General features: G+C 38.6%; 1 pseudogene; it reads left to right on the top strand.

Annotated features, from left to right (window-relative positions):
• The first annotated feature begins 67,810 nt into the window (after positions 1 to 67,810).
• LOC127809286 (uncharacterized) lies at positions 67,811 to 130,023 on the top strand (annotated as a pseudogene).
• The last annotated feature ends 14,156 nt before the right edge of the window (positions 130,024 to 144,179 follow it).

Genomic DNA, 144,179 nt, shown 5'->3' with positions numbered 1-144,179 from the left:
AGTAGCGATGCGGGCCTTGCGGGTAGCCCATGCCGTGAGGTTGGTCCTCACGGCAAGATGCCGCAAGATTGGTCTTCGCGGCAGGTTGCTGCGAGGTTGTCAGGAGCTGGCGACAATTCTTTTGTTGCTAGCCTCTTTATTTTTTGCTTCCATTTTTGCAATAATTTCCCCATTTTTTTCCTTTGATTTTTCCATGGCACAACAATTGCTCCCCACTTTTCTGTTTTGTCTTTAGACAAAATTGAAGAGTAAAAATATTAGCTAAGGAGTCAGGTCTAGCACCTTGACACAACCAAGTGTTCTAGAATGCCCAAAAGATCTTACTTCGACCAAGGGCTAGAGTACCAAATTATTTCTAGGCAAACATGCCCTTGATAGAAAAACTCCATTGTGAAATTCTTGTAGGGTGTCCAAGCTTTCCCAGAGGTCTAGGCGCCAGATTAGCCAAAGAGTCGGGTCTAGCTTGGGAGCATAGCACCGGCCTCAGTCAAGGGAGCCCGATGAGCCATGGGCATGGTCTCCGGAGCGTCCAGTGATCCCATGGTGGATCATAGCGCTTTGGCTATAGTGTTCTCCATGTTCGTCTTTCGGGGTTAGCCTACTTCAGGAAATCTGGGTTTGGCCAGTGGTTCAACGCGGGATTCCTGCCAGACATCCAAGTTTACTGGGAGACTTAGGCGCCAGATCTACTAAGGAGTTGGGTCTAGCTAAAAAGGCATAACACCCAACTCAAGGGAGGGATCTGGGTGAGTCTGCGGGCATAGGCATTAGATGTTTTGATGATCCTAGGCGAACTCGTGGTTATAGGCACCAGATTGCAATTGGATGACTCAACTTCGATAAATGGGATCATGGCAGAACTGTCATAGGGTTGTTGTCTTTTCATACCTTCCTTAGGCCAATCTACCTCAGGGGATCTGGGTTTGGCCAGTGGTTCGGCGCGGGATTCCTACTAAGTATCCGAGTTTGTTAGGAGACCTAGGCAACGAATCTACCAAGGAGTTGGGTCTAACCAAAAAGGCATAGCACCCAATTCAAGCGAGGGATCTGGGTGAATTTAAGGGCATAGGCATCAGATGTTCTGATGATCCCGGGCCAACTCGTGGTCATCTGCTCCAGATTGCCACTAGGCGACTTGACCTTTAGGTGTGGTCTTATGCTAGAGCTATCAGGTGATCACTTCACTTCTTTTCTGTCTTCCTAGGGGTAGTTTACCTCAGGGAATTTGGGCTTGGCCAGTGGTCCGGCACGGGATTCCTACCAGACATCCAAGTTTGCCAGGAGACCTAGGCGCCAGATCAACCAAGGAGTTGGGTCTAGCTAAAAAGGCACAGCTACGAACTCAAGCGAGGGATCTGGGTGAGTCTTCGGGCATAGGCATCGGATGTTCTGGTAATCCTGGACCGACTCGTGGTCCTCGGCACCAGATTGTCGCTAGGCGACTTGACTATTGGAAGCAAGCTGTGCTTGAGCCGCCATACTTGCATGACACATATGAATAATCTAGGCTCATGGAGATTTTACATGGTTTGGCTTATAGTTTTTCCTACTCCATGGGAATAAAGGGGTATATTCTTTTATTTATCAGGGGATGTTATTACAATGGAAAATTAAAGACAATTCTGGCTTCTAGCCGGGTCAAGTAACACTTCTGATGACAGGCCTGACTCTACGTCTTGCGTTTCGTCACTTCGAGCTGGGTTTCCCTTTTTCTTCTATTACCTTCCCCCACGTCCAAAATTTCCAGTTGGATGATAAACTATTCTGCTTGGTCGAACAATTCAATCATAGAATTTGGCTCGGAAAAGGCTAAGGATCTTCTAAGCGGGGTGTAGGTAATTCCATTTAGCAAGGCTGAAGCTGCCAAACCTACTGGGAGATCCCTTACTTCCTGCATCGCAGCTCTAAACTGCATAGTGTATTGCTTTAGGGAATCATCCGACTTCTGCTGTAAACTCATTAGATATATTACACTCTTTTTCTTTGGGAGACAGACGGAGAATGCATCTAGAAATTCTTTCTTCAACTGTTCGAATGATCGTATATGTCCTGCTAGTAATTCAGTGAACCACTACTGAGCTTGTCTTGCCAGGGAGAGTGGGAAAGCCTTGCACCTAGTGACCTCATTCCATCCATGTAACACAGCCACTACGACAAAATACTATAAGTGTTTCTTAGGTCCTCCATTCCTGAGTATACCGAAAGTTGTGGGAGTTCAAACCCTGGTTACCTCTGGAGTTCCTCTGATAGAGGGAACCCTTTTGGGCGAGTTATCTTTGGCACCATCATTACCTGCTTTTGTTCTAGCACCTCTTCTATGAGGCGTTTGATGTCATACACGCTGAGCGTTTCTTGTTTCGCTTCATTTCGGCAAAGAGACAGGTCGTAAGGGACTCTTAAGTAGGTGCTTTCTGTTGCCTCTTTGTACATGGGAGGTTTTCTTGCCCTTCTGCCATATTTCCTTCTCGAGTTTGTTACTTCAGGGACTTGACTATTCAGCCCTGGAGTTCTGATTCTTATCCCTTGTTGAGAGGCCCTTGAAGGGTTGTCTTGGGATCTCCGATGTTCTGCTATCATATCGATTTGTCCCATGTGGGGAATGTGAATATCCGGCATTAGTTCACGTAACAAAGCAGTGACTCCCTGTAGTCTTCTCATATTCTCCTCATTGTTCATCATGAGTTCGTCATTCTGTTTCTTCAACTCCTCAAAATTCTTCCGCAATAGTTCATAATTTGAGAGCAAGACTGTGGGTGGAGCTATTCTTGAAGTCCCCATGAGGTTTCGATGTGGAATTGAAGACTGTCCAAAGGAGTGTTGTTCCTAACTAGCGGGCGCTACATAGGGGATTTGTTCCTCTTGCCCTGTCGTCTATCTCTTCAATCCAGCTGTGTGTGCTTCTCCTTGCTCTGATTGCTCCATGCCCCCCAGTCCGGTGGTATGGTTGCATTCGAGCACAGGAAAGTTCCTAAAACGCACTTCGTTGTTAGGGTGATCTACTGAAATTTCTGGTATTGTAGAGTGCACTTAGTGGGGGCCTTTCCTAGCTCCCGTCCTGGTATGAGCACTCCTTCAGGTGGGGTCAGGCGGGCTCACCTAACTGGCTGATCTTGTCCCTCTCGGCATCTTGTGCTAAAATTGGCTTTTTGTTGCGTTTCCCATAGACGGCGCCAAATTGTTGTTTCCAAAATACTACAATTAAAATTTGTGAGGTGGGTCCACTTGAGCTCGGTGTCGAGTGAAGTTTGGTTGTCGTAAGAGATGTCACCTCAAGGGAGATTGCCGTTAGGATGCTCGCCGCAAGGATTCGCCACTAGCTTTTGCCACTAGTTCGTGCCATAAGCTCTTGCCACAAATTCTCGCCACAAGCTCTTGCCACTAGCTCTTACCATAAGCTCTCACCACTAGCTCTTGCCACAAGGTTTCGCCGTAAACTTTTTCCTTCATCGCAAGCCTTTTGCCTTCACCACGAGGCCTCGCCGCAAGCTTTAGCTTTCATCGTTAGGTCTTGCCGCTAGGATTTGGCCCTGTTGATGCTAAAAAAATGGGTTAGAAGGCTCATGAAAATCTTCCCCCGCGAAGATCCTTCGATGCCAAAGTTAGTCTCGAATCCCAATGACTATTCACAAAAATTGTAAAAGTGTATTCAAAGTGTATAGATTCTACCAAAGTTGGAAGTCCTCATCAATGTCTTGTAGTTGGGTATTTATAGGGCATGATTCTCAAAGGTGGTTGATGTCGACACGAGGCAGTTTTCGAACCTCATATTTGAGTTTGAAAATTTGGGGGTATTACACAAGTGATTGATAATGGGATCCATTGACCTCCGACGTGAGGTGAACATCCTATGCGATCAATGGTGGTCTTGATAGTAGAAACCCTTTTCCAGGGTACACTTGATTGAAAAGTGTTCCAATGTCGGAAAGAGTTTCGATGTGTTATCTGAATTTTACCACACTGATTTTGGCATTCTCATCGAGTGAGTGAATTTGATCAGTCCATGACTCTCACTCGATTGGGATGATAACTGATAAAAGGATTATAGTACATGAGAATTAAAAGGCCAAATAGGTTTTATTCTGATGTAAGACTTCATTACTGGTAGGATTGCCTTGACATAATGCTAGTTGTCATTCAGTGTACATCGAGGAGATGGAGAGATCCTTGTTGTAGACCAAAATGTTTAGTCAACGTGAAAGCGTTTGACATGTCCTGATTAGTACTTAGTAGTGAACCTAGAAGTTTACATTCATATTCAGGTGTGATGGTTGACTAAGTGATTGAGAACTCGAAAGACTCTCTGATTGCCCTCTTTTCATTGCTCCCCATAGCTATTATAGCTTATTGTTCTTGATAGTGAGACTATCAAGCTAGAGAAGCTCTTTTGATTTGAATCCATTTAATTTCTAGCCTTAATCTCTCTTACTCTCTCCGTCTTGCACAAAGAGAGAAAAGTGGGATTCATTATCTTGCTGGAGCGTGGATCGACTAAGTGTAACACCCAGAATTTTTATAGGAGTAATCTTTTTTAAAGAAGATAAGATGGATTCACGATTCAAGAAGGACCGGGTGAATTTCAGGCAAAATGTAGTGCGTTTTAGGAAATTTTGGGCAAAAGTGTAATTTCTCAAAAATAATTGGAGATCATTTCGGGGCCAAGAATGGTACCCAAAAGTGAAGGAGCATTGTAAGAATTATTGGAAATGGAGGAATAGAATTTTGAAGGTCAAAAGTATGATTCTCAAAGTTACGAGGGGTAAAAGTACAATTTATGGAAACTTTGAGGGACCAAACTGTAATAACCACAAAAGTAACAAAATATCAGCCATGGGCTAATCACGAATGGCTAAGTGTCCCCCCTAGGTGTCACAATTGGATTGGTTGAAATCTTATAATTAGGGGTGCAATGATTATGGGTGTAATGATTAGCACAAATCTCATGTGAATGCACAAATCTCTATGAATGCGTGGCTTAATATGAAAAATCTCATGATGAGTTCTTATCCCAATGCGACATGTGGCGCGATTGGATTCGTATAAATTTCCTATTAATATAAGGCTTTGGGGGAATGATTTTGGGGCACTAAATGAGAGAAAAAGAATGAGATTTGAGAGAGGAAACTTTGCCAAAGAAGGAGGAAAACTTTGCCTAAAAAACAAAGGAGATACGAGTTTCATTAGGAAATCTGTGCGTCATTGGAATTTGGGTTCGAGTCGCTAGAAAATAGCGAGGTAAGTTCTATTTTATTTTATAATCCTATAAAGGGAAGAAAGAGGGAGGTGTAGGAACAAATAGGGGTTAAATCGGAGTTAACATAAAGGAGAAAAGCCCAAAATACTAAGCTGTTGCTGGCCGCCCGTGAGGGCGCGTGAGACCCCCCCTCTTGGCCTACAAGTTTGCAGAGTTAACCCTTTTTTAGTTACCTACAACCCTATATAAAATATGTTGAGTTGGTTTACGAAACTTATGATATTTACAGAAAACCATTCCCGAACGCTGGGAACAGTGCACTGACAAGCCAAACCAGCAACGTGAGTGTTTCTTGCATACTCTTGTTACATCTCGGTCATTTTGGCTTCATTGGGTAAGGGTGTTGACTTGCATATCATGTCTTTGTGGCTTACACGTCCTATTTTCCCTTGGCTATGCATATTCCTTCTACTTTGTCATATATCATGTTTGTGTTGGTGACTGTGGCTAGTTGTTGGGCCATCATGGAAGAACTCGTGCTCTTACGGTGAGCCAAGGAGTGACTATGATGACTGCGACAATGATTGTAACACCCTGGCATTGCTACCACAGGGGTGGATTTTATAATGGCATTATTGCACTTTCACACACATACCTTTCTTTCTCTGATTCACTCACTTAGATGTAATATCTAATTTGGGTTGATGCCTTTGGAACGTTTCACGTTCTAGGTACATCAGAAGTATCAGGTGTTTCAGGTTTTGGTTCAAAGCGTGGGCAAGGAAGTGGAGCTTCGCTAGCTTTGGATTTTTTTGATTTATTATGAACCCGTGTAATTGTACAACAATGATGTATTGTAAAGAGCAACTAGGGTACTCAAGTTTGTAATAAATATAAGGGTGCCCTACAGTTGTGCTACAGTGATAAGTTGTGTCTTTTTGGAGTATCGAGAGCCTTATGCATTTCCTGTACTTGAAAAGAAAAAATCTAGTGGAAACCCCTTTATTTAGTTTTGGTTAAGCTTTCAGGTTCGATCCAATGCTTTTGTTGGTAAGGGTTTCCATAATGCTCGTAGGTGATGTCTTCTTAATTATATTTCAAGTTATTGCGTATTTGGAAAAGTGGGGTGTTACACTAAGCCTCCCGTATTTTTGGGAGTCAATTTGGTCTAAACGAAATCAATTAAGGAGCTGTTTGGGAGCAAGGAGTTGCTACCATTGGTGGATTACAACCTCTACATCAGCCTTTAATCATTGAAAGGTATACCTACTAAAACCCCTAAAGCATGGTTTAGTTCTCGGTTAGCATATGGACATCAAAATGAGATGTGATAGGCAAGAGTTGCCTACTTAAATATGTGGATATCCCAACATACCACCAAAGTGTTGAGGGGTATTCATGCAGGAGAGAACTTGATCACCCGCCACGAGTCCCCTCAGGGATTCGTGTCTTCTACCATGGGAAGTGTGGGATTCAAAAAATTGGGTGGGAGGTACCATTTGGTTTGAGACTGAAACTAAATGGATTATGCGAGATAAATCAATCTAACAATCATTTATTTATTTATGCAGCATTTTTAAAAAAATGATACTTTCAAACCCTATCATGCGTCTTTTGGACAAAAATACTTTACTGGACTTAACTACAAAGATTTGCTTCGCAACCTAGAACTGGTTTTGGGTATGGAGAAAATTCTTGATGTCTTGGAACATGTCCTTGAATCTTTTCCTAAGGGCTGTAGTGAGGATGAATGGGTTACATGGGAAGAAATGAGGGCTAGGACGTCTATTTTGGCATCTATGACCAATGAGCTCCAATGTCAGCATCAGCACATGACTGATGCTTGTAGCATGATTGTGAATCTGCAAGAGCTCTATGGGGAACATAGTCGAACAGTTAGATATGAGATATCTAAGCAACTATTCAAGGCCAAGATGGCAAAAGTCATTGATGTGGGAGACCATGTGCTCAAGATGATCAATTTGATTAGTCAACTTGAAGTATTGGATTTTTATATGGATGCCGAGCTGCAGATTGACCTTATCCTCCAGTCGCTACTAAAATCTTTTTCCCCATTTATTCTCAACTTTAACATGAACAAGCTTGAGTGCCCTCTCCTAGAATTGTTAAATATGTTGATAACTGCCCAAGCCCAAATCAAAGAAAATAGGCAAGAAGGAGTTCTTGCGATAGCCTCGTCTTCAATATCTTCTAAGAAGAAGAAGAGTTCTTCCTCTAAGAAGAAAATCTCGGGCCAAAAAGGAAAGTTTCCAAGAGAAAACACAAAGAGAAGGTATCAAGGGAAAAGTGTTTCAAATGTTAGAAAGATAGGGATTGGAATAGGAACTTCCTAGAATATCTAGCTAGCTTAAAGGTTAAGCAGTTCGAGAATCAGGGATCAGGTACATCTTCCTTATATGTCATTGAGATGATCAATGTGATTAGTCATTCTCCTATTTCTTGGATTCTTGATTCAAGTGTAGCTTCTCATATTTATGTTTATATGCAAGATTTCATGGAGAGTAGGCTGCTTGAGAAGCGGGAAGTTTTCCTTTGTGTGGGAAATGGAGCTCCTGTAGAGCCATTAGCAATAGGGATAACTTTTATTACTCTTAATTTTGGGCATGTATTAACTCTTAAAGATTGCTTGTATTTACCTAATGCTTTTCGGAATGTAGTGTCCATTCCTAAACTTGTGAGGGATGGTTATGAACTATCTTTTACTTTTAATATATGTCATATTCATTATGGTAATGATGCGATTAGCATGAGGGTTATGGTGAATGGTCTTTATATTTTAAAGTTGCATGAGAGTGTCAGACAAAGGGATGTAAATGTTGCATCTACTAGTAGCGGGAAGCGTTCTCGTGATGACAGTGTTGACCTTAAACACTTATAGCATCTTAGACTAGGTCATATAAACGAGAGAAGGATTAGCGAATTGGCCAAAAGAGGATTAATTGATCCAATAGGTTCTAAATTAGGGCCAAATTGTGAATCCTATCTCCTCGGGAAAATGGTTAAGTCTCCCTTTGTTAGACAAAGTGAGAAAGCCAATGAGTTGTTAGGGTTAATCCACACAGATGTATGTGGCCCGTTCTCTGTAATGGCAAGAGGTGGTTGTTATTACTTCATAACTTTTACTGATGACTTGTCACGGTATGGTTATGTGTACTTGATGAAGTACAAGTCTAAATCCTTTGAAAAATTCAAGGAGTTTAAGGGTGAAGTAGAAAACCAAACCGGAAAGAGTATCAAGATACTTCAATTAGATCAAGATGGTGAATACTTAAATATGAAATTTAATGAGTATCTCAAGGCTAATGACATTATATCCTAGTTAACTCCTCCTACAACTCCACAATTGAATGGTGTTTTTGAGAGAAGAAACTGTACCTTGTTGGATATGGTACGATCAATGATTGCCTTTGCTGATCTACCATTATCAATGTGGGGCTATACTTTATACACAACTATTTATTTCCATAACAAGGCTCCTAGTAAGTTTGTCGAGAGTACGCCATATGAGATGTGGATAGGAAGACAACCTAGTCTTAAGCATGTTAGGATATGGGGTAGTCCTGCTTATGTAAAGAAACTCAATAGAAATAAGCTAGAATCTCGTTCTAGTAAAGGAAGATTTATGGGTTACCCTGAGGATTGCAAATGGTACTAGTTTTATTTTTTCAAAGACCAAAGAGTGTTGGTTAATAGGGAAGCCACAAATAGAATTAGAAAAGTGTTTTTTGAACCACAAATCGAGCCTAAATGAAGAAGTTAGTCTAGATGTAGCAAGTCCTAGACTGTTATTCCACATGAGGCATGTAGATCTAGTAGAGTATCTCATCATGCAGAATGATATGGTTTCATGATGGAGGGGATACAAGAAGTGTTTCTGTATGGAGATAGTGGTCAAGATGTTGATCTTACTAACTACGAAGAGGCGGTGTTAGACATCGACTCTAAGAAATGGCTAGAAGCTATGTACTCAGAAATGGAATCTATGTATTCCTACCAAGTTTGGACTCTAGTAGATCCACCTAAAGGAATAGTTATTTTATGGTGTAAATGGATCTACAAGAGAAAGATTAGTCCTGATGGGAAGGTGCAAACCTTCAAGGCATGACTAATGGCGAAAATATATTGTTAGAAATATGGTATTGACTATGAGGAGATGTTTTCATTGGTCGTGATGATTAAATCCATCAGAATGATGCTAGCTATAACAGCATACTACAATTACGAGATTTTGTAAATGGATGTCAAAATGACTTTCCTGAATAGTTATCTTGAGGAAGATATATTCATGGACCGGCCTCGTGGTTTTGAGTCTTCCAATGCCAATCAGGTGTACAAGCTTAAGAGATCCATTTATGGTCTTAAGCAAGCCTCATGGTTTTGGAACATTCATTTTGATAATGAGATCAAAGAGTTTGGTTTCATTAGAAATCTAGATGAACCTTGTATATATAAGAAAGTCAGTGGGAGGGCACGAGTCTTTCTGATCTTGTATGTGGATGACATCCTCTTGATGGGGAAAGATATTGGCATGTTGATGTCAATTAAGTTGTGGTTGTCCAATAAATTCTCTATGAAGGATCTAGGAGATGTGACCAATATCTTGGGAATCTTCGTCTATAGAGATAGAGCGAGGAGATTAATAGGTCTCTCCTAGAGTTTGTACATAGAAAAGATGCTCAAGAGATTTAGCATGAAAAATTCCAAGAAAGGTTTTATACCTTTCGGCCATGGAATACATCTCTCTAAAGGGATGTAACACCCCATTTTTTCTAAGTTTGGCATTTACCCGAGATTTCGAGAATATTTTTTTCCAACATACACTTAACCCAAATCATTCCACAACAATCCCATTTTACCTTCTTAGCATATCAATTTTAAAAGGAATAAACTAAGCAAGGTAATATCATCATAAATGTGAAAGCAAGATTGAAACCTCAAATGATACATAACTGTGAATTCTTTATTTATAATATAGAAACCGTACCATTGTTTAACATCACATCTTCAAAACAAAATACATAACAATTGAATATCTCGCACATAATTAAAGACCTACTAAGGATCTAATATGTAAATAACGGCTACATCTCGATAGCCTCTTTTCCCTTAAAGTCGCTGTTTTCACCAAGAACGTTTGAATATTCTAGGGACGAAGTCCAAATTAGATGTTGAATTATCTAAGTGAAGGTTGAAAAATATTTTCATAAATATATGCAAGACCATGAATAAACTGACATATCCCGACATGTCCCAGCCCAAGAGAATCCCATACAGTGCTTAACCCACACCACGGGGAAAGAGCAATCTCTCTAAAGGCAACATAACCACATCGACACATTGGCATAACGCATCAAAATCCAACCTTCCATAAGAGGATCACATTGGCACCAACTATGGGAATGCAACGTTTTCCTCGGAAACAATGTTATCTCTCAAAGGAACCTCGGGTGGTGTCCACTCTTAGCCACGTCACTTGAGCCCAATTCGGGGTAGTGTCCACTCTTAGCCCCACCACTTCTGGACCATCCAGGTGTTAGTGTAGGTGCTCTAGACCCAATTAGATTAGGCATGTTATACACTGACAATTGTAATCATGTTTATTATTTGAATAAGGAGTTGTTCAAATTCACAAGAAGTCATTCTATTAGTTTCCTATTATTATTGTGATAACCGAATAAAACTAGATAGAAGTCCATATGATGTATACTGTGATTAATCTATAAAGATGTGAGATAATGCATCATAGTTTCTAGACATCATTAAATGTCCCAAGTCGTAGCAATATCAAGAATGGACATTGACAATTGCAGTAAAACTTGTATGTGCTATGTTTTTGCTATGTGATAGCAATGGGGGTCTCACACCCATAGGCATGGGGATGCCTAGATAAGTACATAGGTGACCAATGTTTGAGAACGTGTCACTGGACACGACTCGCCATGAGAATCCATTTTGGTTATATGTTGATGGAATTCTCATACAAGATGGGTGTAACTAATCCTTGGACCTGAAATTGTCAAGGTCATCTCATAAGAAGACCGATATGCTTTGACATCGTTTCGATGGGCCTAGATAAAGGCTGCACGTGGGCGATCGTTGGGCATATCGTGAGGCTTATGGAGATGGGTGTATAACCAAGATGGGACTCGTCTATCCCTTGATAGAGGATGATGTATCTAAGGTGCCTTCGGTGGATATTCACTTTAAATCCATGGCCATGGTGAAAGAGATCAATAAGGAGTTATTGATTTACTTTCTAATTAAGTGAAGATATCCGGAAGACCGAAGAAAACTCATGTGATCGTTATCAAGCAACACATCGCCATACTTGAGATCACATAAGATACATTGACGAGAGGATCATATTACACGGTAACCATGCTCGTGAAAGGTTATTTGCGGATTATGAATCCTTCTGAATAATTGGGTAGGCATGATGCCTTGCTAGAGGCCAATCTTGTCTTATGTGTTTGTACCGACACATTGCCAACATATTCGGAAGCCTAATGAGTCATACGCAATAGGCACGGTCCCTGGCTTAAACCAGGAGAGTGGACGTATGGTTAAGTGGGACACTTCGACAAGAAGTTGTGCCGTTGTAGGTTCTCACGGAAAAAGAACAAATAGATGTAATGACGTCGATATGACGAGGAGTCGTCATAATAGAAAAAGTTTCCTAAAATGACAATTGATTAAATTAGGATGGAGTTTCTAATTTAATAATTTTCTATTTGTTGGAGTGGCAAATAGGAAATAAAATATTTTTGGAGTTAAGTTAATATTTGGACTAAATTAGATTTGGGCCAAATATTAAATTAAATATTATATTTGGACTAAATTGGATTTGGGCCAAATATTAAAATAAATATTATATTTGGACTAAATTAGATTTGGGCCAAATATTAAATATTATATTTGGACCAAATTAGATTTGGGCTAAATATTAAATATTATATTTGGGCTTGAATTAGATTTGGGCCAAAATATTTTATTCAAACCTATAAAAGGATTTGGGCCATTTAATTATATTTCTAGTTGGACTAGAATAAGTCCACTTAAGATTCTAATTAAATTATAATTAATGGGCTAGCCCAATCCATTAGGGTTTTAGAAACCTTAGGATATTTCACTATAAATATCCCTTTATGGGTTGCCCAAAATGGTAGAGAGTTTTGGTGTCATTTTTCAAGAGTTGAAAAACATATTGCCGTTCACTCTTCCCCGTTTCTTTTGGCATCAATTTGAAACGTGGCCGTTCTTTTTCGTCCATACACAAGCTACAAAAAGGAGAAGGAGCTAGCACTCCTATTCCGCTCTCCTTGCCAACGGACGCATGCCGCGTATCATGAGTTAGAGGCTGGATGGTTGGATGGCTCGAATCCGCTAACGACTCAAAAATGTAAAGGTTAGATTTACTTTATTATGTATGTGATTGTTTGATTTCGACGTTGATCCAATCGCCGAGATCGGGGTAAGGTTCAAAATTTTGAGCTACGCTGCTTGCCCCGTAGCGATCTTGCTTTACTTTCAGTGGTATCAGAGCCATCGTCGAAATATTTCAATTCCTTATGTGCGGATTCGATTTTATTGTTATTTGTGAAATAATTAAATAATTGTTGCGTTTGTATTTTTTGGATTGCAAAACGTTTTTGGTGAAGGGAAAAAGATCGTGTATGACATGATAAAGGGCAAAACGGGGTTAGGGGTGCATACGGTTGCACCGGGGCATCGAAAGACGCGGCTGAGCGGGGCCTGCGTGAGCTGGGCACGGCCTGGGGCGGCCTCAGCGCGCGCATGGCTCGGCCAGGCTCAGCCGCGCGCGTGCACGTGGGGCGGCCGGGTGCGGGTGCGACCCGCGCGGCCGCGGCCGGCCCGCGCTTGCCCCCCAGTGGCCCTCGCAGCCATGGATAGCGCACCTGGCCCGGCCCCAGTGCGCCCAGCGTGGCCCATGCGCGCCTAGCGCATGCCAGGCATGGCCCAGGTGCGCCTTACGCGCCCCATGCGCACCCCAGGCGCGCCAAATGGGCCTTGCGGCCTGGCAGCATGTTCGACATGCTGCCCAGTCGTCTCTAGGCCCTTCCCGCTCCCTCGGGCTTCGGTTTGACCCTTCTTCGGGGTTCACATGAAGCACTCTGGCCGACCCTTCGGTGGCCTAGTGAGTTCCGTATCCTCAAGTGGGGCCCGGCCAAATTGTTTGGCTATTTTTATTATTTTTATTCGATCCATGAGTGTATGACACCTATGGGCCATGATTAAAAATGGGCTGGGGTAATTAATTGGATTATTTATTAATTAATGGGCTGTTAGTGTATGTTTGACATGCATTGGTTTATCCAAGGCCTGTTGAGCCTTGTTAGTTAGACTAATGGATGGAGCCCAAGACCGACACAATTAAAACAATTTTGTTTTTTCCAAAATTATACAAATTTTTAATTTGTTGAAAGCGTTTCATTAAGATTGAAATAGATGCGACAATTAATTAACATAATTGTGAATGAATCAATTAGATTGATTGCATGGGTGTATGGTATGGATCGAGTCGACCATTTATTTTATGTTGGGAATGAATGCTTGTAAATTTGGTTTTTGAAATAGGGCTTGCGTGTCTTGCCTCTCTTATACTCTGATGTACATTCTCTTCTTATCTCACTCCCCCTGAATGTAACTCAGGGTTTCTGATTCTATGCAATGTATGTAGAATAGAATTAAGTAGTGATAGTTGTAGTTTGTGTGAAGAGCAAGAGATGGAGCCAAATTGAAGACAAGATTCGAAGACCAACGAAGGCTTGAAGAATGTGCTTGAGAAGCAAGATGTTATTCTTCACCTAGGTTTGACCCGCTAGCTTCCTTTCTATGGCTCGAGGAGGCTAGACGTAGTTATCCATACCATACACCAGTTTGAGTAATTTATTATACATTATTAATTTGATTAATTGCATCTGATGAGACCTAAATAAATAAATAATAAATCTCTCATTAATATTAAGCCAACTTGCCTTCCATCATTATGAAGCATTAGGTTTCTAGCTGGTGTAACGCCCCACTCCCACTTACGGGTGTTACTCGTGAACAATCATCCCAATTGTCCACCTACTCGGCCTTTGGTGAAGGGTAGACCATGTTTCAAGATGAAATGCCCTAGGTGGGAACTAGGCTCGTCCTTCCCTTCCCTGAAACCCCAGGATTCACTAGCAGAATTGGGCTTTAGTCACACCGCATTGGCTATAAAGAAAATCTCATTCAGATGCCCAATCGCCATTTACTCAATTATTTTTAATTCTTTTCCCATTCAAGAATTTTTACCGAACTCCATAAAATCACCATGTAAATCAATCCATTGATTGATTACCAAATTTGGAGGAAAAACTCAAATTTTCAATTTTTCAAAATTTCGGCATTATTCCCAAAAATGCCCGAAATACTCCTTTATTTTGAAAATTCCTCTGGGGCCCCAAAATCAATTTAAGAATGCCCCTTAATTCCCCAAAATTCCAAAATTTAAAAAAATTTGGCCAACGGGACCCGCTGGCACGCTCGGGGCCCCGCAGTGCGCCAGCAACGCGGGCTGCGTGCGCTTGCTGCGAGCCCGCGCGTGCGCCTCCACGGGGCTGCCCGCGCCCGCAGGCCCGCGTGGCCGCTCGCGCGCGCCACCAGCACGCATCCACGCGCGCCCCAGCGCGCGCACGCGCGCCTAGCAGCCTGCTGCTGCCTTCTGCTGCCTCTTTACTTCTTTTCTTTTTTTTTTCTTTGGGCTATAAAACCCCAAATTTTCCAGAAATTTAAATGAATGAAAAATACTTCACCTCCTTCAATTTTTGCCTTTATTTATCCATAATTAAGGCTTAAACAACACCCTTGATGCTTCCACAACAACTCATACCAAAGTGAGATTTAACCTAGGCTTCAACATGCCATAAACCTCAATCTCATTTCAATTTAAAATCAACACTTGAGCGAAAATACACCCATAGCTTTGGCTTTAAAAAGTCATTATCAATTAGATGAGTTTTACATCTCATAAATCAAATACAATCACATAGGCTTCCATAAGCCATAAACTTACAACAAAAATAATTAAACACCATGAGCTTCCCTGTAACACCCCAGATTTTCAAAATAAAAAATGAGGTGATACCTGAGATTGTTAGGTTCTAATACTTGAGGAAATAGGTCCTTTCAAGGAATTGAGGAAGCCTTGAGGGAAAAATTCAATTTCTGAACCGGTGGCAAAATCGTAAATATTGAAGTCGGGTAAAAGTGTAATTTACCTAAAATCTTGGGGTGCTAAGTGTAATTTATCCATTTTATGGGGACCAAAAAGTGCAATTAAAAATGACCCGGGGACCAAGTTGCAAGGGCCTAAGTGCAAATTATCCAAAAAGTTCGGGCTAATGTGTAGTTCTTGAAACCTTAAAAATATCATCCATGGGCAAATCATGAATGGCCAAGTGTCCCCCCTAGGTGTCATAATTGGATTGGTTGAAATCTTATAATTATGGGTGTAATGATTATGGGTGTAATGATGAGCATAGTGTGAACACTCAAAACAAATGAGCTTTGGATTCTAAACTCTATTAAATTCAATTAAGAGACGGGAGGTGCATTTGGGTTGGATGCACATGGGAGAAATGATGAAGCCTTATCTTCAATGACACATGGAAATCAACCATTGGGTTACTTGGAAGTTAAGTTAAAGTCACATGATGGCTCATAATGACCCTTTGAGGTGGCATTGCATGATTGGTTAAGGAAAAGCTTACTTAGCTTCCAAATTTGCAAAAGTGTCCAAACATTATCTCTAAGGACATGTGGCAAGCATTTATTGGCCATTTGAAGATAGGATTTGAAGTGTAATGATGAGAAATGTGGAAAATGCAATTAACTATGTGGGATGTAGTTATTAATTAAATGTGTAATGATGGGAAACGTAGAAAATGAATTAAACCATGTGGGATGTAATGATGGGAATATTGGAAAATCAAATTAAACATGTGAAGGTTCAAAATATCAGGGACACGTGGCACACTTTGGTTGGATGCGCATGGATGGAATGATGACGCGACACGTGGCGCGATTTGGTTCGCCGAAGTTTCCTATAAATAAGGGCTTTGGGGTTATTCATTTTGGCACCAAGAAAGGAGGAAAAGGAAGAGAGTTTGAGAGAGGAAATACTACCAAAAGAAAGGAGAAAGTCGATGGAGAATAAGCCTTGACAGAATTTTTGGGTCTTTCTCGAAGTTCATGCCAAGCAGTAAGAAAAATTGCGAGAAAACCCATTCGCTCGTTGTAAACCGTGCTTCCTAAGGTAACTGATCAAGGTGAGTGATTCCTGCATGTTTTGTGGCATTTTGAGCATTTGTTGCTTCACTTGTGTGTTGGCTTGCATATCATGCCTTTATGGCTTACATGTCATATTTTCCCTTGTTTATGCATATTCCTTCTACTTTGTCATATACTGTGGCTAGTTGTTGGGACATCATGGAAGACCTCGTGCTCTGGTGATTAGCCAGGAGTGACTATGATGACCGCGGAGGTGATTGCAACACCTTGGCATTGCTACCACAGGGGTGGATTTCATAATGGCATTACTGCATTTGCACGCATATACTTACCTTTTCTGAGTCACTCACTTAGATGTCATATCTAACTTGGGTTGATGCCCCTGGGACATTCTATGTCCCAGGTATATTAGCATGACAGGTACCCTGAAGATAAGCAGGAGAAAAGGCTATGAGGAGGCAGACGTTTAGTTTAACTTCATGTACTATGGATCCTATGTAACCTTTGGTTTTGTTTGAGCATTATGTACTACAATTGTATAAACAGGGGTTATGTAAGGCTTGGATTTACCTTTTATGTTGTTAAGGGTGTAAGTTGGGGATTACTATGTACTATGAACATGGTAAGGGTTGTTTGTTGGATTTTGGAAGTCTTCGAATGTTGCATTGTGAATAGCAGCTAGGATGCTCAAGGTTGTAAAGGGTGCGTGTGGGTATTCTACAATTGTACATGCTATGATGTGTTGTGTTATGTTTTATGGAGTATTGAAGGTTGTATGCATTTCCTGCACATATAAAGGAAAATCTAGTGGAAACCCCTTTTATTTAGCTTTTGTTAAGCTTTCAGGTTCGATCCAACGCTTCCGTTGGTAAGGGTTTCCATAACGCCTATAGGTGATGTCTGCTTATATTCCATATTGTTGAGTATTTGGAAAAGTGGGGCGTTACATTCCCACCACAAGCTTGCAACTTTTTCTTCTCTCTTTTGACTTGAGAACAACCTACAAGGGGAGGATAAAACCTCACGAGCTCAAAAGGATCCATCACCTTCTCAAGGGCATTTTTGGAAGTTTTCTTACTTCCATTCTCATTCTCTTAACACCGATTACACCGGGTGTTACAGCCGGCACTTGATTTGTTGAGTCACTCAAGGTCATGTGTCACCTATGATTCCTATGTTTCATCGGCCATGAGATGTCCCTGAATGATGGGTCCGACTTAACTAGAAATGTGGGGTTTGTTGAGTCACTCAAGGCCTTACTGAGTATAGAGGCAAAGATTGGGAGTCACATAAGATTTGCTTGACAAGGAGTTGTCAACCCAATGAATCTAGGAGTTGCATGGAGATGCAATTGGTAGCAAGTACCTACCTAATCGATCCTAGCACAATTTGTTAAGTCACTCAAGGTTGTGCGAGGGGAGATGGGATCCTAGCCTACTAGGAAATCTTCCAACGGGATTTCCCGAGTTATGTCTTGAGGGTGGCTAACTCGTAGAAAATAGTGGGAGCAATCATAAAATGTTACTTCTTGCAATTTATGATTTTGTAATTTAATATGATTATTATAATAATAGAAACATGTGGATAAGATTGATACTCGAGGGCAATAATACCTTCAATGGCCTAATTTCTATGACTGGGAGATCATCTTGAGGATAGTCCTCACGTATGATAAAATTCTCTATGCGATAGAGAGATCTCTTCTTACGAAGCCACCAGTTGAGTAAATAGTAGCACATAAGGCCTAGACGATGCACGAGGGTGATATGATCATCACTTGGTATATCGTCTTGGCTGCCATGACCCCAAAACATAGGTCGCAACATAAGAGTTATGATACTTATGAGATCATGGCTAGGCTTAAAGATCATCTATTGAGAAGCATGTCATGGAGATGATACGTTTTATCAATAGGTTGCTATAGCTGAACTTGGGTATGGATGCTGAGACTTACCCTAGACTTGGTACTACAGTCCCTCCCTAACAGTTATGTAGAGTGGTTGTCCATACTAAGGGAGATCGAGCCTAAAATTGATTATAGGTTAAGGGAAGTGCTCTCTTAGTTGAAGGGCCCAAGGTGCACAGGGGCAAGTCCAAGAGTAAGAAAGCCAAAAGGAAGAAAAGTTCTTCCATAGCGCAATCTGGAAGTGTCCAGAAGACTAAAACCCAAAGGGTAAAGAGGATGAGATCTATCTCCACTGTCATAAACTGAAAAGTGTAGAGTAAGAAGAGTTCTACTCATGACACTTCAGGTATTTATGTTATTGAAATTAATCTATCCACTTTTGATCAGTCCACATGGGTATTAAATACTGTATCTAATGCTCATATTTACACTTTCGTGTATGGGCTTAGGAATACAAGGAGATTAATAATAGGAGAAGTGTACCTACACGTGAGAAATGGATCAAGAGTTGTTCCATTAGTTGTAGGGACCTATTTATTAACATTATCCACAGGGCTTGTATTGGAGTTACATAATTGTTACTATAATCCTAGTTTGACTAGGAATATAATTTCTAATTCTTGTTTGACAAGGATGGATATTCATTTTTATTTAAAGACAATAGTTGTTCATTTTATAAAAATGAGTTGTTTTATGGTAAAGCAACAGTACGTAATGGTTTGTATGTCCTTGATGTTGATACTCCTATAAATAACATAAATATTAAGCGACTTAAATCAGGTGATTTAAATAGCACTTATTTATGGCATTGTTGCCTTGGCCATATAAATGAGACTCACACATCCAACTTGTATAAAGTTGGATATCTTGGCACATTTGATTATGAATCATAAGGTGCTTGCAAATCTTGTTTACTTGGCAAGATGACTAAGTCTCTTTTTAAAGTAAAGGGAGGCTACATAAGTGCTAGGGTTTGTGCACATTGATGTGTGTGGACCCATGTCCACCCAAGCTAGAGGTGGATATGTCTACTTCATAACCTTTACTGATGATAGATCATGTTTTGGTTATGTGTATCTTATGGGACACAAATCTGAGGCTTTTGAAAAGTTCAAAGAATTCAGATTTGAAGTAGAGAAACAAACTGGGAAAAGTATCAAAGTACTTCGATCAGATCGAGATGGTGAATACTTGAACAATGAGTTTCTAGATCATCTGAAGTAGAATGGGATTCTCTCACAATGGATTCCACCTGGAACACCAGAGATGAACGGTGTGTCTGAAAGGAGGAATAAGACCTTGTTGGATATGGTCTGGTCCATAATGAGTCGCACTGAACTCCCTATTTCATTTTGGAAATACACACTCCTCACCGCGATCTTAGTTTTGAATAGGGTTCCAAGTAAGTCAGTTACTCAGACTCCATATGAGATATGGAAAGGAAAGAAGCCAAATTTGTCTTTCCTTAAGATTTGGGGTTGTCAAATTTATGTTAAATGTGTTGACAGTAATAAGTTATAACCCAAATCGACGAGATATCTATTTTTGGGATATCCAAATGGATATTAGTTTTACCACCCATATGAACAAAAGGTGTTTTGTTGCTAAACATGTGGTATTCCTTGAGAAGGAATTCTTAGATGCTATGGCTAGTGGGAGGAATGTTAAGCTCGAATAGATTTGAGGCAAACCACAAACAAATACTCCCCTCTAGGAACCCGAAAAAGATTAGACACAAGATGTTGTGTCAACTCCCCAACCTTCTATACAAGAACCTCATAGGTCAATGAGAGTTTCTCGCGAGCAAGAGAGATATGGATTTCTCATCTTGGCACATGGAGATGTGCTTCTAGCTGAGAACGATGAGCCAACTACCTATGATGAGGCAATGTCTGACATTGACTCTGGGTTATGGCAGATGGATGACAAAACAACTTTCCTTAAAGGAAACCTGGTCGAGGATGTGTATATGACACAGCCTAATGGTTTTGTTACTCATAAACATGCAAATAAGATATGCAACTTGCAAAGGTCCATTTATGGACTAAGGCAAGCATCCCGGAGTTAGAATCAATGTTTTGATGAAAAGATTAAAAAGTTTGATTTTTCACAAAAGGGAAGTTGATCCTTGTGTTTATAAGAAGGTTAGTGGGAGCGTGGTGGTTCTTTTAGTCCTATATGTGGACAATATATTGCTCATAGGGAATGGTGTTCCCATGATGCAATTAGTTAAAATATAGCTTTCAAAATATTTTCTCCATGAAGGATTTGGGAGAAGCAGCCTATATTCTGGGAATAAGGATCTATAGAGATAGATCCAGGAGGTTGCTAGCACTCTCCCATAGCACGTACATTGACAGGGTGCTAAAGAGGTTTAGCATGGAAGGTTCTAGGAGGAGAAGTCTTCCCATGTCACATGGAATACATCTCTCCAAGGCTATGTGTTCGAAGATACAAGATGAGAGAGATAGGATGAGTTGAGCACCATATGCCTTGGCTATTGGCTCGATTATGTATGCCATGTTATGTATGAGGCCTGATATCGCATATACTTTGAGCATATGTAGTAGATATCAAGCTGATCCAGGTGAGAAACACTAGATTGCTATGAGAAACATTCTTAAGTACTTGTGAAGCACTAAAGAGATGTTTTTTCCATATGGAGAATGAAAGCTTACCATGAAGGGGTTCATGGATGCCAGTTTTCAATTCGACCATGATGATTTTAAAATCACGTACAGTCGAAATTCATATTATGCCTATATGGCTGGGCCATGAGTTGGAAGAGTTCCAACAAGAGATAGTGGCAAATTCAACAACTGAAGTCGAATACATAACAAACTTCGAAGCAGCTAAGGAGGTTGTATGGATCTGTAAGTTCATTGATGAACTTAAAGTGGTGTTCAGCATTGTTGATCCAATAACAGTTATTGGGACAACAATGGAGCCATCGCGCAAGCGAAGGAACCACGGTCTCATCAACAGACCAAATTTGTATTGCGACATCACCATATGATAATGGAGATTATCAGCTGATGTGACATATATAGAGAAGATGTCGATAGATGACAACATCGTAGATCCCTTGACTAAAGCTCTATCCTAAGAGAAACATGAAAGTCATGTTCAATCATCAGGTATAAGATACATGAGTATTGACTCTAGTGCAAGTGGGAGAACGTTAGTGTAGGTGCTCTAGACCCAATCAGATTAGGCATGTTGTACACTGACAATTGTAATCATGTTTATTATTTGAATAAGGAGTTGTTCAAATTCACAAGAAGTCATTCTATTAGTTTCCTATTATTATTGTAATAACCGAATGAAACTAGATAGAAGTTCATATGATGTATACTATGATTAATCTATAAAGATGTGAGATGATGCATCACAGTTTCTAGACATCATTAAACGTCCCAAGTCGTAGCAATGTCAAGAATGGACATTGACAATTACGGTAAAACTTGTATGTGCTATGTTTTTGCTGTGTGATAGCAATGGGGGTCTCACACCCATAGGCATGGGGATGCTTAAACAAGTACATAGGTGACCAATGTTGGAGAACGTGTCACTAGACATGACTCACCATGAGAATCCATTTTGGTTATATGTTGATGGAATTCTCATACGAGATGGGTGTAACTAATCCTTGGACCTGAGGTTGTCACGGTCATCTCATAAGAAGACCGATATGCTTTGACATCGTTTCGATGGGCCTAGATAAAGGCTGCACGTGGGTGATTGTGGGGCATATCGTGAGGCTTATGGAGATGGGTGTATAACCAAGATGGGACTCGTCTATCCCTTGATAGAGGATGATGTATCTAAGGTGCCTTCGGTGGATATTCACTTTAAATCCATGGCCATGGTGAAAGAGATCAATAAGGAGTTATTGATTTACTTTCTAATTAAGTGAAGATATCCGAAAGACTGAAGAAAACTCATGTGATCGTTATCAAGCAACACATCGCCATACTTGAGATCACATAAGATACATTGATGAGAGGATCGTATTACACGGTAACCATGCTCGTGAAAGGTTATTTACGGATTATGAATCCTTCTGAATAATTGGGTAGGCATGATGCCTTGCTAGAGGCCAATCTTGTCTTATGTGTTTGTACCGACACATTGCCAACATATTCGGAAGCCTAATGAGTCATACGCAATAGGCACGGTCCCTGGCTTAAACCAGGAGAGTGGACTTATGGTTAAGTGGGACACTTCGACAAGAAATTGTGCCGTTGTAGGTTCTCATGGAAAAAGAACAAATAGACGTAATGACATTGATATGACAAGGAGTCGTCATAATAGAAAGAGTTTCCTAAAATAACAATTGATTAAATTAGGAAGGAGTTTCTAATTTAATAATTTTCTATTTGTTGGAGTAGCAAATAGGAAATGAAATATTTTTGGGGCTAAGTTAATATTTGGACTAAATTAGATTTGGGCCAAATATTAAATTAAATATTATATTTGGACTAAATTGGATTTGGGCCAAATATTAAAATAAATATTATATTTGGACTAAATTAGATTTGGACCAAATATTAAATATTATATTTGGACCAAATTAGATTTGGGCTAAATATTAAATATTATATTTGGGTTTGAATTAGATTTGGGTCAAAATATTTTATTTAAACTTATAAAAGGATTTGGGCCATTTAATTATATTTCTAGTTGGACTAGAATAAACTCACTTAAGATTCTAATTAAATTAGAATTAATGGGCTAGTCCAATCCATTAGGGTTTTAGAAACCCTAGGATATTTCACTATAAATATCCCTTTGTGGGTTGCCCAAAATGGTAGAGAGTTTTGGTGTCATTTTTCAAGAGTTGAAAAACGTATTGCCATTAACTCTTCCCTGTTTCTTTTGGCATCAATTTGAAATGTGGGCGTTCTTTTTCGTCTATACACAAGCCGCGAAAAGGAGAAGGAGCTAGCACTCTTATTCCACTTTCCTTTCCAACGGACGCATGTCGCGTATCACGAGTTAGAGGCCGATTGCTTGGATGGCTCGAATCTACTAACGATTGAAAAATCTAAAGGTTAGATTTACTTTATTATGTATGTGATTGTTTGATTTCGACGTTGATCCAATCGCCGGGATCGGGGTAAGGTTCAAAATTTTGAACTACGCTACTTGCCCCGTAGTGATCTTGCTTTACTTTCAAGGGTGCTGTCTACTCTCAAACACTCGGATTACCCAATTTAATTTTGAAGAAACCCTCGACACATCTCAGCTGTAATGCCCCATATTTTTGTAAGGTTGGCACGTATTTTAAGTGAGTTTAGAATACCAAAAAAATGGCTTGATAGAAAAATAAATTACAGAATCAATGGAAGAGAGTACCTTGGGACGTAAATATTTGAGGAAGTAGGACATTTCAAAGGGTTATGAAGGTCTTGAGGGAGGAGAAGTTCAGTTTCTGAGCTAGGGGCAAAATCGTAAATATTGAAATTAAAGTAAAAGTGTAATTTACCTAAAAATTAGGGGTATTAGCGTAATTAATCATTTCTCCAAGGGCATAAGTGTAATTAAAAAATGGCCCAAGGACAAAGTTGAAAGGGGTCTAAGTGCAATTACCCAAAAAGTTCGGGTTAAAGTGTAATTCTAAAAACATTTTTCTTAGAGCCATCTAGGAGATTAAGGATAAAACCTCATAATGATTTTAGAGATAAGATAAAATCTCATGATGACTTTAGAGATAAGGATGAAGGCTCATGATAACTTTAGAGATAAATATGAAGTATCATGATGACTTTAAGGATAAGATTTGATAAGATCTGATTTAATAAGATTTGATTAGATAAGATTTGATTGGATGTAATTTGATTTGGATAAGATTTGATACGATTAGATTTGAATAGGAATGATTGTAGAAAATTTTAGAAGATTTGGAATGATTAGAGAATATTTTAGAAGATTTGGAATGATTGGAGAAGATTTTAGAAGATTTGAAATAATTGCATGAGTTCTATGAGGTTGGGCTAGGGTGACATGGTTAGGGACCTCCCGAGAGGCACTGTGCATGCGCCACTGAGAAAGCTCTCGTTGGGGGAGGTTGACATATTCATGAGGCTCTTCGGAATAGTCCTTGTTATTTCCTCATACGTTTTATATTTGTTCGTGCAAGTATATAAATAGTTTTAGAGTTCTCACTAGAACATTCATCTTCTAATTGGACTATATCCCTGGAATATTCAAACGTTCTAGGTTCGACAAGTGGCTCTAAGGGAAAAGAAATGGTTGAAGGATAAGTTTGTTTGCTGTTTGTAGCATGTTTTAGCATATATTTATGTATGTATACGGAATTCAGTTGATGCGAACCTTAGTATGTTTTTGGTCATGTTTAAGGCATTCGGTTATCTCTTTCGAGAAATGATGTCCATGTAATATATCTTGTAGACATCTTAAATTGTTTCTTATTTGATCAATAAAGCATTATTGTTGTGTATCATATTAGGTTCAATCTAGCTTCTGTATTTGTAACTATATCAGCTATCTTAGCTATTTGTGTTATTGGGCTTGTTAGGCTGAGAAGGTGAAATTGGGATTTTTGGGAATTGTATGTCGTATAGTAATGGTTGCGATGTGAAAAAGAAAAAGAATTCCTGAAATCCTAAGTTATAACACGCTCGAAAATTTGGTGTGTTACATCGACTATTTATAGCCACTTTCAGCCACACCTTCGACCAATCACAACCATGCCTTGCATGCCAAGACTTCAGCCTAGGCCCTGATGGCCATAAACAGTCCCATTGGCCGAGATAAGGCCTCCCTGATGGTGGCTTCGGTAGCCACCGTCCATGGCTGGTTTTAGACCTGCCTTGCTATTTGGTCCTTTAATTTTTGCCTCTTTGCACTTAGGCCTTGACCTCCCAAGCCCTCAAGTTCAATGAATTTCACTTGGTCCCACCAACTTTTGAGAAATTACATTTTAACCCAAAAAATTTGGAAATTTACACTTTAGCCCCCAAATTTTGGAAAAATTTCACTTATGCCCCAATAAAAAATTACAATTAAGTCCTCAAGAAATTCTCTGGTATTACAAAGAATGTCTCCCAAGACACCCGAAGAGATGGAGAGCATGCAAAAGATCCCTTATACCTCAACTGCATGGAGCCTTATGTATGCTATGCTATGTACAAGACTTGATATCACATATGCTGTGAGTATCAAGAGTAGATATTAGTCCAATCTAGGTATGAAACACTAGACAATAGTATAGTGTATCCTTAAGTATTTGAGAAAGACTAAGGATTTGTTACTGATATATGAAGAGGGTGATCTCCGTGTTGACGGGTTCACTGATTCAGATTTCCAATCTGATATGGATGATAGAAAGTCTACATCCGAGTTTGTAATTTTTCTGTAATAAAGGGGTAGTTAGCTGGAAGAGTTCTGTAGGCCCCTTAGTCAGGGACCCACAACAAGATGACATAATTGCCAAACCAATTAGAAACATTACACATCCTTCTTTATATTGACAACGAAAGCCACACTCATACATTCTTACTCATAAACAAATACATTTGGGTCCACATACCCATAACGTAACTTAATGTTACACACCTTATTAGGGTGCACAACCCACCATATCCTCTCAGGGGTACAACCTAAAACATAAACAAGCATAACTTAATATTACACACCACAAAACACCCCCCAAGGACCCTTGATTGAGACGGGTCTGTACACACTACTACCCCATGAATCCTGATTCACTTAGCTCGCCCTCTACTTTAGCCTTACCCTTACCAGGAATGATGTAAGTAAATATGAGCCACAAGGCCCAGCAAGTATAACTGGAAGAAAGTAAGCAAGTATAACTGGTGCTAGCTGGGATGCTCTGAACTTTTTTTTTTGGGACAAAAAATAGGTTGGATGCGTGGCTGCATGAGGCAGCCATGTGGGCTCTCAGTAGGGCCTTGCGTGGCGCGCTTAGCCGTGCCTGGCCGCGTGGCTGCACGCCTAGCTGCCTGCATGCGGCCCGTGTGGCGCTCGCACGCCTGGGCTTGGTGCTAGTTGGGCTGCTCCGAATTTTTTTTTTTTTTTTACATAAACCCAGCTTTGAACTTGTTTGGCTACAGGTTCGATCTCTCCCTCCTCAATTAATCAAAAATAATTGCTCATTTTCATCCAAAAATTCCATTAAATTTCAATTAATCGGGTCGTTACAAGTTGCAAGCAAGAAATAACTGCAGACTCTACTATATAAGCCAAATATGTTACGGCATGCGATGCTACAAAGGAGGTTGTTTGGATGAGGAAGTTTATTGCCGAACTTGAAGTGGTCTCATCCATTGAGTTTTCGATATCCTTATATTGCAACAACAATGGAGCCATTGCACAGGCAAGGGAGTCTAGGTCTCACCAGAAGTCTAAACACATCGAGCGACGCTTCCATTTTATTGTTGCCAAAAATACAACAACAAAAATTTCTTTAGAGAGAGGGAAATCATTGTCTGAAGCCGAGTAAGATGTCGATGTCCAAAAGTAGAACAGTTGACAGAACTCTCTCAAAGAGAGGGCTTCCTAAGAGAAGAGAGAAGGGCTGAGAAAGCCTTGTGGATAGGGGTCTCTCGAAGAGAAAGTTCCTCATAGAGGGAGAGTGATATCTTGAAGAGATGATCTCTCTCTCGAATGGGTTTAATTGGCTTGGTGCCTGGTTTCTAAAGGTGGCTCTCGGAGGGGGTCTAGAACACTACTTGGAGAGGAATCAATCGGCTTTTGGAAAGAGAACAATCTTCTCTCGAGAAGGTGTTTCAACGACCTTGGAGAAAACATAAGTTCTCTCGGAGGGACACTGACTACCTGGACTCAACTTCTAGAAGAGCTGCAGTGCAAGACAAATGTGAGAAGGCTTGCAAGAAGGATTTCTCGCAAAGACCTTTTGACAGTCAAGTTAGTATGGGATAAAAGAAAGGTCATGGAAAGAAATGAAAAGTACTTTAGAAAGGGAAATTTGAGAGAATCAATATCAGTTACTAGATGTTCAAGTCCCATCAATCGTGTTATGTCTTGCCTTTTATAGAAGTTCACGTCTTGATGATTAATGGGGACACGTGTGCAACAGGCCTTCGTAGAGCTTCTGTAGAGAGAATCCTCTCGTAGAGGCTTCTTCGAAGATTTTATTTGAGAGAACTCTTTCGAGGATCTTTCTAAGAGGGCCTCTTGGCAGCTGCTGATAGACCTCTACAACCTTCTAGCTGAGAGAGCTCTCTTAGAGAGATAGGGTACCATAATTTCCCCCTTCTCTTTACTTTTACTGCTGGGTGAATGCAAAGAGTTCATCCTCTCTAAAAGATCTACCTTTGCAAGCTTCGCTGCTTCGGCTTTTTGGGGGTCCTCTTATAAATGGGCCATTATTGCAGTAACGTTTTTATGCTTATCGAGTTCTTTGCCAAACCTTTGTTCTCACTGCAACTTTCTCTTCGCAAGAAAATCCATTGCGACTCCTCTCTTTAAGAGATTTCTCTATCTCTCTGAAAGAATTCAGGTTTCCTTCCGAAAGACTTTCTTCTCTCCAAAATATTTTTCTTTCCTTTGACAGAATTTTATCCATTCCTCTAAAGTAATTCTCTAAAGTAATTCCCTTCTCTCTGAGAGAAAGACCTGTCTTTCTGAGAGTTAGGCTCCCTGATAGGAACATCTCTTCCCAAGAGTGACCTTTCTGCAACAGGTCTTACCCAGAGAGAAAGTTTGTTTCACTCTCTGCTTATCTTAGCTTATCTAGTTTGACTTAGGATCATGGCCAGTGCTAAGATATACCGTAGGGAGGCCAACAAGAACGAGGTTGTCCGAGCTTACCTTAAGGGCACGCCTTCCCGAATGTTAGAGGGTGATGTCACCCTTCTCTATTGCAACCATAGGATACAGTCTGAATATTGAACTAAGGCTCCCTATCTTGCCAAAAATTGAGTGGCTAATGTAGAGAAGGGTTCGGTAAGAGTCTTTGAGACCAGCTTTAGCCATGGCTTTAGCCTTTCCCTTCATAACTTTGGCCTTCAATTTCTTAGAGTCAGCGCCTTAGCTCCGAGCCAAATATGTAATACCCCAAGAGCCTAGAGAAGGGTAATATATATCGAGGATAAGTAAGGAAGGAAATAACACCAGTTGGATACCTTAACACCAGCTAGATACCTTTTGGGCTAAATGTAGAAATAGAACTCTCAAATTAAGCGTGCTTGAGCTGGGGAAGCTCAAGGATGGGTAACCCCCCTGGGAAGTTTGCGTAGGCCCATCAGGGTAAGTTATTTTGGTCCTTCCTATCACTCGATGTGGAATGTTACAGTTGGTATTAGAGCAAAACTTTATTTGGAGACTTAGGAGAGATCATTAGGAATCTATGAACCCGAGGTTTAGAAAAATATAGATTAAGAAATCTGATCAGTTTTTGATATGTCAGAATGGAAGGAGACTACCTTGAGCAATTCGGGGTGACCCACTAGATCAATCGATAGGTAGACAATGAACCAATTATGGAAGACATCTTCGGTCGCCTAGATATTCTTGAAGGTATATTAAGAGATGTGCCACCAAGCAGTTTCATGCAACTGAGCCTGATGCATGCCGAGGTGGATTTTCTGATAAATCACTTGGAGGGGGGTTTGGAGAGACCTAGGTAAAGGACTTCACCTTTAAGGAAATTATGCGTCCTTATACTTCTATTGTCAGCAATTCCATAACCATACCGCTAACATGTACGAAGGGATTGTAGTGGAAGGAGAAGAAATGTTTGACTCAGATGGAGATTGGGACGACATCAAGGTAGTCGAAGCCAATATGATAGGTGTTGGGTGTTGGCTACCTTAGCTCAGATGATGAGGAGGGAGGGACAACTGTACACAACGTCCCCAATGAACCTGAGGTTGAGTCTGGAGACGACACAACGGGCGATGATGCTTGGGGCTAGAAGTCAGCCTGCCCAAAGAAAAAAATCTTGGACGATTTTTATTTTGCTTATTAGTGTGTCAGTGTGTGCTTTGTGTTTAAACGATGTTATATGTTGTACTATGAAATGAAATTCCTTTTTGAAGAAATTCTTGTGGAATGAGATGTTGACTTCTAGCCCCAAGCATCATCGCCCGTTGTGTCGTCTCCAGACCAATCAAAGGCCCAAGACCAATCAAAGGCCCAACAAAGCCCAATTTGTAGAAGACTTTTCTTTGTTTTGAATTTTTATAAGTGTTTTATCACCTAAAGTCTTTTGCATTCTTATGAGAAGTCCACCACCTAAAGTCTTTTGTATTCTTATGAGAAGTCCACCACCTAAAGTCTTTTGTATTCTTATGAGAAGTCCACCACACAAAGTCTTTTGTATTTTTTGTCTTTTACCTAATTTTTTTCTACTAGTTAGGTGAATGTTTTGTTGAATAATTATGTGGCTTGTATTGCATCTTGTGAGCTATAAATAGCTCACTTTGGTGCATTTGTAAAAGAGGTGGTTATTACTTGAATCAAAGTTTAGTTTTGTTCTTAGAGTTTCTCTTAGAGAATTGCTCTTATTCTCTCTCTTGTTTTCTCTCGTAATCTTACTCCCTTCCTTTCTTCTTTTAAATTCTTATGTCATTTATTGTTACTTTATTATCTACCGCCTAAATGGCTGGTTAATTTCTGCCTTTAAATTTCTGCAATTTTAATTCTTGTCTTTTAATTATCCACCGCTTAAATGGCCGGTTAGTTTATGCTATCTTAATTCCTATCATTTAAATTCTGTTATTTAAATTACGCTATTTAAATTCTTGTTAATTAACTTTTAAATAGAAATGAGTAGCTAAATCTAATCTTAGGTTAAGGCGAGGATAGTGTCCAATGTTCTTGAATCTCAAGATAAGCCAAACCTCGATGAATGCAAGATTTATCTGAGTTAAACTCGAGTTGAGTGTGTAAATGGTTTTGTGAGTTTGGATTAGGTCATCATCCTAACTTAGAACTCTCATGCCATGTATGAGAGTTGCTAGAATTGGAGATGAGATATACCCAAGCTTAGACGATCAAATCATAGTCTGTAGTATAATACAATTTACAGTGACATCTTAACCTGGAACCCTCATATTATGTATGAGGGTTTCTTAGCTGAGAATCATTCGTATCTTGAATTATAACTACCAAATGATCCTCTATTTATTTCAGATTAATGTTGCTGTTTAAATTGCTATAAGAGATTTATTAGGCATTGGTTCTGAACTCGCCTCAACCCAAGACCTTTTTAATATTCCAAAAAACCTTTTCACAATCAAGAAAACTTAACTCTCTTTGGATAAATCAACCCGAATGAACAATTCTTTTGTTAAATAAACCTCCCAGTGAATCGACCCGGACTTGTTCGGAATTTATATTTGTGCTACAACTACACTCACACACTGGTGAGTTTAAACCTCCTCACCATTTCAACATTGAACATCCAAACTGATTGAGGCTATCTAAATTGTAGGGTGAGGAGTGCAGCCAGTACACCATCAGCCTAGGAGACTTAGCTGAAATTTCAATGGGGATTAAGGCCTTTTTCCATATACCAGATTGAATGGAGTTTCACCAGTAACGATTCGACTAGTTGTTCGGTATGCCCACAAAATTGATGGTACTTCGTTAGCCCATGTTCCCTTAGCCCCTTCAAGGTGGGTTTTTGTGACGACTCGCTCCCACTTTCGGGCGCCACTAGTGAATAATCACCCGGATTACTCACTTAACAAACTAACAAATGAAGGGTTGGACTATGTTTCAACAAGAAACGCCCTAGGTGGGCACTAGGCTTCATCCTTCCCTTCGCTCCACTCGAGGAATCAGTCCCAAAACATAAAAGGAAGCACAACAAAACGGGACCCGAAACCCGAGTGAGCTTCACCTTTCTTCAGCTCGTCTCAAAACAAGCCAAAGGTGACCCAGGCACAAAATAATAATAATATATTACACATCTGCTGAGTATTGGGGATTTATGGGAACATACCTTTTCGATCCTTACCTGACCCGAAACTCGTCTTCTCTAACTAAAGCCTTATACATCAAGCAATCTCACAATCACGCATCACACCATGATGATTACAAAAACTAGATACATCAAGCATTCAACAACATTAACATTCACACACAAGGGTATATATACATACCACCACATGAATACATACAAGAGATAATACAATACACAAGCTCGAGTAGCATCGCTAGTTGCCACAACAGCCTCCCAGCACTATCCCTGCTAGCAACTGGCCTTGCACATCTACAACACGAGTTAAAACCTCATGAGTCATAAAGACTCAGTAAGGGTCCAATGCATAAGTAAATGAAGCATGAGCGAGCATGTAATGCAAAAATGCAATGCAGCATGGGTAGTCTTTTATGCCCTCAAAACCTCCATAGGTTAAGGCATCAACCAACCCTTCCCACAACACTAGTCCTCCATATGGCCATAGGTACACTAGGACACACATATCATGCAAATGTTGACCACTACATGCAACTCATAAGAAACACTTACAAATGAAAGCAAGACCTCCTAGCACTTGAGGTCATCCCTTACCTGGCTCGAAACGTCATCTCTGCCTCGGCACGAACTCTAGCCTAAACCTCGAACTCTTTTAGGACCACTGCCTTCCTGGTCAAACCTAGATGCAAACACACAAAAATCCCGCAATATAATAAATTGAACCAAGGCCTTCATTTCCCCCAACATCGCAAAACCACCTATCAACAAATTTCCAAACAACTCCGACCCTAGGTTAAATCCAACCAACACTTCACAATTCACACTATTCCACATAATGATATTAACGAATTAAATAAATTTACCTCAGCGAATCTGGAGGAGAAAATCAGCCAAACGCTTACGCCGGCAATGCCTCATGGGATGCCACCTTGCGCTCGAATTCCCATTTTCGAGCCTCAGGCATGCTCTGCGAGCCCCCAAATTAATTTCCAAAAATTTCTCCCATTTTTTTGGATTTTTGAACTATTTTACCCTTTTTTTCCAGAATTTCTTTATTTTTTATTTTTCTTCTTTTTCTTTTCTTTTCTTTTCTTTTTTTTCTCCTCTTCTCCTGTTCATCTTCTTCCTCCAGTGCCTTCTTCTTCCCCTGCTCTTTTTCTTCCCCGTGGCTCCTGAGCGTACACTAGCTTGGCCTCTGCCTGACGTCGCTGCCTGCTGCTGCCCCACTGTCGCTTCTAGCTGCCAACCGCCACAAGTAGCCACCTAGTCGGCCTCTCGCGCGCAGTAACGCACTGTAGCTCCTGCATCAACCTTGTCCACCTGGTGTTGCTCTACCTTAAGTCGGCTATGTCTGCCTTTGCTACTGCCTCCTACGTCCACCATCGATGCCACCGCACAGCCCTACGAGCTTCTGCTACTTTGCAATGGCCTTCCTCATCGAGTAGCCACGGTCACTGCCTTTGCTACCTTTGGTCGACCACCGCTCCCTCTCTCGATCGCCATTTCTTTCAATGCCTTAGCCCAAGCTCTCTCACTCGATCTCCCAATCTCTCTTTGTTTGCTTCACAGTCTTTGGACCCAGCTCTCTGCATTCAAATTTCAGAGGCAACACGTGAGGAATCTTCAAGCCCAAGCTCACACACACGTATATATATACATATATATAATTACACATTTATCCTTCTAATTTTCCACAATTTCACTTCAACTTTCCTTAATTCCACTTAAGAATTTACTGAATACACTTGGCCCTCCAAGGCCTTAAATTATTATCATTAAACCACACAAAATCTTGATTTCTCAAAAATTAATTACCGACATTTACTTGAGAATATTGATTTCATCCTTGCACCTGCATGGGACCTTTATTCCATCCAAAAATACTTTAGGGTTGCCTCACTCGCAAACCGGACCACCCTTAAGGTACCCTCAGCTTCCCAGAGGTCCCCCACTATCATTCGGTACTGACACCCATTCGGGTTTATACAGAATTTATTCCAAAAATTATTCCCAATTGGACTGCTTCCAGCGTCATTAACCTCACTTTGAGACACTCACCAATCTCATGCCCTCTTTATTGGACATCCAAGTCCCGAGGCATTCCCTACCGTCGATTTGGTAATTTTATTAATTAACTGTAAGTAAAGCAAGATCGCTACGGGGCAAGCAGCGTAGTTCAAAAATTTTGAACCTTACCCTGATCCCGGCGATTGGATCAACATCGAAATCAAATCATTCACAAACAAATAAATAAATCTAACCTTTAGATTATCGAGTCATTCGCGGATTTGAGCCGTCCAAGCGTCCGGCCTCTAACTTGTGATACGCGGCACGCGTCCGTTGGCAAGGAGAGCGGAATAGGAGTGCTAGCTTCTTCTCCTTTGCGCGACTTGTATATGGACGGTAAAAGAATACCCACGTTTCAAATCGATGCCAAAAGAAACGGGGAAGAGTGAACGGCAATGCGTTTTTCAACTCTTGAAAAACGACACGAAAAATCACCTCTATAATGGGCAACCTATAAAAGGATATTTATAATGAAATATCCTAGGGTTTCTAAAACCCTAATGGATTGGGCTAGCCCATTAATTCTAATTTAATTAGAATCATAAGTGGGCTTATTCTATTCCAACTAGAAATATAATTAAATAGCCCAATCCTTTTATAGGTTAAATAAAATATTATGGCCCAAATCTAATTCAAGCCCAAATATATTTTATTTAATATTTGGCCCAAATCTAATTTGGTCCAAATATAATATTTAATATTTGGCCCAAATCTAATTTAGTCCAAATATAATATTTATTTTAATATTTGGCCCAAATCTAATTTAGTCCAAATATAATATTTAATTTAATATTTGGCCCAAATCTAATTTAGTCCAAATATTAACTTAAGCCCAAAAATATTTTATTTCCTATTTGCCACTCCAACAAATAGAAAATCATTAAATTAGAAACTCCTTCCTAATTTAATCAAATGCCATTTTTAGGAAACTCTTTCCATTATGACGACTCCTCATCATATCGACGTCATTACGTCTATTTGTTCTTTTCCCGTGAGAACCTACGACGGCACAACTTCTTGCCGAAGTGTCCCACTTAACCATACGTCCACTCTCCTAGTTTAAGCCAGGGACCGTGCCTATTGCGTATGACTCATTAGGCTTCCGAATATGTTGGCAATGTGTCGGTACGAACACATAAGACAAGATTGGCCTCTAGCAAGGTGTCATGCCTACCCAATTATTCAGAAGGATTCATAATCCGCAAATAACCTTTCACGAGCATGGTTACCGTGTAATACGATCCTCTCGTCAATGTATCCTATGTGATCTCAAGTTGGCAATGTGTTGCTTGATTATGATCACATAAGTCTTTCTTCGGTTATCCGGATATCTTCACTTAATAGAAAGTGAATCAATAACTCCTTATTGATCTCTTTCACCATGGCCATGGATTTAAAGTGAATATCCACCGAAGGCGCCTTAGATACATCATCCTCTATCAAGGGATGGACGAGTCTCATCTTGGCTATGCACCCATCTCCATAAGCCTCATGATATACCCAACGATCGCCCACGTGCAGCCTTTGTCTAGGCCCATCGAAACGATGTCAAAGCATACCGGTCTTCTTATGAGATGACCGTGACAACCTCAGGTCCAAGGATTAGTTACACCCATCTCGTATGAGAATTCCATCAACATATAACCAAAATGGATTCTCATGGCGAGTCATGTCCAGTGACACGTTCTTCAACATTGGTCACCTATGTACTTGTCTAGGCATCCCCATGCCTATGGGTGTGAGACCCCCATTGCTATCACATAGCAAAAACATAGCACATACAAGTCTTACCGCAATTGTCAATGTCCATTCTTGACATTGCTACGACTTGGGACGTTTAATGATGTCTATAAACTGTGATGCATCATCTCACATCTTTATAGATTATTCACAGTATACATCATATGGACTTCTATCTAGTTTCATTCGGTTATTACAATAATAACAAGAAACTAATAGAATGACTTCTTGTGAATTTGAATAACTCCTTATTCAAATAATAACATGATTACAATTGTCAGTGTACAACATGCCCAATCTGATTGGGTCTAGAGCACCTACACTAACATTAACTTCTCGAGATCAACTTTCGGGCTTCTTGGACCACCCGAGGTCCTTTCAAAATTACTGAAAATTATTTATTTTTCAATACCATGCAACATAGGGTATTACAGTTTTTAGGCCATGCAATATGGTTCGGTTGCTGACCTGGGCTTGCCCATTAGCCTAGGGGTATGCCGCTGAAGCAAATCATAGTTGAATCCCTAGGTTGTCACAGAATTTTTTGAATGAGTCACAGTCAAACTGCTTTTCGTGGTCTATAACGATGATTCTTGGTACTCTTAACCGGCACACGATGTCTTCCCATACCATTGTTTCTACTTTTCTTGCTGTAATGGTTGCCAATGCCTCAACCTGAATTCATTTGGTGAAGTAGTTAGTGGCTACCAGTAAGAATTTCTCTGCCCTGGTGCTTGCGGGAATGGGCCTCAAATGTCTAAACCCCACTGAACAAATGGTATAGGCTAGAATATAGGCTGCAACTGAGATATCGAGGTGGATTGGATTGGTGCATGTCGTTGGCATTTGTCACACGATTTAACTTTCTTTAATGCGTCTGATCGTAACGTGGGCAAAAAGAAACCTTCCCGCAAGACTTTAGTTGCCAAGGCTCTTACTCCCAAATGCTATTCACATACCTTACTATGGGTTTCTGCCAGTTATTTTCGGCTTCTTAAGGGCCTAGACACTAGAGAAGTGGTGTAGTGAAAGTCCGCTTATACAATACCCCATCTATAATGGTAAACCTTGTAGCCTGTGTAACGACCCATTAGAGGGCCCAATATTTATTTAAGAATTATTTAATTAATTTTTGAAGTATTTGATTAAGAGATTTTGCCAATTAATTATTTAATGTGGCAATTTGGAGATTTTGAAGGAAAAGAATAGCATTTAATTCTATTTAATTTTGGAGTTAAAAGAATTTGCCAAGGTGCCAATCTAGTAATTTTCAATTAAGAGAATAGTATTTAAATAGCATTTAATGGCATTTATTTTGTGAAAATTAAATGCAAGGGCATGAAGGTGATTTTGGAGTTTTATTATTATTTGAGAATTTTAATAATAATTTTTTGTATTATTATTAATTAAGTGAGATTATGTATTTAAGGGAAAGTGAGAATCCATGTGTGAGATGGATTTGGATTGAGAGTCTCCTAGTTGTAGTAGGTGGAGGATTCCAAGTTAATTAAGAATAAGGACTCCAAAATATAAAAAGAGAAGGAGATGGGCTTCTAAGGCTATTTCTTTCTCTATATAAAAGCACATAAGCCATAGTTTTCTTCACGCCGCGTGAGGAGTAGAGAGCCAAGAAGTCTGTGAGTTGCAGAAGTTGCTTTGCATAGGAGATTTCTGGTTGAGATCGTGTGAGTCGATCAAGATTTATCAAGGCAAGTATTCTTCATGTAATCCCTTCCATTACAGGTTCATATCAGTTTTGATTTCAGATTATTCCAGTTCTTTGCTGTAGTTTTCAAATTTGTATCAGTAAGCAGAGACGTATATATATATATATATGTATAACAATGAAGTTATGAGCAAGTTCAATTACTCCTTATCCATTTTGGATTGCAAGTTCCATTAATCCTTATCCATTTTGGATTGAGAGTTCTATTACTCTTTATCTATTTTTGATTGCAAGTTCTATTAATTCTTATCCATTTTGGATTGCAAGTTCCATTAATCCTTATCCATTTTGGATTGCAAGTTCTATTAATCATTATCTATTTTGGATTGCAAGTTCTATTACTCCTTATCCATTTTGGATTGCAAGTTCTATTAATCCTTATCCATTTTGGATTGTGAGTTTTATTCATCCTTTTATTTCTTTTAGAGGCAAGTTCTCATATATGCATGATCTTTATAGAGATTCAATCAAATGTTATCTTTGAATCATCCTTAAAGTTGTTTCATATCGATTGGGATTCATTTTCCCAAGATTTTATTCAGAATGGTGTAGAATCATTAAGTTTTGTTTCAGATTTCAGTCTTTGTTAGCGTTCATGTTCATTAAATTTAATTGTAGATATCCAAATGGTTCTTCCCATATCCGGATGAGTTCCAAGTTCCTTGTGTATGATATTCAGATGGTTCTTCACACATCCAGATAGCTCATATCCGGATGCCCTTTCTTCTATCCAGATAGGTCTAGCATGTCCGGATGCCTCTCTCCAAAGTTGAATTTTATATTCAAATATGTTTCCTGATATATATATCCAAGTGCCTTGTGAGATATCCAGATGTCCGTAATTGTATCTGGATGTCCTAGTTTCCATCTGAATATATCCCAGTATATCTTAATAGCTTCTTATTTGAGGGTCAGGATATCCGAATGAGCTTTCTTCATATCCGGATGTCTTTCCTCATATCTGGATATCCTCCTTAATATCTGGATGGCTTTTTCATAAATTCAAGTGAACTTTTAGTGATGTTTTAATTCAATTTTTATTCAAATAAAGATATTCAATACCTCCAAATATTGAATTTTATGCCGCCAGAATATAACAAGTTAATCATGCCCATACCATAATACATAATTCATAGAATCTTTGTATTCCAATATATTAAAGATGAGATTACATGTTTAGTGTTTATTATGACATGTTCATCATTATTTCGTGAGATTATGTGTATACATCTTGGTATGAGCATTGAGCATGACTTTATATGGAGCACTACATATCGTGTGCTAGCATTTATATGATCATTGCTTTATGCGCGCTAGGCGGCTTAGTCTGCAGGGATCCCATTAGTATCAGTTTCAGTTACAACTTAGTTTATGAGTTGCTCGCCTGGTGACGACTAGGGTGCTAGGGGCTTTGCCCAAAGTATGTGCTTACAGTTTTTTGTGTTTACAGGATTCAAATCAGTCATGTATGTTTTATCAGATTATGTGGGCCTATGAGACAAAGTTGCATACCTCCATTTAGTTTACAGTTTATGTGCATTACATTTTTATGAATGCAACTAGAAAATGATTATACAGTACAAGTTTAGTGAGTTATTTATGAGTATTGATATTCTTCGATTCAGCTTCAATTATTCTTTCTAGCTTATTACTTGCTGAGCTTTGTAGCTCATCTTGTACTCTTCACCCCTCTAGGTCCTAGTGGGGGAGTATCAGAAGTGGGGCTTAGCAGCAGTGGTCTATAGTGTGTTTACGTGGAGCCGCTCAAAATAAAAAATGTCTGGGAGTCTGTTGAGTTTTATAGTGTTTTGTTAGTTTAGATCTATTTTATATTTCAGTTGAGGGATTGTCCCTTAGTCAAAGTTTATGCTTTTCAGTTTGTATTGACTCAGAGTTTTTTTTATTCCAGTTGATTGAGATGTTTAGCTAAGGTATTAGATATCAGTTTATCAGTTAGTTTTATTTTATTTTTCCTGTAGCACTTCTTCTCAGGCAGTTCTAGGAGAGGGGGTGTTCCAGCCCGTATCCTAAGTCTCCTTGCTTATTGTGGATTGTTGGGTAGTTCACTACTGGTCAAATAGTGGTAGATGGGCATTAGCCAATCCATTCCAGTTGTTTCTTTAGTCGACGCCAGTTTGGACAAAACATCAGCGTGTCCGTTGAGCGATCAATTTATTTGTACTAACTGAAAATTCTGAAACGTCTGTGCCATGTCTTTTACCTTGCCCAAGTATTGTGCCATCACCTGTTCTCTGGTTTATACTGCCCATGAAACTGTTGAACAATCAACTGGGAGTCTCTATGGACAATCAACTGTGTTATCTCCAATTTTCTGCCAACCTCATTCCTGCAATCAATCCCTCGTATTCTGCCACATTGTTGGTGCTTAGGAAAGCAAATCGTAGGGAATATTCTAACGTTTCTCCCTCAGGGGGTACAAGTACTATCCCAGCTCCACTTCCCTGTGAGCTGGATGCCCTATCCACAAATAATAGCCATTTGGTCTGCCTATTTTCCCTCATTTTATCGAAATGTGTACATTCTACAATAACGTCTGCCAAAGCCTGCCCCTTTATGTCTTAACATGGCTGGAACTATATATCATACTCGCTTAGTTCAATGGACCATTTGGTAAGGCAACTAAAGCATTCAGGCTTCTGCAACATACTTTGCAATGGTTGGTCTGTCAGTATAATGATTGAATGAGCTTGGAAGTATGGCCTCAACTTTCAGGAGGCATTTAGCAGAGCTAGTGCCACCTTTTAGCAAAGGGGTAACGTGTCTCTAGAACCTGCAACACCTTGCTGACGTAATATATTGGTCGATCCAACTGTCCCTCTTTTCTAATCAATACCACACTTATTGCTTTATCGCTTATCCCCAAGTATAAATATAATGTCTCTCAAGTTTTTGGACGTGTCAATAGGGGAACTTCTTTCAAGTACTCATTTAATGCTTCAAATGACTTCTAGCATTGCTTTGTCCACTCAAACTTTTTCCTAGCCTCAGTGTCCATAAAAATGGGAGTTCTTTCTTGGCTGACTTATAGAGGAAATGTTCTTAGGTTGCCATCCGTCCCATCTGTACCATCCCAGATTTTCAACTTAAATATGATGTAATACCTGAGGTTATTAGGTTCTAATACTTGAGGAAATAGGTCCTTTCAAGGGATTATAGAAGCCTTGAGGCAAAGGTTCAATTTCTGAACCAATGGCAAAATCGTAAATACTGAAGTTCAAGTAAAAGTGTAATTTATCTAAAATCTTAGGGTGCTAAGTGTAATTTATTCATTTTTTAGGGATCAAAAAGTACAATTAAAAATGGCCCGGGGACCAAGTTGCAAGGGTCTAAGTGCAAATTATCTTAAAAGTTTGGACCAAGGTGTAGTTCTTGAAACCTTAAAAATATCTCTTCAAGGTATCATAGATTTCAAATTCAAATCAAATGGAGCTTTGGATTCCAAACTCTATTAAATTCAATTAAGAGACGAGTGGTGCATTTTGGTTGGATGCACATGGGAGAAATGATGAAGCCTTATCTTCAATGACACATGTCAATTAACCATTGGCCACTTGGAAGATAAAATAAGGTCACATGATGGCTCATAATGACCCTTTGAGGTGGCATTGCGTGATTGGCTAAGGAAAAGCTTACTTAGCTTGCAAGTTTGCAAAAGTCTCCAAACCTTATCCTTAAGGACATGTGGCAAGCATTCATTGCCCACTTGGAGATAGGATTTGAAGTGTAATGATGAGAAATGTGGAAAATGCAATTAACCATGTGGGATGTAGTTGTAATGATGGGAAATGTAGAAAATGTAATTTACCATGTGGGATGTAATGATGGGGAATCTTGAAAATCTAATTAAACATGTGGAGGCACAAATCCCTAGGGACACATGGCATATTTTAATTAGATGCTCATGGATTGAATGATGACGTGACACGTGGCGCGATTTGGTTCACCGAAGTTTCCTATAAATAAGGGCTTTGGGGTTATTCATTTTGGGCACCAAGTAAGGAGGAAAAGGAAGGGAGTTTGAGAGAGAAAATGCTGTCAAAAAGAAGGGAGAAAGTCGAGGGAGAATAAGCCTTGACAGAATTTTTGGGTCTTTCTGGAAGTTCGTGCCAAGCAATAAGAAAAATTATGAGAAAACCCATTCTGCTAGTTGTAAACTGTGCTTCCTAAGGTAACCGATCAAGGTGAGTGATTCCTGCATGTTTTGTGACACTTTGAGCATTTGTTCTTGTGTGTGGATGATGGATTGCATATCATGCCTTCGTGGCTTACATATCATATTTTCCCTTGGCTATGCATATTCCTTCTGCTTTGTCATATATCATGTTTGTGTTGGTGACTGTGGCTAGTTGTTGGGCCATTATGGAAGAACTCATGCTCTTGCGGTGAGCTAAGGAGCGACTATGATGACCGCGGGGGTGATTGCAACACCTTGGCATTACTACCATAGGGGTGGATTTCATAATGGCGTTATGCATTTACACGTATGTACTCTCATTTTCCGAGTCCCTCACTTAGATGTTATTATCTAACTCGGGTGTTTCATACCCCTGGGACTTTCAACGTCCTAGGTTTCTCAGAAGTGCCAGGTGTTCCAGGTTCTAGTTCGAGCAAGGGCAAAAGGGTGGTGTTTGTCTCGCTTTGGGCTTTGCAGCTAGCTTTGGGTTTTATTTCATTATGTAATTCAAGTGATGTATTGTAATAGCAGCTAGGATGATCGAGCTTGTATTAAATGTGTGGGTGTCCTACAGTTGTACTAATGGTTGTGTGGGTGTAATATCTCAATTGGTGCACTTCAAATGTTGTATGGGGAAGTTGCCAAGATGAGGGTTTATTCGCTAGCTTGGGCATGTGTTGTAGTTATAACTACAAGTAGTGACTTGTGTCTTTTGGGTTTGTTGAAAGGTGTATGTGTTTTCTATTCATATAAAGGAATCTAGTGGAAACCCCTTTATTTAGCTTTCATTAAGCTTTCAGGTTCGATCCAAATGCTTCCATTGGCAAGGGTTTCCATAACGCCCGAGGTGATGTTGGCTTATATTTTACATCATTGTGTATTCTGAAAAGTGGGGCATTACACCATCAATAGCTGAACGTCCTTGATTGATGTCGGTGGTTCCATATCCAATATCGCTTGAATTTTTGGGGTTCTCTTCTATACCCCTTTGTGTGATCATGTACCCCAAGATTTTTTTGGACTGCACTCCAAAGGCACACTTTATTGGGTTTAGCTACATTTTGTATTGTTTAAAAACTTCGAGTACTTGCGCCAGCTTTTTTACATGTGATTCATTCTCTTAACTTTTCACAATCATGTCGTTAACATATGCTTCCATTATGTCACCCAGCAACTCCTTAAAGACTTTATTCGCCATGCGTTGATAAGTGGCCCTGGCATTCTTGAGCCCAAAGGGCATGACTTGGTAACAATACGTCCCCTTCTCGGTGATAAATGATTTTTTCTCCTGGTTTGGAGGATACATCATTATTTGGTGATACCCTTAGAAAGCATCCAAAAAGCTCAGGAATTGATACCCAAACATTTCATCTACCAGACAGTTAATCCGAGGTGGTGGGTAAGAATCTTTGGGACATGCCTTGTTAAGATTGGTAAAGTCCACACACGCACACCATTTTTCGTTGGGCTTCGGGACCATGAGAACATTGGCCAAACATTCTAGATACAACACTTCTCGAATGAAGCCCGCCCTTAGCAGTTTGTCGATCTCCTCTTCCAATGCTTGTAGCCTATCGGGGGAAATGTTCCACTTCTTCTACCTGATCGACCTGAACTGGAGATCTACATTCAAATGGTGACATGTCACATCTGGACTGATCCCGGGCATGTCATTTGGTGTCCAGGAAAATATGTCTAAGTTTTCCTGTAGGCATTTCATAATCTCTCCTTTTACATGTTCCGGAAGTTGTGAGCCAACATATGCTAATTTCTCGAAATCAGTTTCACTCAGGTACACTGCCTCTAATTCTTTAACAGGTTGAGGCTTGCAAGCAATTCCTTCTTCAATGGACTTATGTATGGCCTTCTCTATGATAGATAAGGTTTCCTCAACACTCTTTTTCCTTTTGTAGATGATACATAACAGGTTCATGCCTTCCTTTGATCTCCTCGTACTTGTCCTACTCCTGCAAGCGTAGGGAACTTCATCAATAAGTAGCAAGAGGACACCACAACCCTTATATCATTGAGTAGTGGGCGGCCCAAAATCATGTTGTATGTTGCTGAAGGGGCTTTAACCACCATAAAGTTTGCCTGTCAAGTCACGCATTGGGGGTCTACATCCAGTGTGATGGGTAACTGAATAGACACGGCCATCGGGATTGCTTCCCCAGTGAAGCTGTATAAGGGTGAGGATACTTTTCTTAATCGGTTATGAGATATATGCATTTGCTCAAAATAGTTCTAGTAAATCAGGTTAATAGAATTGCTGCTATCCACTAGCATTCTACTGATGGGGTGTTTCGCAACGACTGCTAAAATAACCATTGGATCATCACGTGAGAGTATTATATCACCTCTGTCAACAGGGGTGAATGTAATTGGCTCCTCATCATCTCTAACCTCCATCACCGAATTAACCTGATAGGCTTGATGGGCGTATGCCTTTCGGGAGGCCGACGTGTCTCCAGCCAGGGTTTCCCCTCCCGAAATAATGTGAATGGCTTGTTGAGTTGGTTCATTATCTAAATGAGGGACTTGCTTGCCATCCCTCCCCTCTCTTGCTGCCTTTGGTTTTTCCTTTCATGCCCCTCGTGCCTGTCCTCTCTTTGCTAGGAAGAGTGAATGGCTTGACGTGTCTCCAGCAAGATCGCTACGGGGTAAACAGCGTAGTTCAAAATTTTGAACTTACCCCGATCCCGGCGATTGGATCAACGTCGAAATTAAATCATTCACAAATAAATAAATAAATCTAACCTTTAGATTATCGAGTCATTCGCGAATTCGAGCCGTCCAAGCGTCCGGCCTCTAACTCGTGATACGCGGCACGCGTCCGTTGGCAAGGAGAGCGGAATAGGAGTGCTAGCTCCTTCTCCTTTGCGCGGCTTGTGTATGGACGGTAAAAGAACACCCACGTTTCAAATCGATGCCAAAAGAAATGGGAAGAGTGAACGGCAATACGTTTTTCAACTCTTGAAAAACGTTACCAAAAACACTTCAATAATGGGCAACCTATAAAAGGATATTTATAATGAAATATCCTAGGGTTTCTAAAACCCTAATGGATTGGGCTAGCCCATTAATTCTAATTTAATTTAGAATATTAAGTGGGCTTATTCTAGTCCAACTAGAAATATAATTAAATGACCCAATCCTTTTATAGGTTAAATAAAATATTATGGCCCAAATATAATTCAAGCCCAAATATATTTTATTTAACATTTGGCCCAAATCTAATTTGGTCCAAATATAATATTTAATATTTGGCCGAAATCTAATTTAGTCCAAATATAATATTTATTTTAATATTTGGCCCAAATCCAATTTAGTTCAAATATAATATTTAATTTAATATTTGGCCCAAATCTAATTTAGTCCAAATATTAACTTAAGCCCAAATATATTTTATTTCCTAGTTGCCACTCCAACAAATAGAAAATTATTAAATTAGAAAGTCCTTCCTAATTTAATCAATTGCCATTTTTAGGAAACTCTTTCCATTATGACGACTCCTCGTCATATCAACGTCATTACATCTATTTGTTCTTTTTCCGTGAGAACCTACGACGGCAAAACTTCTTGCCGAAGTGTCCCACTTAACCATACGTCCACTCTCTTGGTTTAAGCTAGGGACCGTGCCTATTGCGTATGACTCATTAGGCTTCCGAATATGTTGGTAATGTGTCGGTACAAACACATAAGACAAGATTGGCCTTTAATAAGGCGTCATGCCTACCCAATTATTCAGAAGTATTCATAATCCGCAAATAACCTTTCACGAGCATGGTTACCGTGTAATTCGATCCTCTCGTCAATGTATCTTATGTGATCTCAAGTATGGCGATGTGTTGCTTGATAACGATCACATGAGTTTTCTTTGGTCTTCTGGATATCTTCACTTAATAGAAAGTAAATCAATAACTCCTTATTGATCTCTTTTACCATGGCCATGGATTTAAAGTGAATATCCACCGAAGGCGCCTTAGATACATCATCCTCTATCAAGGGATAGACGAGTCCCATCTTGGCTATGCACCCATCTCCATAAGCCTCACGATATGCCCAACGATCGCCCATGTGCAGTGACACGTTCTCCAACATTGGTCACCTATGTACTTGTCTAGGCATCCCCATGCCTATGGGTGTGAGACCCCCATTGCTATCACATAGCAAAAACATAGCACATACAAGTCTTACCGTAATTGTCAATGTCCATTCTTGACATTGCTACGACTTGGGACGTTTAATGATGTCTAGAAACTGTGATGTATCATCTCACATCTTTATAGATTATTCACAATATACATCATATGGACTTCTATCTAGTTTCATTCTGTTATTACAATAATAACAAGAAACTAATAGAATGACTTCTTGTGAATTTGAATAACTCCTTATTCAAATAATAACATGATTACAATTGTCAGTGTACAACATGCCCAATCTGATTGGGTCTAGAGCACCTACACTAACAATCTCTCACTTGCACTAGAGCCAATCACTCATGTATCTTATACCTGATGATCGAACATGACTTTCATGTTTCTCTTGGGACAGAGCTTTAGTCAAGAGATCTATGACGTTGTCATCCGTCGACACTTTCTCTATATATGTCACCACAGCTGATAATCTCCATTATCATATGGTGATATCGCAATACAAATTTGGTCCGTTGATGAGACCGTGGTTCCTTTGCTTACGCAATGGCTCCATTGTTGTCCCAATAACTGTTATTGGATCAACAATGCTTGACACCACTTTAAGTTTATCAGAGAACTTACGGATCCATACAACCTCCTTAGTTGCTTCGAAGGTTGTTTATGTATTCGACTTCAGTTGTTGAATCTGCCACTATCTCTTGTTGGAATTCTTCCAACTCATGGCCCAGCCATATAGGCAGAATATGAATTTCGACTATACGTGATTTAAAATCATCATGGTCGAATTGGAAACTGACATCCATGAACCCCTTCATGGTATGCTCTTATTCTCCATATGGCAAAAACATATCTTTAGTGCTTCACAAGTACTTAAGAATGTTTTTCACAGTAATCCAGTGTTTCTCATCTGGATCAGCTTGATATCTACTACATATGCTCAAAGTATATGCGATATCAGGCCTCGTACATAACATGGCATACATGATCGAGCCAATAGCCAAGGCATGTTGTGCTCGACTCATCCTATCTCTCTCATCTTGTGTCTTTAAACACATAGCCTTGGAGAGATGTATTCCATGTGACATGGGAAGACTTCTCCTCCTAGAATCTTCCATGCTAAACTTCTTTAGCACCCTGTCAATGCACGCGCTATGGGAGAGTGCTAGCAACCTCCTGGATCTATCTCTATAGATCCTTATTCCCAGAATATAGGTTGCTTCTCCCAAATCCTTCATGGAGAAAATATTTTGAAATCCATATTTTAATTAATTGCATCATGGGAACACAATTCCCTATGAGCCATATATTGTCCACATATAGGATTAAAAGGACCACCACGCTCCCACTAACCTTCTTGTAAACATAAGGATCAACTTCCCTTTTGTGAAAAATGAAACTTTTTGATCTTTTCATCAAAACATTGATTCTAACTCTGGGATGCTTGCCTTAGTCCATAAATGGACCTTTGCAAGTTGCATGTTTATGAGTAACAAAATTGTCAGGCTGTGTCATATACACATCCTCGATCAGGTTTCCTTTAAGGAAAGCTGTTTTGTCATCCATCTGCCATAACCCAGAGTTAATGTCAGACATTGCCTCATCATAGGTAGTAGGCTCATCGTTCTCATCTAGAAGCAGATCTTCATGTGCCGAGATGAGAAATCCATATCTCTCTTGCTCGCGACGAACCCTCATCATCCTATGAGGTTCTTGTGTAGAAGGTTGGGGAGTTGACACAACTTCTTGTGTCTGACCTTTCTCGGGTTCCTGGAGGGGAGTATTTGTTTGTGGTTCGCCTCGAATCTTATTCGAGCTTAACATTCCTCCCACTAGCCACAACATCTAAGAATTCCTTCTCAAGGAATGCCACATGCTTGGCAACAAAACACCTTTTGTTCACATGGATGGTAAAAGTAATATCCATTTGGATATCCCACAAACAGATATCTTGTCGATTTGGGTTGTAGCTTATTACTGTCAACACGTTTAACATAAATTTGACAACCCCAAATCTTAAGGAAAGATAAATTTGGCTTCTTTCCTTTCCATATCTTATATGGAATCCGAGTAACTGATTTACTTGGAACCCTATTCAAAACAAAGATCGCAGTGAGGAGTGCGTATCCACAAAATGAAATAGGGAGTTCAGCACGACTCATCATGGACCAGACCATGTCCAACAAGGTCCTATTCCTCTTTTAGACACACCGTTCATCACTGGTGTTCCAAGTGGAGTCCATTGTAAGAGAATCCCATTCTGCTTCAGATGATTTAGAAACTCACTGTTCAAGTATTCACCACCTCGATCTGATCGAAGTACTTTGATACTTTTCTCAGTTTGTTTCTCTACTTCAAATCTGAATTCTTTGAACTTTTCAAAAGTCTCAGATTTGTGCCCCATAAGATACACATAACCAAAACATGATCTATCATCAGTAAAGGTTATGAAGTAGACATATCCACCTCTAGCTTGGGTGGACGTGGGTTCACACACATTAATGTGCACAAACCCTAGCACTTATGTAGCCTTTCTTTACCTTAAAAAGAGACTTAGTCATCTTGCCAAGTAAACAAGATTCGCAAGCACCATATGATTCATAATCAAATGTGCCAAGATATCTAGCTTTATACAAGTTGGATATGCGGGTCTTATTTATATGGCTTAAGGCGACAATGCCAAAAAAAGTGCTATTTAAATCACTTGATTTAAGTCGCTTAATATTTATGTTATTGATAGGAGTATCAACATCAAGGACATACAAACTGTTACGTACTGTTGTTTTACCATAAAACAACTCATTTTTTATAAAACGAACAACTATTGTTCTTAAATAAAAATGAATATCCATCCTTGTTAAACAAGAATTAGAAATTATATTCCTAGTCAAACTAGGATTGTAGTAACAGTTATGTAAATCTAATACAAGCCCTGTGGATAATGTCAATAAATAGGTCCCTACAACTAATGGAACAACTTTTGATCCATTTACCACGTGTAGGTACACTTCTCCTATTATTAATCTCCTCGTACTCCTAAGCCTATACACGAAAGTGTAAATATGAGCACTAGATCCAGTATCTAATACTCATGTGGACTGATCAGAAGTAGATGGATTAATTCTAATAACATAAATACCTGAAGTGCCTTGAGTAGAACTTTTCTTACTCTACACCTCCCGGTTTATCATAGTGGAAATAGATCGCATCCTATTTACCCTTTTAGGTTTTGGTCTTCTGGACTTTTCCAGATTGCGCTATGGAAGAACTTTTCTTCTGGCTTTCTTACTCTTGGGCTTGCCCTTGTGCGCCTTGGGCCCTTCAACTAAGAGAATACTTCCCTTGGCCTATAATCAATTTTAGGCTCGGTCTCCCTTAGTATGGAAAGCTACTCTCCAAGAGTCTTATCCATAACTTTTAGGGAGGGACTGTAGCACCAAGTCTGGGGTAAGTTTCTGCATCCATACCCAAGTTTAGCTCTAGCAACCTATTGCTAAAACATACCATCTCCATGACATGCTTCTCAACAGATGATCCTTGAGCCTAGCCATGATCTCATAGGCATCATAACTCTTATGTGGCGACCTATGTTTCGGGGTCATGGCAACCAAGATGATATACCAAGCGATGATCATATCAACCTTGTGCATCGTTCAGGCCTAATGTGCTACTATTTCCTTAACTGGTTGCTTCATAAGAAGATAGCTCTCTATCGCATAAAGAATCTTATCGTACAAGAGGACTATCCTCAAGATGATCTCCCAGTCATAGAAATTAGTCCGTTGAAGGTATTATTGCCCTCGAGTATCGATCTTATCGACATGTTTCCAGACATTCTGGATCAACAATTGAATAGAGATATTATTATAATCATATTAAATTACGAAATCATAAATTGCAAGAAGTAACATTTTATGATTGCTCCCACTATTTTCTACGAGTTTGCCACCCTCAAGACATAACTCGGGAAATCCCGTTGGAAGATTTCCTAGTGAGCTAGGATCCCATCTCCCCACGCACAACCTTGAGTGACTCAACAAATTGTGTTAGGATCGATTAGGTAGGTACTTGCTACCAATTGCATCTCCATGCAACTCCTAGATTCATTGGGTTGACAACTCCTTGTCAAGCACATCTTATGTGACTCCTAATCTTTGCCTCTATACTCAGTGAGGCCTTGAGTGACTCAACAAACCCCACATTTCTAGTTAAGTCGGACCCATCATTCAGGGACATCTCATGGCCCATGAAGCATAGGAATCATAGGTGACACATGACCTTGAGTGACTCAACAAATCAAGTGCCAGCTAGAAACCTAATGCTTCATAATGATGGAAGGCAAGTTGGCTTAATATTAATGAGAGATTTATTATTTATTTACTTAGGTCTCATCACATGCAATTAATCAAATTAATAATGCATAATTAACGACTCAAACTGGTGTATGGTATGGATAACTACGGCTAGTCCCCTAGAGCCATAGAAGGGAAGCTAGAGGGTCAAACCTAGGTGAAGAATCACATCTTGCTTCATAAGCACATTCTTCAAGCCTTCATTAGTCTTTGAATCTTGTCTTCAATTTGGCTCCATCTCTTGCTCTTCATACAAACTACAACTATCGCTACTCTATTCTATTCTACATATATTACATAAAATCAGAAACCCCGAGTTACATTCGGGGGGAGTGAGATGAGAAGAGAATGTACATCAGAGTATAAGAGAGGCAGGACACGCAGGCCCTATTTCAAAAACCAAATTTACAAGCATTCATTCCCAACATAAAATAAATGGTCAACTCGATCCATACCATACACCCATGCAATCAATCTAATTGATTCATTTAGATTATGTTAATTAATTGTCGCATCTATTTAAATCTTAATGAAAAGCTTTCAATAAATTGAAAAATTTGTATGATTTTGGAAAAACAAAATTGTTTTAATTGTGTTGGGCTTGGGCTCCATCCATTAGTCTAACTAACAAGGCTCAATAGGTCTTGGATCAACCAATGTATGTCAAACATACATTAGCAGCCCAATAATTAATAAATAACTCAATTAATGGCCCTGACCCATTTTTAATCACGGCCCATAAGTGTCATACACTCATGGATCGAATAAAAATAATAAAAATAGCCAAACAATTTGGCCGGGCCCCACCAAAGAGAACGGAATGCACTGGGACACTGAAGGGTCAGCCCGGGTGCTTCACGGGGACCCCCGGGAAGGGTCAAACTAAAACCCGAGGGAGCGGGAGGGGCCGGGAGGCGGCTGGGCTGTCGGAAATGTATGCCCTAAAGACACGTTTTGTTTAATTTATGGTAATGATGTTTCTTTTATTCAGTTTATGGCACATATATTATTTGCATTTAATTGTTGGAAAGGTGTCCATGCTATTAAGTAAGTGATTCATGTGATGGGTCGTTCTTCACAGTTAGGCATGAATCATGGGTACTTAATAAGCAAGAAAATATTACTCTTGATCTTTTGATAGAACTGGGCATTCTATCATGATAAGATCATTGTGCAATAGATCCTAATGGAGGATGGCTTGCCTTAGCCAGTAAACAGTCCATTTACTCTAATTGTACAAGCGCATTTGGAATGCGTAGAGTGGACCTGTGATAGAAGCTAATGACAAAGTACTAATTATCATGGAGCTAGTCTATCACTGCTACTACGTGGACGAGTACTCTAATACTTGAGTATTAGTTGGTGGTCTAGTGAACCTAGAGCTGTATTCTTAGATTCATTGTAGGTGAGGTCTATCAAAGATCAATATCCTTTTGAGTTGGGAGTATGGTTTCTAATTAGCTAAGACAGACTAATACAAGATAGTTTCTGTGATTCACCCCCTTGTGATTGTCCAAGAATAATCAAATAATCCAGGGCCCTGGGAACGTGACTTAAGAGTGTGTGCTTCTGGGTAGCTCCCAGTGATAAGCAAGTACATTCGAGTAGTCACGGATTATTGGACTAGTGATCTAAGGATGGTAGAAATCATTTAGAGAGGTGTTAGTACATTATTTCTTTCTAAATGATGGGTGTTACGCCGAGGGGTATTTTCGTCATTACACTAGTAGGTCAAAAACATGGCATATGCAAAATTATTCGTGGGGTCAGTGTTACCATATGGTGATAGTTGGAACACTTAGAATGACAAAATATAGCTACTAGGTGGCAGGGATATTTTGGTTATTTTAGTAGCCGTGAATAATTTGTCTTTTGGTCCCCGGGGTAGCTCGATGTAACTCATGTATTTTTTAATACATTTGGCTTGTTGGGTGAATTACATTGAGAGAGAATTATTTTATTCAGCATGGTTCATAATTAATTGGGCTAGAATAAAATAATAGTTTATTAGTTTAATTAATTAATTGGGCTAACCCAATTAGAGAATTAATTAAATGGACTTGGCCCATTAGGGTTTGGTCCACTAGGGTTTTAACCCTAGGGTTCTCCCTATATATATCTCTCTTTGATTGTTTTTCATCCAAGGTCGTTTTTGCTCTTCTTCACCGAAGGGAGGCCACGAGTTCGAGTCATATTTCGGAAGACCGAAGAGAGCCTCCACGTTCTGATGCGAAGGAGCCGAAGGATTGCAGGACAGCCGTCGTCTCCACCACGCGAAGAAGCTCCCGCTGATCCTGCTCCTATCGCCCCATTCCGACCGGTAATCCGCCGTAAAAGTAAGTCTCCTAGATTCTTATCAATACGAGGAACGTTTTTTGATTAAAACGCTTCCGTTGCATGCTTATGTTTCCTCGTTCGTGATCCTTCATGGGCAGCATGTCGAACATGCTGCCAGGCCGCAAGGCCCATGGGGCGCGCTGGGGCTCGCATGGGCTGGCGCGCGCGGCCGTGGCCCATGCGGGCGGCAGGGGCCGCGCAAGGGCGCGCGCGGGCCGGCCACGCCCGCGCGCGGGTCGCGGGTCGCACCCATGGCCCGCTCACGGGTCGAACCTGCCGGCCGCGCGCGGGTCGCGGGTCACACCCGCACCCGGCCGTGCGATGCGCTCGCGCGGCCACGCTTGGGGCCGCCTTGCGCGCGTGCGGCCGCGGCTGGGGCCGCCTGCTCGCGCGCGGCCCCACCCCAGCGCGCAGGGCTGCTCCTAGCCAGGCCCTGCGCGCGCCTAAGCTGTCCCAGGCCGTGCTAAGCGCGCGCGGGCCCCGCTCGGTCGCGTATTTCGACGCCCTGGTGCATCCGTATGCACGCCGAACCCTGTTTCGCCCTTTTTCGTGTCATACACGATCTTTTTCCCTTCACCCAAAAATGTTTTGCAATCCAAAAAATACAAACGCAACAATCATTTAATTATTTCACAAATAACAACATAACTTAATCCGCACGTAAGAAATTAAAATATTTCGACGATGGCTCTGATACCACTGAAAGAAAAGCAAGATCGCTACGGGGTAAACAGCGTAGTTCAAAATTTTGAACTTACCCCGATCCCGACGATTGGATCAACTTCGAAATTAAATCATTCACAAACAAATAAATAAATCTAACCTTTAGATTATCGAGTCGTTCGCGGATTCGAGCCGTCCAAGCGTCCGGCCTCTAACTCGTGATACGCGGTACACGTCCGTTGGCAAGGAGAGCGGAATAGGAGTGCTAGCTCCTTCTCCTTTGCGCGGCTTGTGTATGGACGGTAAAAGAACACCCACGTTTCAAATCGATGCCAAAAGAAATGGGAAGAGTGAACGGCAATACGTTTTTCAACTCTTGAAAAACGTCACCAAAAACACTTCAATAATGAAATATCCTAGGGTTTCTAAAACCCTAATGGATTGGGCTAGTCCATTAATTCTAATTTAATTCAGAATATTAAGTGGGCTTATTCTAGTCCAACTAGAAATATAATTAAATGGCCCAATTCTTTTATAGGTTAAATAAAATATTATGGCCCAAATATAATTCAAGCCCAAATATATTTTATTTAACATTTGGCCCAAATCTAATTTGGTCCAAATATAATATTTAATATTTGGCCGAAATCTAATTTAGTCCAAATATAATATTTATTTTAATATTTGGCCCAAATCCAATTTTGTCCAAATATAATATTTAATTTAATATTTGGCCCAAATCTAATTTAGTCCAAATATTAACTTAAGCCCAAATATATTTTATTTCCTATTTGCCACTCCAACAAATAGAAAATTATTAAATTAGAAAGTCCTTCCTAATTTAATCAATTGCCATTTTTAGGAAACTCTTTCCATTATGACGACTCCTCGTCATATCGACGTCATTACGTCTATTTGTTCTTTTTCCGTGAGAACCTACGACAGCAAAACTTCTTGCTGAAGTGTCCCACTTAACCATACGTCCACTCTCCTGGTTTAAGCCAGGGACCGTGCCTATTGCGTATGACTCATTAGGCTTCCGAATATGTTGGCAATGTGTCGGTACAAACACATAAGACAAGATTGGCCTCTAGCAAGGCATCATGCCTACCCAATTATTCAGAAAGATTCATAATCCGCAAATAACCTTTCACGAGCATGGTTACCGTGTAATTCGATCCTCTCGTCAATGTATCTTATGTGATCTCAAGTATGGCGATGTGTTGCTTGATAACAATCACATGAGTTTTCTTTGGTCTTCTGGATATCTTCACTTAATAGAAAGTAAATCAATAACTCCTTATTGATCTCTTTTACCATGGCCATTGATTTAAAGTGAATATCCACCGAAGGCGTCTTAGATACATCATCCTCTATCAAGGGATAGACGAGTCCCATCTTGGTTATGCACCCATCTCTATAAGCCTCACGATATGCCCAACGATCGCCCACGTGCAGCCTTTATCTAGGCCCATCGAAACGATGTCAAAGCATATCGGTCTTCTTATGAGATGACCGTGACAACCTCAGGTCCAAGGATTAGTTACACCCATCTCGTATAAGAATTCCATCAACATATAACCAAAATGGATTCTCATGGCGAGTCATGTCCAGTGACACATTCTCCAACATTGGTCACCTATGTACTTGTCTAGGCATCCCCATGCCTATGGGTATGAGACCCCCATTGCTATCACATAGCAAAAACATAGCACATACAAGTTTTACAGCAATTGTCAATGTCCATTCTTGACATTGCTACGACTTGGGACGTTTAATGATGTCTAGAAACTGTGATGTATCATCTCACATCTTTATAGATTATTCACAGTATACATCATATGGACTTCTATCTAGTTTCATTCTGTTATTACAATAATAACAAGAAACTAATAAAATGACTTCTTGTGAATTTGAATAACTCCTTATTCAAATAATAACATGATTACAATTGTCAGTGTACAACATGCCCAATCTGATTGGGTCTAGAGCACCTACACTAACAATATTCAAATGAAGACTAAGTCATTCGAATGTAATTGAAGAAAAATGAAAGACATATTCGAATGAAAGTGCTATTGCATTCGGATGAAAACATGAAGAAAATGGTTGAAGGAAACATTTGAATGAAGGCTGAGTAATTCGAATGAGAAGCAACAACTCAAGAAGTCAAGGTAATTCGTATAAACCCAAGAGCATTCGAATGAAAATAAGGACATTCGAATGTTGCCTAAGTCATTCGAATGTGTAGAAGAAGTCAAAGACAAAAATTAGAAATTCATTCGAATCACATTACTGTTGCATTTGAATTACAGAGGAAATCATCCTGCAAATGAACAGTAAATATGAAATTCATTCAAACGAGCCTCGAACACATTTGAATGATGCAAGTGGCCGAAGGAAATCAAGCACACATTCAAATGTCTCTACTATCACATTCAAATGCTCACCTGAAGCAAACCTTCAAATACGCAAATGAACGTGGTGGCACAAGCGGTAAATTCCATGAATTTTTTGAAGAACTTTACACCAAGTGGTCCCCTTCTTCCATGTGCAACAAGCTTAAAAGGAGCCCACATTCCTCGAAATCAGGTGGTGGTGGAGAGCACAGAATACTCAGAAAACACAAAAAAGAGAGGATAATTGGAAACTTACAAGTCTTTTCATTCTTTTTGTTTTTAGTCTTAGTTCTTGTCTTTACTTTAAATACTTGCACTTGAGTTTTTGTTCTTCATTCCTAGTTCTTAGTTTGTCCCAGATACATTACAAGTTCAATTTCAAGCTATAGTTCATTTTAGTAATCAATATAACAATAGTTCGTTTTATTCTCATTATCTGTTATCGCTTATTTCCATTGTCGTCATTATCTGTTGAGATTAGTTTTAGTCATGCACTTCTCATGAAGATGTGTGGCTAATCCAATCCTTAGGCTAAGGTGTTGCTTCACTCATCCTGCATTTATCACTTTTTGTATTCTTTTTTGATTAATTCAGATTATTTAGCAGCTATTTATGTTCAAAGAAAAGGTGAGGCATTTATACTCTCCAGTGCACGAGTGTGATTGTAGTAGAAATTTAATTTTTACCGGGCAAGTCCGGGTTGATTCACAGGGAGATTACTCATGGAAAGAGATAACCACACCAGTTCACTTGATTAATAGAATAACAAGATGAGATTAAACTGAATGCAATACAACTGTTATCTGGATATGGTGAGTTCTTCTGTCAAGACAAATCTAGTGTCGAACCCAACTGATTTCCCATATAGCTTTCTTTGATGTAACTGAAAGTTCAAATAGCTTGGAGTTTAACCATTAAATATACTACTGAGATGATGAAACTCTTTGTTTAAGCAACCTGCATACATGTTATGGAGACTCTATGTTATACAGCTATCATAAATCAATGTATAAATAACGTTTTAACAAGAAAGTCATTCGGGCTTGGGTATGAGGACGTTTCAAGGTTAAGCAATCTCCATACATGGCATGGAAACTCTAAGTTAGGCATATGAACCAATCCAAGCTTGAGGTGTAACATCCCGCTCGAGCAATAGGAAGAACCGGAACAACTTACCCTGATGGGCCTACACGAACTTCCCAGGGGGGTCACCCATCATTGGATTGCCCCAGGTCAAGCACGCTTAACTTGGGAGTTCTTTGCCAACTTTCAGCCCAACAGGTATCCAGCTGGTGTTGTTTCCTTTCTTACACTATCCTCGATATATACTAACTTCTCTGGGCTCTCGGGGTATTACATTCTCCCCCCCTTAAGCACATGACGTCCCCGTCATGCGACCTTACAACTGGTCCCAGACCTTCTCCCCTTGGGGGCTGCCATCCTAGAAGCCTGCCAGAAGCCGCTCCTTGTACAGGCCCTCAAGCCCCGGCGCCACTCCCCGCCCTCATCGGACCGTTTTTGCCAAGGGTCGGCTCTGATACCATTTGTAACATCCCGCTCGAGCAATAGGAAGGACCGGAACAACTTACCCTGATGGGCCTACACGAACTTCCCAGAGGGGTCACCCATCCTTGGATTGCCCCAGGTCAAGCACGCTTAACTTGGGAGTTCTTTGCCAACATTCAGCCCAAAAGGTATCCAGCTGGTGTTGTTTCCTTTCTTACACTATCCTCGATATATACTAACTTCTCTGGGCTCTCGGGGTATTACATGAGGTTTTCATTAGGAACATTTCTCTAGCTATTTTTGTTTCTGCTACTTAAATACTTGAAGCTCTGCTATCTTGGGTTATCAGTGGCTTTGGATACCGTCCTTTCCTTGGCCTAAGGATTGGATTAGCCACACATCTTCATGAGAAGTGCACGACTAACACTAATCTCAACAGATAATGACGAGAATGAAATTAAGCAATAACAGATAATGAGAACAAGACGAACTACTATTATATTGATTACTGAAATGAACTACAGTTTGAAAATGAACTTGTAATGTATTTGGAACAACTAAGAACTAGGGAAAATGAAGAGCAATAACTTAGATGCAAGTATGTAAAGTACAGACAAGAACTGAGACTAAAAATAGAAAGAATGAAAAGACTTGCAACTTTCAAATGATCCTTTTTTTTTTTTGTATTTTTTGAGTATTTCATGCTCTTTACTCTTGATTCCGAGGAATGTTAGCTCCTTTTAAGCTTTCCGAGCATGGAAGAGGGGGACCACTTGGTGAAAAGCTGCTCAAAAAGTTGGTTATATTTACCTTAGAGCCACCATGTTCATTTGCGCATGTCAGAGAGTTTTTGGATCTTCATTCGAATGTCCGAGCTGGGATATTCGAATGTGTGCTTGATTTTCCTTGGCCGTTTGGATCATTCAAATGAGTTCAAAGCTCATTCTAATGAATTTTATGTTTTACTGTTCATTTGCATGGCAATTTCCCCTATCATTCGAATGCAACAGTAAATTCATTCGAATGAATTTCTAATTTTTCTCTTTGACTTCTTCTACACATTCGAATGACTCAGGCACTATTCGAATGTCCATATTTTCATCCGAATGATTTTGGGATATATGAATTACCTTAACTTCTTGATTTGCTGCTTTTCATTTAAATTAGGTCAACCTCATTCGAATGCATTCTCGATGGTCTTCACATTCGAATGTTTGAAGAATTCTTTCAAATGATTTGCCTCGACTGTCTTCCATCCGAATTGCTCCATCTTCGAATAACTTTTGAATATTGATTCGAATTACTCAGTCTTCATTCGAATGATTTCTTCGACTACTTGCTTCATGTTTTCATCCGAATGCGATAGCACTTTCATTCGAATAGCTCTTCCATTTTCTTTAATTACATTCGAATGACTTAGTCTTCATTCAAATATGTCTTTAGCATTTTCATACAATATGTTCATCCGAATGCCTTCCTCCTTGCTTCCTTTATTCGAATGAGATAGCCTTCATTTGAATATCTTCATTTCTTAGCTTCTTCTTCTTTGCCTATTTTATTCATGCCTTTAAGGGATTAATTGAACCCTTGATCTTTTTTTCTTCCTTTGGCTGCAATAAGTATTCTTTGATGTTTTTAGCTCATTAAATGGATTAAGAGGCAATAAAAATACAACAAATTTTTTGGCATTTTTGAGCAAATCACAACCCCCAATTTAAACATTGCTAGTCCCTTAGCAATCAAATCAAATGCAAGAAAACTTCATCATTCACAAACTCATTGATAGATTAAATCTTGTGTGTGAAGCAAAAATGTATGATCAGCAGCATAGGGACTTTGGACATACAAAGGAATATTTATCATTGAACTTTTGTCCAGGGCATATTCTCAAGAGAAATGTGGTTAAATCAATCAGCATATCACATTCAATCCTCTAAGCTTCGATTGCAAATCTCACTGTGGATATGTCTCTCTCCAATAAAATGATAACTCAAAGTTACCCTCAAAAGATGTACCTTAATTTGGAGTAAATGTAGTGCAAGTTTAAAGAAGTATCATTAATTATCAAGAATGCAATTAAGGATGAAAGGGACTTGACATAGCTTCGTGATCAGAATAGTGTCTCAATGCATAACATCTGAAATTTAACCATGTTTCCTTACTCTAAACTTGTTTCCTGAAATCACATGAATCATAGAATCAAGAGAGATCTTACTAGGATGTAATGGGGCCAGATGGTGATGTGGGATGGAGAAGAGACTGATGGAAATCAAAAGGTGATTAGGTCTCGAGAATTTTCCAACTCATCTAAGAACAAGTAAATAACTTTGAAACTGGAAATAACTTTTTTTTAAAAAAAAATTGGAAATAAATATTTACATGTGATGCATTCATGCATCAATAGCTAAAATCATATCAAGACAGCTAAGCTGAGTTGGTCATATCCGAACTTGAGTTTAAATGCTATTCCAACTGATAATGACTAAGCCTCCATTACTTCACTCTCAATGGCTACGGGGGTGTTTTTAATGTCCCAGACCTAGAGACAACCATTTATCCTAAATGGTAAGGTGGTCTTTTAACGACAGATTCCAAGACAATTTTTTATTTTTTTTTTGAATCTGTAATGGAAGAACAAATTAATTCTATAGAATAATTCCCAGGCCCTAATTGGATGGATGAGAAATTTCACATGGCAATGGTTTGGATGGAGGCAACAATACAAGTGGTCATATAAAGCTCAAGTGGGCCATCAATGGAAATTGACAGAAAAGAAACAAGTCAAATGGCTCAAGTGATAAGAAAATGATCCTCTATCATGCTCCATAAAACAATGCTATCCATTCAACTAGTTCAATGTAACACCCCCTCTCCTAGGACTGCCCGAGAAGAGTTGTTATGGGAAAAATAAAATAAAACTAACTGATAAACTAAAATCTGATACCGTAATTAATATCCCAATCAACTGAAATAAAACTCTGAGTCAACATAAACTGAAAACCACAACTCTGTCTAAGGAAAATCCCTCAACTGAAATATAAGCTAATACTAACTGGCAAACACTATAAACTAACAAACTCCAAGACATTTTTGGTCTTGAGCGGCTCCACGTACACACACTACTGGACACTGCTACTAGGCCTCACATCTGGTCCTCTTCTGCTAGGACCTGGAATGGTGAAGAGTACAAGGTGAGCTACAAAGCTCAACAAGTAATAAGCTGGAAAGAATAATTGAAGCTGAATCGAAGAATATCGATACTGATAAAATACTTACTGAACTGGTACTGAGAGATATAATAATCACTGGATTGCATTTACAAGATGTAATGCACATAAACTGTAAACTAAATGCAGGTATGCAACTTTGGCTCATAGGCCCACATAACTGTAATACATACCTGACTGATCTAAATCCTGCAAACATAAAAGCTATAAGCACATACTGTGGGTAATATGCCCCTAGCTCCCTGGTCGACATCAGGCGAGCGACACACAAACTGAAACTGAAACTGGTGGGATCCTCGCGGACTAGCCGCCTGGCGAACATAATGCAATGCTCACATACATGCTAGCACACGATATGTAGTGCTCCATAGAAAGTCATGCTCAATGCTCATACCAAGATATATGCACATAATCTCACAAAATAATGCTGATCATGTCAAAATAAATGCTAAACATGTAATCTGATCTAATATATTGGAATATAAAGATTTTTTGTATTTTCCCTTGAATTGCAATATTTACTAACTTTTATTTAATTATTTAATGATTTATTTATTGCAACATGAAGACTTCCCAGGGGGGTCACCCATCATAGAATTACTCCCACCCGAGTACGCTTAAATTTGGAGTTTTGAAGATATTGGAACCAATATGAGAAAAGATGGAATTTTGGTGTGAGTGTTATACACCCTAGGCCCATTTGGATATGAAATTGGCACATTCGGATACAAGACACATGAACTTGAAATGAATTATGAGAGACATCCGGATGAGTAAGGTCTCATCCGGATACAAGACACATGAGCTTTGGATAAGTTGAGAGAGACATCCGGATGAATAAGGTCTCATCTGGATATGAGACACAAACATATTTGGACACATCTGGATACAACACAAGGTATCCGGATATCACTCTCAAAAAGCCTTAGACTCATCCAGATACGACACAATGCATCCGGATATCACTCACAGATAATTAAACACATTTGGATACGAATCAAGGCATCCGAATACTACTCACAATCACTATTGGACACATCCAGATACGAAAACAAATCATTCGGATATCACTAGACAATCTGGATATGAACAAGAGCTATTTGGATGTCACTCATATTAAACTTTTGATCCATTCGGATAGCCTCTAACCTATCCGGATGCTACTCACATGCTCTGAAAAATCTATCTGGATATGAGGGAAACTATCCGGATGTTTGCAACCTGAAAACCTAGAAACGAACGAACACAGAGACTTCGCTCTTGATTCAAACTTAAGAAACTACACCATTCCGAATAAAATGTTAGGAAAACAAATCCCAATCGACATGAAACAACTTTGGGAATGATTAACAATCATATACATATAAAAATCGCTGGAGAAAACATACATGATCTGCCATGAACTCAATAGATATACTTGCATATATATATATATACATACTGACTGTATTAATCTGTAATACAACTGAGAAAACTTGAATCAATTGAGGATATTACTGAGATACAATCCCATAAGAATGGATTACAGGGATGGAATACTTGCCTTGTGCTGGCTCTGATCGACTCAAACAACTGCAACCAGAAATCTCCTAAGCAAAGACTTGGACCCATTGTTGGCTCTTTCTCTCTGTTCTTGTGGCGTGAAAACTATGGCTATGGTCAAATATATATATATATATATATAGACAGGCCTAAGCCCAACTCACATTCCCATTATAACTTGGAGACTCGCAAAACCTTCTCCTATTGGGACTAAGAGACTCTTAAACCCAAAGCTATCTCATGCATGAATCCTCAAAACATAATAACTCTTAATTAAACAATTAAATTTCTAATCACAAATTGCTAATTGACCTTCATGTCCTAGCATTTAATTTTCACAATAAATAAAGAATTAAATGCTATTTAAATGTTGATCTCTCAATTAAAAATATTCTAAATTGCCACATTAAAATTAAATGGCAAATTATCTTAATTAAATACCTCACTAATTAATTAAATAATTCTAATTAAATACTAGGCCCGCTAACAAATCATTACATTCAAAGCTTAGAGTCAGTTAAATTCAGTTGTTATCATTGAAGGCACTCAAAACAATTTGTTGTTTTGAAGCTATTGAAAGATGAGAAAATCAATGAAGCATTTTATGAATAGGTGTTATTTCACTCAAAATAAACAATTGTTAGGCTCAAACACTTCCTCGGGTAAGAAATCTCCACTTAATTTGAGAACCTGGGAAATTTTCTGATTAATTCACCATTATATTGTTTTATGCCATCCAAACAAATGAACAAAAATAAAGCATCCTAAGCAGTCTTGGTCCTTGTTCTAAATCTCATATAATTCTGATTTCAAATAAAAGATTATTAGTCAAGTATCTAGTTGTGAATCTAAAGCATCAAGCATATTAATCTGAAGCATAGAGCAAGCAAAGTAACTTTCATTTAATGAGGAAATGCAATTGATCTTTGTAGTTCACAAGTACATAAATTAAGCATGAAAAACAAAATCCTATGACTACTTAGTGCCATCAGTGGCATCATCAGAATTGGTGTTCTCCTTAGTGGAGTCACTAGAGGTGGTCTTTGACAAGGGCTTGGCAGGAGGAGGAATAATGGAAGAGGATGGAATCTCAGAGTGTGGAGGGGCAGTATGCTCAGGCTGTGAATGTGTCTCTGATGTGGAAGGTGCACCACTTCCTCTCGCCACGTGGTAATGGTCGCCTGAATGCAAAGCTCAGGATCATCAAACTTGGTCTTTGGAGTCTTCTGTGGTGGCTCTTCAATTGATACGTCTAGTAGCTGTCCCACCTTCTGATCCAGTGCTTTGTAATGGTCATACATGGTTATCACCCCATAATACATGACCCTCTGCCTCAACTGCAACTCCTTAAAAATAGCTTCCTACCTCTCCTGCATTTTCTTCAGGGATTGCAATACTAAGGTCTCATGCCTCTCTTGCCTTTCTTGCATTCCCTTGACTAACTCATACAAATCTCTAAGTGAATGATCTCTCTCTTGTCTCTCTGTCTGGGTGTCATGCAGTGGCGGTTTTTGAGATGGTTCTTCTTCGTCTTCAACTTGCCTACCTGATGCTTCTCATTTCTCAGGTGTTATTGCCTCTAGTCTCTTCAACTGCCCACTACTTCTTTGTGTGGATGCTGGGCTGATCCCATCCATGGGTTTGATGACTTCAAAAGTTGCCTTCTTTTTACCCCACTCTTCAACACATAGTAAGTAATCAGCCCTCCAAAGGGTAGTCCTCCACCTCCATGTGCATGCTTGGCCACTAAGTCTATGGTATAAAAAATGTGCTTGGCCAAGTCTATATGCACTCCCAGAATCATCTTCCCCATAAATGTGGCTTGCTTAACTGAGACACTGCCGGTGAATGCATGGGGCATAAAGTGAGAGCAAAGAAGTCTATGTAATATGATGCATTTAGGGGACAAATTCTTCTTTGGGAGGGAAGGACCTAGTGATTGATGTAAAAAAAATGCAATATTTGTTATGTTTTTATTACCTCCTAATCCATTTGATCGACTTAAAATCTCCAGAATTGCTTGTTGCAGCCCAAAAGAAGGAAAAGAGATGAAAGAATGACTCATACTCTCCAAAAGCATGATTGAAAGAGGAATAAAAAGTCAAGAAATAAAAGTGTCCTAATGAAAGTCAAAGTCATTCGAATAAGTCTTCAAAGGTATTCAAATATGGAGCAAGAGAGAAGAAAGCTTCTCAAACATTCGAATAAATCATTCAGACATTCGAATATGCAAGATATCGGGTATGTATTCAGATGAGTTTGGCCTAATTCGAATAAGAAGTAACAAAAATCAAGATCTGCAGATTGTGCATATTCGAATGAAATCCAAGTCATTCGAATGAGCCGAGCATAAGAAGAAATTCAGATGAGCATATCGTTTGGAAGCAGTGAAGACATATTCGAATGAAATCCAAGTCATTCGAATGAAGTTGAAGAAGAAAGGAAATCTATTCAAATGAAGGCCGAGTAATTCGAATGAGAAGCAACCCAAGGAACTCCATATTCGAATGCTCTCCAGGTCATCCGAATGCAATGAAGAAGTCAAGAGAAAAATTAGAAATTCATTCGAATGAAAGTACTGTTGCATTCGAATGACCGAGAAAATCGCCGTGTAAGGAACAGTAAAGCATGAAATTCATTCGAATAGGACTAAAATTCATTCAAATGATCCGATCAGCCAAAAGAAACTCAGCAAGCATTCGAATGTCTCTGCTAGTCATTCGAATGAGCAGCTGAACAAAATTCTGACATGCGCAAATACACGCGGTGGCTCTAAGGTAAATTCAACCAACTTTTTGAACAACTTTTCAACAAATGGTCCCCACTTCCATGTGCCATAAGCTTAAAAAGGGACCAACATTCTTTGGAATCAGAGGTTGGCGAGTGCAGAAGATACTAAGAAAAACAATACAAGAAAGAAGAGGATCAGTTTGAAAGCAGAGATTTTTTTCTTCCCTTTTGTCTGTTTCTCCTATTTTTGTTCTTGTCTGTATTTCTTTCTTTACGAATAGCACTTCAGTTACACTAGTTGTTCTTGAAAAATCTGAGCTCTGTATTACAAGTCCATTTTAATTTCTGCTTCAAAGTTGTAGTTCGTTTCAGTAATCAATACAGTAGTAGTTTACCAAGTTCTTATCTGTTGTCTCGATTTATTTTCTTTACGAATCTCGTATTCATCTGGAGAGATTAGTTTTAGTCGTGCACTTCCTATGAAGATGTGTGGCTAATACAATTCTTGGGTTAAGGCAAAGAAGGTGCCCAAAGCCACTGATGAATCAATATAACAGAACTCCATATGTCAAAGTAACAAAAGAAAAAGCAGGTTGGGAAATATTATTAACGAAAACCTCAGGCTTGGATTGGTTCGTACGCCTAACTTAGAGTCTCCATGCCATGTATGGAGGTTGCTTGACCTGGAAACGTTCTCATACCCAAGCCCCGAGCAATTATTTTGTCAAAACATTATTTATACACTGATTTATGATAGCTTCTTACCATAGAGTCTCCATGTCATGTATGGAGGTTGCTTGAACAAAGAGTTATCATCATCTCAGTAGTACATTTAATGGTTGAAAACCCAAGCTATTTGAGCTGCTAGTTACATCTCAGAAAGCTATATGGTGAATCAGTTGGGTTTGGCACCAGATTTGTCTTGACCCAAGATCTCTCCATTTCCAGATTACAGTTATATCACATTTAGTTTGATCTCATTTCATTATTCCGTTAATCAAAAGAACTGGTGTGGTTATCTCCTTCCATGAGTAATCTCCCTGTGAGTCGACCCGGTCTTGCCCGGAAAAATTACATATAAATTTTCTGCTACAATCACACTCGTGCACTGGCGAGTCTAAACGCCTCATCCTATCTGTGAACATAATTAGTTGCTAAATCAGCTGAATTAGTGAAAGAAAAATACAAAAAGTGACAAATGCAGGGTGAGTGACGCAGAAAATTTTGGGGCCGTTGCCGGGGAGATTAAGGTAAGCCAAATAATAATCCCTAGTCTTTTTTACTTCTGTTCTTTAATTTCTCTTCTCTGTCTGTTTGGTCTGGTGTATGAGACTTAGATCCGGTAGAGTGGTTGAACAAGTGTTACATTCAGAAAGTACTCCATCTGATTTTGAGTTTTCATTGCCACACTCATTTATGGCTCAACCAAACAACATGTCTGAACATGGGAGTGACCATGGCGATCCTGATCCTGTTGATCAGGAATTGATTAGACCTCTTAGAGAGTACCTTCACCCTCCAAGGCAGACAACACCCTCGTGTATCATCCTTCCCATAAATCACCATAGGTTCAATTTCAAACCTGGCACAATCCAATTGTTGCCTACATTTCATGGTATGGATTCTGAAAATCCATACACTCATATGAAGGAATTCGAGGAAGTGTGTAGCACTTGCATGGATCATATAGTAAATGAGGATGTTGTAAGGTTAAAACTTTTCCCATTCTCACTAAAAGATAAGGCAAAAATGTGGTTAGGCACTCTCCTACCTAGATCTATAGGAACTTAGAGAGAAATGCAAGCAACTTTTTTGAAAAAATATTTTCCTGCCAACAGAACCGCTACTCTTCAAAGACAAATCATGAACTTCGCCTGTAAATCAACTGAAAATTTTGCCCAAGCATGGGAAAGATTCAAAGATCTTCTCCACACTTGTCCGCACCATGCCTTTGAGCAATGGCGAGTGGTCAGTTTCTTTTATGACTCACTCACGCCCCAATTAAAAATGTTGGTTTCTACAATGTGTAATGGAGAATTCTATGAGAAAACTCCAGAAGAAGCGTTTCACTTCTTTGACACATTGGCTGAAAATACAAGAAATTGGGAAGCTGGCCCTACATCTTCATTTGATCTAAGGGAAAATCCACAACCGAGAGGTAGATACCAGTTGAGTGAGAATGATGATCTAAATGCAAGACTAACTGCCTTAACAAAAAAGGTTGAAAATATGGAGCCTAAGAAGGTACAATCTGTTAAACAAGTGGAAGTGAAATGTGCTGTGTGTGAAACAATGGATCATGCAACTGAAGAATGCCCTACTCTGCCTGCTTTCAAGGAGGTATTGTATGGGCAGACTAACAACAATAATTCACACAATTTTGAGGGAAGACAGAATCAAAATCAAAGTGGAACCTATTACGGGAACAATCAAAACTACAACTCCTACCATCCCAATAATAGGAACCACCCCAATTTTTCATGGAGACATGATGCTGGGAGTCATTCTCAAAACTCCTTCCCTGCACATCAACAATCCTTCCAACAGAATCAAGGTTCTTCATCCAATACCTACCAACCTCCTCATAGGAGATCTTTTGAAGAAACCTTGCATCAGTTCATTCAAAATCAAACGGGCATCAACAATCAGGTTGCCCAGCTTACAAAGAATCAAGAGCAAACAAATAGAGTCGTGGAGGATATGAGATGCCAGATAACAAAGTTGACCCAAACACTAAGTGTGAGAGAACCTAGAAGATTCCCTTCACAAACCAACCCTAACCCAGTTAGGCAAACAAATCAGGTGGAATCTTCTAGTGGTGAAAGTAATGCACATGAACAAGTCCAATCTGTAACTATCCTAAGAAGTGGAAAGGTGATTAAAAAACCAAATGATCTTAGGATAAGCCAAACTGTTGTTGAGAAAGAGAAAGCAGAAGGACAGGAGCCAATCTTAGAAAAAAATGAAAACAATGAAGAAAAAAACAAGCAAAAACAAAAAGAAGATGGAAAAGGTAAGAACATTGAAAGAGAAATTCAATATCATCCTAAACCTCCTTTTCCTCAAAGACTGAGTGTTACAAAAAAGGAACAACAAAATGCTGACATATATAAGGTGTTTAAACAAGTAAGGATCAATATTCCACTCTTAGATGCGATCAAATAAACACCCTCATATGCAAAATTCCTAAAAGATCTTTGCACTGTAAAGAGAAAAGTGAACGTGCATGGGAAAGCATTTCTGACTGAGCAAGTGAGCTCCATTTTGCAATTTAAGACTCCTCCCAAATACAAGGACCCAGGTTGTCCAACCATCTCATGCATAATAGGAAGCCAGAAGGTTGACCAGGCGCTCTTAGATTTAGGAGCAAGTGTCAACCTATTGCCTTATAGTGTCTATCAACAGTTGGGTTTGGGAGAACTTAAGCCTACCAGAGTCACTCTGCAGCTGGCAGACAGATCAGTCAAAGTTCCTAGGGGTATTGTGGAAGATGTCTTAGTTCAGGTGGATAAATTCTACTTCCCAGTAGATTTCATAGTTCTAGACACTCAACCCCATCATGGTCCACAACCACCAGTTCCAGTCATCTTGGGAAGACCATTCCTAGCAACTTCCAATGCAATCATTAACTGTAGGAATGGAGTTTTGAAACTGTCGTTTGGAAATATGACTGTGGAGATGAATATCTTCAGAATTTTCAAACAACAAAACACTGAAAGTGAGATAGAAGAGGTGGATTTGATTCAAACTCTGTCTGAAGAGTATTTTGAGAAAGAGTTTGTCACTCAAACTGTGAAAGGAGATAATTGTTTGGAAGATATCAAAAAGGAAAGTGAGATGCCTTTGACTCAATGGGTTCCTAAGCTAGAACCTGTAGAACCTTTGCATAAACCATCAACCTCTGTGAGTCATCCACTCATTCCTGAAAAGAAGCCACTGCCGAATGAGTTGAAGTATGCTTTTCTAGGAGAAGGAGAGACATACCCAGTAGTCATTTCTTCCAGCCTAACTACCCAACAAGAAGTACAGTTGATGGAAGTACTGAGAGCACACAAGAAGGCTTTAGGATGGACCATATCAGACTTACATGGAATTAGCCCTCTAATTTGCACCCATAGGATCTTCTTAGAAGAAAATTCAAAACCAGTAAGGCAAATGCAGAGAAGGCTAAATCCCAATATGAAAGAAGTGGTTCGAAAAGAGGTGCTCAAATTGCTGGATGCAGGTATTATTTATCCAATATCTGATTCAAAATGGGTTAGTCCAACTCAGGTCGTTCCTAAACGGTCCGGAGTTACTGTGGTGAAAAATGAGAAGAATGAGTTAGTCCCAATCCGCCTCCAAACAGGTTGGCGTGTGTGCATAGACTATAGAAAACTCAACTCCGTGACTAGAAAGGACCATTTTCCCCTTCCATTTCTAGATCAAACACTTGAAAGGATAGCAGGTCAAGCATTCTACTGCTTTTTGGATGGATATTCAGGATATAATCAAATTGATGTAGCACTAGAAGATCAAGAGAAAACAACCTTAACCTGCCCTTTTGGGACATTTGCATATAAACGTATGCCATTTGGGTTGTGTAATGCCCCTGCCACCTTTCAAAGGTGTATGATGAGTATCTTCAGTGAAATGGCTGAACATATTGTGGAGGTGTTTATGGATGACTTCTCTGTTTATGGAAGTAGTTTTGACTTGTGTTTAAAGAATCTGGAGAAGGTTTTGATTCGTTGTGAGGAGACTCATCTTGTGCTCAATTGGGAAAAATGCCACTTTATGGTTAACCAAGGCATTGTCTTAGGACACATAGTCTCATCTAGGGGTCTAGAAGTAGACAAAGCCAAAGTTGAAGCCATTCAGAAGCTTCCAGCCCCTAGAAATGTCAAGGACATTAGATCTTTTCTTGGTCATGCTAGCTTTTACAGGAGATTTATTGCCTCATTTAACACAATAGCAAGACCTTTGTGTTGTCTGTTGTCTCAGGACGTTCCATTCGAGTGGACCCCAAATTGTCAAAGTGCCTTTGAGAAGCTGAAACATGCACTCATCACTGCACCCATCATACAACCTCCTGATTGGACTTTACCTTTTGAACTAATGTGTGATGCGAGTGATTATGCCATAGGGGCTATGTTAGGACAAAGCAAAGAGAAGAAGCCCCATGTCATTTACTATGCTAGCAGAACCTTAAATGAAGCCCAGAGAAATTACACTACCACAGAAAAAGAATTGTTGGCTGTGGTGTTTGCATTGGATAAATTTAGGTCATACCTGATAGGTTCAAAGGTGATTGTGTACACAGATCACGCTGCTTTGAAATACCTGCTCACTAAGCAAAACACCAAGCCACGCCTCATTAGGTGGATTCTGCTCCTCCAAGAGTTCCACATAGAAATCAAGGATAAAAAAGGAGTAGAAAATGTTGTAGCTGACCATCTGTCTAGAATCCCAGGTCAGGATCTTACTGAGGGTTCCATTCCTGATAACTTTCTTGATGAACATCTTCTTCATGTGAGTACATTGACTTCTGCCCCTTGGTACGCTGACATAGCTAATTATTTAGCTGTAGGTACAGTTCCCAGTCATTGGAATAAGCCAGATAGACAAAAGTTTTTCAGGAAGGTCAGAACATTTTTTTGGGATGAACCATATCTGTTTAAATATTGTGCTGATCAAATTGTGAGAAGATGCATTCCAGAATATGAGCAACATAGTGTTATGAACTTCTGTCACACCCTTGCTTGTGGAGGTCATTTCTCTACCCGGAAAACCATAGCAAAAATCCTACAAAGTGGATTTTACTGGCCTACCATGTTTAGAGAAGTACACCAGTTTTGCTTGTCATGTGATAGATGCCAGAGGTTAGGAAGCCTGACAAAAAAGAGTATGATGCCTTTGCAGCCCATTCTGGTTCTTGAAATTTTCGATTGTTGGGGAATAGATTTTATGGGTCCTTTTGTTAACTCGCTTGGTCATGAATACATCCTTCTTGCTGTAGACTATGTTTCCAAGTGGGTTGAGGCAATTCCAACAAGGACAAATGATCACAGGATAGTGGTAAAATTTTTCAAAGAAAACATTTTCAGTAGGTTTGGAATGCCTCGTGCCATCATCAGTGATGGGGGTTCTCATTTCTGTAACAAACCAGTGGCAGAGCTAATGAAAAAATATGGGGTAGTTCATAAAGTCTCAACCCCATACCACCCTCAGACAAATGGCCAGGCAGAATTGGCAAACAGGGAGATCAAGCGCATTTTAGAAAAAACTGTCAATTCCAACCGAAAGGATTGGTCTTTGAGGTTGATTGATGCTCTTTGGGCCTATAGGACTGCACATAAAACCATATTGGGCATGTCTCCCTATTGACTGGTTTATGGAAAACCATGTCATCTGCCAGTAGAGGTTGAGCACAAAGCTTACTGGGCCATCAGGAAGATGAATGAAAGTTTAGAAGAGGTGGAACTCAACAGAAAGTTGCAACTGAATGAGCTTGAGGAACTTAGAAACGAGGCATTTGAGAATGCCAAGTTTTCTAAGATGCACATGAAGAAATTACATGACCAGCATATTAACAGAAATTTTTTTTGTATAGGTCAACATGTGTTACTTTACGATTCAAGGCTCCATCTGTTTCCTGGAAAACTCAAGTCAAGGTGGACAGGGCCCTTCAAAATTCGTTCCATCTCAGCTCATGGTGTATGTGATATTGAAAATCTTCAATCTGGTCAAATTCTCAAAGTGAATGGACAACGCCTGAAACCATACTATGAATTTTTGAATAAACAGGAAGAGAGCATGGATCTTACAGATCCACCCATTGGGTAGTGGTCAGTAATAAAAAAAAAAAAAAAAAGAGAAAAAAAAAAAGAGAAAATATATATATATATAATAATTTAATTAGTGTTCTGCTTTCATAAACTGTTATCACCCTTTATTTTGATTTAAAGTACTGAAGCAAGCTCACGGATCCACCTATGCAATGAAGGGCTACCAGCAACATCCAAGTAAGCAATTGGACCTTCGTGTTCAAAGTCATTTTTGAAGATCTCCAGGTATTCCTTATATCCTCGTTTTTAAGAATTGTTCAAAGCAAGTTGGGTGGGATAAAGGTATGCCTGAACTGTTGTGTTGATCCTTGCTCATTTAATGACATTCTGTGTGGGTTTGAATTTGGTGTTTAGGTGTTTGGAAATGTAAAAAAAAAATTTTTTCTTTGCTGTTATTCGAATTCTGTATCCGGATGGAGCTTAGTCATTCGAATGAGTTGTAAACCATTCGAATGACTGGTGAGCTGTTAAAAGAAAGCAAGAAAGCATTCGAATAGCCTCTGTTATATTCGAATATGTTCAAAATTCATTCGAATGAAAGTACTGTTGCATTCGAATGACCGGCCAATTTCCTTCACAAATGAAATTACTGTTTAAAATTCATTCGAATGAATTTCTCCATACTAAAAATTTATTCGAATGAATCTGCTATTTCTTAAAAAAATTGAAGCCAGCATTCGAATATCCTCAAGTTCATTCGAATAACCTACCCTTCATCCGAATCCATTTCTAACATCCGAATATAGTTTCAATTAGTTAATTTGCGCAATAATAAAAAAAAATAAATAAATAAATAAAAAATAAAAAATAAAAAATAAAATAAAAAATAAAATAAAAAATAAAATAATAAAAATAAAAATATAAAAAAATAATAATAATAATAAAAAAAAAGTGTGTTCAAGGTTATTCGAATGAAGATTTTTGCATTCGAATGATCATTCTATTCAATACCCTCTTTGAGAGTGTGCTGCCAGATTCATTCGAATGACACTCATAGTCATTCGAATGAAAGTACTGTTGCATTCGAATGAGTGGCTTAAATCCTTCGTTAAGCCAAGTTACTGTTTAAAATTCATTCGAATGAATTTTTCCACATTCGAATGAGGCGTCTGGCCCTTTAAAATCTTTCAGCGAACATTCGCATTCTCTCTCTCTCATTCGAATCCTCTTCTACCCATTGTTCTAAGACCCGAGCTATCATTCGAATTGCTTAACCTCCATTCGAATCTTCCTCTATCATTCGTATAACCCCAGTATCATTCGAATGATGCTCCTCTTAACCGCATAACCGTCCCTGAAATCCGAATCGACGCCCCCCTTTAAAGATCGAAACCCCTCCTTAAGCGGTGCGATTATTCATTCATCCACCCGAACCCTTCCTATAAATCTTGTTACCTTGTTCTAACCACCCTCATTCATCATCCATTTCATCCACCTGAAGATCAATCCGGTTTCGTACAAGGGAGAACAGTCCGCTCGCATTCGAATAGGGGGCCGCTTCATTCGAATATTCTGGGAAGAGAACAGCCGAGAGGTAAGAGTTGTTCCCATTGTTTAAATTCGAGTTTAATTGATTGGATGAAGGAGTTGTTGTGAAGAGGGGGTAAAGGAGTTCAGTGTGTCAAAGAGAGGATTGGTTGGGAAATTGAAAGAAGAAGAAAAAAGAGGAACCTGTTTGTGCCTACCAACTGTTCGATAAAATCCCCGAACCAACTCCCTAGACCAAACACTCCTCAAATCAACATGTCTCCAAAGCAAAAACGCCCCAAAGTCGTAGGAGAAAGCTCTAGGGCCTCGAAGAGACAGAAAGGAAAAGAACCCGCTACCATCCCAACCATTGATTTGAACCCTCCCTATTCCAATATCAGATTCATTAGCCCCGAGGCTGAAAAGAACTATGTTGAGGGGTATGCTAAGAGGCCAGTACTTTGTGAGAGGGGAATTATGCTTGAACAATTTGAAGAACCACCATGTGATTTGTTGTCATTAATTACTGCCAAAGGATGGCAAACTTGGGTTAAGTTTCAACACAAGGCTATAGTTCCCTTAGTCAAAGAATTTTACTCAAATATAACCAGTGACAGAGATGACTCGGGGAATAGGTGCTTGATCACTGAAGTAAGAAAGGTGAAAATAGAGTTGAAGCCCTCTGATATTGCTGAAACATTCCAAATCCCAAGAGAGGCATCACCAAGAGACATTGAGGAGGCAAGTGCAGACTTAGGAAAAGAAAACTTGGCTAGGTTGTTGACCGAAGCAGATGATGTTTTGTGGTTAGCGCCTACCCTCCCAAAGAAGAATTTGTCCCCTAAATGCATCATCTTACATAGGCTTCTTTGTTCTCATTTCATGCCCCACGCATTCACTGGCAGTGTCTCGGTTAAGCAAGCCACATTCATGGGAAAGATGATCCTGGGAGTACACATAGACTTGGCCAAGCACATTTTTGACACCATCGACTTAGTGGCCAAGCATGCACAAGGGGGCGGAGGACTACCCTTTGGAGGGTTGATTACCTATTTTGTATTAAGGCACGGGGTAAAAGAAAAGGCAACTTTTGAAGTCATCAAGCCAATGGAAAGGATCAGCCCAGCATCTACACGAAGGAGCAGTGGGCAGTTAAAGAGGCTTGAAGCAACAACACCTGAGAAGGGAGAGGCATCAGGCAGGCAGGTTGAAGCACAAGAAGAACCAACTCAAGAACTGCCACTACATGAAGACCAGGAAGAGAGACAAGAGGAGGGTCACACTATCAGAGGCTTATATGAGATAGTCAAGGAAATGCACGATAGGCAAGTAAAACATGAAGCCCTAGTAGAGCAATCACTAAAGAAGATCCAAGAGAGACAGGAGGCCATTTATGAAGATCTACATTGGAGGCAGAGGGTCATCTATTCAGGAATAATGACCATGAATGAACGTTACACTGCGATGGACAAGAGAGTAGGTCAATTTCTGAACACACCCATAGAAGAGCTTCCTCAAAAGTCTTCAAAGGATAAGTTGGCTGATGCTGAGACTTGCATACAGAAGACCATTGACATGTGGCGAGAGGAAGAGGGTGCACCTTCTACATCAGGGGCACAGCCGCAGCCGGAGCATGCAGCACCTTCTCACCCTACCATTCTATCTTCTACCTCTATTCCTCCTGCTGATCCTTCATCAAAGACCCCCTCTGGAAACTCCACTGAGGAGAACTCTACTTCTGACGATGCCACGGATGGCACTGAGTAGTCATAGGATTTGATGCTTCATGTTTAATTTCTGTACCTATGAACTACAAAGTTTAATCACATTTTCATTTGTCAATAAAAATGATTTTGCTGACTCTATGCTTCAAATTATTGTGCTCGATGCTTTAGATTCACAACTGGTTACTTGAATGATAATCTTTTATTTGAAAACAGAACTGTATGAGCTTTAGAACCAGGACCAGGACTACTTAGGGTGCTTAATTTCTGTTCATTTGTTTGAATGGCATACAAAACATGTGAAATAATCAGCAAATTGCCCAAATTCTCAAACTAAGTGGAGATTTGTTACCAAAGTAAGTGTTAGAGCTTCATGACATTTTATTCTGAGTGAAATAACATCTATTCATGCAATAAAATATTTTGTTGATTCTCTTGTCTTTCAATAGCTTCAAAACAACATTTTGCTTTGAGTGTCTTTAATGATCGCGGCTAATTTTAACTGACTCTAAGCTTGAGACCAGTTGAATGAATAAGGCTGATTTATGAAATATCATAGAGGGATCATTTTTCTATTACTTGAGCCAATCAACCTATTGTTTTGATCAGTTTCCACTTATAGCCCATTAAAACTCTTCATGACCAGTTGCATTATTGCCTCTGTCCAAGTCATAGCCTTGACATTTTCTTATCCATTGATTAGGTCTCGGGAATTACACAATAGTAGTTTACCCAAAAAAAAAAAAAAAAAAAAATTGTCTGGGAATCTGACGTTAAAAGACCACTTTACCATTTAAGATAAATGGTTGTCTCTAGGTCTGGGACATTAAAAACACCCCCCGTAGCCATTGAGGGTGAAGCAATGGAAGCTTGTTCACTATCAGTTGGAATAGCAGTTAGATTTAGGTTCGGATACGACCAACTGGATTTAGGTGCCCTGATATGATTTCAGCTATTGATGCATGAATGCATCACATGTACAGTTTATTTTCTCTGATACCAAAAAAAAAAAAAAAAGAATCTTCAGTTCTTAGTAGAAAATTCCTGGGACCTAATAACTCTCTTGATTTCCATCATCCCCTTTGCTATACCACATTACCATATGGCCCCATTTTTTCCTAGAAAGATCCCTCTTTGTTTTATCAATCATGCAATTTCAGGATACAATTTCAAGAGTAAGGAGACTTAGTTAAATTTAAATGCTATTCATTGAGATGCTATTCTAATCATGAAGCTATGTCAGGTCCTTTCCTTCCTTAATAGCATTTTTGATGATTGATGATACCTCTTCGAACTTGATTTACATCCACTCCAAATTGAGGTACATCCTTGAGAGCAACTTTGAGTGAACATTTTATTGAAGAGAAATATATCCAGTGAAACTTGCAATCAAAGCTTAGAGAATTGAATGCAATCTGCTGATTGATTTAACTTAATATGCCTGAGACAAGAGTTCAAATAATAAACATTCCTTTGATTGTCCAAAGTCCCTATGCTACTGACCATACATTTTTGCTTCACATACGAGATTTGCACTATCAATGAATTTGTGAATGTTGAAGCATTCGTGCATTTAATTTGATTGCTAAGGGACTAGCAATGTTTAAGTTGGGGGGTGTGATTGATGTAAAAAAAATGCAATATTTGTTATGTTTTTATTACCTCCTAATCCATTTGATCGACTTAAAATCTCCAGAATTGCTTGTTGCAGCCCAAAAGAAGGAAAAGAGATGAAAGAATGACTCATACTCTCCAAAAGCATGATTGAAAGAGGAATAAAAAGTCAAGAAATAAAAGTGTCCTAATGAAAGTCAAAGCCATTCGAATAAGTCTTCAAAGGTATTCAAATATGGAGCAAGACAGAAGAAAGCTGCTCAAATATTCGAATAAATCATTCAGACATTCGAATATGCAAGATATCGGGTATGTATTCAGATGAGTTTGGCCTAATTCGAATAAGAAGTAACAAAAATCAAGATCTGCAGATTGTGCATATTCGAATGAAATCCAAGTCATTCGAATGAGCCGAGCATAAGAAGAAATTCGGATGAGCATATCGTTTGGAAGCAGTGAAGACATATTCGAATGAAATCCAAGTCATTCGAATGAAGTTGAAGAAGAAAGGAAATCTATTCGAATGAAGGCCGAGTAATTCGAATGAGAAGCAACCCAAGGAACTCCATATTCGAATGCTCTCCAGGTCATCCGAATGCAATGAAGAAGTCAAGAGAAAAATTAGAAATTCATTCGAATGAAAGTACTGTTGCATTCGAATGACCGAGAAAATCGCCGTGTAAGGAACAGTAAAGCATGAAATTCATTCGAATAGGACTAAAATTCATTCGAATGATCCGATCAGCCAAAAGAAACTCAGCAAGCATTCGAATGTCTCTGCTAGTCATTCGAATGAGCAGCCGAACAAAATTCTGACATGCGCAAATACACGCGGTGGCTCTAAGGTAAATTCAACCAACTTTTTGAACAACTTTTCAACAAATGGTCCCCACTTCCATGCGCCATAAGCTTAAAAAGGGACCAACATTCTTTGGAATCAGAGGTTGGCGAGTGCAGAAGATACTAAGAAAAACAATACAAGAAAGAAGAGGATCAGTTTGAAAGCAGAGATTTTTTTCTTCCCTTTTGTCTGTTTCTCCTATTTTTGTTCTTGTCTGTATTTCTTTCTTTACGAATAGCACTTCAGTTACACTAGTTGTTCTTGAAAAATCTGAGCTCTGTATTACAAGTCCATTTTAATTTCTGCTTCAAAGTTGTAGTTCGTTTCAGTAATCAATACAGTAGTAGTTTACCAAGTTCTTATCTGTTGTCTCGATTTATTTTCTTTACGAATCTCGTATTCATCTGGAGAGATTAGTTTTAGTCGTGCACTTCCTATGAAGATGTGTGGCTAATACAATTCTTGGGTTAAGGCAAAGAAGGTGCCCAAAGCCACTGATGAATCAATATAACAGAACTCCATATGTCAAAGTAACAAAAGCAAAAGCAGGTTGGGAAATATTATTAACGAAAACCTCAAGCTTGGATTGGTTCGTACGCCTAACTTAGAGTCTCCATGCCATGTATGGAGGTTGCTTGACCTGGAAACGTTCTCATACCCAAGCCCCGAGCAATTATTTTGTCAAAACATTATTTATACACTGATTTATGATAGCTTCTTACCATAGAGTCTCCATGTCATGTATGGAGGTTGCTTGAACAAAGAGTTATCATCATCTCAGTAGTACATTTAATGGTTGAAAACCCAAGCTATTTGAGCTGCTAGTTACATCTCAGAAAGCTATATGGTGAATCAGTTGGGTTTGGCACCAGATTTGTCTTGACCCAAGATCTCTCCATTTCCAGATTACAGTTATATCACATTTAGTTTGATCTCATTTCATTATTCCGTTAATCAAAAGAACTGGTGTGGTTATCTCCTTCCATGAGTAATCTCCCTGTGAGTCGACCCGGTCTTGCCCGAAAAAATTACATATAAATTTTCTGCTACAATCACACTCGTGCACTGGCGAGTCTAAACGCCTCATCCTATCTGTGAACATAATTAGTTGCTAAATCAGCTGAATTAGTGAAAGAAAAATACAAAAAGTGACAAATGCAGGGTGAGTGACGCAGCACCTAGCCATACAACATCATCTTTCTTTATCAAAATCCTAGCTAGGTTCTCCTTCCTCAAATCTACACTTGCCTCCTCAGGGTCCCTATGTGATGCCTTTCTTGGGATTTGGGATGTTTCAGCAATATCAGAGGGCCTTAATTCAATTTTTACCTTTCTCACCTCAGTAATCAGGCACCTATTCCCTGAGTCATCTCTACTATTGGTTACATTTGAATAAAACTCTTTGACTAGGGGGAAGATGGCCTTGTGTTGAAACTTAACCCAAGACTGCCATCCCTTGGCAGTAATCAATGACAACAAATCACATGAGGGTTCTTCAAAACATTCTAACATGATTCCCCTCTCACAAAGCACTAGTCTTTTTGCATAACCCTCACTATAATTTTGTTCAGCAGTTGGGATGATGAACCTGACATTTGAATATGGTGGATTCAAATCAATGGTTGGGTTGACAGGAGGTTCTTTTCTTTTCTATCTCTTTGAAGCCCTAGAACTTTCTCCTATAGCTTTAGAGTGTTTTTGTTTCGAAGACATTGCTATTTGATGGATGTTTGGTTTAGGGACTTGGCTTTGGAATTTCTTCAAATAGTTGGTAGGCACAATTCTCCCTTCTCTTCTTTTTTTAATCACCCAACCAATCCTCTCCTTCTCACACTAATCTGCTTCACTCCCTCTTGATAACAACTCCTTCATCCAACCAATGGAATTCAAATTTAATCAATGGAAACAACCCTTACCTCTCGGATGTCTCCTTCTAAAGTATTCGAATGCAGCAGTCCCTTATTTGAATGAATGGTCACTTTGCTTCCATTTCAGCAACCCGCAATGATCCTTAAATGAATGCTTTTAAGATGAATGAGAATGATTTGGAATGGATGATGCGGATTTATATGGATGGTTCAGGTGTGTTGGATGGAAGGTCGCATGGATTGATGATGCGATTTGAATGAAATAGGGTGTGTTGATTCGGATTGAGGGATAGTTATGAAACTAATAGAGGAATTATTCGAATGGTTTTGGGTTCATTTGAATGATTGAAGCAGATTCGAATGAGGGTTCAGGCATCAGAGCAGTAAGCAATAGGAGATTCGAATAAGTGGTTTGTTCGAATGTTTGCTGAAGGCTTTTAAAAGACCAGACACTTCATTCGAATGTGGGCGAAATTCATTCTAATGAATTTAAAACAATAACTTGATTATTGAAGGCTTTGAGCTACTCATTCGAATGCAATAGTACTTTCATTCGAATGAATTTCTTGGTTATTCGAATGACTATGAGGGCCATTCGAATGTTTTTGGCAATACGCTCACTAAGGGCTACAACAGTCATTCGAATGTGCAAAGCATCATTCAAATGACTTTTCCGATTTTTATTTTTGATTTTGATTTTTTTTTCTTTTTCATTTTTATTATTTATTACAAAATAAATTAACTAAACAAAACTATATTCGAATGTTAGAGATGGATTCAAATGAAGGTAGGGCTATTTGAATGAACATGAGGGTATTCGAATGCCGACTACAGTTTTTTAAGGAAATAACAAACTCATTCAAATGAATTTTTCACTCATTCGGATGAATTTTAAACAGTAATCTCATTTGTGAAGGGATTTGGCTAGTCATTCGAATGCAACAGTACTCTCATTCGAATTAATTTCTCTATCATTCGAATACAATAGGGGTTATTTGAATGCTTTCCTCCTTAATACTTCAACAACTCATGGGTCATTCGAATGGTTTACAATACATTCGAATGACTGAGTTCATCCGAATACGATATTCGAATATCAGCATACTTCAAAATTTTTCTTTTGTTTATATTATTATTATTATTATTATTATTATTTATTTATTTTTTTACACATACTTCTAAGAACCTAAATTTCTATTAACACAAAATTTAAATTAACACAGAATATCATCAACAGATATATGCACAAATAAGCATGGATTATCACAAAAGTTCAAGCATACCTTTACCCCCCAACTTGTTTTGCACAATATTAGAGAAAAAGGGTTTAAGGAATACCTGGATGTCTTCAATTCTTGAGCACACATAAGATGGTTTCTATGAGAAGCTAAACCAATATGAATTCAAAGATAAGTTAGACTGATAAAAACATGAATACAACACATTATTATTATTATTATTATTATTATTATTATTATTATTATTATATATTTTTTTTCATTTCATTTCCCTGGATCTGTAAGATCCATGCTTGTTTCCTCATTAGACAGTAGCTCAAGATAAGGTTTCAACCTGTGCCCATTTACCTTAGTCACTTAGTTATCCTGAAGATTTTCTATGTCATAGGCACCATGAGTCGAGATAGCTTGGATTCTAAAAGGTCCAGTCCATCTGGACTTCAGTTTTCCAGGAAACAAATGAAGCCTAGAATCATACAGAAGCACATATTGACCTACTTTGAAATTCTTTCTGCTTATATGCCTATCATGCAGGTTTTTGATGTGCATTTTTGAAACTCTAGCATTCTCAAAAGCTTTATTTCTCACTTCCTCGAGTTCATTCATCTGTAGTTTCTTGTTGTGGCCTACCTAATTTGGATCTTCATTAATCTTTTTGATAGCCCAGTAAGCCTTATGTTCTACTTCCACCAGTAGGTGGCAGGGCTTTCCAAATACCAACCTATAGGGAGACATTCCTAAGATTGTCTTGCATGCATTCCTGTATGCCCATAGAGCATCAATCAACCTCAAAGACCAATCTTTTCAGTTAGAATTGACAGTCTTTTTCAAAATTCTCTTTATTTCCCTATTGGCTAGTTCAGCTTGGCCATTGGTCTGGGGGTGATAAGGTGTGGAAACTTTGTGCACTACCCCATATTTTCTCATGAGCTCTGGCACTGGCTTATTGCAGAAGTGTGACGCTCCATCACTGATGATGGCACGTGGCATACCAAAGCAGCTAAAAATGTTTTCTTTCAAGAATTTCAATATTGTCTTGTGATCATTGTTTCTGGCAGGAATGGCTTCAACCCATTTGGATACATAATCTACAGCAAGAAAAATGTACTCATATCCAAAAGAGTTAATAAATGGACCCATAAAATTTATTCCCCAACAATCAAAGACTTTTAGGATATGGATGGGCTGTAGAGGCATCATGTTTCTTTTAGTTAAACTTCCTAGTCTTTGACAACGGTCACATGAAGAACAAAATTGGTTCACATATTTGAACAACGTCGGCCAATAAAATCCACTCTAAAAATTTTTTATAATGGTTTTTCTTGTAGAGAAATGGCCTTCGCAAGTAAGAGTATGACAAAAATTGATTACATTGTGTTGTTCATGCTCTGAAATACATCTCCTAAGGATTTGGTCAGCACAGTATTTGTACAGGTAAGGTTCATCCCATAAGTAAGTTCTAACCTTCCTAAAGAATTTTTGTTTATCTAGCTTGGTCTAATAACTCGGTATTGAACCTATAGCTAAATAATTAGCTATGTCAGCATACCAAGGAGCAGAAGTCAATGAATTCACATGAAGAAGATGTTCATCAGGAACACTATCATGAATGGGACCCTCAGTGAGATCCTGACCTGGGATTCTAGACAGATGACCAGCTACCACGTTCTTTACTCCTTTTTGTCCTTAATTTCTATGTGAAACTCTTAGAGTAGTAGAATCCACCTAATGAGGCGTGGTTTGGTGTTTTTCTTGGTGAGCAAGTATTTCAAAGCAGCGTGATCTATGAAAACAATCACCTTTGATCCTACCAAGTATGACCTAAACTTATCCAAAGTAAATACTATAGCCAACAATTCTTTTTCTATGGTAGTATAATTTCTTTGAGCTTTATTCAAGGTTCTACTAGCATAGTAAATGACATGGGGCTTCTTCTCTTTGCTCTGTCCAAGCACATTCTCCACGGCATAGTCACTTGCATCACACATTAGTTCGAAGGGCAAAGTCCAATCAGGAGGTTGTACGATGGGTGCTTAAATAAGTGCATTTTTAAGCTTCTCAAAAGCACTTTAACAATTTGATGTCCATTCAAATGGAATATCCTGAGATAAAAAACAACACAGAGGTCTTTCTATTATGCTAAATGAGGCAATAAATCTCTTGTAAAAACCAATATGACCAACAAAAGATATGATATCTTTGACATTTCTAGGGGTTGAAAGCTTCTGGATGGCTTCAACTTTGGCTTTGTCTACTTCAAGAGCCCCGGATGAGACTATGTGTCCTAAAATAATTCCTTGGTTAACCATGAAGTGGCATTTTTCCCAATTGAGCACAAGATGAGTTTCCTCACATTGAGTCAAAACTTTCTCCAGATTCTCTAAACATAATATGTTCATCCATTTCACTAAAAATGCTCATCATGCATCTTTGAAAGGTGGCAGGAGCATTGCACAACCCAAATGGTGTTAGTTCCTAATGATGGCAAATATATCCCAAGAGGGGGGGTGAATTGGGATTAGGTAAATTTTTGTTAATTTAAAACTTTGATGGATGGCAAAACACTAGGTTTCGAAATATAGAGCTTATGTTTCGAAATAAGACTTTCTGTTAAGTAGGTTTCGAAACCTACTATATATGTTTTGAAATATACCTCACTGTTTTACAAGATTCAAAAATATGAAATGTATGTTTCGAAATCTACTTCACTATTTTGCTTGATTCGAAATCCTTTACCTAGTATTTCAAAATAACAATCTTTGGAAAAGATAATTTATATATTTAAGAGTATACCAAAGATGTTTGTATATCAAAGATACGTTTTCTATGTATATGTATAAACTTGTTCTCAAGAAAACTATTTTAGACTTTGATAACAAAACTTATGCAAGCATGTGCAATAGGCAATAGTGATACATGAAAGCTAAAGAACAGTTCGCACACAAGATATATAGTGGTTCGGCACTCGCCTACTCCACTACCTTCAAGCTTACCCACTTGAAGGATTTGCAATCCCAATCACTTTTACTAGTGATCACAACAACAAGGGTTTTACCACGGTTCACCCCAAAACCTTACAAAGTGAGTTTTTACGAGCTCAACTCAAACCTAACATCAAGTGAGTTTTAGGCTCAACTCAAACCTTACACCAAGTGAGTTTTAAGGCTAAACTCGAACCTTCGACACAATAAGTTTTAAGTTTAACTCAAACCTTTACACCAAATGAGTTTTAGGCTAAACTCAAACCTTACACCATTAACAAGGTAATAAAATTTATCTTTATAACCCAAAGAGCAATAAATGCCTTACCACATGGTTGTATAAACCTCTTAACTTGAGGTGAGGAGAGCTGGAGGATGATACTTTAGATTTCAGCTTGCTTCTCCTCTTCACACTTGCAATGCACAAGAATAGGATGTGTGTAGATCTTCTTGAAAGCTCAATCAAACATTTTAATCACCTCTTGTGCTTGTGTGTGTGTCTCTAGTGTGTGCTCACTTGTTGTATCTTGTTCTTGCTCAATCAATCTCTATCAATCTCTTCTTGTCTTCAAATACCTGCTATTTATACCAAGATATAGAAATCTCACCGTTTATAGCCGTTAGAGACAAGATAGGAAAGTAGGTTTCGAAACATACAAGCTTATAGCTTGGACAAGCACTTAGAGACAGTAGACAAGTGGGAGACAAACTCTTAATCCCACTTTGAATATTTAAAAGGCACTCACATTCAAATTCAAATTTGAATCTCATAGCATGGAGAATGCATTAAACAAATGATGTGAGAAGCATACAAAAATATAGCACACATGCATCTCGATTTTCAAATGAATATGCTGACAGAATGTCAGAGGTTTCGAAACGTGACATGATAGGTTTCGAAACATACCTCTTTGGAAATGAGGTTTCAAAACATGATGCATATAGGTTTCAAAACATACCTCTCTGGAAATGAGGTTTCGAAACATAGACATATAGGTTTCGAAACATGGTTCAAAACCTGAATTGAAAACACATACATTGCATAGATGTTTCGAAATAGCATACACTGAAAACATTGAAAACCTTTTCAAAAGGGTTTCGAAACATGCATGGAAACATGACAGATATTCAGAATGATTTACTGGAAAGCATAATCCACAGCATGTATACATCACAGGTTATTTACATTTCTTTAGTTTAAGTAAATGTCCACATTTTCTTTTATTTATATTTTACCTCCATTTACTTTAATACATAAATTTAAATAACGAAGTACCCCTTATTTGGATTCAATAAAAATACTTAGAAAATCAAAATCTAAATAAATAAGAAAGTAGATTTTGGGTTTTAGTACAAACTTACGATTTTGCGATTTAACCACCTCCAAAATATATACTTTCTATTTAATGAAAAATTCATTAAAAATCATTTTAGCACTAATGAATGTTAGATATCAAATTACTGAGAGTTAGTTTTCTAAAAAGAAAACTCTTTCTTATATGTCTCCTTATAAGGTGCTAACCTTCCAGACTTAGTCAAAAACAGGGTTTTCATTTTCACAAAGTGAAACTTGATATTGAAATTGATATATATTGAAAACTACATACTTGACTCATGACTTAGGGATTAAACCAATATATGTTTTTCATCATTAAAACTATTGTACCAAAGTACAACAACAAATGGCATACACTTGTATGCAAATGTCCCAAATGGACATGTGAATGTGGTTTCTCTTGATCTTCCAATCCTCTATCAATCTAATTATATCCTGAATATCCATCCAAAAAGTAGTAGTATTATTGGCCTGCTATCCTTTCAAGCACTTGATCCAGAAATGGGAGAGAAAAATGGTCTTTCCTAATCATGGAATTGAGCTTCCTATAGTCTATACACACACCCCAACCTATTTGGAGGTGGATTGAGACTAACTCATTTTTATCATTTTTTACCACAGTGACTCCAGACCTTTTTGGCACTACCTGAGTTGGACTTACCCACTTAGAGTCAAAGATTGGGTAAATTATTTCAACATCCAACAGCTTAAGCACTTCTTTTCCGACAACTTCTTTCATGTTAGGATTTAATCTCCTTTGCATTTGTCTAACTGGTTTTTCTCCTTCTTCCAAGAATATCCTATGAGTGCAAATCAGAGGGCTAATTCCATGCAAGTCTGATATGGTCCATCCTAAAGCCTTCTTGTGTATTCTCAGTGCTTCTATCAATTGCACTTCTTGTTGGGTAGTCAAGCTAGAAGAAATGACTATTGGGTATGTCTCTCCTTCACCTAGAAAGGCATACTTCAACTCACTTAGTAAAGGTCTCCTTTCAGGTATGGGTGGGTGAATCACAGAGGTTGATGGCTCTTTATGCAAGGGTTCCAGAGGGTCTAGCTTAGGACCGCATTGAGTCATAGGCATTTCATTTTCTCCTCTACTATTTTCCAAATTTTTATCTTCTTCCACAGTTCCACTCACAAATTCTTTCTCAAAATACTCTTCAAACAGAGTTTGAATCAAATCTACCTCACTTTCACTATTCTATTGTTTGGAAATTCTAAAACTATTCATCTCCACATCATGTTCCCAAATGATAATTTCAAAACTCCATTCCTACAATTAATGATTTCATTAGAGGTTGCTAAGAATAGTCTTCCTAAAATGATAGGAACAAGAGGTTGCAGACCATGGTGGGGCTAAGTATCTAGCACTATGAAGTCTACTAAAAAGTAGAATTTGTCCACCTGAACTAAGATATCTTCCACAATACCCCTTGGAACTTTGACTGATCCATCTTCCGTTGAAGAGTGACTCTTGTAGGCTTCAATTCTCCTAGACCCAATTATTGATAAACACTATAAGGTAATAGATTGACACTCGCTCCTAAGTCTAAGAGTGCTTGATCAACTTTCTGGCTTCCTATGATGCATGAGATGGTTGGACAGCTTGGATCTTTGTATTTTGGAGGTGTCTTAAATTGCAAAATGGAACTCACTTGTTTAGTAAAAAATGTTTTTCCATGCACATTTATTTTTCTTTTTACAGTGCAAAGATCTTTCAAGAATTTTGCATATGAGGGTGTTTGTTTGATTGCATCCAAAAGTGGAATATTGATTCTCACTTGTTTAAACACCTCACATATATCATCATTTTGTTGTTCTTTTTTGTAATACTAAGTCTTCGAGGAAAAGGAGGTTTAGGATGATATTGGATTTCTCTTTCAATGTTCTTACCTTTTCCATCTTCTTTTTTTTTTTCTTGATTTTTTCTTCTTTATCATTTTTTTTCTATGATTAGTTCACGACCTTCTAATTTCTCTTTCTCATCAATAGTTTGACTTATCCTAAAATCAGCTGGTTTTTCAATTATCTTTCCACTTCTTAGGATAGTCACTGATTGTACTTGTTCATGTGTGTTATTTTCACCACTAGAAGACTCCACTTGATTTACTTGCCTAACTAGGTTAGGATTAGTTAGAGAAGGAAATCTTCCAGGTTCTCTCATACTCAGTGTTTGGGTCAATTTTGTTAACTGGCTTCTCATATCTTCCATGGCTCTATTTGTTTGCTCTTGATTTTCGATAACCTAATTGTTGATGCCTGTTTGACTTTGAATGAACTGATGCAAGGTATCTTCCAAGGATCTCCTACGAGGAGGTTGGTAAGTATTGGATGAAGAACCTTGATTTTGTTGGAAGGATTGTTGTTGTGCAGGGAAAGGAGGTTGAGAATGATTACTAAAATGAACTATTGTTATATTAATTACTGAAATGAACTACAATTTGAAAATGAACTTGTAATGTATCTGGAACAACTAAAAATTAGGAAAAATGAAGAACAATAACTCAGTGCAAGTATTTAAAGTACAGATAAGAACTGAGACTAAAAACAGAAAGAATGAAAAGACTTGCGACTTTCCAATGATCCTTTTTTTTTTTTGTATTTTCTGAGTATTCTGTGCTCTCTACTCTTGATTTCGAGGAATGTTGGCTCCTTTTAAGCTTGTCGTGCATGGAAGAGGGGGACCACTTTGTGAAAAGTTGCTCAAAAAGTTGGTTGTATTTACCTTAGAGCCACCGTGTTCATTTGCGCATGTTAGAGAGTTTTCGGATCTTCATTCGAATGTGCGAGCCAAGATATTCGAATGTGTGCTTGATTTTCCTTGGTTGAATCATTCGAATGAGTTCAAAGTTCATTCGAATGAATTTTATGCTTTACTGTTCATTTGCAGGGTAATTTCCCCTATCATTCGAATGCAACGGTAAATTTATTCAAATGAATTTCTAATTTTTCTCTTTGACTTCTTCTACACATTCGAATGATTCAGGTACTATTCGAATGTCCTTATTTTCATTCGAATAATTTTGGGATATATGAATTACCTTGACTTCTTGATTTGCTGCATTTCATTCGAATTAGGTCAACCTCATTCGAATGCATTCCCGATGGTCTTCACATTCGAATGATCTGCCTTGACTGTCTTCCATCAGAATTGCTCCATCTTCGAATAACTTTTGAATATTCATTCAAATTACTCAGACTTAATTCAAATGATTCCTTCGACTACTTCTTTCATGTTTTCATCTAAATACGATAGCACTTTCATTCGAATAGCTCTTCCATTTTCTTCAATTACATTCAAATATGTCTTCAGCTTTTTCATACTATATGTTCATCCGAATGCCTTCCTCCTTGCTTCCTTCATTCGAATGAGATAGCCTTCATTTGAATATCTTCATTTCTTAGCTTCTTCTTCTTTTCTTCTTTTGATCATGCCTTTGAGGGATTAATTCAACCCTTGATCTCTTTTTCTTCCTTTGGGCTGCAACAAGTATTCTTTGATGTTTTTAGCTTGTTAAATGGATTAAGAGTCAATAAAAATACAACAAATTTTTGGCATTTTTGAGCATCAATCACAAGGCAAGGATGATGTCCAGAACCACTGATAACCCAAGATAGCAGAGCTTCAAATTTTCAAGTAGTAGAAACAAAAATAGCTAAAGAAATGTTCCTAATGAAAACTTCAAGCTTGGATTGGTTCGTATAACTAACTTAGAGTTTCCATGCCATGTATGGAGATTGCTTAACCAGGAAACGTTCTCATACCCAAGCCCAAATAACTATCTTGTTAAAAGGTTATTTATGCACTGATTTATGATAGCTGCTTAACATAGAGTCTCCATGCCATCTATGGAGGTTACTTAAACAAAGAGTTATCATCATCCCAATAGTATATTTAATGGTTAAACTCCAAGCTATTTGAACTTCCAATTACATAAAAAAAAGCTATATGGGAAATCAGTTGGGTTTGGCACTAGATTTGTCTTGACCCATGAACTCACCATATCCAGATAATTGTTATATTACATTTAGTTTAATCTCATCTTATTGTCTCGTTAATCAAGTGAACTGGTGTGGTTATCTCCTTCCATGAGTAATCTCCTTGTGAATTGACCTAGATTTGCCCGGTAAAAAATAAATTTTTGCTACAATCACACTCGTGCACTGGCGAGTCTAAACGCCTCACCCTTTCTTTGAACATAAATAGCAGCTAAATAATCCAAGTTAATCCAAAAATAATACAGAAAGTGAAAAATGCAGGGTGAGTGATGCAACAAATTTTGGCACCGTTGCCGAGGAGATTAAGGTAAGCCAAATAATCATCCCTAGTTCTTTTCCTTTTATTATTTTCTTTCCTTTAGTTGCTCTTATCTATTAGCTTAGTTTGGTGTATGAGACTTGGATTTGGTAGAGTGGTGGAACAAGTTTTGCTTTCAGAAAACACTCTATCTGATTTTGAGCTCTCATTATCGAACTCACTCATGTCTCAACACAACAACATGTCTACACATGGTAGTGATCACGGTGATCCTGATCCTGTTGATCAGGAAATAATCAGACCTCTTAGGGAGTATCTTCATCCTCCTAGGCAGACAACACCCTCATGTATCATCCTCTTCATCAACCATCATAGGTTTAATTTCAAACCTGGCGCAATCCAACTGTTGCTAGCTTTCCATTGCATGGATTCTGAAAATCCATACACTCATATGAAAGAATTTGAGGAAGTCTGTAGCACTTGCATGGACCATACAATGAATGAGGATGTCATAAGATTAAAACTCTTTCCATTCTCACTCAAAGATAAAGCAAAAATGTGGTTAGGCACTCTCCCACCTATATCTATAGGAACTTGGAGAGAAATGGAAGCAGTTTTCTAAAAAAATATTTCCCTGCCAACAGAACTGGTACTCTTCAAAGACAAATCATGAACTTTGCCAGTAAATCAAATGAAAACTTTACCCAAGTGTGGGAAAGGTTTAAAGACCTTCTTCACACTTGTTCACACCATGTTTTTGAGCAATGGAGAGTGGTCAGCGTCTTTCATGACTCACTCACTCCCCAATTGAAAATGCTAGTTTCTATAATGTGCAATGGAAAGTTCTATGAGAAATGTAATACCCCAGATTTTCAAACTCAAATATGAGGTGATACCTAAGGTTATTAGGTTTTAACACTTGAGGAAATATGTTATTTCAAAGGGTTATAGAAGCCTTGAGACAAAGGTTCAATTTCTGAACCAGTGGCAAAATCGTAAATATTGAAGTTGGGTAAAATTGTAATTTATCTAAAATTTTGGGGTGCTAAGTGTAGTTTATCTATTTTTTAGGGACCAAAGAGTGCAATTAAAAATGGCCCGGGGACCAAGTTGCAAGGGTTTAAGTGCAGTTACGTGAAAAGTTCGGGCCGAAGCGTTCTTTTGTTGAAACCTTAAAATATCGCTTCAAAATATATTGGATTTCAAAGTCAAATCAAATGTAGCTTTGGATCGTTTTGAAGTCCAAGTCCAAGTCTTTGTTAAAGTAAGTCTTCTTTAAGTCTTTTCCAAGTATTTTCTAAGTCTTCTCCAAGTTTTTTTCTTAGTCTCCAAGCTAGTGACATGTGACAAGCTTCCATTGGTTATTTGGAAGAAAAGATAAGATCACATGATGGCTCATAATGACCCCCTATGGTGGCATCGCGTGATTGGCCATAAAAACTACTTAGCCTCCAAGTTTGATAAAGTCTCTAAACCTTATCTTCAAGGACACATGGCAAGCAATCATTGGACTACTTGGAAGCTAAGTTAACGACTCATGATGACCCTTGAGGTGGTGAGATATGGTTGGTTAGAAAAGTCTATAAATAGGGGCCTATGTTAATCACAAATCATTTCAAATATTCTAGAGGAGAATCTCTTCCAAATTGAGGGAAACAAAGGGGAGGGTCTTGTTCTTGAGAAAAATGAGAGAATCCTGCAAAAAGAAGGAAGAAAATCAGTGGAGAATCGAGGGGGAACGGGCCTCGCCAGAGTTTTTGAGTCTTTCACGAAGTTTGTGTCAAGCAGTCAGAAAACCCATCCCGCTCGTTGTAAACCATGCTTCCTAAGGTGATTAGTCAAGGTGAGTGATTCCTGCATGTTTTGTGATACTTTGAGCATTTGTTGCTTCATTTGTGTGTGGATGCTGACTTGCATATCATGCCTTTGTGGCTTACACGTCCTATTTTCCCTTAGCTATGCATATTCCTTCTGCTTTGTCATATATCATGTTTGTGTTGGTGACTGTGGCTAGTTGTTAGGCCATCATAGAAGAACTCATGCTCTTACGGTGAGCCAAGGAGTGACTATGATGACCGCGGGGGTGATTGCAACACCCTGGCATTGCTACCACGGGGGTGGATTTTATAATGGCATTATTGCATTTGCACGTACATACATTTCCTTTTCTGATTCACTCACTTAGATGTCATTATCTAACTCGGGTGTTTCATACCCCTGGGACATTCAACGTCCCAGATTTAATAGAAGTACCAGGTGTTCCAGATTCCAGTTCGAGCAAAGGCAAAGAGGTGGTGCTGAGCTAGCTTTGGGTTTTACAACTAGTTTTAGCTTTTATTTCATTATGTACCCTTATAACCAAGTGATGTATTATAATAGAAGCTAGGACACTCAAGGTTGTAAAGGGTGTGAGTGTGGGTATCCTATAATTGTACCTGCTATGATGTGTTGTGTTTTATGGAGTATTGAAGGTCATATGCATTTCTTGAACTTGTAAAGGAAATATAGTGGAAACCCCCTTTGTTTAGCTTTCGTTAGGCTTTCAGGTTCGATCCAAATGCTTCCGTTGGCAAGGGTTTCCATAACGCCCAGGGTGATGTTGGCTTATATTTTACATCATTGTGTATTTGGAAAGTGGGGCGTTATAAGAAAACTCTAGAAGAAGCCTTTCACTTGTTTGACACATTGGCTGAAAATACAAGGAACTGGGAAGTTGGTCCAACATCTTCTATTGATTCAAGAGAAAATCCACAACCTAGAGGGAGATACCAACTGAGTGAGAGTGATGATATAAATGCAAGACTAACTGCTTTAACAAAGAAAGTTGAAAACATGGAGCCCAAAAAGGTGCAATTTGTTAATCAAGTGGAAGTAAAATGTGTTGTGTGTGAAAAAATAGATCACGCAATTGATGAATATGCTACCCTACTTACTTTCAAGGAGGTATTGTATGGGCAGACTAATAACAACCATTCACACAACTTTGAGGGGAGACAAAATCAAAATCAAAGTGGAACCTACAATTCATATCATCCCAACAATAGGAACCACCCCAATTTTTCTTAGAGAAATGATTTTGGGAATCACTCCTAAACTCCCTTCCCTACACAACAACAATCCTTCCAACAAAATCAAGGTTCTTCATCCAATACTTACCAACTTGCTCATAGGAGATCCTTGGATGATACCTTGCATTAGTTCATTCAAAGTCAAACAGGCATCAACAATCAGGTTGCAAAAAATCAAGAGCAAACAAATAGAGCCATGGAAGATATGAGAAGCTAGTTAACAAAGTTGACCCAAACACTGAGTATGAGAGAATCTGGAAGATTTCTTTCCCAAACTAACCCTAACCCAGTTAGGCAAGCAAATTAGACGGAGTCTTCTAGTAGTGAAAATAACACACATGAACAAGTACAATCAGTAACTATCCTAAGAAGGGGAAAGATAATTGAAAAACCAGCTAATCTTAGGATAAGCCAAACTGTTGATGAGAAAGAGAAATTAGAAGGTCATGAACCAATCATAGAGAAAAATGAAAAAAAATGAAAAAGAAGAAAAAATCAAGGAAAAACAAAAAGAAGATGGAAAAGGTAAGAACATTGAAAGAGAAATCCAATATCATCCCAAACCTCATTTTCCTTAAAGACTGAATATTACAAAAAAAGAACAACAAAATGCTGATATATATGAGGTGTTTAAACAAGTGAGGATCAACATTCAACTTTTGGATGCAATCAAACAAACACCTTCATATGCAAAATTTTTAAAAGATCTTTGCACTGTAAAAAGAAAAATAAATGTGCATGGAAAAACATTTTTGACTGAACAAGTGAGTTCCATTTTGCAATTTAAGACCCCTCCAAAATACAAAGATCCAGGCTATCCAATCATCTCATGCATCATAGGAAGCTAAAAAGTTGATTAATCACTTTTAGACCTAGGAGCTAGTGTCAATCTATTACCATATAGTGTTTATCAACAATTGGGTCTAGGAGAATTGAAGCCTACAAGAATCGCTCTACAGTTGGCGGATAGGTTGGTCAAAGTGCCTAGAGGGATCGTTAAGGATGTATTGGTCCAAGTGGACAAGTTCTACTTTCCAGTAGACTTCATAGTTCTAGATACTCAGCCTCACCATGGTCCGCAACCTCCTGTGCCTGTCATCTTGGGTAAACCACTCTTAGCAACTTCAAATGCAATCATCAATTGTAGGAATGAAGTCTTAAAATTGTCTTTCGGAAACATGACTGTGGAGATGAATATTTTCAAAATTTCCAAACAATAGAACACTGAAAGTGAGATAGAAGAGGTAGATTTGATTCAAACTATGTCTGAAGAGTATTTTGAGAAAGAATTTGTGAGTGAAACTGAGGAAAACAATAAAAATTTTGAAAATAGCATAGGAGAAAATGAAATGCCCATGACTCAATGGATTCCTAACCTAGAACCTCTGGAGCCTTTGCATGAAGAGTCATCAACCTCTGTGAGTCATCCATCCATGCCTGAAAGGAAACCATTACCAAGTGAGTTGAAGTATGCCTTTCTAGTTGAAGGAGAAACATACCCAGTAGTCATTTCTTCTAGCTTGACTACCCAACAAGAAGTGCAATTGATAGAAGTACTGAGAGCACACAAGAAGGCTTTAGGATGGACCATATCAGACTTGCATGGAATTAGCCCTTTGATTTGCACCCATAGAATTTTCTTAGAGGAAAATGCAAAACCAATAAGGCAGACACAGAGAAGACTAAATCCCAACATCAAAAAAGTTGTGAGGAAAGAAGTGCTCAAATTATTGGATGTAGGTATTATCTATCCAATATCTGATTCAAAATGGGTTAGTCCAACTCACGTAGTGCCAAAAAGGTCTGGAGTCACCGTGGTGAAAATTGATAAAAATGAGTTAGTCCCCATCCGCCTCCAAATAGGTTGGCGTGTGTGTATAGACTATAGGAAGCTTAATTTCATGACTAGGAAGGACCATTTTCCTCTCCCAGTTCTAGATCAAGTGCTTGAAAGGATAGCAGGCCACTCATACTACTACTTTTTGGATGGATATTCAGGATCTAATCAGATTGATATAGCATTGGAAGATCAAGAAAAAACCACATTCACATATCCATTTGGGACATTTGCATACGAACGTATGCCATTTGGGTTGTGTAATTCTCCTGCCACCTTTTAAAGGTGCATGATGAACATTTTTAGTGAAATGACTGAACACATTGTGGAGGTATTTATGGATGATTTCTCTGTGCATGGAAGTAATTTTGACTTGTGTTTAGAGAATTTGAAGAAAGTTTTGACTTAATGTGAGGAAACTCATCTTATGCTCAATTGGGAAAAATGTCACTTCATGGTTAACCAAGGCATTGTTTTAGAACACATAGACTCATCTAGGGGTCTTGAAGTAAACAAAGCCAAAGTTGAAGCTATCCAGAAGCTTTCAGCCCCTAGAAATGTCAAAGACATGATATCTTTTCTTGGTCATGCTAGTTTTTACAGGAGATTTATTGCCTTATTTAGCACAATAGCGAGACCTCTATGTTGTCTGTTATCTTAGGATGTTCCATTTAAATGGACATCAAATTGTCAAAGTGCTTAGTTTTTAGAGGAGATTTATTGCCTCATTTAGCACAATAGTGAGATCTCTATGTTGTCTGTTATCTCAGGATGTTCCATTTAAATGGACATCAAATTATCAAAGTGCTTTTGAGAAGTTGAAAATTGCACTTATTTCAGCACCCATCATACAACCTCCGGATTGGACTTTGCCCTTTGAACTAATGTGTGATGCAAGTGACTATGCCATAGGGGTTGTGTAACGACCCGCTCCCACTTACGGGCGTCACCAATGAATAATCGACAAGATTACTCACCCGACAAACCAAGACAATAATTGAAGGGTTGGACTATGTTTCAACAAGAAACGCCCTAGGTGGGAACTAGGCTTCATCCTTCCCTTTGCTCCACTCGAGGCATCGGCCCCAAACACACACAAGAAAACACAGCGGACCGGGACCCGAAACCCGAGTGAGCTTCACCTTTCTTCAGCTCGCCTCATAACAATCCAAAGGTGACCCAGGTACAAAACTAGCATAACACACACTTCGCTAAGTATTGGGGATTTATGAGAACATACCTCACTGATCTTTACTCGATCCGAACTTGGCTTCAACAACTAAAGCTACATATAAATCACGCAGACTCACAATCATCTATCACACTGTTATGATTACAACAACTAGATACCTCTAATTCTCAATAATGCTTACATACAAGCAGATGAATACATATAAGAAAATACAGGAGAATACACATCCACACATCTCGGGCAACGATACTAGTTGCCACAATAGCCTCCCAGTACCATTCCTGCTTGCATCTGTACTTGCATCATCTACAACATGAAGTAAACCTCATGAGTCATAAAGACTCAGCAAGGGTGCAATGTATAAGTAAATGAAGCATGAGAGAGCATGTAATACAAAATGTAATGCAAATAGGCAGTCTTCCATGCCCTTAAACCTCCATAGGTTAAGACATCACCAACCTTTCCCACCACCAGTCCTTCATATGGCCATAGGTATACTAGAACACATATCATGAAAATGTGACTACTACATGCAACTCATAATTAAACACTTTCAAATGCAAGCAAACCCCACCACTTGGGACATCTCTTACCTGGTTCGAAGCCTCTCATGCCTCGGCACGAACTCCAGCCTGTCTCGACTCTTTTAGGATCACCGTCTTCTCGGTCGAACCTAGATGCAAACACACAAAACCCAACTCCATTAACATCCAGCATTAAACCAATGCCCTCAACTTCGCCACACACCACCAGAATCATCCATCAACAACTTCCAATCAACCCCACTCGAGGGTTCAATCCAACCAATACTACATAATTCATTATCTCACATAATGAAAATATTTTGAAAAGAATTAAATTAATTACCTCGATTAATTTGGAGAAGAAGTTTGGTCAAATGCCTACATTTGTCTTACCTTCTTGACTGCCATCTTGTGCCTGAATTTCCATTTTTGAGCTTCTGGCACGCTCCTTGGGCCCCAAAATAATTTCCAGAAATTTCTCCAATTTTTTTAGATTTTCTGGCTATTTTCCCCATTTTTTCCAGAATCTCTTTTTATTTAATTTCTATTTTTTTCTTATTATTTTTTCTTCATTCTTCTTCTTCCTCCCTTCTCTTCTCCCGCACGGCTACTATTCCTTCTTCTTCCTCACCGAGATTGTACGCACAGCGCGCCTGCGCGGCTGCCACCGCCGCCCGGCCTCTCCAGCCGCCACCCGCGGCTAACCCCGCCGCTTTCCATCACCCTCAGACGCCACCAGCTGCCCAGGTCACCTCTTGCAGTTGCCGTGTGCTGCCATGGCCACGCTTGGCTGCTGCAACAGCAGCTTCGCGGTTGCCATGGCTGCGCCTCTGGCCATCTCCATTGCTTCCGAGCACCTCCTCGTGCTCCCGCCGACCGCCCTGCGCTCGCTACAACTACCTTGTTGATCGCGGCCACTACTCGAGCTGCTGCTTCTCTCGACCATGGCCACCATCGCAGCTGATTCAAGCCGCTGCCATGGTCGAGGTTGCTGGCTTCAGGCCACCTTCGATCGGCTAGCTTCCTCATTCTCTCAATCTCGCTTCTCTCTCCCGATCTCTCTCAAGCTCAGCTCCCTACTTTCACGAGCTCTCCCTCTCCTCTCGGCCATTCAATTTTAAGAGACACACGAAGCTTCCCTCATGCCCACAACTATATATATATATATACACACACACATATTACACATTAACCCCCAAACATCACATAATTCCACTTAAGGAACTTATTAATGGCACTTGATGATTTTTTATAATTACACTTGGACCCTCCAAGGCTTAAATTAATTATCATCAAGCCACTCCCAACTCGATTTCTTCAAAAATTAATATCCGACTTTTACCTGGAATTATCGATTTCGTCCCTGCGCCTACACGAGACCTTTATTCAACCCAAAAACACCTCAGGGTTGTCTTATTTGCAAAATCGGACCACCCCTAGGGTCCCCTCAGCTTCCCAAAGGTCCCCTACAACCCTTCAATACTAGCACCCATTCAGGCTTATACAAAATTTATTCCAAAAATTATTCCTAATCGGACAGCTTCCAGCATCATTAACCACATCTCGAGACGCTCACCAATCTCATGCCCTCTTCCCTAGATATCCAAGTCCTGGGGTATTCCCTGCCGTCAATTTGACAATTTTATTAATCAATTTCTTGAAATCGACTTTTGGGCTTCTCGGACCACCTGAGGTCCTGACAAATAATCAAAATTTATTTATTTTTCAACACCATGTAATATGGGGTATTACAGGTTGTGCTAGGACAGAGCAAGGATAACAAGCCCCATGTCATTTGCTTTGGATAAGTTTAGGTCATACCTGATAGGATCAAAGGTGATTGTTTACACAGATCACGCTACTTTGAAATACCTGTTCATCAAGCATAACACCAAACCACGCCTCATTTGGTGGATTTTACTACTCCAAGAGTTTCACATAGAAATTAAGGACAAAAGGGAGTAGAGAATGTGGTAGCTAATCATCTATCTAGAATCCCAGGTCAGGATCTCACTGAGGGTCCCATTCATGATAGTTTTCTTGATGAACATCTTCTTCATGTGAACACGTTGACTTCTGCTCCTTGGTATGCTGACATAGCCAATTATTTAGCTGTAGGTTCAATACCAAGTCATTGGACCAAGCTAGATAAACAAAAATTCTTTAGGAAGGTTAGAACTTACTTCTGGGATGAACCTTACTTGTTTAAATATTGTACGGATCAAATCCTTAGAAGATGCATACCTGATCATGAACAACACAGTGTGATAAAATTCTGCCATACTCTTGCTTGCGGAGGCCATTTCTCCACAAGAAAAACCATTGCAAAATTTTTTAGAGTGGATTTTATTAGCCAACTATGTTTAAAGATGCGAACCAATTAGCCAGCACTGTTAAAGATTAAGAAGTCTAACCAAAAGAAACATGATGCCTTTGCAGCCCATCCATGTCTTAGAAATCGTTGATTGTTGGGGAATAGATTTTATGGGTCCATTTGTCAATTCTTTTGGATATGAGTACATTTTTCTTGCTATAGATTATGTATCCAAATGGGTTAAAGCCATTCCTGCCAGAAAAAATGACCATAGGATAGTGTTGAAATTCCTGAAAGAAAACATTTTTAGCCGCTTTGGTATGCCACATGCCATCATCAGTGATGGAGGATCACACTTCTATAATAAGCCATGGCAGAGCTCATGAGAAAATATGGGGTAGTGAACAAAGTTTCAACACCTTATCACCCTAGACTAATGGCCAAGCTGAGTTAGCCAATAGGGAAATAAATAGAATTTTGGAAAAGACTGTCAATTCTAACTGAAAAGATTGGTCTTTGAGGTTGATTGATGTTCTATGGGCATACAGGACTGCGTACAAGACAATCTTAGGAATGTCTCCCTATAGGTTGGTATTTGGAAAGCCCTGCCATCTGCCTGTGGAAGTGGAACATAAGGCTTACTGGGCTATTAGAGAAAAGAATGAAGATCCAAATGAGGTTGGCCACAACAGGAAACTGTAGATGAATGAACTATAAGAAGTGAGAAATGAAGCTTTTGAGAATTCTAGAATTTCAAAAATGCACATTAAGAACCTGCATGATAGGCATATAAGCAAAAAGGATTTCAAAGTAGGTCAATATGTTCTTCTGTATGATTCTAGTCTTCATTTGTTTCTTGGAAAACTGAAGTCCAGATGGACTGAACCTTTTAGAAGTCGAGTTATCTCGACTCATGGTGCCTATAACATTGGTTGAAACCTTATCTTGAGCTACTGTCTAATGAGGAAATGAGCAGAGATCTTGTAAATCTGGGGAAACGATAAAAAAGAAAAATATATAATAATAATAATAATAATAATAATAATAATAATAATAATAATAATAATTTGTTGTCTTCATCATTCTAACATATTTTTGAGTTCATGATGGTTTAGCTTCTCAAAATTGAAGACTTCCAACAATATACAAGTAAGCCATTGGATCTTTTGCTCAAAATTGAAGACGTCTAGGTATTCCTTACACCATTTTCCTTTAATATTGTGCAAAACAAGTTGGGGGGTAACGGTATGCTTGAACTTTTGTGATAATCCATGCTTATTTGTGCATATATCTGTTGATGAAATTTTGTGTGAATTTAAATTTTGTGTTAATAGAAATTTAGGTCCTTAGAAGTATGTGTGAAAAAAAAATGAAAAAAATATTATCAAAAAGAAAAAATTTGAAGTATGCTGATATTCGAATATCATATTCGGATGAAATTGGTCATTCGAACGTGTTGTAAGTCATTTGAATGACTCGTGAGAGGTTGGAGTGTTAAATGAGAAATATTCGAATAACCCCTATTGTATTCGAATGGCAGAGAAATTCATTCGAATGAAAGTACTGTTGCATTCGAATAACCTGATCCCTTCACAAATGAAATTACTGTTTAAAATTCATTCGAATGAGCATGTCATTTCTTTAAAAAGTTGCATCCCGCATTCGAATACCCTCATGTTCTTTCGAATAGCCCTACCTTCATCCGAATCCATCTCTAACATTCGAATATGGATTTGTTTATTTAATTTGTTTTGTAATAAAAAAATAAAAAATTAAAAAGTAAAAATCAAAATTTTCTCTTGTCTATCGGATAAGTCATTCGAATGATGCTTTGCAAATTTGAATGACCACTGTATTTGAATGACCCTTAGTGAGCGTATTGCCGAAAACATTCAAATGACCCTCATAGTCATTCGAATGGTCGAAAAATTCATTCGAATGAAAGTACTATTGCATTCGAATGAGTAGCTCAAAGCCTTCAATAATCAAGTTACTATTTTAAATTCATTCGAATGAATTTCGCCCACATTCAAATGAGGCACCCGATCTTTTAAAAGCCTCCAGCGAATATTCGAATAAACCTTTCCTCATCCGAATCTCCTATTGCTCACTACTCTGATACCCGAACCCTCATTCGAATCGCCTAGAAATCATTCGAATCTATCTTTGTCATTCGAATGAACTCAAAATCATTCGAATGATTCCTCTGTTAGTTTCATAACCAATCCGCAATCCGAATTGACACACCCCATTACATTCAAATCTCCTCATCAAATTGTGCAACCTTTCATCCAACACATCCGAACCCTCTGTATAAATCCACATCATCCATTCCAAATCATTCTCATTCATCTTCCAAGCATTCATTTGAGGATGATTGCGGGTTTCCGAAATGGAAGCATAGTGACTGTTGATTTGAATAGGGGACTGTTGCATTCTAATGCTTTAGAAGGAGACATCCGAGAGGTAAGGGTTGTTTCCATTGATTAAATTTGAGAATTCCATTGGTTGGATGAAGGAGTTGTTGTCAAGAGGGAGTGAATGTAACGCCCTGCTCCCACTTATGGGTGTTACTCGTGAACAATCACCCGAATTGTCCACCTGCCCAGCCTTTGGCGAAGGGTGGACCATGTTTCAAGACGAAACGCCCTAGGTGGGAACTAGGCTCGTCTTTCCCTTCACTGAATCCCAGGATTCACTAGCAGAATTGGGCTTTAGCCACCCCGCATTGGCTATAAAGAAAATCTCATTCAAACGCCCAATCGCCACTTTCTCAATTATTTTTAATTCTTTTCCCATTCAAGAATTTTTACCGGGCTCCATAAAATCACCAATTTAAATCAATCCATTGATTGATTACCAAATTTGGAGGAAAAACTCAAATTTTCAATTTTCCAAAATTTCGGCATTTTCTCAAAAAATGCTCGAAAAATCCCTTTATTTTGAAAATTCCTCCGGGGCCCAAAATCAATTTAGAAATGCCCCTTAATTTCCCAAAATTCCAAAATTTTAAAAAAATTTGGCCAGCAGGGCCCGCTGGCCGCGCCTGCCGTGAGCTTGCCCCAGCGCGCTGCTGCTGCAGCCCGCGCGCGCTCGCGCGCAAGCTGCTGCTGATTCCAAAAAAAAAACTTTTTTTTTTCTTTTCTTCTTGGGCTTCCTAACCCAATTTTTCCAGAAATCAAAATCAATAAAAACACTTCATATTCCTTCAATTTTGCCTTTATTTCTCCATAATTAAGGCTTAAGAAATATTCTTGATGCTTCCACAACATACATCAAACACCCACTATTTTTCCAACAAACTCATATGATTTAACTTGTTGGTGTTTCTCACAACACACACCAAAATGTGACCTTCACTCAACCTAGGCACCAACGTGCCATAAGCCACTATCTCATTGAATAAGTACAACATACACTTCAACTAACAACAAATTTACATTACATAAACCAAACACATAAGCTACCATAAGCCAAAATATACACTTGAATCTTCTTCCATGCTTTCCCATTCCATTTCACTTTGCCTTGACTTTACCATGCTTTCATAACCTACATGTGAGGGTAAAAACCTCATGAGCTATTAAGCTCAATAAGGGTGCAATGCCAAATAAATATGAACATAACAAGTTTATATGATGCCAAATGCATGCAAGTGTGGCTAGGTTTCTTTGCCCTCACAACCCTCAAAGGTTAGAGGCATCAACCCACCATTTCAACCATGTTCTCAAACTAACCTATGGCCATAAGTCTCATGAACATAAAAGAACATGCCAAATGCAACATATACATTTATGAAACATATTTACAACCCATTGCAAGGCCACCCTCCCATGGGGCCAACCCTTACCTCTTCTTGAATATTTAAATCTCCATTTCAAGAGAGCTTCAATCTTCATTATCTCCCATCTAAGATGCATTCCAAAAGATATTTACTTTCCTTGCATACAAGAACACTAAATAAGGAGAAGAAGAATGAGACTTACCTTGATTCCTTCTTCATTTCTTCTCCCTTTCCTCTCATTTCTTCTTTCTTTTCTTTCTTCTTCTCTCTTTCTTCCATTCAAATGGCCAAAGGGGAAACAAGTCTTCCATACTTGCCCTTTTATACTACCATTTTCCCATTTCAAGAATGGATCTTCACCATCCATTTAAAGCACAATCCATGTGCTTAAGGGAGACTTAATCTCAACCATCCATTTCAAATAAACAAGACTTCTCTCTAGGAGAAAACACACTTTTAAATAGGTTGGCAATCCATGCCATTTACTCTCTTTAAATCCCCACCATTGGATTTATTCTCTATTTCAAGAATACATCTCAACCATTGAATCCCTCTTGAAAATTCCATTTCTTTCTCATTTACTTTAATGAGACAATTTTCATATCCATTTTCAAGACTTAAATATAAGCCATTGGATATATCTCACCTTTTCAAGACTTGATCCTAACCCTTGGATCATTTAGTCTTCCAATACCAAAATTAACCATTTTCTCAAATATTTATTTTGACTAGTTTCAACAAATCAACTTGAGTGACTAATTTCACTCTTTCTCATTTAATAAAATCTCCATATTTTCCAAGGCATTAATGGGAGACCATTTTCCCATTTTCCTTTAGATTTATTTAATTCACCATAATTTCAAGTATTAATGGTGACTAATTTCACATTTTCTTTTTGGATTTTCCTTAATCCATATAATCATGCCTCTCATTAAATGCTTGAAAGACCAATTAACTTTTCTTTTGCATTTAATTAAATCACCCCATTTAACTTGGACCACAAAATGCCAAGTGTCATTACAAGACACTAACCTTGGCTTTCAAGCTTCCATCTCCACCATCCATGTGGCCTCACCACAATTATCCACCAATTTAGGGAAAAATATAATTATTTCTTCCAATAATTTCATATTCTCCATTTTCCCTATTTCCATAATTAATTTCTTCTATGGAATTAAATTCTAAAATTCCCAAAATACCCTTTGTGAATTTATTAATCCCATATATCTCCACATAAATACCAAATTGGGATTTTATTCACTTACACACCTAATTCCACATAGGGATTATTTTTAATTTATCAAAATACCCTTTATTAGACTTCTCTATCCAAATTACCAAAATACCCTTCTCATGGGCATTCTCAATCTCAAGGATCCATCACCTTCTCAAGGGTATTTTTGGAAGTTTTCTTACTTCCTTTGCTATTCTCTTAACACCGATTACACCGGGTGTTACAGTGAAGGAGTTTAGTGTGAGAAGGAGAGGATTGGTTCGGTGATTGAAAGAAGAAGAGAAGGAAGAAACCGTATTGTGCCTACCAACTGTTTAAAGAAATTCCAAGGCCAAGTCCCTAGACCAAACATCCATTAATTAGCAATGTCTTCAAAACAAAAATGCTCTAAAGCTATAGGAGAAAGTTCTAGGGCCTCAAAGAGACAACAAAGAAAAAAAACCCCTATCAACCCCACTATTGATTTGAACCCACCGTATTCAAATGTTATGTTCATTAGCCCCACTGTTGAACAAAACTATAGTGTATGCAAAGATACCAGTGCTTTGTGAGAGGGGAATCATGTTAAAACGATATGAAGAGTCCCCATGTGATTTGTTGTCATTGATTACTGCCAAGGGATGGCAGTCTTGGGTTAAGTTTCAACACAAAGCCATCGCCCCTCTAGTCAAAGAGTTTTATTCAAATGTAACTAGTAGCAGAGATGACTTGGGGAACATGTGCTTAATTATTGAGGTGAGAAATGTAAAGATTGAATTAAGGCCCTCTAATATTGCTGAAACATTCCAAATCCCAAGAGAGGCATCACATAGGGACCCTGAGGAGGCAATTGTAGATTTGGAGAAGGAGAACCTGGCAAGGATTTTGATAGGAAAGGATGATGCTGTATGGTTAGGTCTTACCCTCCCAAAGAAGAATTTGTCCCCTAGATGCATTATCTTACATAGACTTCTTTGCTCACATTTCATGCCTCATGCATTTACTGGGTTTATCTCGGTTAAGCAAGCCATCTTCTTGGGGAAGATAATCCTAGGAGTACATAGAGACTTGGCGGCCAAACACATTTTTGATACTATTGATTTAGTGGCCAATCATGCACATGGAGGTGGAGGACTACCCTTTGGAGGGAAGATTACTTACTACGTGTTGAAGAACGGGGTAAAGGAAAAGGCAACATTTGAAGTTATCAACCCCATAGATATTATCAGCCCAGCATCTACATGAAGGAGCATAGGACAGTTGAAGAGACTAGAGGCAACAACACCTGAGAAATGAGAGGCATCAGGTAGGCAAGTTGAAAAACAAGAAGAACCATCTCAAGAATCGCCATTGTAGGAGGCCCAGACAGAGAGACAAAAGGGAGATCATTCACTCAGAGATTTATATGAGTTAGTTAAGGGAATGCAAGAGAGGCATGAGACCTTAGTAGAGCAATCACTGAAGAAAATGCAAGAAAGGCAAGAGGCTATTTTTGAGGAGTTACAGTTGAGGAAAAGGGTCATATATTCGAGTGCGATAACCATGTATGACCATTACAAAGCACTGGAACAAAAGGTGGGTCAGCTATTAGACATATCAGTTGAAGAGCCACCACAGAAGACTGCAAAGACCAAGTTGGATAATGCTAAGCTTTGCATTCAGGCGATCATTACTATGTGGCGAGATGAACAGGGTGCACCTTCCACATCAGGGACACATCCATAGCCTAAGCATGCTTCCTCTCCACACTTTGACATTCCATCCTCTTCCATTATTTCTCCTCCTTCCGAGCCCCTGATGAAGACCCCTTCTGGTCACTCCACTGAGGAGAACACCACTTCTAATGATGCCACTGATGACACTAAGTAGTCATAGGATTTTTTTTCATGCTTAATTTTTGTACCAATAAACTACAAAGATTAATTACATCTCCTCATTAAATGAAAGTTGCTTTGCTTACTCTATGCTTCAGATTAATGTGCTTGATGCTTTAGATTCACAACTAGTTACTTAAATGATAATCTTTTGTTTGAAACTAGAATTATATGAGATTTAGAACAAGCACCAGGACTGCTTAGGATGTTTTATTTTTGTTCATTTGTTTGGATGGAATAAAACAATATAATGGTGAATTAATCAACAAATTGCCCAAGTTCTCAAATTAAGTGGAGATTTGTTACCCAAGTAAGTGTTTGAGCCTAACAATTATTTATTATAAGTGAAATAACACCTACTCATAAAATGCTTAATTGATTCTCTCATATTTTGTAACAGCTCGCTCCCACCTACGGGCGCTACCGGTAAATAATCGACCAGATTACTCACACACAACACCAAATTAATGAAGAAATGGACTATGTTTCATCGAGAAACGTTCTAGGCAGGGATTAAGCTTCATCCTTCCCTTCGCTCCCCTCGAGGAGTTGGTCCCAAATCATAAAAAAGAAGTGTAGCAGACGGGACTTGAAACCCGAGTGAGCCTCACATTTCTTTAGCTCGCCTCATAATAAGAGAAAGGTGACCCAGACATAAAACTAGCCTGTTAAATATCGATTGAGTACTGGAGATTTATGGGAAGTACCTCTTTGATCCTTATTGGCTGCGCTTAACCTTATGCATTTATTTCAAACAAACACATAGAAAATAAATAAGGAAGAAACAAGAATGCAGGCACAAGGCGTTTATACTCGCCAGTGTACGAGTGTGCGTTGTAGCACAATTTAATTTTTTGGGTAAGTCCAGGTTGATTCACTGGGAGATCAGAACGGAAATGAAATGCGGCGAAAGATTTTTATACGCTAAACGAGTTTGTCAGACCAATTCAACTAAATGATTTTTTTTTCAAGATTAAAAAGATGATGTTTGTGTATGGAAGACAATCTTGGGACAAAGCAATTTATGTGTCAGCCCACTGATTTGCCAAAGAGATATCAAAATACTTAACATTGACGAATTAAAATTGAGGCTATGCAGTTAACTGTATTCCAAAATGATGATAGCTCTAAGTTAAGCACTTTCCATACATGGCATGAGAATGTCTGGATTAAGCATATCATAAATCAAAATAGACTTAACATACCTTGAGATTTTGCCAATAATCACAACTCAAGATAATGATAATTCTAAGTTAAGCACTCTCCGTACATGGCATGAGAGAGTCTAGATTAAGTAATAACCATAAATTGGATTGCATTTAATGAACAAAGATCAATAATTTATATTAATCAAATGAGTTTAGGTATGAAAAAATTTCCAATTTAAGTAATCTCCATACATGGCATGGAGACTCTAATTTAGGATCATGCTTCAATCCAAACCCATAGATTCAATTTACACACTACTCAATTAAAATCAACCTACTATTAATTCATTATGAGTTCAGCTCTCTTGGGCAAGTAGTGGCACTGGACACAGTCCTTGCCTTGGCCCAAGTTTAAGCTTAGCCACACATCTCCATTATTCAATACAGAAATAGAGGTTATATTGCGGTATTTAAATGACTGAAATTAAAGTGCAAGAAATTAAAGTTGCAGAATGTAAATGTGTGAGCAGAAATGTAAATGCAAATAAATGAAATGAAATAGAACAGTGTATTGGAAGAACAGAATGAAAAGAACAAAACAGTGCGTTGAATGAAAACAAAAAGAACAAATCAAAGAAAAATAAGAAGAACAGTGTTGGTCGCCCCCTTATTCTTGCAGAAATGGCAGATGGGGGTCTCCCTTTTTGAAGTTGACGATAGATATATATATGTATATATTCATCTTTTGCAAATGGCCATCGTCAAAGAAGAAGTTACGTCACGTGCCACCACGTTCATTTGCGCGTGCTCTGACAAAATATCGTGTGTTGTTTTGAAATGGCTTTATGACTCACGCGAACGCGTGATTGATAGCATGCATATTTATGCTATATTTTGGCATTTCACCTCAATCTTATTACGCCATTTGAAGTAATTTTTGCTGATCTTTCATTGTTTCTATTTTATTATACTTCAAATCGTCCTTACACTATTTTCTATCTTACTTCTATGGATCCAAGCTTGCTTAGCTTTAGGGAATATTGGACGGGCTAGAGAAGTAGCTGGAAAAGAATTGAAGTGGCTCATTTCGGACTTCATGAGGGTAGGCCGACCTTGGGCAATTGTGGGACTCATCTAAAGGAGCTTGGGCTCACTTTCAAGGAGCAGATTTGGGCTGCTCGATTTTGCTATTTTGGGCTCACTTATATCTCTTCTGTTTCTTTTCTTTTCTATTGGGCTAGGCCCAACCCTAGCCTTCCTAGCTCTTCCTTTCTTAGCCATGTATTTAAGGCCTCTTAGCACTTATTTCTAGAGGGTTAGAGGGAGGAGAAAAGAGAGGAGATTCTGGCCGTTTTTCTTGTTGTTAGCATTTTTCTGTTTTCTCCATTTTGTCTCCATTTTGTCTTCCTTGCTATAATGAAAGGCTAGAGCTATTGTAACTGGTTGTATATCTTGAACCCGTGTGGAATCTGAGTCCCGGATGAGCTACAAAAACTTGGTTTGTTTGTTTTAATCTTATTCATTTCCATTTGGTTTAGTTGGAGCAGATTTTCGAATGCATGGAGTTCATGGCAGGTTTGTGTGAATTTGCATGGATTCATTTTCTATTAAATGCTTAAGAGAACAGAGGAGTGTTGTAGCCGGTTGGTATAACATCTCAGAAATGAATTTAATGTGCTTGAATGGTTGTTCTTGCATAGCTCTGGATGGGTTGAATAGAGAGTGAATGGTTGCATTTTGTTTATAAGAGATTTCTGTATTCATTTTGTTGTTCCAATCATTCTAATCCTTGGACGGTTGTTGGGGATGCTTTAAGTTTGATATCCGGAGATTAAAACAACTAACAAGCCAAGATTTATAGGTTGGACGAGGAAGATTTCACAGAGGGGACAAATACACAGCTGGTTGCATTTCATTTACTGATTTTCATCTATCCTTGTTTTTCTGTTTTGTTACTTAGTTTTCTGTCAAAACCCCCCTAAACAAACTCAAACTGTTGTTTATATTGGTTCTCCTTGTTGGTAGAAGAAGGTGAGGCTCCTTGTGAGAGATGACCTAGGGTGCACTTTGCTGCAAACTAGAGAAGAGATACATAGATATTTCATTCTGGAGTGGTTCGACAGCCGCTGGCCAGTGATCTACTTGGAATAAGCTCTCGTGTATAACATCACACCATAGCTAAAATGCACCTTCAATTTCAATTAAATTACAAGGCTGAGACCGCGTATGGAAGCTGCTATGCATTGCTGATTTCACAAGCTGGGCTGCTGTTTGAGCATGATTAAATTGTTGAATTCGGCCTCCAAGCCCACTGATTCATGCTGCAAGCAATTGAGGATATTATTAATATATTATATATGTTATGTATCACGCATGCTGCTCCCAATTCAAGTGAACATATGTTATATATTATATATTATATATGCTTTTATGGTATATTATAAGGCATGCATGCATGTATATGTATGGAATATATATATGTTTTATATTTATATAGGTATTATATTTATATATATTACGATATATTATATTATATTATATTTATTTTATTATTACTATTTTTTATATATATTATATATTAATTTTTTAAACCTGCATATAATCACAAATTGCATATAAATATTCAATTAAACCAATTTTAAGATTAAACTATGGGTATAAATATAATAAAATTTTGACATTTTTGAGCATCAATCACTTACCTGTTCCTAAAACTTGGCTCCATCAAACAAGCCACAAACAACTAGAAGTTTACACAACCATACACTACATTATACCGATTACAACAAATGGAATACCATCCAGCGCCCAACAACATACACACTCACCCACAATGATATATATATACCACCACATGAATACATACAGGAGATAATATAATTTACAATACGACAACAACATTAGTCGCCACTTCAACCTCTTGATATAATCCTTGCTCGCATCTAAACTCGCAACATCTACAACACGAGGTAAAACCTCAAGAGTCACAATGACTCAGTAAGGGTGCAAATAAATGTAAACAAAATAATATATGCGATGCAATGACAAGTAAATATGCATGAGTGACGAGGCATCACTGCTCTCCGAACCTATTTGTTTGAGGCACTTACCCCTAGTATGCATCTACTCTCTCCCATGGCCATAGGACTCCACTAGACTACCTATAGAACATGCACAACACACAACTGCACACAACATATATTTAACCATATTACCAAACATTCGCATGGCCGCCACCACTGGGGTCATCCCTTACCTGGCTCAAAGCCTTATCTCTGCCCTGGCACGAGCTCCAGCCTGAACGTCGAACTCTTCTAGGATCACTGCCTCCCTGGTCGACCCTATATGCAACCACACAAAACCCAACTCCATTAACATCAGACGTTAAACCAATGCCCTTAACTTCTCCATACTCTGCAAAACCATCCATCAACAAATTTCCAAACAACCCCAACATAGGGTTTAATCTAACAATAATTATTCCCCATTAGCTCACATAATGAATCTAACTTGGAAAGAAATTATAAATTTACCTTAACAAATCTAGAGGAGAAATCTAGAAAATGCCCATACCGGTGTTGACTCTTGAGCTGCCACTTTGCACTCAAATTTCCATAATTTCCATAATTTTTTCTCAATTTGTTTTGCACTTTTCTCCTATTTTTCCCCATTTTTCCAAATTTTCTTTATTTTTTTCTTTTCTTTTTCTTTTATTTTTTCTTTTCTCTTCACCTTCTTCTCCCTTCTCCCGCGCGCGGCTTCTTCTTCTTCTTCACCAAGCATGCGTAATCCCGTAACCGGCCACTACCGCCATCGCCTGTTAGCATCTCTACCGGCCCGCCTCCACGCATCCCCGCCTTCCTCCGTCACTACTGGTCTGCCGCTGCAGGCCTTCGATTAGGCCATGGTTGCTGTGAATTCGACCGCCGCTGCTAGCCTTTGGCCGCATTCGGCTGGCCATCAGCAGCCACTATTAGCCACCTCCATTGCGGTCATCGATCGATGGCCCTTCGTTGCGATACGGCCATGGCTGATGCAAATCCGGCCATCATTGGTCGGCCATCTATCTCTCTCTCTCTCTTACATTGCTCAAGCTCACTTTCAAACTCTCACTTCTCTCTCAGAATCTCACACAATCTCTCCCTCTCATATCTGATCTCACTCTTCATTCTCTTTTCTCTGTTTCGAATCCAAGAAAAGCCACTGTTGATGGCTTGCTCCAGCACATCCAATGCGCATATATATATATTACATAATTTACATATTAATCCCCCATTTTCTCCATAATTTCACTTAAGGAATTTTAATTACACTTGAATATTTTTGATAATTGCTCTTGGACCCTCCAAAGCTTAATTTAATTATCATTAAACCATTTACATTTTTGATTTCTTCAAAATTAATACCCGACTTCTACTCGGGAATACTGATTCCATCCCTCCACCTGCACGAGGCCTTTATTCTACCCGATGACACCTCAGGGTTTCCTTGCTCACAAAATTGGACCACCCCTAGGGTCCTATCAGCCTCTCGGAGGTCCCCTGCAACCATTCGATACTAGCACCCATTTAGGCTTTACATAATTAATTCTGAAAATTATTCTCAATCTGATTGCTTTCAGCGTCATCAACCTCACCTCGAGATGCTCACCAATCTCATGCCCTCTTTCCTAGACATCCAAGTCCCAAGGCACTCCCTGTCATCGATTCGGTAATTCGCTAATTCATTTCTCGAAACTAACCTTAGGGCCCGCCGGACCGCTCACTATCTTTTCTTGTCACTTGAGCCATTTAACCTATTTCTTTTTGATCAATTTCCATTGATGGTCCACTTGAGCTTTACATGACCACTTGAATTGTTGCCTCCATCCAAACCATAACCAGGGAAAATTTCTCATCCATCAGTTAGGTCCCGAGAATTATTCTATAGACTTTGTTTTTTCCATTACAGATTAAAAAAAAAAAGAATTTGTTTGGGAATCTGACGTTAAAAGACCACCTTGCCATTTAGGATAAATGGTTATCTCTAAGTCTGGGACATTAAAAACACCCCCCGTAGCCATTGAGGGTGAAGCAATGGAGGCTTAGTCATTATCAGTTGGAATAACATTTAGATTTAAGTTCAGATACGACCAACTGAGTTTAGGTGTCCTGATATGATTTTAGCTATTGATGCATGAATGCATCACATGTATATAATTATTTCCAGCGTTCAAAAAAAAAAGAGAGTTCAAAGTTATTTACCTGTTCTTAGATAAGTTGGAAAGTTCCCGAGACCTGTATCACCCTTTGATTTCCATCGGTCTCTTTGCTATCCCACATCACCATTTAGCCCCATTACATCCCAGTAAGATCTCTCTTGATTCTATGATTCATGTGATTTCAAGATACAAGTTTAGATTAAGGAAACATGGTTAACTTTGGATGTTGTTAGTTAAGACACTATTCTGATCATGAAGCTATGTCAAAATCCTTTTCATTCTTAATTGCATTCTTGATAATTAGATGATTCCTCTTTGAACTTTCACTGCAATTACTCCAAATTAAGGTACATCTTTTGAGGGTAACTTTGAGTGATCACTTTATTAAAGAGAGACATATCCATGATGAGATTTGCCACCAAAGCTTAGAGGATTGAATGTGATATGCTGATTGATTTAACCACATTTTTCTTGAGAATATGCCCTGAACAAAAGTTCACTAATAAATATTCCTTTGTATGTTCAAAGTCCCTATGCTGCTAATCATACATTTTTGCTTCACACACGAGATTTAATCTATCAATGAGTTTGTTAATAATTAAGTTTTCTTACATTTGGTCTGATTGCTAAGGGACTAGCAATGTTTATGTTGGGGGGTGTGATTGATGCTCAAAAATGCTAAAAATCTGTAGTATTTTTATTGCCTCTTAATTCAATTCATGAGCTAGAATATAAAAAATACTTGCTTGCAGCCCAAGGGAAGAAAAAGAGATCAAAGGTTGAATTAATCCCTCAAAGGCATGATCAAAAGAGGAAAAGAAGAAGAAGCCAAGGAATGAAGACATTCGGATAAAGGCTATCACATTCGAATGAAGGTTGAGTAATTTGAATGAGTACACGAAAATCAGTAGACATTCGGATGAACATATCATATGAAAATGATGAAGACATATTTGAATGTAATTGAAGAAAAAGGAAAGACATATTCGAATGAAAGTGCTATCGCATTCGGATGAAAACATGAAGAAAACGGTTGAAGGAAACATTCGAATGAAGGCTAAGTAATTCGAATGAGAAGCAACAACTCAAGAAGTCAAGATAATTCGTATTAACCCAAGAGTATTCGAATGAAAATAAGTACATTCGAATGTTGCCTAAGTCATTCGAATGTGTAGAAGAAGTCAAAGAGAAAAATTAGAAAATCATTCGAATCACATTACTATTGCATTCGAATGACAGAGGAAATCGCCGTGTAAATGAACAGTAAATATGAAATTCATTCGAATGAGCCTTGAACTCATTTGAATGATACAAGCGACTGAAGGAAATCAAGCACACATTCAAATGTCTCTGCTATCACATTTGAATGCTCACCCGAAGCAAACTTTCAAACGCTCAAATGAAAGCGGTGGCACAAGCGATAAATTCCATAAACTTTTTGAACAACTTTACACCAAGTGGTCCCCCTCTTCCATGTTCGACAAGCTTAAAAAGGAGCCAACATTCCTCAGAATCAAGTATGGTGGAGAGCATAGAATACTCAGAAAACAGAAAAAAAAAGAGGATCATTAGAAAGTTACAAGTCTTTTCATTCTTTCTATCTTTAGTCTTCATTTCTTGTCTGTACTTTATATATTTGCACTTAAGTTATTGTTCTTCATTCCTAGTTCTTAGTTTGTTTCTGATACACTGCAAGTTCATTTTCAAGTTGTAGTTCATTTGAGTAATCAATATAATAGTAGTTCATCTTGTTCTCATTATCTGTTATTGCTTATTTTCATTCTCGTCATCATCTATTGAGATTAGTTTTAGTCATGCACTTCTAACGAAGATGCATGGCTAATCCAATCCTTGGCCAAGGCAAGGACGGTGTCCAAAGCCACTGATAACCCAAAATAATAGAGCTTCAAATGTTCAAGTAACAGAAACTAAAATAGCTTGAGAAATGTTCCTAATGAAAACCTCAGGTTTGGATTGGTTCGTATGCCTAACTTAGAGTTTCCATGCCATGTATGGAGATTGCTCAACCTGGAAACATTCTCATACCCAAGCCCGAATGACTATCTTGTTAAAATGTTATTTATACACTGATTTATGATAGCTGCTTAACATAAAGTCTCCATGCCATGTATGGAGGTTGCTTAAACAAAGAGTTATCATCATCTTAGTAGTATATTTAATTGTTAAACTCCAAGCTATTTGAACTTTTAGTTATATCAAAGAAAGCTATATGGGAAATCAGTTGGGTTTGGCACTAGATTTGTCTTGACCCAAGAACTCACCATATCTAAATAACAATTATATTGCATTTAGTTTAATCTCATCTTATTGTCTCATTAATCAAGTGAACTGGTGTGGTTATCTCCTTCCATGAGTAATCTCCCTATGAATCGACCCGGACTTGCCCGGTAAAAATAAATTTCTGCTGTAATCACACTCGTGCACTGGCGAGTATAAATGCCTCACCCTTTCTTTAAACATCAATACTTGCTAAATAATCTGAGTTAACCCAAAAGCAATACAAAAAGTGACAAATGCAGGGTGAGTGATGCAGCACCACGTTTCACCCAATCATGGACCTTATCATTCCAAAGGAGGGGGAGCTCCTTGTTATCGATTTTAGGCCCATCGACAAACCTCTTCCCCAACTATCTGGTCTGCAGCTCGAGCTTCGTCAGGTGAGATGAGTGGTTCTAGGCACGAGAGGCTTGGTCAGAGACGTAGAAGACCTGCGGCAGCCTTAGAGTTACAACCCCCTTGGTGTGGCAGACATTGAGGTATTTTCTAAGGTGGATCAAGTGGCCATTTATGCCGCTCAAGGACAAAGTCGAGGCATCTATAAGCGGGTCATGATAAATACCCAACTCCTGAGCCACCGAGTCTTGAACATCGAGGAGCCCCAGTGAAGCCTCAACCCTGTCTTTCTAGAGATGACTCCTCCCATTGAGAAGGAGTATGATTTGGGCCGAGGGCGCTAGGAGCGAGGCGAGCCTTTCTAGATCTAGTCGGGTGTCCTAGACATCAACACGATTGACACACCTAGTGTCGTGACCCACCTGTTGTACTCCATTATTCTCCCTCACAATGAGGGGTAGTACTTTTTCAACTCTCCCGAGGACATGGACAACTTTGAGCATGACCTGGCCATTGTGAGTCATTTCTTTCTAGATTTTTAGCTTCTTACTCACTATTCTAAGGCTTTTCCTTATAATCTTCCTTTTGTTCCTTGTAGGGAGCCCAGGGAGTCATGGTAGCGGCGCAACGAGAGATGGGAAGACTGAAAGTGGAGGCTGATCGGGCGATGAACGACAGGCAGCGGGACATGGAAGAGGCCATGAAGATGGTAGTTAAAGACTACTGACTTTTCGCGAACTGCTTCCTTCGTAAGAACAAATAAGCCTCGTGTTATTCAAAGTTCGGGTTCTACCATGACCGTACCTTCCTGGAAGCGAGGTGACCGCATGAGTCATTTGAGGAGATGGTTTTCGCTAATGCCATCTCCTCAATCCCTCCTCGGGGCTGGTGCAACTACGATCCAAACTACGTAGGGCTCAACGAGTGTGTGTGACGAGCCTTGGGGGATGACTTGAGCAACCTGTTGGGCTCCTAGAGTCCTTACATTCTAGATCCCGAGGAGTGCAAGTTCCTGGAGGGCTCATCTAATGTCAAGGTCTCCGCTGACATGGCCCACACCATCCATTTGATCAATTAGATCCAAATGATGGCAAATATATCCCAAGAGGGGGGTGAATTGGGATTAGGATAAATTCTTTAATAGATTAAGGCTTTATTGATTGCATAACACTATGTTTCGAAATATCAAAGAGTTTGTTTCAAAATCAACCTTTCTATTAAGTATGTTTCGAAACTAAAGTGAGTATGTTTCGAAACTAACCTTTCTCTTAAGTATGTTTCGAAACTTAAGAGAGTATGTTTTGAAACTTTCCTCTCTGTTTTGCTTATTTTGAAACTTTTAGCTTTTGAAAACGTTTCTTTTGAAAGCAAGAATAATGATAACAGGTAAGTAAAATAGTAAAGCAAGTGCACACAAGATTTATAGTGGTTTTGCACTCGCCTACTCCACTACCTTCAAGCTTACACACTTGAAGGATTTTCAAATATAATCACATTCACTAGCGATCAACCACACCAAGGGTTTTACCAATGTGACATCCTTAACTTGCGTGAGCATAAAACATAGGGCAGACAGTCATATTTCTTCATAAATATTTTTTTTTCTTTTGATATATATATACATATACATATTTATGTGATAAAAATAACTCGTATAATTTTTGAAGAGTAAGAGGTATAGGTACATATATAACTTTGTTTGAGAATCTTAAATGAAAATTCCAAAAAATAAACACCCTTTTAGTCTCATGGCTTCAATTGATTACAAAATTAGAATTTAATGTCAAAGGAAGTGGGATTTTCATTCATTCAAGACAGAAAACGTAACATAAACCACAAAAAAATATCTTTTAAACAAGCTTTCTCATAACATCTAGATTTTAACTTTGAAAACTTCAGTTGATAAAGGAAAGAAAGACTAATTTTAGATTTATGTACAATCCCTTTTTAAAGAAGCCACTACGTTTCACGTTCGTCCTCCAATCTCCTCATTCCCTATCACCTGGGGGGGGAATATGGGATGAGATTCATGCGAGTCTCAGTAAGTACAAGAGAACCATCATATGTATTTAAACAAGTCATGACATAACATAACATATCATAAGGAGACACGAGAGGTTCCACCAACTACGGGGGCACGAACCCTCGTGCGTAGCACTACTGAGCTTCGGTCCCGAAACTTGCATGAACATAACATAACATGAGGGACCACATAACATAATTCATGTTCATGCTTAAACATCATAAATAGTTCATAATGTACTTACCTCAACTTGGTTGGATGAGATTCAAATGTTTAAAGCTTCACACCTTACCGAGTTTGTTTTTCTGCAAACAAAATATGTATTGTTGTGAACTAAACCTCAAACACTCTTGTATGGTATTGTAGGTAATTAAATAAGGGGTTGATATGTGAAATCTTAGGAAAAAAAGGGGCTTCCACGTGCCCTCACTCGCCCCAAGAAGAGGTTGCGCATATTTGCACGCAATGGAGGCAGATTCGACACCCTTTCGTATTTTTGTCATATCGCCCTCATTTTAACTCTGAATCGACTTTCGTTTGAATGTACGGACTCCTATTTCAGTCCTATATATGATTATGGAAAGAAATAAGACTTATCTCTCTGATTTTATGACTGTTATAACAGTTCTTTTGTGGCTATCTGCTTTCCATCAAGCCTTTGCGCTCCTTCATTTTCTCCCTCATTTTTCACTGACTTTCTCTCTTTCTTTTACAGAACTTCCTCCTCACACTCAAGATCTTATTTCTCTCTAAAAATTATCTCAAAGTAACTTGGATTTGGTTCACACAATTTTGAGATGGCTTGGAAAGTTAGATTTCAAGCTTATTTATAGAATTACCCGACAAATCATAACATACCATGTGTCACCGTAATTATTTGGGACTCATCATTACTTCCATGTGTTCCCAAAAAAATGGTACCAAGTGTCCCAAACTTGGAGGTTAAGTAAAAGACTTGGACAAGACTTAGCAAAGACTTAGAGAAGACTTATCAAAGACTTGGGGAAGACTTAACAAAGATTTAAGACTTATTAAAGACTTGAGGAAGACTTTGATTTAAATAAGGTTTGAACTCCAAAATAATCCAAAGCTATATTGGAGTTTTATTTGAAATCCACAATCATGAATTTCACAATTCCTTGAAAATGCCTCATTTCATCATATATTTGAACTTAAAGATCCCTAGTATATATCACAGCTTAAAATTCTTGGATATTACATATTTGAACTGAGAAAGAAAAGAAACAAAAATCTTGGGTGTTACATCCTCCCCGTCTTAAAATAAATTTTGTCCTCGAAATTACCTTCAATTGGGGTCATCATACAGTTGGGGGGTATTTGGACCGCATCTCATCCTCACGTTCCTAGGTTGTCTCTTTTATTGAATGATGTTGCCATAATACCTTGACCAACAGTATCTCTTTATTGCGAAGTCTCCGTACTTCTTGAGTTAGAATGCGTATTGGTGCCACTTCATGTTTTAGATCTTGCTGGATATCCAATGGTTGATGCTTGATTATGTGAGCTGGGTCAGGGACATATTTTCTAAGCATTGATATGTGGAAAACATCATGTACTGCCGAAAGTTCTGGTGGTAAGGCCAGCTGGTAAGCGACATTCCCAACCCACTTCAAGATCTCAAATGGGCTTATATACCGAGGTCTGAGCTTTCCTTTCTTCCTAAATTGTAGGACTCCCTTTATGGGCATAATCTTTAAGAATACCTTATCACCTATGGTAAACTCCAAATCCTTTCTTCTTTTATCCACATAGCTTTTCTGTCTATCTTGAGCCTTTTTCATACTAATCTTGATTCTTTCGATTGCCTGAATTGTTTGCTCCATAATCTCTGAACCCAGAATCTTTCACGCACCAATTTCATTCCAATGAATAGGTGATCTGCACTTCCTTCCACATAATGCCTCATAGGGTGCAATGCCAATAGATGCATGATAACTATTATTGTACGTGAATTCAATTAATGGTATATGCCTTTCCCATTGACCACCAAACTCTAGAGCACAACTCCAAAGCATATCCTTTAAAGTCTGAATTGTTCTCTTAGATTGTCCATCTGTTTGAGGATGGAAAGCTGTACTAAAACTCAATTTGGTGCCCATAGCATGGTATAAGCTCTTCCAAAAGTTCGATGTAAACCTAGGGTCCTTATCAGATACAATGGAAACTGGAACACCATGCAATCTTACTATCTCCTTAACATATAGTTGTGCAAATTGGTCCATTGTAAATGTCATTCGAACATGTAAGAAATCAGTAGATTTGGTAAGTCGATCCACGATCACCTAAATAGCCTCATGGCCTGTTATTGAGCTTGGGAAACCTATAACGAAATCCATTGTTCCATGTTCCCATTTCCACTCTGGGACCTCTAGTGTTGCAGCAACCCTGACGGTCGCTGGTGCTCAACTTTCACTTGCTGACATACTAGACACTTCTCAACAAATTTAGCTATATCCGCCTTCATATTTCTCCACTAAAAAATTGTTTTTAAATCACGATACATCTTTATACTTCTAGGATGCACTGAGTAAGGAGTGAAGTGGGCTTCCTCTAGAATTTCTTGCTTTAGTTCTTCAAAATTTGGCACATAAAGGCACCCTTGGAAATAAAGCATGTTATCACCAACTACTGTGAAATCCTTTCACTTCCCTGTATCAACTTCAGCTTTGATATACTTAAAATAGTGATCTCCCTTCTAGTGGCTATTAATTCAATCACAAAGGGTCGGATGGACGGACAGAGCTACCATTTGAGCATTAAAACTAGATGGTGTGATAACTATCTCAAGACTTAACTTCTCAAATTCTTTCCACAAAGGCTTTTGTGTTGTCAAGGCTACTACTTGGCCTATTTTCTTTCTACTCAAGGCATCAGCTACCACATTTTCCTTACCTGGGTAGTAATGAATTTTGCAGTCATAGTCCTTTACAAAATCCAACCATCTCCTTTGCCTAATATTCAACTCTTTTTGCGTAAAGATGTACTTGAGACTCTTATGGTCGGTATAGATATCACGTTTACTTCCATACAGATAGTGTCTCAAAATCTTCAACGCGTGCACAATTGCAACAAGTTCTAGGTCATGTGTAGGATAGTTTTGTTCATAAGGTTTCAACTGCCTTGATGCATAAGCAACTACCTTACCTTTTTGCATCAATACACACCCAATTCCTTGTTTGGATGCATCACTATAGATGACAAAACCTTCAGATGCTTCTGGAATAGTTAATACTGATGCATTTACCAGCCTCCTCTTTAATTCCTCAAAGCTGGAGTCACACTTCCTTGTCCATTCAAACTTAGTACCTTTACGAGTGAGCTGGGTCAGAGGTCCTGCCAGTTTAGAGAACCCTTTGATGAACCTCCTGTAATACCCAGCTAAACCTAAGAAGCTGCGCACTTCACTTACATTTGCTGGTCTTGACCAATTCAACACTGCTTTTACCTTGCTGAGGTCCACTTCTATTCCTTGGGTTGTTACCACATACCCAAGAAATACAACACGTTCCAACCAAAATTCACATTTCTTGAATTTTGCATATAGCTTATTTTCTTTCAAAATTCCTAACACCATTCTTAAGTGTTTCTCATGTTCTTCTTCGCTTCACGAATACACCAAGATATCATCAATAAAAACAATAACAAACTAATCCAAATACTCATAGAAAATCTAATTCATCAGATCCATAAAAACTCCTGGTGTATTAGTCAAACCAAATGGCATGACCAAAAACTCATAGTGGTCGTACTGTGTTCTGAAAGCTGTCTTTGGAATATCATCAGCTTTGATCCTCAATTGATGGTATCCTGACCTTAGATCGATCTTTGAAAACACTCATGCACCATGTAATTGATCAAACAAGTCCTCAATTCTGGGAAGAGGATACTTGTTCTTAATAGTGACTTTATTCAATTCCCGGTAATCAATGCACATCCTGATTGATCCGTCTTTCTTCTTGATAAACAGTACGGGTGCCCCCCATGGAGACACACTGGGTCAGATGAATCCTTTCCTTAATAACTCTTCTAATTGAGTTTTTAACCCTTGTAACTCCTTTGGTGCCATCCTATAAAGAGCTTTAAAAGTTAGTGCAGAACCAAGAACTGGATCAATAATGAACTCTACTTCCCGTTCTAGTGGCGTTTCTATCAGATCATCAGGGAATACTTCTGGAAAATCCTTAACTACCTTAACATCATTCACTGCCAATTCGTCACCACCTCTCGCTACTACTGACATTAAGAATCCAACACAGCCTTCCGACCATAGTAGCTTCTTAGCCTTTATTGCCGAAATGACACAACGGGGGTGTTCCATTTCTACCACAGAATGGTGAAGTTTCATTTTCGGGAGGAGGTGTAGCTCGAGGTACCACATTACGAAGGGCATCGATAAACTGCATAAGTTGATTGTTGAGACCATTGCTCTCGTTAGCGGTAGGTTGTGATTGTCTCCCCCTATTGCTTCTACCTTGTGCCGCCATATCCTATATAAAATACTAAATCAGTGTCTAATTGTAAGGTCCCTAATGAAGCGCACTTCTAATGGCTATGAATTGCCATTGCACTGATTTGATCATATACATGACAAACTTTTATCAATAGAGCTTCCGAACATGGTGGGGATCACATGGTCTAACCATACTCTCTATTTAGAACATCCTATTTAACTAAAACACATTTATCATTTGATCATCACCAAAAATCATACATTCCTCATATTTGTTCTAACATGATATCAATGTGGTCATCCTTGTGCATACATATACATATATCGTCATGATCACATGGTCAAGCATGTGCTTACATATATCAACATATGCTCATAATCATAACTTGAGAGAATAGCGACATAATCACAAGGAACGAGGCTTTCATGAGAATAATCTATGGGGTATAAACATGGTATTCATAGGCGTAACAATTCTTATAACTTACCTGGAGACTGGAAGCTTGGGCGGGACGTGGTGGTTATCATGAAAATAATTTCCTTACAAATCCTTCCAAAACTACAAATTTTCCTTTGAAATAATTTTGAGTCTACAAGAAAGTAAACCCGCTCTGATACCACTATGTAACACCCTTAATTTGCGTGAGCATAAAACATAGGGCAGACGGTCATATTTCTTCATAAATATTTTTTTTCTTTTGATATATATATACATATACATATTTATGTGATAAAAATAACTCTTTTACTTTTTGAAGAGTAAGAGGTATAGGTACATATATAACTTTGTTTGAGAATCTTAGATGAAAATTCCAAAAATAAACACCCTTATAGTCTCATGGCTTTAATTGATTACAAAATTAGAATTTAATGTCAAAGGAAGTGGGATTTTCATTCATAAAGGGACGATAAGGATATTCGAATTTATCAAGACAAAAAACGTAACATAAACCACAAAAAAAATGTCTTTTAAACAAGCTTTCTCATAATATCTAGATTTTAACTTTGAAAACTTATGTTGATAAATGAAAGAAAAACTAATTTTAGATTTATGTACAATCCCTTTTTAAAGAACCCACCACGTTCCACGTCCGTCCTCTAATCTCCTCATTCACTATCACCTGGGGGGGGGGGGGAATATGGGATGAGATTCATGCGAGTCTCAGTAAGTACAAGAGAACCATCATATGTATTTAAACAATTCATGACATAACATAACATATCATAAGGAGACACGAGAGGTTCCACCAATTACGGAGGCACGAACCCTCGTGCATAGCACTACCGAGCTCCAGTCTCGAAACTTGCATGAACATAACATAACATGAGGGACCACATAACATAATTCATGGTCATTCTTAAACATCATAAATAGTTCATAATGTACTCATCTCAACTTGGTTGGATGAGATTCGAATGTTTAAGACTTCACACCTTACCAGGTTTGTTTTTCTATAGATAAAATATGTATTTTCGTGAACTAAACCTCTAACAATCTTGAATGGGATTGTAGGTAATTAAAAAAGGGGTTGATATGTGAAATCCTAGGAAAAAAAGGGGCTTCCACACACCCTCATGAGCCCCAAGAAGAGGTGGCGTGTATTTGCACGCGTTGGAGGCAGATTCGACACCCTTTCGTATTTTTGCTATATCTCCATCATTTTAACCCCGAATCGACTTTCGTTTGAACCTATGATTATGAAAAGAAATAAGACTTACCCCACCAATTTTATGATTGTTACATCAGTTCTTTTGTGGCTGTCCGCTTTCCATCAAGCCTTTGTTGCTCCTTCATTTTCTCCCTCGTTTTCCACTGACTTTCTCTCTTTCTTTTACAGAACTTCCTCCTCACACTCAAGATCTTATTTCTCTCTAAAAGATCTCTCAAAGTAACTTGGATTTGGATTACACAATTTTGAGATGGCTTGGGAAGTTAGATTTCAAGCTTATTTATAGAAGACTTATTTATAGAAGCCATGTGTATTTGTAATTATTTAGGACTCATCATTACTTCCATGTGTTCCCAAAAAAATGGTGCCAAGTGTCCCAAACTTGGAGGTTAAGTAATCCCGGAGGCTAAGTAAAAGAACTTAGCAAAGACTTAAAGAAGACTTATCAAAGACTTTGGGAAGACTTAGCCAAGACTTAGAGAAGACTTATCAAAGACTTAGAGAAGACTTAACAAAGACTTAGAGAAGATATATCAAAGACTGGGGGAAGACTTAACAAAAACTTTGTAGACTTAAGACTTATAAAAGACTTGGGGAAGACTTTGAATTAAATAAGGTTTGTACTCCAAAATGATCCAAAGCTATATTGGAGTTTTATTTGAAATCCACAATCATGAATTTCACAATTCCTATAAAATGCCTCATTTCATCATATATCTGAACTTAAAGATCCCTAGTATATATCACAATTTAAAGTTCTTGGATATTACATATTTGAATTGAGAAAGAAAAGAAACAAAAATCTCGGGTGTTACAACCACGATTTACCCTAAAACCTTACACAATGAGTTTTTACGAGCTCAACCCAAACCTTACAACAACATAAATAAAACTTATCTTTTACAACCCAATAGTTTTAATGTAATGAAAACCTTACCATATGGTTTTACAAACCTATTGGTATGAGGTGAGGAGAGCTTAGAAGGATGAGACGTTGGATTCAGTTTGCTTCTCCTTTTCACACCACAATGCACACCAAGGATTGATTGAATGGACCTTCTTTGAAATCTTGTTACAAAGATTTTGGTACGCTTGTGCTTGTGTATATCTCTTGTAAGTGTGTTCTCAATTGTAGGTTTGTAAGAAGTACATATTGTATTCAAAGAACTGATATATGTATTGAAGAGATAGAGATTTGACTAATTATAGCTGTTGGAGACATGATGATAAAGTAGGTTTCAAAACATACCTCATAGGTTTCTAAGCATCACACTTTTACACTGAGGTTTTGAAACATACATCTCATGTTTATGTTTCAAAACATCCAGCCTTTACTGTAATGACCCATTAGAGGGCCTAGAATTTATTTAGAAATCATTGAATTTCTTATTTAAGAGATTTTGCCAATTAATTATTTAATGTGGCAATTTAGAGATTTTAATTGAGAGAATAGCATTTAAATAGCATTTAATTTTATTTAATTAGTGTGGAAATTAAATGCAAGGTCATGAGGGTCATTTAAGGATTTGTTATTAGAATTTAAGTTATTATGATTAAGGGATTAAGATGATCCATATGTGAGATGGTTTTAGTTTAAAGTCTCCTAGTTATATTAGGAGAAGGAATCCAAGTTATAAAGGGAGTGTGATCTAGGGCGTTATGTCTATATATATATAGGCTATTAGCCATAAGTTTCTTCACGTAATGTGAAGAACAGAAGATAGAAGAAGAGGTGTCTAGCATAGGAGAAGTGGTTTTTGTAACGCCCCACTTTTCCAAATACATAATGATTTCAAATACAAGCTAACATCATTTACGGGCGTTATGGAAATCCTTAATCAATGGAGGCAAGGATCGAACCTGAGTATGCTAAATAGCTAGGATTTCCACAACTTAAATAAAATCTGTCACGTACCACATACGTTAGAAAACTGTATTACCCTTATGAATACATGAATTTGCGATACAGCCATAGAATTGCACACAACACCATACATTCTGAAGCATCTTAACTGCTATTTACAATACGATATTGAGATTACAACGGTACATAATGAAATAAAGCCCATAGTTAGTAGTAGACCCAAAATTAGCCAAGTACCACCTCCTTGGCCTTGCTCGATCTGGAACCTGGATCACCTGGCACGTCTAACACACCTGGGATGTTGAATATCCCAGGGGTATGAAACACCCGAGTTAGATTGTTACATCTAAGTGAGTGACTCAGAAGAGGAAGGATGTATGCAAGAGCAATATGCAATTATGCCAAGTAATATGCTGAAATAAGAACGAAATCTCCCAAGATCATGGCTCACCGTAAGAGCACAAGATCCCCTGTGATGTCACAACAACTAGCCACAAATACAAATATCGAGATGCATTCAAAAATAAATAAGATATACTCAAAGCAACAAGCATGAGATGTAACCTCTCGGCCCCCTTACACAGGCACGAGATATCCTCCTTACTTGCCATGTATGAACCCCTCGGCCCCCTTACACAAGCTCGAGGTAGCCCCCTTACATAGGTCCCCATGGTAGTTCACACACGTCAAGCCGCCAACTCGCCATAGTCACCTAAATGACACGATGTCCGACAAAGTAGAAGGAATATGCATAGCCAAGGGAAAATATGACATGTAAATGATTGATGTTAAAAAAAATGCAATATTTGTTATGTTTTTATTACCTCCTAATCCATTTGATCGACTTAAAATCTCCAAAATTGCTTGTTGCAGCCCAAAAGAAGGAAAAGAGATGAAAGAATGACTCATACTCTCCAAAAGCATGATTGAAAGAGGAATAAAAAGTCAAGAAATAAAGGTGTCCTAATGAAAGTCAAAGCCATTCGAATGAGTCTTCAAAGGTATTCAAATATGGAGCAAAACAGAAGAAAGCTGCTCAAACATTCGAATAAATCATTCAGACATTCGAATATGCAAGATATCGGGTATGTATTCAGATAAGCTTGGCCTAATTCGAATAAGAAGTAACAAAAATCAAGATCTCCAGATAAGATTGTGCATATTCGAATGAAATCCAAGTCATTCGAATGAGCCGAGCATAAGAAGAAATTCGGATGAGCACATCGTTTGGAAGCAGTGAAGACATATTCGAATGAAATCCAAGTCATTCGAATGAAGTTGAAAAAGAAAGGAAATCTATTCGAATGAAGGCTGAGTAATTCGAATGAGAAGCAACCCAAGGAATTCCATATTTGAATGCTCTCCAAGTCATCCGAATGCAATGAAGAAGTCAAGAGAAAAATTAGAAATTCATTCGAATAAAAGTACTGTTGCATTCGAATGACCGAGAAAATCGCCGTGTAAGGAACAGTAAAGCATGAAATTCATTCGAATAGGACTAAAATTCATTCGAATGAGCCGATCAGCCAAAAGAAACTCAGCAAGCATTCGAATATCTCTGCTAGTCATTCGAATGAGCAGCCGAACAAAAATTCTGACATGCGCAAATACACGCGGTGGCTCTAAGGTAAATTCAACCAACTTTTTGAACAACTTTTCAAATGGTCCCCACTTCCATGTGCCATAAGCTTAAAAAGGGACCAACATTCTTTGGAATCAGAAGTTGGCGAGGGCAGAAGATACTAAGAAAAACAACACAAAAAAAGAGAAGATCATTGGAAAGTGCAGAGTTTTTTTTTTCTTTTCCTTTTGTCTGTGCTCCTACTTTTGTTCTTGTCTGTATTTCTTTCTTTGCGTATAGCACTTCAGTTACTCTAGTTGTTCTTACTAATTCTGAGCTCTGTATTACAAGTCCATTTTAATTTCTGCTTCAAGTTGTAGTTCGTTTCAGTAATCAATACAGCAGTAGTTTACCAAGTTCTTATCTGTTGTCTCAGTTTATTTCCTTTACAAATCGTGTATTCATCTGTAGAGATTAGTTTTAGTCGTGCACTTCCTATGAAGATGTGTGGCTAATTCGATTCTTGGGTTAAGGCAAAGATGGTGCCCAAAGCCACTGATGAGTCAATATAACAGAACTCCATATGTCAAAGTAACAAAAGCAAAAGCAGATTGGGAAATGTTATTAACAAAAACCTCAGGCTTGGATTGGTTCGTACGCCTAACTTAGAGTCTCCATGCCATGTATGGGGGCTGCTTGACCTGGAAACGTTCTCATACCCAAGCCCCGAGCAATTATTTTGTCAAAACATTATTTATACACTGATTTATGATAGCTTCTTACCTTAGAGTCTCCATGTCATGTATGGAGGTTGCTTGAGCAAAGAGTTATCATCATTTCAGTAGTACATTTAATGGTTGAAAACCCAAGCTATTTGAGCTGCTAGTTACATCACAGAAAGCTATATGGTGAATCAGTTGGGTTTAGCACCAGATTTGTCTTGACTCAAGATCTCTCCATTTCCAGATTACAGTTATATCACATTTAGTTTTATCTCATTTTATTATTCCATTAATCAAAAGAACTGGCGTGGTTATCTCCTTCCATGAGTAATCTCCCTGTGAGTCGACCCGGTCTTGCCCGAAAAAATTACATATAAATTTTCTGCTACAATCACACTCGTGCACTGGCGAGTCTAAACGCCTCATCCTATATGTGAACGTAATTAGTTGTTAAATCAGCTGAATTAGTGAAAGAAAAATACAAAAAGTGATAAATGTAGGGTGAGCGATGCAGCAGTAAACCACCAAGGCATGATATGCAATCCATCATCCACACGCAAGTGAAGTAACAAATGCTCAAGGTGTCACAAAACATGCAGGAATCACTCACCTCATTTGTTTCCCTTCGATAACACTATTTGTAGCCCGGTTTACAAGATAGGGTTGTAGAAAATTAAAATAGGAGAAGAATGGTGAAAATTTCAGGCCAAAGAGAGGCCGGACGCGCCCTCATGCACCCCCAGAAGGTTGGCCACGCGCCACCTCCTGCCTTATTACGGATTTTGCTTTCGAAGTTTAAAACAGCTATAACTTTCTCATTTTAACTCCATCTGATTTTGAGTTTTCATTGCCACACTCATTTATGGCTCAACCAAACAACATGTCTGAACATGGGAGTGACCACGGTGACCCTGAACCTGTTGATCAGGAATTGATTAGACCTCTTAGAGAGTACCTTCACCCTCCAAAACAGACAACACCCTCATGTATCATCCTTCCCATAAATCACCATAGGTTCAATTTCAAACCTGGCACAATCCAATTGTTGCCCACATTCCATGGTATGGATTCTGAAAATCCATACACTCATATGAAGGAATTCGAGGAAGTATGTAGCACTTGCATGGATCATACAGTAAATGAGGATGTTGTAAGGTTAAAACTTTTCCCATTCTCACTGAAAGATAAGGCAAAAATGTGGTTAGGCACTCTCCTACCTAGATCTATAGGAACTTGGAGAGAAATGCAAGCAACTTTTTTGAAAAAATATTTTCCTGCCAACAGAACCGCTACTCTTCAAAGACAAATCATGAACTTCGCCTGTAAATCAAGTGAAAATTTTGCCCAAGCGTGGGAAAGATTCAAAGATCTTCTCCACACTTGTCCGCACCATGCCTTTGAGCAATGGCGAGTGGTCAGTTTCTTTTATGACTCACTCACGCCCCAATTAAAAATGTTGGTTTCTACAATGTGTAATGGAGAATTCTATGAGAAAACTCCAGAAAAAGCGTTTCACTTCTTTGACACATTGGCTGAAAATACAAGAAATTGGGAAGCTGGCCCAACATCTTCATTTGATCTAAGGGAAAATCCACAACTGAGAGGTAGATACCAGTTGAGTGAGAATGATGATCTAAATGCAAGACTAACTGCCTTAACAAAAAAAGTTGAAAATATGGAGCCCAAAAAGGTACAATCTGTTAAACAAGTGGAAGTGAAATGTGCTGTGTGTGAAACAATGGATCATGCAACTGAAGAATGCCCTACTCTACCTGCTTTCAAGGAGGTATTGTATGGGAAGACTAATAACAATAATTCACACAATTTTGAGGGAAGACAAAATCAAAATCAAAGTGGAACCTATTACGGGAACAATCAAAACTACAACTCCTACCATCCCAATAATAGGAATCACCCCAATTTTTCATGGAGACATGATGCTGGAAGTCATTCTCAAAACTCCTTCCCTGCACATCAACAATCCTTCCAACAGAATCAAGGTTCTTCATCCAATACCTACCAACCTCCTCACAGGAGATCTTTTGAAGACACCCTGCATCAGTTCATTCAAAATCAAATGGGCATCAACAATCAGGTTGCCCAGCTTACAAAGAATCAAGAGCAAACAAATAGAGCCGTGGAGGATATGAGAAGCCAAATAACAAAGTTGACCCAAACACTAAGTGTGAGAGAACCTGGAAGATTCCCTTCATAAACCAACCCTAACCCAGTTAGGCAAACAAATCAGGTGGAATCTTCTAGTAGTGAAAGTAATGCACATGAACAAGTCCAATCTGTGACTATCCTAAGAAGTGGAAAGGTGATTGAAAAACCAAATGATCTTAGGATAACCCAAACTGTTGTTGAGGAAGAGAAAGTAGAAGGACAGGAGCCAATCTTAGAAAAAAATGAAAACAATGAAGAAAAAAACAAGCAAAAACAAAAAGAAGATGGAAAAGGTAAGAACATTGAAAGAGAAAGTCAATATCATCCTAAACCTCCTTTTCCTCAAAGACTGAGTGTTACAAAAAAAGAACAACAAAATGCTGACATATATGAGGTGTTTAAACAAGTAAGGATCAATATTCCACTCTTGGATGCGATCAAACAAACACCCTCATATGCAAAATTCCTAAAAGATCTTTGCACTGTAAAGAGAAAAGTGAACGTGCATGGAAAAGCATTTCTGACTGAGCAAGTGAGCTCCATTTTGCAATTTAAGACTCCTCCCAAATACAAGGACACAGGCTGTCCAACCATCTCATGCATAATAGGAAGCCAGAAGGTTGATCAGGTACTCTTAGATTTAGGAGCAAGTGTCAACCTATTGCCTTATAGTGTCTATCAACAGTTGGGTTTGGGAGAACTTAAGCCTACCAGAGTCACTCTGCAGCTGGCAGACAGATCAGTCAAAGTTCCTAGGGGTATTGTGGAAGATGTCTTAGTTCAGGTGGATAAATTCTACTTCCCAGTAGACTTCATAGTTCTAGACACTCAACCCCATCATGGTCCACAACCACCAGTTCCAGTCATCTTGGGGAGACCATTCCTAGCAACTTCCAATGCAATCATTAACTGTAGGAATGGAGTTTTGAAACTGTCGTTTGGAAACATGACTGTGGAGATGAATATTTTCAGAATTTCCAAACAACAGAACACTGAAAGTGAGATAGAAGAGGTAGATTTGATTCAAACTCTGTCTGAAGAGTATTTTGAGAAAGAATTTGTCACTCAAACTGTGAAAGGAGATAATCATTTGGAAGATATCAAAAAGGAAAGTGAGATGCCTTTGACTCAATGGATTCCTAAGCTAGAACCTGTGGAACCGTTGAACAAACCATCAACCTCTGTGAGTTGTCCACCCATTCCTGAAAAGAAGCCACTGCCATTTGAGTTGAAGTATGCCTTTCTAGGAGAAGGAGAGACATACCCAGTAGTCATTTCTTCCAGCCTAAGTACCCAACAAGAACTGCAGTTGATGAAAGTACTGAGAGCACACAAGAAGGCTTTAGGATGGACCATATCAGACTTGCATGGAATTAGCCCTCTAATTTGCACCCATAGGATCTTCTTAGAAGAAAATTCAAAACCAGTGAGGCAAATGCAGAGAAGGCTAAATCCCAACATGAAAGAAGTGGTTCGAAAAGAGGTGCTCAAATTACTGGATGCAGGTATTATTTATCCAATATCTGATTCAAAATGGGTTAGTCCAACTCAGGTCGTTCCTAAACGGTCCGGAGTTACTGTGGTGAAAAATGAGAAGAATGAGTTAGTCCCAATCCGCCTCCAAACAGGTTGGCGTGTGTGCATAGACTATAGAAAACTCAACTCCATGACTAGAAAGACCATTTTCCCCTCCCGTTTCTAGATCAAACACTTGAAAGGATAGCAGGTCAAGCATTCTACTGCTTTTTGGATGGATATTCAGGATATAATCATATTGATGTAGCACTAGAAGATCAAGAGAAAACAACCTTCACCTGCCCTTTTGGAACATTTGTATATAAACGTATGCCATTTGGGTTGTGTAATGCTCCTGCCAACTTTCAAAGGTGTATGATGAGTATCTTTAGTGAAATGGCTGAACATATCGTGGAGGTGTTTATGGATGACTTCTCTGTTTATGGAAGTAGTTTTGACTTGTGTTTAAAGAATCTGGAGAAGGTTTTGATTCGTTGTGAGGAGACTCATCTTGTGCTCAATTGGGAGAAATGCCACTTCATGGTTAACCAAGGCATTGTCTTAGGACACATAGTCTCATCTAGGGGTCTAGAAGTAGACAAGGCCAAAGTCGAAGCCATTCAGAAGCTTCCAACCCCTAGAAATGTCAAGGACATTAGATCTTTTCTTGGTCACGCTGGCTTTTACAGGAGATTTATTGCCTCATTTAGCACAATAGCAAGACCTTTGTGTTGTCTGTTGTCTCAGGACGTTCCATTCGAGTGGACCCCAAATTGTCAAAGTGCCTTTGAGAAGCTGAAACATGCACTTATCACTGCACCCATCATACAACCTCCTGACTGGACTTTACCTTTTGAACTAATGTGTGATGTGAGTGATTATGCCATAGGGGCTGTGTTAGGACAAAGCAAAGAGAAGAAGCCCCATGTCATTTACTATGCTAGCAGAACCTTAAATGAAGCCCAGAGAAATTACACTACCACAGAAAAAGAATTGTTGGCTGTGGTGTTTGCATTGGATAAATTTAGGTCATACCTGATAGGTTCAAAGGTGATTGTGTACACAGATCACGCTGCTTTGAAATACCTGCTCACTAAGCAAAACACCAAGCCACGCCTCATTAGGTGGATTCTTCTCCTCCAAGAGTTCCACATAGAAATTAAGGATAAAAAAGGAGTAGAAAATGTTATAGCTGACCATCTGTCTAGAATCCCAGGTCAGGATCTTACTGAGGGTTCCATTCCTGATAACTTTCCTGATGAACATCTTCTTCATGTGAGTACATTGACTTCTGCCCCTTGGTACGCTGACATAGCTAATTATTTAGCTATAGGTACAGTTCCCAGTCATTGGACTAAGCCAGATAGACAAAAGTTTTTTAGGAAGGTCAGAACATTTTTCTGGGATGAACCATATCTGTTTAAATATTGTGCTGATCAAATTGTGCGAAGATGCATTCCAGAACATGAGCAACATAGTGTTATGAACTTCTGTCACACCCTTGCTTGTGGAGGTCATTTCTCTACCCGGAAAACCATAGCAAAAATCCTACAAAGTGGATTTTACTGGCCTACCATGTTTAGGGATGTACACCAATTTTGCTTGTCATGTGATAGATGCCAGAGGTTAGGAAGTCTGACAAAAAAGAGTATGTTGCCTTTGCAGCCCATTCTGGTTCTTGAAATTTTCGATTGTTGGGGAATAGATTTTATGGGCCCTTTTGTTAACTCGCTTGGTCATGAATACATCCTTCTTGCTGTAGACTATGTTTCCAAGTGGGTTGAGGCGATTCCAACAAGGACAAATGATCACAGGATAGTGGTAAAATTCTTCAAAGAAAACATTTTCAGTAGGTTTGGAATGCCTCGTGCCATCATCAGTGATGGGGGTTCTCATTTCTGTAACAAGCCAGTGGGAGAACTAATGAAAAAATATGGGGTAGTTCATAAAGTCTCAACCCCATACCACCCTCAGACAAATGGCCAGGCAGAATTGGCAAATAGGGAGATCAAGCACATTTTAGAAAAAACTATCAATTCCAACCGAAAGGATTGGTCTTTGAGGTTGATTGATGCCCTTTGGGCATATAGGACTGCACATAAAACCATATTGGGCATGTCTCCCTATCGACTGGTTTATGGAAAACCATGTCATCTGCCAGTAGAGGTTGAGCACAAAGCTTACTGGGCCATCAGGAAGATGAATGAAAGTTTAGAAGAGGTGGAACTCAACAGAAAGTTGCAACTGAATGAGCTTGAGGAACTTAGAAACGAGGCATTTGAGAATGCCAAGTTTTCTAAGATGCACATGAAGAAATTGCATGACCAGCATATTAACAGGAAAATTCTTTGTATAGGTCAACATGTGCTACTTTACGATTCAAGGCTCCATCTGTTTCCTGGAAAACTCAAGTCAAGGTGGATCGGGCCCTTTAAAATTCATTCCATCTCAGCTCATGGTGTATGTGATATTGAAAATCTTCAATCTGGTCAGATTCTCAAAGTGAATGGACAACGCCTGAAACCATACTATGAATCTTTGAATAAACAGGAGGAAAGCATGGATCTTATAGATCCACCCATTGGGTAGTGGTCAGTAAAAAAAAAAAAAAAAAAAAAAAAAAAAAACTTTTATTAGTGTTCTGCTTTCATAAACTGTTATCACTTTTTATTTTGATTTAAGCACTGAAGCAAGCTCACGGATCCACCCATGCAATGAAGGCTACCAGCAACATCCAAGCAAGCAATTGGACCTTTGTGTCCAAAGTCGTTTCTGAAGATCTCCAGGTATTCCTTATATCCTCGTTTTTAAGAATTGTTCAAAGCAAGTTGGGTGGGATAAAGGTATGCCTAAACTGTTGTGTTGATCTTTGCTCATTTAGTAACATTTTGTGTGGGTTTGAATTTTGTGTTTAAGTGTTTGGAAATTTTTATATATAAAAAAAAAAAAAAAAATAATATTTCCTTGCTGTTATTCGAATTCTGTATCCGGATGAGCTTAGTCATTCGAATGAGTTGTAAACCATTCGAATGACCGGTGAGCTGTTAAAGAAAGCATTCGAATAACCTCTGTTGTATTCAAATATGTTCAAAATTCATTCGAATGAAAGTACTGTTGCATTCGAATGACCGGCCAAATTCCTTCACAAATGAAATTACTGTTTAAAATTCATTCGAATGAATTTTTCCATACTCAAAATTCATTCGGATGAATCTGCTATTTCTTTAAAAAATTGAAGCCAGCATTCGAATATCCTCAAGTTCATTCGAATAACCTACCCTTCATCCGAATCCATTTCTAACATTCGAATATAGTTTCAATTAGTTAATTTGCGCAAAATATATATATATATAATAATAAAAAAAATGTGTGTTCAGAGTCATTCGAATGAAGATTTTTGCATTCGAATGACCGTTCTATTCAATGCCCTCTTTTAGAGTGTGCTGCCAGATTCATTCGAATGACACTCATGGTCATTCGAATGATCAAGAAATCCATTCGAATGAAAGCACTGTTGCATTCGAATGAGTGGCTCAAATCCTTCGATAAGCCAAGTTCTGTTTAAAATTCATTCAAATGAATTTTTCTCCACATTCGAATGAGGCGTCTGGCCCTTTAAAAGCTTTCAGCGAACATTCGCATTCTCTCTCTCTCATTCGAATCCCCTTCTACCCATTGTTTTCATTCGAATTGCTTAAACTCCATTCGAATCTTCCTCTATCATTCGTATAACCCCAGTATCATTCGAATGACGCTCCTGTTAACCGCATAACCGTCCCTGAAATCCGAATCGATGCCCCCCCTTTAAAGATCGAAACCCCTCCTTAAGCAGTGCGATTATTCATTCATCCACCCGAACCCTTCCTATATATCTTGTTACCTTGTTCTAATCACCCTCATTCATCATCCACTGCTTCCACCCGAAGATCAATCCGGTTTCATACCAGGAAGAACAGTCCGCTAGCATTCGAATAGGGGGTCGCTTCATTCGAATATTCTGGGAAGAGAACAGCCGAGAGGTAAGAATTGTTCCCATTGTTTAAACTCAAATTTAATTGATTGGATGAAGGAGTTGTTGTGAAGAGGGGGTGAAGGAGTTCAGTGTGTCAAAGAGAGGATTGGTTGGGAAGTTGAAAGAAGAAGAAAAGAGAGGAACCAGTTTGTGCCTACCAACTGTTCGGTAAAATCCCCGAACCAACTCCCTAGACCAAACACTCCTCAAATTATCATGTCACCAAAGCAAAAACGCCCCAAGGCCATAGGAGAAAGCTCTAGGGCTTCGAAGAGGCAGAAAAGAAAAGAACCCGCTACCACCCCAACCATTGATTTGAACCCTCCCTATTCCAATGTCAGGTTCGTTAGCCCCGCGGCTGAAAAGAATTATGTTGAGGGGTATGCTAAGAGGCCAGTACTTTGTGAGAGGGGAATTATGCTTGAACGGTTTGAAGAGCCCCCGTGTGATTTGTTGTCATTGATTACTGCCAAAGGATGGCAAACTTGGGTTAGGTTTCAACACAAGTCTATAGTTCCCTTAGTCAAAGAATTTTACTCAAATATAACCAGTAACAGAGATGACTCGGGGAATAGGTGCTTGATCACTGAAGTGAGAAAGGTGAAAATAGAGTTGAAGCCCTCTGATATTGCTGAAACATTCCAAATCCCAAGAGAGGCATCACCAAGAGACATTGAGGAGGCAAGTGCAGACTTAGGAAAAGAAAACTTGGCTAGGTTGTTGACAAAGGCAGATGATGTTTTGTGGTTAACTCCTACCCTCCCAAAGAAGAATTTGTCTCCTAAATGCATCATCTTACATAGGCTTCTTTGTTCTCATTTCATGCCCCACGCATTCACTGGTAGTGTCTCGGTTAAGCAAGCCACATTCATGGGAAAGATGATCCTGGGAGTACACATAGACTTGGCTAAGCACATTTTTGATACCATTGACTTAGTGGCCAAGCATGCATGGAGGACTACCCCTTGGAGGGTTGATTACCTATTTTGTACTAAGGCACGGGGTAAAAGAAAAGGCAACTTTTGAAGTCATCAAGCCAATGGAAAGGATCAGCCCAGCATCTACACGAAGGAGCAGTGGGCAGTTAAAGAGGCTTGAAGCAACAACACCTGAGAAGAGAGAGGCATCAGGCAGGCAGGTTGAAGCACAAGAAGGACCAACTCAAGAACCGCCACTACATGAAGATCAGGAAGAGAGACAAGGGGAGGATCATGCTATCAGAGGCTTATATGAGATAGTCAAGGAAATGCACGAAAGGCAAGTGAAACATGAAGCCCTAGTAGAGCAATCACTGAAGAAGATCCAAGAGAGACAGGAAGCCATTTATGAGGATCTACATTGGAGGCAGAGAGTCATCTATTCAGGAATAATGACCATGAATGAACGTTACACTGCGATGGACAAGAGAGTAGGTCAGCTTCTGAGCACACCCATAGAAGAGCTTCCACAAAAGTCTTCGAAGGACAAGTTGGCCGATGCTGAGATGTGCATACAGAAGACCATTGACATGTGGCGAGAGGAAGAGGGTGCACCTTCTACATCAGGGGCGCAGCCGCAGCCGGAGCATGCAGCACCTTCTCACCCTACCATTCCATCTTCTACCTCTATTCCTCCTGCTGATCCTTCATCAAAGACCCCCTCTGGAAACTCCACTGAGGAGAACTCTACTTCTGATGATGCCACGGATGGCACTGAGTAGTCATAGGATTTGATGCTTCATATTTAATTTCTGTACCTATGAACTACAAAGTTTAATCACATTTTCATTTGTCAATAAAAATGACTTTGCTTACTCTATGCTTCAGATTATTGTGCTCGATGCTTTAGATTCACAACTGGTTACTTGAATGATAATCTTTTATTTGAGAACAGAACTGTATGAGCTTTAGAACCAGGACCAGGACTGCTTAGGGTGCTTTATTTCTGTTCATTTGTTTGGATGGCATACAAAACATGTGAAATGATCAGCAAATTGCCCAAATTCTCAAATTTAGTGGAGATTTGTTACCAAAGTAAGTGTTAGAGCTTCATAACATTTTATTCTGAGTGAAATAACACCTATTCATGCAATAAAATATTTTGTTGATTCTCTTGTCTTTCAATAGCTTCAAAACAACATTTTGCCTTGAGTGTCTTTAATGATCGCGGCTAATTTTAACTGACTCTAAGCTTGAAACCAGTTGAATGAATAATGCTGATTTATGGAACATCATAGAGGGATCATTTTCCTACTACTTGAGCCAATCAACCTATTGTTTTGATCAGTTTCCACTTATAGCCCATTAAAACTCTTCATGACCAGTTGCATCATTCCCTCTGTCCAGGTCATAGCCTTGACATTTTTTTTTTTTATCCATTGATTAGGTCTCGAGAATTACTCAGTAGTATACCAAAAAAAAAAAATCGTCTGGGAATCTGACGTTAAAAGACCACTTTACCATTTAAGATAAATGGTTGTCTCTAGGTCTGGGACATTAAAAACACCCCCCGTAGCCATTGAGGGTGAAGCAATGGAAGCTTGCTCATTATCAGTTGGAATAGCAGTTAGATTCAGGTTCGGATACGACCAACTGAATTTAGGTGCCCTGATATGATTTCAGCTATTGATGCATGAATGCATCACATGTGCATTTTATTTTTTTTGTGTATCAAGTCAAAAAAAAAAAAAAATTCTTCAGTTTTTAGTGGAAAATTCCCGAGACCTAAGAACTCTTTTGATTTCCATCATCCTCTTTACTATACCACATCACCATGTGGCCCCATTTCGTCCCAGAAAGATCCCTCTTGGTTCTATCAATCATGCAATTTCAGGATATAATTTCAAGAGTAAGGAGACTTGGTTAATTTTAAATGTTATTCATTGAGATGCTATTCTAATCATGAAGCTATGTCAGGTCCTTTCCTTCCTTAATAGCATTTTTTTTTTTACGATTGATGATATCTCTTCGAACTTGATCTGCATCCACTCCAAATTGAGGTACATCCTTTGAGAGCAACTTTGAGTGAACATATTATTGAAGAGAAACATAGCCAGTGAAGTTTGCAATCAAAGCTTAGAGAATTGAATGTAATATGCTGATTGATTTAACTAATATGCCCGAGACCAAAGTTCAAATAATAAACATTCAATTGAATGTCCGAAGTCCCTATGCTACTGACCATACATTTTTGCTTCACATACGAGATTTGCACTGTCAATGAATTTGTGAATGTGAAGCATTCGTGCATTTAATTTGATTGCTAAGGGACTAGCAATGTTTAAGTTAGGAGGGGGTGTGATTGATGTTAAAAAAAATGCAATATTTGTTATGTTTTTATTACCTCCTAATCCATTTGATCGACTTAAAATCTCCAGAATTGCTTGTTGCAGCCCAAAAGAAGGAAAAGAGATGAAAGAATGACTCATACTCTCCAAAAACATGATTGAAAGAGGAATAAAAAGTCAAGAAATAAAGGTGTCCTAATGAAAGTCAAAGCCATTCGAATGAGTCTTCAAAGGTATTCAAATATGGAGCAAAACAGAAGAAAGCTGCTCAAACATTCGAATAAATCATTCAGACATTCGAATATGCAAGATATCGGGTATGTATTCAGATAAGCTTGGCCTAATTTGAATAAGAAGTAACAAAAATCAAGATCTCCAGATAAGATTGTGCATATTCGAATGAAATCCAAGTCATTCGAATGAGCCGAGCATAAGAAGAAATTCGGATGAGCACATCGTTTGGAAGTAGTGAAGACATATTCGAACGAAATCCAAGTCATTCGAATGAAGTTAAAGAAGAAAGGAAATCTATTCGAATGAAGGCTAAGTAATTCGAATGAGAAGCAACCCAAGGAATTCCATATTCGAATGCTCTCCAAGTCATCCGAATGCAATGAAGAAGTCAAGACAAAAATTAGAAATTCATTCGAATAAAAGTACTGTTGCATTCGAATGACCGAGAAAATCGCTGTGTAAGGAACAATAAAGCATGAAATTCATTCGAATAGGACTAAAATTCATTCGAATGAGCCGATCAGCCAAAAGAAACTCAGCAAGCATTCGAATATCTCTGCTAGTCATTCGAATGAGCAGCCGAACAAAAATTCTGACATGCGCAAATACACGCGGTGGCTCTAAGGTAAATTCAACCAACTTTTTGAACAACTTTTCAAATGGTCCCCACATCCATGCGCCATAAGCTTAAAAAGGGACCAACATTCTTTGGAATCAGAAGTTGGCGAGGGCAGAAGATACTAAGAGAAACAACACAAAAAAAAGAGAAGATCATTGGAAAGTGCAGAGTTTTTTTTTTCTTTTCCTTTTGTCTGTGCTCCTACTTTTGTTCTTGTCTGTATTTCTTTCTTTGCGTATAGCACTTCAGTTACTCTAGTTGTTCTTGCTAATTCTGAGCTCTGTATTACAAGTCCATTTTAATTTCTGCTTCAAGTTGTAGTTCGTTTCAGTAATCAATATAGCAGTAGTTTACCAAGTTCTTATCTGTTGTCTCAGTTTATTTCCTTTACGAATCGTGTATTCATCTGTAGAGATTAGTTTTAGTCGTGCACTTCCTATGAAGATGTGTGGCTAATTCGATTCTTGGGTTAAGGCAAAGATGGTGCCCAAAGCCACTGATGAGTCAATATAACAGAACTCCATATGTCAAAGTAACAAAAGCAAAAGCAGTTTGGGAAATGTTATTAACGAAAACCTCAGGCTTGGATTGGTTCGTACGCCTAACTTAGAGTCTCCATGCCATGTATGGGGGCTGCTTGACCTGGAAACGTTCTCATACCCAAGCCCCGAGCAATTATTTTGTCAAAACATTATTTATACACTGATTTATGATAGCTTCTTACCTTAGAGTCTCCATGTCATGTATGGAGGTTGCTTGATCAAAGAGTTATCATCATCTCAGTAGTACATTTAATGGTTGAAAACCCAAGCTATTTGAGCTGCTAGTTACATCACAGAAAGCTATATGGTGAATCAGTTGGGTTTGGCACCAGATTTGTCTTGACTCAAGATCTCTCCATTTCCAAATTACAGTTATATCACATTTAGTTTTATCTCATTTTATTATTCCATTAATCAAAAGAACTGGCGTGGTTATCTCCTTCCATGAGTAATCTCCCTGTGAGTCGACCCGGTCTTGCCCGAAAAAATTACATATAAATTTTTTGCTACAATCACACTCGTGCACTGGCGAGTCTAAACGCCTCATCCTATCTGTGAACATAATTAGTTGCTAAATTAGCTGAATTAGTGAAAGAAAAATACAAAAAGTGATAAATGCAGGGTGAGCGATGCAGCAGTAAACCACCAAGGCATGATATGCAATCCATCATCCACACACAAGTGAAGTAACAAATGCTCAAGGTGTCACAAAACATGCAGGAATCACTCACCTCATTCGTTTCCCTTCGATAACACTATTTGTAGCCCGGTTTACAAGATAGGGTTGTAGAAAATTAAAATAGGAGAAGAATGGTGAAAATTTCAGGCCAAAGAGAGGCCGGACGCGCCCTCATGCACCCCCGGAAGGTTGGCCACGCGCCACCTCCTGCCTTATTACGGATTTTGCTTTCGAAGTTTAAAACAGCTATAACTTTCTCATTTTAACTCCGATTCGCCTTCTGTTTGAACCTAAGGACTCCCCTTTCAGAGTACTACGATCCTAAAGAAAGAAAAGTGGCTTACCTCTTTGGTTTCTTCTCCGTTTTTGGTGTTTTCTCAAGCTAGTCTTCCTATTTTGGCTTCTTTTGCTTCCTTTCTTTGGATTCTTCTCTCCCTTGCTTTTCTCTTCTACTTTTCCTCTACGTGGTCCACTTCTCTAACCCTTTTATAGTGTTTTTATCTCCAAGCTCAAGGTTGCACTTATCCCTTTTAGGTTGGCTATTTTCTTCCCTAGCCATAATTGCTATCTTTGAAAACTTATCATTTGATTCTATCTTTTCTTGGAAGCTTTTACTCTTCCAATCTAATTCCTCCCTTTGCCCCTTTCGTGACTTTCTAAACAACCCTTCTTATCTTCATCTTTTAGAGAACCAATAGGATTCTTCCAAATCTTCTTACTTTGAATTAAGGATATGAGTAATTATGGTTATCTTAACTTTAAGACTTTTGAGTTAAATCTTCCAATACACTTTCACCAACTCAAGGCTTCTCAAACAAGCCTTTATCATGACAATAAATCCTCTAATACAATTTTACCAACTCAAGGCTTCTCAAACAAGCCTTTATCATGACAATTATTAGGAGAAGTTATCCTTTATTTTGCATTTAAGTCCTTAAAGCCATTTTCACTTGCGTGCAAATCCAAAACTTCCATTAAAACACACTTTATTACATCATTCAATCTCTACATTAAATATTTGGGGTATTACAACTTTACAATCGTTGCAATCTAGTTAAGAAGATTTATCGACGCAAGTATCTTCCTTGTAATCCCTTTCATTACAAGTTCATATTGTTAAGTTCTAACCTAGTCAAAAGGGGGGTGAACTGACACCTTTTCAAAACTCTAATGCAAAACTTATGCACGTATATATATGAGAAAAAAAATTTAATACAAACCAAAATTATAGTTGCGAGTACGGGAGCACTTAAATACTAGATGGATAATATGATATCCTCCAACTGTGCTAGTATGCGATTTGATCCAATATACTCTTCAAATTACAACTTGGTGAAAACAAGTGATTTGAATGCACACAATAACAAGTCTTTAAATAAACCAAATGGAATATTGAATGAGTACAAGGAATGATCAATTAAATCAAATCAGAATATAATCAAAATAACCACCAAGAATGTAGGCCTTAGGATTCGACCACTTCAAATAGCACAAGACCAAAAAGAAAAAAAAACAAGTATAATCAAACAAGAATAAGAGTGAAGAGAAGAACACAGCGATGTATAGTGGTTCGGCCCTTATGGCTTATATCAACTACCTAAGGATTTCCTTCCTTAGGATTTTCAATCAAATCCACTATACAAAATTTTTGTTACAACCATCGAAGCCTTCACTTGGCTTTACCACCACCAAACTACTTCTGGAGTCTCACACTCACTAGTTTGGATTTTGCACGCTCTTTACAAGATATAAGAATAGTAGAGATTGAGAAATAGGGTTCTCTCAAAATAATATAATGAAGCGTAGAGAACTCTCTTAGTTTTCTGTCAAAAAGATAGAGGAACAGGAAGATTTAGAGAGAATGAAAATCTCGGCCAATAATGTAGAAAATAATAGGGCTTCCAAAAGTTGTTCCAAAGCCTTCAAGAGACCTTTTTATATAGTGTTAGAGTAAGCTTTCATTGATCAATCTCAGCCCTCCATGTGTCAAGTCTTCAAGCCAATCTCAACCCTTCATATTGAATTCTTGATTTACCTTCCATAATCAACTAACTTGATTGATCATCAAGACCTTTGACTTTTGTTGATCTCCAATTAGCTTTGAATGAGCAAACCAATTCTAGTAATGCATGGCTGATTTTAAGGATTAAAATATCATCAAAATCCTTCATAATTCTTGCAAAAATGACTATAAATAAGAAATGATCAATTTTGACTTTTAGTTGATCTTCAAACACCTTTGATTGTGCAATTGGCCTCTTAGCTTCCATAACAAGCATAGCTAATTTGAAATTTGAATTTAAACCTCCAAATGGTGTAAAATCCATCCAAATATTCTCAAATAATGAAGCAAATTTGTCCAACAATGAAGATATCAATTATAACTTCAAAAGCCCCTAATCGATCAAGTTTCCATACTAAAAATGTTGACAAGTAGAGAATCAATTTGTGTAGCTGAATATATGCAAGATATCCTTTGAATATTCTCCCATAATGATGATATCAATTAGCCATAATGAGTAGGATACTTGATTCCATGATTTGAGTCTCCATATCCTTTTAATGAGAGAGAATCAGCAATAAAGGAAAGTAATATCAATCAAGGTTTAACTTTCAAACCTTAATTTCCTCCATTAATGTTGAACAATAAGGCTGAATCTTTAACTTCTCCATTTGAATGCAATTCAAATTTTTTTTCCATATTTAACTGAGTAAAGGAGCTTCTAGAAACCTTTAAATTTATACCATGATTCTCTTACCATATTTAGACTAACAAGATGATGTAGTGTAATACTCCAAAATTTAATATAAAGGCTGGATGATGCAACAAAGTGTTTTAAATGGAAGTTTTGGATTAAGTGTAAATGAAAATGGTTTTAAGGACTTAGACGCAAATAAGAAAGGACAACTTCTCCAACAATAAGAATAATGGTAATGATAAATGCTTATTTAAGAAGTCTTGAGTTGGAGAAATGAGATTGGAGAGTTAACCCTAAAAGTGTAACGACCCATTAGAGGGCCCAGTATTTATTCAAGAATTATTTAATTAATTGTTGAAATATTTGATTAAGAGATCTTGCCAATTAATTATTTAATGTGGCAATTTAGAGATTTTAAAGGAAAAGAATAGCATTTATTTCTTTTTAATGTTAGAGTTAAAGGAATTTGTCAAGGTGGCAATTTAGATTTTTAATGGAGAGAATAGTATTTAAATAATATTTATTTTTATGGATTAAATGCAAGGGCATGAAGGTAATTTTGGAGTTTTTATTATTATTTGAGACTTTTAATAATAATTTTTGTATTATTATTAATTAAGTGAGATTATGTATTTAAAGGAGAATGAGAATCCATGTATGAGATGGAATTGCATTAAAAGTCTCCTAGTCCCAATAGGAGTCCCAATAGGAGAAGGTTTTGAGAGTCTCCAAGTTCAATTGGGAGAGGGATTCCAAGTTATAAAAGGAAAGAGATCTAAGACTTTATGTCTATATATAGAGCCCATTAGCTTAGCTTTTCTTCACGCCATGTGAAGAACAGAAAGGCTAAGAGATAGCAGAGGTTTGCTAGAGTCTTCAGGATCGCTCTAGGGTTCGATCAGAGAGTTCTATCAGGCAAGTATTCTTCCTGTAATCCCTTCCATTACAGGTTCATATCAATTTTGATTTCAGATTATTCCAGTTCTTCGTTGTAGTTTCTAGATTTATATCAGTAAGCAGAGACGTATATATATATATATATGTATGCGTATAACAGTGAAGTTATGAGTAAGTTCTATTACTCCTTATCCATTTTGGATTGCCAGTTCTATAAATCCTTATCCATTTTGGATTGCAAGTTCTATTAATCCTTATCCATTTTGGATTGCAAGCTCTATTAATCCTTATCCATTTTGGATTGCAAGTTCTATTAATCCTTATCCATTTTGGATTCCAAGTTCTATTAATCCTCATCCATTTTGGATTCCAACTTCCATTAATCCTGATCCATTTTGGATTCCAAGTTCCATTAATCCTTATCCATTTTGGATTGCAAGTTCCATTAATCCTTATCCATTTTGGATTGCAAATTCTATTACTCTAAGTTCTAATATCTGGATACCTTGAATCGTATCCGAATGTATCTAAAGTTCTTCGAGTATGATATCTGGATGGTTTTTTTATACATCCGGAAAGGGCAAGATAATATTCGGATGTCTCGCCTGATATCCGGATGCCTCCCTCAAAAGTTGAATTTTTCATTCGAATAGTCCCCAGTTATATCCGGATGACCAGAATCATATCCGGATGTCCTAGTTTATATCCGAATAGCTTTTGCTTTGAATGTTAATGTATCCGGATGAGCCTTCTTCATATCTGGATGTCTTTCATCATATCTGGATATCCTTCCTAATATCTGGATGACTTTTCCAGAAATCCAATTTAACTTCCAGTGAGTCCTAATTCAAGTTTAATTCAATTAATGTATTCATTACCTTCCAACATTGAATTCATAAGCCAGAACATGACAAGTTAATCATACCCATACCCTAAATCATAGTTCATTGAATCTTTATATTCTAATATATAGATGAAGATCATATCATGTTCAACATTATTATAACATGATCAGAATTATTTTATGAGATTATGTGCATACATTTTGGTATGAGCATTGAGCATGACTTTATATGGAGCACTACATATCGTGTGCTAGCATTTATGTGAGCATTGCATTGCATTATGCGCGCCAGGCGGCTTGTCTGCGAGGATCCCATCAGTTTCAGTTTCAGCTCAGTTTATGAGTTGCTCGCCTGGTGGCAACCAGGGGGCTAGGGGCTTTGCCCACAGTATGTGCTTACAGTTTTTATGCATGTAGGTTTCAGATCAATCAGGTATGTTTTATCAGATTATGTGGGCCTATGAGCCAAAGTTGCATACCTGCATTTAGTTTACAGTTTATGTGCATTACATTTTTATGAATGCAATCAGACATTGATTATACAATACAAGTTCAGTGAGTTATTTATCAGTATCGATATTCTTCGATTCAGGTTCAGTATTCTTTCCAGCTTATTACTTGTTGAGCTTTTGTAGCTCACATTGTACTCTTCACCCCTCTAGGTTCTAGCAGGGGAGTACCAGATGTGGGGCCTAGCAGCAGTGGTTTATAGTGTGTGTACATGGAGCTGCTCAAGATAAAAGATGTCTGGGACTCTGTTGAGTTTCATAGTGTTTTCTCAGTTTAGATCTATTTTATATTTCAATTGAGGGATTGTCCCTTAGACAGAGTTTTTTCTTTTCAGTCTATATTAACTCAGAGTTTTTATTCCAATTGATTGAAATGTTCAGTCATGGTATCAGATTTTAGTTTATCAACCAGTTTATTTTATTATCCCCAGTAGCACCTCTTCTCGGTCAGTTCTAGGAGAGGGGGTGTTACAGTATTGGTATCAGAGCCGACCTCCGAGCCTCTAAACGCGGTGGTGGGGCAAACCTTAGCAAGGACGCTGAGTCCCAAGGGGGGGTGCGTGTAAGCACCTTAGGCGAATCCCACATCGGCCATGCAAAGGAGGGGAACTGGGCATATAAGTGCGGAGGGTGTTCTACATAGTGACGCGCGTTTTGGGATTAAATCCCAGAGCGATAAAACCAGGGATTGGTTACGACCTGAACCGGACAATACGTTGCTATGTGACCCCAGCCGTTACAAAAAGTCTCAAAGCTTATGATGATAATAATTACTTTTACCCTTAAAGTCAAAACTAATGAAACTTGGAAGGTTTACGTTGGCTTGCAAAAGAAGAGAATGATAGAGCTTATCCTAAAGCTGCGTGAATGAGTATTTGGAGGTTTAAGATTGGAAGAAAGGAGAAGCTTGCTTTGGAAGATAGAATCAAAGTAGGAAATATTCAAAGGTTGCAATGATTGATCTTTATC

Source organism: Diospyros lotus, chromosome 9, assembly GCF_014633365.1.
Source record: "Diospyros lotus cultivar Yz01 chromosome 9, ASM1463336v1, whole genome shotgun sequence".
NCBI classification, from domain to species: Eukaryota; Viridiplantae; Streptophyta; class Magnoliopsida; order Ericales; family Ebenaceae; genus Diospyros; species Diospyros lotus.
This window is presented reverse-complemented; position numbering and strand designations above follow the sequence as displayed.